General features: G+C 40.9%; 1 pseudogene across 1 annotated transcript; it reads right to left on the bottom strand.

The window, feature by feature from the left end:
* Nucleotides 1–68,556: 68,556 nt before the first annotated feature.
* LOC309792146 (serine hydroxymethyltransferase, mitochondrial-like) lies at nt 68,557–70,382 on the bottom strand (annotated as a pseudogene). Its single transcript has one exon. The product of its transcript is annotated as a serine hydroxymethyltransferase, mitochondrial-like (transcript).
* Nucleotides 70,383–144,179: the final 73,797 nt, after the last annotated feature.

The following is a 144,179-nucleotide window of genomic DNA, read 5'->3' as shown; positions in this document are numbered from 1 at the left end:
TTCCCTTTCATAACTTTAAATATGTCCTGCCACTCCCTCTGGCTTGCAGAGTTTCTGCTGAATAATCAGCTGTTAACCTTATGGGGATTCCCTTGTATGTTATTTGTTGCTTTTCCCTTGCTGCTTTTAATATTTTTTCTTTGGATTTAATTTTTGATAGTTTGATTAATATGTGTCTTGGTGTGTTTCTCCTTGGATTTATCCTGTATGGGACTCTGTGCTTCCTAGACTTGACTGACTATATCCTTTCCCATTTAGGGAAGTTTTCAACTGTAATCTTTTCAAATATTTTCTCAGACCCTTTCTTTTTCTCTTCTTCTTCTGGGACCCCTTTAATTCGAATATTGGTGTGTTCAGTGTTGTCCCAGAAGTCTCTGAGTCTGTCCTCAATTCTTTTCATTCTTTTTTCTTTATTCTGCTCTGTGGTAGTTATTTCCACTAGTTTATCTTCCAGATCACTTATCCGTTCTTCTGCCTCAGTTATTCTGCTATTGATTCCTTCTAGAGAATTTTAAATTTCATTTATTGTGTTGTTCATCATTGTCTGTTTGCTCTTTATTTATGCTAGGTCCTTGTGAAACGTTTCTTGTATTTTCTCCATTCTATTTCCAAGATTTTGGATCATCTTTACTATCATTACTCTGAATTCTTTTTCAGGTAGACTGCCTATTTCCTCTTCATTTGTTTGGTCTGGTGGGTTTTTTATCTTGCTCCTTCATCTGCTGTGTATTTCTCTGTCTTCTCATTTTGCTTAAGTTGCTGTGTTTGGGGTCTCCTTTTTGCAGGCTGCAGGTTCGCAGTTTCCGTTGTTTTTGATGTCTGTCCCCAGTGGCTAAGGTTGGTTCAGTGGGTTGTGTAGACTTCCTGGTGGAAGGGACTGGTGCCTCTGTTCTGGTGGATGAGGCTGGATCTTGTCTTCCTAGTGGGTAGGACCACATCTGGTGGTGTGTTTTGGGGTGTCTCTGACTTTATTATGATTTTAGGCAGCCTGTCTGGTAATGGTTGGGGTTGTATTCCTGTCTTGCTAGTTGTTTGGCATAGTGTGTCCATTACTGTAGCTTGCTGGTCATTGATTGGAGCTGGGTCTTAGCGTTGAGATGGAGATCTCTGGGAGAGCTTTTGTCGTTTGATATTATGTGGCCAGGAGGTCTCTGGTGGCCAATGTCCTGAACTTGGCTCTTCCACCTCAGAGGCTCAGGCCTGACACCCAGCCAGAGCACCAAGACCCTGTCAGCCACACGGCTCAGAAGAAAAGGGAGAAAAAAAGAGAGAAAGAAAAAAATAATAAATAAAATAAAATTATTAAAATAAAAAAATTATTAAAAATTAAAAAGTAATACCAAAAAGAGCAAGAAGAGAGCAACCAAACCAAGAAACAAGTCCACCAGTGATAACAAGCCTTAAAAACTATACTAAAAAAAAAAAAAAAGGACAAAACCCTAGGACAAGTGGCAAAAGCAAAAGTATACAGACAAAATCATGCAAAGAAGCATACACATACATAGTCACGAAAAGAGAAAAAGGAAAAAAATATATATATATAAAAGGAAGAGAGCAACCAAATCAATAAACAAATCTACCAATGATAATAAGCTCTAAGTACTAAACTAAAATAAACATAAAACCAGAAACAAATTAGATGTAGAAAGCAAACCCCAATTCTACAGTTGCTCCCAAAGTCCACCTCCTCAATTTGGGATGATTCGTTGTCTATTCAGTTATTCCACAGATGCAGGTACATCAAGTTGATTGTGGAGATTTAATCCGCTGCTCCTGAGGCTGCTGGGAGAGATTTCCCTTTCTCTTCTTTGTTCTCACTGCTCCCGGGTCTCAGCTTTGGATTTGGCCCCGCCTCTGCGTGTAGGTCGCCTGAGGGCATCTGTTCTTTGCTCAGACAGGACGGGGTTAAAGGAGCAGCTGATTCGGGGGCTCTGGCTCACTCAGGCTGTGGGGAGAGAGGGGTACGGAGTGCGGGGCGAGCCTGCAGTGGCAGAGGCTGGCGTGACGTTGCACCAGCCTGAGGCGTGCCATGCGTTCTCCCGGGGAAGTTGTCCCTGGATCACGGGACCCTGGCAGTGGCGGGCTGTACAGGCTCCCAGGAGGGGAGTGTGGACAGTGACAGGTGCTTGCACACAGGCTTCTTGGTGGCGGCAGCAACAGCCTTAGGATCTCATGCCCGTCCCTGGTGTCCACGCTGATAGCCGCGGCTCACGCCCGTCTCTGGAGCTCGTTTAGACAGTGCTCTGAATCCCCTCCCTTTCACGCCATGAAACAATGGTCTCTTGCCTCTTCGGCAGCTCCAGACTTTTTCCCAGACTCCCTCCCGGCTAGACGTGGTGCACTAGCCCTTTCAGGCTGTGTTCACGCCACCAACCCCAGTCCTCTCCCTGTGATCCGACCAAAGCCGGAGCCTCAGCTCCCACCCTCCGCCCGCCCCGGCGGGTGAACAGACAAGCCTCTCGGGCTGGTGAGTGCTGGTCGGCACCGATCCTCTGTGCGGGAATCTCTGCCCTTGGCCCTCCGCACCCCTGTTGCTGTGCTCTCCTCCTTGGCTCCGAAGCTTCCCCCCTGCCACCCGCCTTCTCCACCAGTGAAGGGGTTTCCTAGTGTGTGGAAACCTTTCCTCCTTCACAGCTCCCCCCAAGAGGGGCAGGTCCCATCCCTATTCTTTTGTCTCTCTTTTTTCTTTTCTCTCTTGCCCTATCCAGGTACGTGGGGAGTTTCTTGCCTTTTGGGAAATCTGAGGTCCTCTGCCAGAGCGTTCTTTAGGTGTTCTGTAGGAGTTGTTCCACATGTAGATGTATTTTTGATGTATTTGTGGGGAGGAAGGTGATCTCCAACTCTTACTCCTCCACCATCTTGAAGGTCCCTCCATTATGCTTTTTAAATAAACCTTTCTCTGAAGGAAAATATACATATAAAAATACACAGTACATAAGTGTGTAGCTTGAAGATTTTTCACAAACTGAATACACCCTTGTAACCAGTGCTCAAATCAAGAACTAGATTATCACCAGAGCATTATCTCATGAACCCTTCTCTTCTTCTGTGCTGGTCGATATCATTTCCTATCCTTTAGGGTAATCATTACTCTAACTTCTGACACCATAAACTTCTTTTGCCTTTTTTTTGTACCTTGTGTAAATGGAATTATTCAGTAAGTACTTTTTGTTTCTGGATAGTGAGTAGAGCTGATGGGAAAATGGTTGTACACATCTTTTGGTGAATACATACATGTATTTCCTTTAGGTATAAACCAAACTGTAGAGTTGGTGGGTCACAGAGTATGTATATGTTCATATATAGTAGGCAATGGCAAACTGTTTGCAAAGTGATTCTGTGTGCTTTCTTTTTATGCATGTCTATGTTAAACTGTAATGCTTTTTGCAATCTCATTTGTCATGAGAGATTTTTAAACTGAAAAAATAATCTGAAAAAAAGATAGTTTTGCTAATATCATTATTTTGAGGAAACTTTTTTGTGACCGAAATCATAACTCGTGAAAACATATGTTCATAATGGTACCAACAACTCCACCTAAATTCCAGGCTGGAAGTTCTGCAGTGAAAGGTGAATCACTATGAAACAAGGCAGTAATCCAGCTTAGAAAGAGACTGCATAGTCTAATTTTACATAAAGAAACTTTCCATGTTACAAATGATACTAGGTTGCTTTCCAGGATAATCAGGTAAAAATGCGTTTCTAAGTCTTTTCCTCAAAATATATCAGACAGTTTTTAACTGCAAGCAATTGAAACCAATCCTGATTAATTTAGAAGAAAAGAAATTTGATAAAAAGATATTTAATAACCACTCAGTCTGTCAGAGAGTCAGAGAACCAGCAGTGGAAACATTTCAGTCATGCAAGATGCCTTCAAACATGTTTTGGAACTGCCCCAGGATACAGATGCCATAGCCTGCCCTTGGTAACCAGTCTCCAAGATGGTCCCAGTGAGTCTCCCATCCTGGCATTCATGTCCTGTGCTATGTCCTTTCACATGAAGTTAGGGCTGCTCTGTGTGACCAGTAGAGTTTGGCAGAGGTGACAGTGTTTGACTCATGAGGCTGGATTATAGAGGACATTGAAGCTTCCACTTGGTCTCTAAGACTGTACACTCAAGGGGAAACCAGCTGCTATGGGCTGAGGATACACAAGGAGCCCTGTGGAGAGGAACTGCATTCCCTGCTAATGGCCAGCACCAACTTACCAGCTACATGAGTGAGCCACCTTGGAAGCAGGCCCTCCATCCCCAGTCACACCTTCAGATGATTGCAGCCCCACCTACTGTCTTGAGTGCAAACCCCTGAGGGACTCTGAGCCATGGCCACTCAGCTGTGCTGCTCTGAATTCCTGACCCACAGCACTGTGAGAGACAGAAATGTTGTTTGACGCCATCACATTTGGGGGTAATTTGTTACACAGCAACAGATGGCTAATCACCAGTCCTAGGTATGGGCTACTGCTGTTGGAACCGTTGGTATCACTGCCTTCGTGAACTGGATGCACCTGCAAGCAGCCTCACCAAAGTGAGGCAAACTAGAGTGCACACTATTGGCTACTCTGTCACATAGCCAGCCTCTCTAAAGTAACAAAAAGATTGATATGATCCAAAATATTGTATCAAAGTGTTTCCTGGATATGGACTTCGTTTCCTCTTTGAATAAAGGTCTTTGTGGAGATCCCTAAGAAAGAAATTTCAGGAAAATGCTATTTTTCTTAATTGTTAATATCCTGTATGTTACAGAAGCTCTGGTGCCTGCCTTCTACAACATTATAATGCCCTTGAGACATAATGAGTAGTTACGTTCCAGAGTTATGCTTTTAAGACAAATCTCTTTATGTTTTTAGGTCATTTATGAATATGGCTTTTAAAAAATATATCCTAGATGGGTGGGATGGGGGTGGGGTGGGAGAGAGGTCCAAGAGGGAGGGGATATAGGTATACATATAGCTGATTCACTTCATTGTACAACAGAAACTAACACAACATTGTAAAGCAGTTATGCTCCAATAAAAAAATAGTAAAAAAAAAAAGTAAAACTAGTACAAAAAAATATTGGAGTCTCTAAAGACTGACATACAAATCTCTCAGAATTTTAACTTCTGAGGTATGAAGTGTTAGGTGGATTTCAGCATTACACACCAATTTACTATATATATATATATATATATATATATATATATATATATATATATATATATATATATATATAATTTGATCCCTTAACAACCATGGTCCATTTAGCAGACCATAAAGCTGATCTCCAGAGGTCAAAGGACCAACTCACAGTTATGAAGCAGCCATCCATGACCTCAGAGCAAATCAGGGCAAGTCTGAACTGTAAGTTGGAGGCTTTTCTATACCCTGTAACAATCCACATCCATCCCTTACTGACAGAGCCCTAACTGAAGATTTCAAGCCCTGTAAATTCCCAGCACACTTGTAAGAAGTTGGGGATGGCTAAAAGTCATTTCACAGTAGGATTGATTTTCAGCCAGAATCAACCAGCCTTTGGCCTCATTTTTGTGTAGTTTGGATGATTCTATCATCAGATCTGCCTCTCTATATAAAATGTTTCCTGTTTGAGTTTCCTTTTTCAAGTGAATGGATTTATTATCCTAGAGGAAGACTTGGCCTAGCTGTTCTGAGAGGGGCAGGATGAACGAAAGGTTATAGATCAAATGCATTTTATGTGGCCCTGTCAGCTGAGAATTGGTTTATGTGTATCATTTTATGGAAAGAGCTGTGACACACACATTGAGTTTATTGAATCAGGTGTAACAGCACTGGGTAGGTTCTAAGAAAACAGATACACATGTGGAGAGAGAAAGGGAGAAGAAAAGAGGGGAGAGAATGAAAGAAGGTCAGGGAGGAGAGGACAGAAAGAGAGAGAGAGAGGTCACAGTGTCACTTCTTATCTCACTTGGGCTGTGTGGGCCAAAACCTTCCAGTCCAGTGAGTGCAGTAGAAGAGGGAGAGAACAGTGTTGGATGAAAAACATTGAGAAGGCTTCATGGAAAATCTGAAATCTTAGGCAGGAGTTGGATAACAATATTGCCTAACACTGAATTCCTAACTTATTAAACATGACCTCATATGACCTTTACAACAGCCATTTGAAGTAGGTGCTCCTGGGCTTTACTTTCTACTTGACAATTCCAGAAGGTACATTGCCTATATCACATAGTTGAGAGGGAACTGGAATTCAAGCCAGACTCTAAAGCACAGGCTCTTAACTCTGCACTTCGCTATGCTGCTTCAGTCTGGGCCGAGGAGAGGTGCCGAGTCCAGGGACGGGGTGGGAGACAGAACAATCTGAAAAAAGGTTGGGAGGTGAATGAAAGTATTTTCTGGCATCAGTGCAACTGGCCTGACCCATAGATGGCTTAGGTGGATGGTTTTGGAGGAGAAGTTGTGGTTGATAAAACTGGAGAATTGATAAAGTTGAAAATGTTTTAGGAATTAAAGATTACTACATCAGTGGATTCTGAGCAAGGGAATAATATTATGGAAAATACTATTTTCTTAAGAAGGTGAACTCAGCAGTCATGGGTAGACGAACAGAAGAGAGAAGGACCAGAGGCTGGGAAGTCATTGAGAAGATACTTCACAAGTGACAGAGCTGAGACAATGAGGACATGGACTAGCGTAGTAGCAGTTCTCAAAGTTTTGGTCTTGGGATCATTGATATACTTTTAAATGATGGCAGGCCCCAACAAAGTGCTTTTGTTTATGTGGGTTTTGTCTATCAATGTTTATCAGGTTTGAAATTAATACAGATAAATTTAAAAATATGTATTAAATTATTTAAAAATAATAATAAACCCATTCTGTAAAAGCATACAAGCATTTTCATGAAAAAATAACTATGTTTTTGAAACAAAAAACAGTGAGAAAAATGAATTTGTTTTATACTTTTGCAAATTCCTTTACTGTCTGGTTTAATAGAATCCAGCTGAATTGTCATATATTCAGTTGTCATGCATTCAGTTTGTTGTAATGTCACAAGACACGTGGGCTCTGGAAAAATCCACTCTGTGCTTGTGAGAGAAAGTGGAAAAGGCCAATAACACCCTAAATTTATCATGAAAATCGTTTGACCCCCTGACACCCTGAAAGAGTCTTGGGGACTCCCACGGGTCCCTGGATGACAGTTTGAGGGCCACCGGGCTAGAGTGTGGCCAAGGAGATGAGTAACACAGAACCCACACAGAGAAACAAAACAGCAGCGTCTGGAGACTGATCAGGCTTAGGGGGCGCTGCGAAGGATAGAATCTTATGTGATCCACACATCAGACCTTCGTGACCTGCGAAAATTGTGATGCTTCTTGCAGAATGGGGAAGCCCAGAGGGGAAGACAGTTTGGTGGGGAAGTTGGTCGTTTCTGGTTTTGGTGATTTGAATGTGAAGTGACAGAAAGAACACAAAGTACAAGTACACAAAGAATTGGGTCACAGAAGATGATAGAATCATCCATTACTAATGAAAGGAAATTTTTCAAAATTAATTTAAAATGTTAATTTGAAAATGAAATGGAAGAAGGTACTATACCTTCTATTTAATTCATCACAAAGTATTTATTTAGGCCTGGAACTTTAGAGGAATTCAACTGTATTTGAAAGATTTTATTTCCTAAGATGAGAAATGAGTATATGGGCATTTGTTGCATTATTATTCACACAAGTGTATACGTCCTGAATAATTTATAATAAATTAAAAAGTTTAAAGTTCACATCATACTAATTCACACCTCTCTCTCTCTCTCACACACACACACACACACACACACACAATATTTATATTCCTTAGATTAGATGCCATTTTATTTCCAGGTGCTAGTGCTGGGGATAGAACCATTTAGAAAAGGAAAGAAAGAAAGGGGGGGGGAAGGGAAGGAGGAAGGGAGAGGTAGGGGGGAGAGAGGAAGGAAGGAGGAAAGAAAGGAAAAAGGAGGGAGGGAGAAAAAAAGGAGAGGGTGAGAGGGAAAAGGCGGGGGAAGGAAGGAAAGAAAAAACGTAAACTAAATTCAAATCTTGCACCTTCTCTTTAGACATTGAAATGCAGTCTGTAGGGAAAAGACTTAACTGCCACATTGGCAAAATCTAGGGCAAGTGTAAGCTGAATAGGAAGATGGGGCATTCTCAGGACACCAAAGACCTTTATGTTATCACATGCATTGCGCAATGATTCAATCAGCCGTGAAGTTCCTGGAGTTTACAGCACTCTGTGGGAGAGGTGCATGGGTGACTAAGAATTCCCATTCGTGTGCGAAGTTTCCAGTAGAATCAGGGCATCAGAAGAACAAAGTACGAGAGGGTGCACCAGAGAGGAAGCAGCTCCTCCGTGTCCCTGCTCTGGAATTGGAGGAGGTCTGAGCGTGAGCACTGGGTCGGGCACCACTAGCTTTTTTTTTTTTTTTACATCTTTATTGGAGTATAGTTGCTTTACAATGGTGTGTTAGTTTCTGCTTTACAACAAAGTGAATCCGTTATACATATACATATGTTCCCATATCTCCTCCCTCTTGCGTCTCCCTCCCTCCCACCCTCCCTATCCCACCCCTCTAGGTGGTCACAAAGCACCGAGCTGATCTCCCTGTGCCATGCGGCTGCTTCCCACTAGCTATGTACCTTACGTTTGGTAGTGTGTATATGTCCATGCCTCTCTCTCGCTTTGTCACAGCTTACCCTTCCCCCTCCCCATATCCTCAAGTCCACTAGCTTTGAGACGTTGGGAAAGTTACTTAATTGCATAAGCTTCCGTTTTAAGATATTTTTATTGATTAGAAATCCAGTAATCGTAGCTGCTTCCCAGAATTGCAGTCGGGATTTAATGCAGGATAAGGCTCGGGGAGTGCCAGCTCTTCGGCTCCCCTTACGTTGTGGCGCCGACCCACAAACCTCTGCCTGCCCTCCGCGCTCACGCCCACCCACCTCGGTGTCCGGTGTCCCCGTTTCTCTCCAGGATGACTTTGAAATGCCATTGGCTGCCAGCATGAACTCTCCACGTGCTAACTAACTGTTCTGACTACAGTCTCTACTGCGGAATCATGCAATTGTCTTTCTCCTTAACCTTTAAAAGCCTGGGCCCAGCTTTCCACCAGCCTCTGCCCAATCCAGAGCATTTCTGGAACATTCCTTATGCCTTCCTTTCTATTCGTTTCCCAGGCTTTTTATGTTCTGATTCTTCTTTAGCTCTGAAACTATTACATATTCACCAGATTACATATCTTTCTTTGCCTTAGAATTCATTCCAGAGTGTGTCCTATAACTATTTTAACCAACTAATAAATGAAGTGGGAAAGAATATATAAGTTGTTTAATTTTTTTTACACAAGAAATTGATAGGATAATAAAAACTTGTAAAATTCTTTTAAAAAGCACATTTGCAGGGAGGCAAGATAAGAGGGGATGATCATTAGAATATCTTAGATCATTAACAAATAAATTTACAGGTAGAAGAGGACTGTCATTTACCTTCAGTGTCTATTACTGTGTCTATTTAGTGAATATACTCTCACCTGAGACTCTGAACCAGACATAAGCCAGGCACTCCTGAAGCCAGGTGCCTTAGATCAATGAACGAATGAATGAATAAGATAAGCAAAAATATATATGCAAAGACTGCTGAGCCAAAAGTAATGTCCATATGCTGAAGTGCATGAATTTCGTTGTGTAGCTATTTTAGCTAAAAATGAAGCTAAACTTTCTTGACAAACAGGAATTTCATTTTGGGTTCCTTTTCTTTTTACCCAGGGATATAATTCATGTAAAGTAGGGATAAAAGTTACCGTAATGCCAAGTAGAACATCTTTCTACTAATAATTGTTTCATATATATATGTGTTCTATAAACTATCATAACCCTCATTTTTTTGTGCTCGTTTCATGACCTTTGCAAACAAATGGAAAACTCACATTTGCTAAGTTCCCCTTAGTACTTGATTACTAAAAATTTAAGGACCTAGCAGGGACTGCAGCTGTTCTGAGTTTCAATTATTTTTCTGCTTATCTTCCGGGCTAATAACTTGGAGGTCTGGGCTGAACGCCTTCCATTTTTAGCAATGGAAAGCATCAAGAAAGTCTTGTTTCCCACATAACTGAGTGGAACAGCAGAAGCAGGTCAGCCACAAGCCTCAGAAACACTCTTGGAAGGACTTAGGAGATAAGCGGGCACGTTTACACTACTGGAAACAATTGGTTTTAATCAGAAGACCCAGAAATAAAAGCGGAAAACTGGGCTGGAACAGAAGAGGTGGTGGGAAAGCCTTCCTGAATAGTAAAAAGTGCCGGCGTAAAATAACGATATACATTCTTCTGAGGAATCTGAGCATTATGACTATGGTTTAGCACCAAGACGTTGAATCATATGTCCCACTTAGAATCATAGATTTTCACAGCACTTAATTGAATCAAAGATGTTTCTTGGATCCATTGATTTATAGCCAGGGAGACTGGGGCCCAGAGAGCTGAGAGGATTTATCCAGAGGCACACAGCTTGTCCATGGCAGAGCTGAGAACACAGCACATGTCCTCTTCCCAGTCAGAGCACTTCCCTCTCCACCACATCTGCTTCCTCTCCTCCTTTACCCTTTTGTCCCTCAGGCCAGAGCTCAAGTGTTCTGATGGGTTTTCTCAGTACAATCTCCAAGATGGCTATTTTTTCAACACTTCTGTGTCTGGGTACCACCTTCTTGTCTCCTAACTTAAAAAATAATGTTTTTGTAAAATTATTAGATTTTGTGGTAGAGTCAGGCACTGATGTTTGAGAATTTATTGCATTTGAACAATATCTAGACAGCAACTGATAATCTATAGCTGTGTGCTATTGCGTTAAAGTGTGTTTAGAGAATCATACGGCCGGAAGGAGTTATTTCGATCAAGTGATCCCTGCTTTGCAGATTGGGAAACAAAAGCCTGGAATATTTAGTGGCCATCAGTTCAAAATACAGACGTCCTAATGTCGTGGAACATTCTATCAAAGCAACACTTATCTGTTTGAACTTTGACTCTATAAAAGATTTAACAAAAATATTTTCGTATTTTTGTTACATTCCAACTAAAGTTGTTTGTATTCATCAAATGTTGATGTGCAGTATTACATCATTCGTTGTTTTATTCATTTGCAGGGGTTCTAATAGGAATAGCGTGAAACCATTAATGATTACAATTTATTGGAGTGCTAGGGTCCAAATAATTTAATGTAATTTGAGCAGCAATCGATTACCGTGGTCATCAACTTTACCATTTTGATTAGATTGACTGTCAGTGCACTTGTCACACATGCTTCTGTCTGCATATCATTGCTTATGCTGTTACCATCTCACCATCCTACACCTTCACCTATGAAATCCTTCCCATCCTTCAAAACTCAGAGCAAGCGCCCTCTCCCCCGTGAAGCTTTCAACAGTTGCTCCAAACCTAGGGCATCTCTCCCTCCTTTGCATCCCCAGGGCACTGAGTACTTCTCTTCTGTCACTTATTACACCAGTATGTATTTTACTGATAAATTAAATAGTGCTACTACCCTTATTCTGGATTTTAAGCTCTATAAGGGAAGAGATAAGGTCAATAATGTTGGATTCCCCACCATGTCTTATGTTTTGGAGATGCACAGTGTTTGTTAAATGAGTAAATGAATGAATAATAAATATGAAAGCACTTGTCTGAACACAAAGCATTATACTTTTCGAATATTGACATTGAACAGCACCAACTGGCGAAGTCCTAACTTTTTAAAGTTGAGAGTCACTTGAGAATTTATTGAGAAACCGAGTGTCCAGAACAGACACCATAAAGAATGGCTTCAGTTCCTCTCTGGCACGTCTTTTTTCACAGAATAATCTGAGAAATAAGAGTTTGTGAAATGCTAAATGACATCCCAAGTTATACGGGTGGAGTTCCCATAATATTCAGTTCCCTGCAATTTGAAAACCACATGTTGTCTTTTCAATAACTGTTTTAGCCATATCAGGTGCATGAACAGACTCCTGGAACTGCCAATTAAGTTTGCTCCAAGGCTGCCAATTACGATTGCTGTGTTCTCCCTGACAGGCTGACTGTTCTATGAAAACGAGGGGCTTTTCCAGGAAAAAAGATCTTGGGATTTTCTTTGGTCATTAGATAGCTCTACACTAGATAGGAACATAAAAATTTTCTTTGTGTGGGGAAAGAGGAGAGCTTTCCTGAAGTTTGGCTCATATTACAAAAGTGGGGGGAAAGGGATTTAAGTGCTTATTTCAGTTCCTTTTCCAAACATGGAAAGCTAAAGAGTAGTTCAGCCTCAATCCTTTCAGAGGAAGATCTCATTGCAAATGTAAACTTCACTGCTCACTCACAGTGTTTCATATATTGTAAATAACCCCAACTCAAGAGTCAAACAACCAAATGCAAATCCTAGTTTAAAAAGTCTGGAACTGTTAGTGAAATCAAAAGCAAAAGAATTCTCTCCCTGCACTTAGATTCTGATTTAACTTTATTTCTTTTTAACTGTCTATATTATGGACCTCCATGTTTTATCCTGTTGAGTGTAACAGGTGAGAAAACTAATATCACTACATTATTAGTTGGCCACAGAGTAAATCAGTGGCAGAAATGGAACATGGCCTTTGAATTTTAAACTTACTCAGGTCCATGAGGCCAGATTGCCTCATACTTGGCTTTGCTATTGCTGCTCTGGGGTGAAGATGAACCAAGCATGCCTGACTATTGTTAGTGCACCTTCCCTAAGGATAACAGCTCCGTGGAACATATTTCTCGAAACAATGGACTAAGCATCTGAAAACTTCATCTGTAATTCCATCTTTGCAATTTACTTGACTCCGTGAGCCTCTTTATTAACAGTTTGTAAAATAGGAATAATCACTCACCCTGCATTTGTCTTAAATTCATTACAAAAATCAAGGTAGGCTTGAGAATTGTAAAGTCCTGCATAAAGGTAAGGTATTGTTGTAACTGTGGGGTACCATATGTGCTCATTTTGTGAACCTTTGATTTTCTTTACTGGAAACACTAAAACACACGGAATGTCAGGGAACTCCCCAAAGCATGCCTATTGCTCTATAATTGCTTACCTAGAAAAAGGAAAAGACGTGCTATCCAGAGGGGGGCAGAATACAGAAAAATCTTGTTAATTAGCATATAAAACACATGTAGGGAATTTTCTGAGGATGTTCTTTTCTTCTTACTCTCTTCCTTCCTCTCTTTGTTCTTTCTCACACACACACACACACACACACCCCCCAATATAGACTCATTGATTCTTTTTGTTGTTCAAGTCAGTAATAATCCATCATTTTTATTATTCATTTTGATGCTCAGATTGCCACAGATTGATCATGGGGAGGCCCTTCAGTTGTCTCCTGTGACCCACTGACATGCCCCATCATTCTTCGGACACTTCCTTACTTATTTTTTGCACAAAATGTGCTAGGCTCATCTTGTACTTTTCCTTCCCCAGCCCTAGAATCAACCATTTTCCCAAGAATTTCTGGTTCCTTTTAGTAGAGAATGGGATTTAGAAAACACGATCTTCATGCTAGAAGTGTTCATTGCTACCACAGTGTCATCGCATTTAGGTCATTTCAGAGAACAGAGGGGAATAAGGAAAAAGATGTAGCCAGTCAGAAGTGGATGTCTGTTTGTAGGTGACGCAATGACTCTTCCAAGTAGAAGAAAGCATGTGCAGATGTGTGTGTGAGTGTGTGTCTTCTTATTTTCTTGTTTTTCATTTCTCTGATTACTAATAATGCTAAGCCCTTTTGCTATATTTATTTGCCAATCATTTTTATTCTTTTGTGAAAAGAAGTGTGTAATTTTTTCTCTTTTGCCTAGTTCTCTGTTGGGTTATTTGCCACTATTCTTATGTATTTGAACCAATTTTCTTTTTTGTAAACTTAAACCTTTAAAAGAACTTTACAAGTATATACATATTTGAAAACAAGGACTGAAACAGATATGCATATGCAAATGTTCCTTGCAGCATTACTAATGATAGATAAAAAGTAGAAGCAACTCAAGTGTCCATCAACAGGTGAATTGATAAACAAAATGTAGTACAGTTGACCCTTGAACAACTCAGGTTTGAATGTGAGGGTCCACAAATCAGTGGATTTTTTTCAGCAGTAAATACTACAGTACTGTATGATCTGAGGTTGGTTGGATCCACAGGTACAGAACCACGAATATGGAGGAACCAGGTATATAAGGAAGGCTGACTATAAATTATAGGTGGATTTTTTTACTGTATGGGGAGTGGGCAACCCTAACCTCTGCTTTGTTCAAGGATCAACTGTATATACATACAATGAAATATTATTCAGCCATAGAAAGGAATGAAGTGCTGATACATGCTACAACGTGGACGAATCTTGAAAACATTGTGCTACGTGAAATAGGCCATACACAAAAGGATAAATATTGTGATTGCATGTATATGAATGATCTAGAATGGGAAAATTCATAGAGACAAAAAATAGATTAGAGGTCATCAGGGCAAGGTAAATGGGGTGTTATTGTTTAATGGTTAGATTTTCTATTTGTAGTGATGGAAAAGTTTTAGAAATAGATAGTGGTGATGGCTGCATAGCATTGTGAATATAATTAATGCCACTGAATTGCACACTTAAAAATGCTTAAAATAACAAATTTTATGTTTCATATATACATATTTTTAACCATGATAAAAAATAAATAAATGGATATATTTGTATGCATGTACTTCTGAAGTCCCTATTCTGTTGCAACCATCTGTATATCCATCCCTCCACACTTCTTGATTACTGTAGCTATATAATAAGTCTTGAATTTGAGTAGACTAATTCCTCCCATTTAATTTTCTTTTTCAAAATTATTTTAGCTATTCTAGTTCCTTTACCTTTCCATATAAATTTTAGAATAATCTTGTCTATATCTACAATAAAAATTCCTGGGACTTTAATAGGAATTCATTAAATCGGTATTGTTATGTCTTTTTGATGTAACATTATGAGGTATCCATATACCCCTTATAATATTTTTTTGTTTCATAGTCTGATTTGTTTTATGTAAAAATTGCTATTTGAGCTCTCTTATGTTGAGCATTTGCATGGCATATAATTTTTAATCCTTTTAACTTGTCTGTGTCTTTATATTTAATATTTTTTACTGATAAACAACATATAGTTGGGGTTTTTAAAACCTAGTTTGATAATTTCTGACTTTTAATTGGTGTGTTTGCACCATTTACATTAAGATAATTACCTATGTGATTGAGTTTAAATGTTTTCTAGTTTTCCCATTTTGTTTTCTTCTTTCCTTGTTCTTACCTTCTTTTGCATTGATTAAATATTTTTGTACTTCATTTTCCCCACTATTACTTGCTATATGTGCTTAAAGTTTTTAGTTAATGTTGCTAGTCTATCTTTAAATAATTTTATACCATTTCACTTATAATAGAAAAACCTTACCACAGTTATTTTAGTTCCCCTCTATACTTTCTGCTATTATTCTCATGTATTTATCTCTACATATGACATAAACCCACAAAACATTGTAATTACTTTTGTTTTAAGCAATTATTTTCTTACCTGAGAAGTTTAAAAATGAGGAAAAAAAGGCTTTTACATTTACCCACATATTTACCAATTCTGATGCTTTAAATTAATTTATGTAGACCCAAGTTAACACTTGATATCATTTTCCCTCCAACTGAAGAACTTTTGATATTTTTTTGTAATGAAGTTTTGCCATCAACAAGTTCTTTCAGCTTTTGTTTATTTGAAAAAAAAATTGATGTTCATTTTTCAAGGATATTTTTCCTGGATATAGAATGCTATAGCATTGGTCTTTATTGTTTTTCTCCAGCGTTTCAATTTTTCTCTTGCTTGTTGTTCTCTTTATCTTTTGGGATCTGTGATGTGGTATCTTTAATCATTTTTAGAAATGTTTTAATCCAGTCTACCTTAAAATATTTCTGCTGCCTTATTCCCTCTTCTCCTTTTGGAATTCCAGTTACAGTATATTAGATCATTTGACTTTGTCTCAGAGCTCTTGGATGCTCTATTATGCTTTATTTTTCACTCTATTTTTTCTTTGTGTTTCCCTTTGGGTAATTTCTATTGATCTGTCTTTAAGATCACTGATTCTTACTTCAGCTGTGTCAAGTCTAGTTGTGGACCCCTCAAATGCAATCTTTATATCTGGTACAATTCTGTTTGGTTGTTTCTTGTAGTTTCCACTATCTGCTGAAAATTCCCAGTCTGTTTATGAATGTTGCTTACCCTATTGACTAGAACTTTTAACATATTAATTATAGTTATTTTTAACTTTTTCTTTTGAAATAATTTTAGACATAGAGAGGAGCTGCAAAGATAGTAGAGAGTTCCTGTAGATGATTAACCCAGCTTCTCCTAATGTTAACATCTTACATAACCACGGTATAACTATTGAAATGAAGAAATTAACATTGGCACAATACTATTAACTGAACTGCAGATTTTATTTGAATTTCACCAGCTATTCCATTAGTGTTGTTATTCTGTTCCAGGATCCCATACAGAGCCCACAGTGCATTTGGTTGTCATATCTTTTCAGTCTTCTCCAACTTACGACAGTTTCTCAGTCTCTCCTCTTTTTTTATGACCTTAACATCAGCAGTGTCAAGAGTGCTGCTTAGGTTTTTGAAGAATGTCCCTCAATTTGTTTTCTGTGGTACTTTTCTCATGAGTAGATTGAGGTTATTAATTTTGGGGAAGAATATCACAGAGATAATGGGCTTTCCTCAGTTTATTATATCAGGGACTCATAATATCAATATAACTTATTAATGATGGTGTTCATTTTGGTGACTTGGTTTAGGTGGTAGCTGTCAGATTTCTCTGATGTAAAATTACTATTTACCTCTTTATAATTAATAAATAGTTGGGGAGGAGATACCTTGAGGCTGTGCAAATATCCTGTGTCTCTTTAAACTTTCGTCCACTAATTTTAGCATTCAGTGATAGAATTTTCCTGTAGCAATTGATACTATAGCGTTCTAATGACTATTTTCCATTCCTTCATTCTGTCTACATTAAATGATTGGAATTATTCTGTAAGGACGAGTTGTTCCTTCTCCTTCATTTATTTATTTATTTGTTGTGTTTTTAATCAGTGTGTACCCATGGTAACCACCAATCATTTTTCATCCTGATAATTTTCCCTTTTTAACATTATCATATAAATGGAATAATACAATACGTAGCATTTGGGAGCTGGCTTATTTCACTTAGAAAAATATATTGAGGTTTCATCCATGTTATGTGATTCAATAGTTCATTCCTTTTTACTACTGAGTCATATTCTAGTGTATGATGTACCATATTTTGTTTGTCTATTCATCATTTGAAGAACATACAGGATTCCAGTTTTCAACAGTTATGAACAAAGTTACTATAAATATTGTGTACAGACTTTTGTGTGAAGATAACTTTTTAATTCCTCTGGATAATACTTAGATGTGGGCTTGCCAGGGCAGTCAGGCTTTCTTTTTTTTCTTTCTTATTTTGCATCTCATAATAACTTATTGAAAGTCAGGCATCATGTGTAGGATAGCAGAGACTGAAATAATTAGTATTTGTGCCTGAAAATGAACACAGCTCTTCTTTTGCTAGGTCTTTAGCGTTAGAGTTTAAGTTCTTGTTAGGAGCCTTCACACAAGCGGGTCTTTCTTAGGTCACCTATCCTGTCTCAGTAATTTTTGTGAGCATCCAGTGAAACCAGTAAAGGGTCTGTGAATGGGTGTAAACTCCTATTATATCTGTGATTCTCAGAGCATGTATACTTTCACGTTAGCCCTTACTTGGCCTTTAGTAATATGTCAGATATTTCAGCTGAAATTTTACCACCTTGTCTGTAGCCCTGCCTTCGTCAAGCCTGTGTGTGGAGGTACTTGCCTTTTCTTAGATGTCTGAGTAATTGGTTTCTCTGTGTCTTCAGTTCTGATGGGTCCAAGAAAAGTTAGGATTTTGGAGATTATTCAGATTTTTTTTGTGGTTAGTGCAGGAGTGAAGCTTTTTCCATTACTCTACATCTATGGTGGATTTTTTCCAGTATTTAAAGATGTAATTTTCTTGTCTTCTGACTTGCATTTGGTTGGAGGGGTGGGTTGGAGAATTTTTTTCATGAGGAGTCAGCAGTCTTGTCTTTATTCTTTTCTATGTAATGTTTGTTTTTTATATATCTGCTTTCATAATGTTCTGTAACTTTTCTTTTATAACTTTTACACTAGTCTTCAGAAATTTGATTATGAACTGCCTTGGTATGATTTTCTTTGTATTTATCTTCCTTCAGATTCATTGACTTTCTTGAATTTGTAGGTTTATATTTTTCATCAAATTTGGAATATTTTAGTTATTATTTCTATAAATGTTATTTTCTGTATCCTCTTCTCACTTCTTTCCTCTAAGACTGTAATTAAAAATATGGTAGACCACACACCTCTGAAGTTTTGTTAAACTTTTCAGTATTTTTTGTTTCTCTGTGCCTACTTTAGAAAATTTTTGATTACTTGTCTTCAAGCTCACTAAATTTTTCTTTGTAGAGTTAAATAAGCTCTTTCTTTTATCCAGTGATGTAGTTTTTTGTTCTATATATTATCTCTAGACATTCCATTTGGTTCTTCTTATATATTTAATTTTAATCATTATTATATTCATGTTGTATTTTAAATCCTTTAGCATATTTATAGTAGCTATTGTTAAGTCCCTGTTGCAAAATATATCATTTCTTTCACTCCTGTCTGTCTCCATTGGCTAATTTTAATTTTGTGTATGGTTAACTTTTTTCTGCCCCTTTGCATGTCTAGCTGTCTTTAAGCAGAATACAGACATTGTAGATATTATTGTACATTGTTTCATGCTGAATTTTGTTGTCTTTCCTCAAAGAGAGATGGGCTTCGTTTTAGCAATCAGTTAAGTTACATGGATCCACCTGATTCTTTCGAGGCTTGTTTTTAATCTTTATTAGGGAGAGTTAAGAGTAGCCTTTACTCTGGGACATGGCCCTTCTGGAGTCTTTATTAAATGTTCTGAATGTTCATCAAGGATTCTTCACTGTGACAAGTAAGAAATTTGAACATCTCTGAGCCCTGTGCGAGCTTTGAGAATTGTTCAGCTTGTGGCTTCTTGTTGTTCTTTATCCAGTTTCATGGAATTTCACCCTGCACATGTGTACATTGGTAGTCAGCCAATGATGCTAGATGAATGATACAGAGAATTCTAGAGCTTTTTCTATGAAGCATCCTTTTCTCCCAAAGTCTGATGCTCAGGAACTCTAATCTCTATCTCATAATCTCAGTGAGACTCATCTGTATCACTTGTGAGTCCTCCTCCCTGCAGAGTGAACCAAAAAGTATCTCAGACTGAATGCTTGAGTAACAGTAGAGATTACTTCATTTATTTATTTTCTTTCAGAAATGACAGTCTTGTGCTGTTATCAGATTTTAAAATCATTTGTCTCAGATATTTTGTCCATTTTTTAAAAGATTGTTGTTTGCAGTGGGAGGAGAAGTATTATCCCAGTTATACCATCATGGCATCCTCATTCATTTTTCTAATTTGCTTTAATTTTAATTGTGCTTTTCATTGTCATTCTCCTAGCTAAAAAGTCCTCTCTACTGTATTTAATATGATGCTCCTGACTATCCTTTCAAATTGTTTTTTAAATGGCAGGGAATGCATTGTAGTATTGTGAAGTTATTGCTCAGGGTTTCCCCCCGCCCCAAAAGAAATACCAAGGCTTAGGTTCATTGCATATCTACAAAATAAAATCCATATTTTAAAATTCTATGTACACTCAATGTTTGTAAGAGAGCTTATGCCTGATTCTGATTCACTGATTATGTTTATGATGTTATAATTTTCCTCGCTGTCAAGATAGTTATATTGAGTCTTAGAAACAACACCATAAAAGTCAGAAAGATAAGTAAATGTCTTAAATTCCCCTTATTGTGTTTTCTGAAGTTAACACTTCATTCTTTTTAAACATCAATCCATGTTAGCCAATGAAAATGTAATTTTAAAATGATGTGTCCAAATAGATCAAATAAGAGTAACCCTGAAATCCCAAACCCAGATGTTTATGCATAGTCCATCAGGTACACTTGTAGCAATAAGCTGAATTGATGTGGAAAAAGCCAATTTTGTGTAAAATCAAAAAGAAACAAAATTAAACTACTGATCCATAGAGAAGTGATTTTATTTTTTAGTAAACCCCATCAGACTGTGGTATCCACATTCCATCCTGTCAATTCAGATTGGCTCTTGTGTCACAGCTGCGGCACTGAAATAGCAGGCTTCTTGGTACCACTTGTGAACATATGTGGTGCGCTCTGTAATTCAGCTACAGTGCTGAGTGGGCTCCTTGGTCCCTCCTGTGATCCCATGCAGTGTGCACCGTGACACAGCTGGAGCACTGATAACATGGGCAGTCTGGTACCTACACACAGACTTAAGAGCATCACCAATCTTTGACCTTTGCCTCCTACAGGAGACTGACTACTGTGTTTCCTTCCCACCTTTGCAACCTTTAGTAGACTGACCCTTTTAGGAGGTTGGGTTTTTTTCCACCAAATTAATAAGGGGGAGAATGGGAAAGAGGTGAAGTATGTGAAACTTCTAGAAGTAACAAGCATGCTGAGTCTATGGCAGGTACTGTTCTAACTGCCTTACAAATCCTAATTCATTTAATCTTCACTGTATAATGAGCTTGGTATATTGTTATCTTCCTATGTTTTTCTATCTGCATCAAAGATCTGATATTGGTCTTGGCTTTACCAGTCTTTTGCTCAAAATTATCAGTTTTAAGGCACAAGTTTGCATAGAAATGAAAGCTCTCCTGATTTGTCTCACTCAGTTTCACTCCTCCATCCCCTAAATACTCAAGGTCGGCAGATGTGAAAAAGCAAGTTTCTCCTAATTTTGCTTTCATATATATATGACAAAAAGTTTGAAATTAAAAAAAAAAAAAAACTACTCAGTAACACCAACGCTCCAGGCGGAAGTGCTATAGTTAGTCTGTGGTTTTGCCTCTCTTTAGCACACCACTGTGAATACCCACCCAAGTGTATGCATAAAAATGACTTACATTTTAACTTTAGTAAAATCTTATTTTCTAGAGATCAGTCATTTTCACTTGTAATTGAATGATTCCCAAGTGAGATCCCAAGGGCAAGTCATAGAGAGGGCTGAAGGGAGATGCGGCTGCCTGCCCACAGTTAGCCATTGGAAGGAGAGGTCTGAGGCCAGAGATGGCCAGTGGGCATAAACTAGAGCATACTTTGGTAGCACTTACGTGCAGAAGATGGCTTGTAGAAGCTCAGGAGAGCTGATAGTTTCAGGAGTTTTGCAAGTCAATTGTTCAACACAGCCATTATTAAAAATTATATAAACTTCCAAGTAAATAAACTATATTAAAAACAAAGGTAACAAACTGAAAAGTCCTCACTCCCCAGTTGTTTCACTCTTCTTTATGCTCTTGTAGTTGTTGACATGTATCGTATCTGTATGATGTGCTACTACTGCGTGTCTCTTACTAACTCCAAGTTCAAAGATGTCACTTTGGTAGCTTGAAATTATCCAGGGATTTACACCAGAGAGAGCTGATTGTTAAACATTTACCAGCACACCACTGCTTGGAGGGAAGCCTGGGTCTGAGAGACTCTGGTTCTAGGGCAGGCAGGGGAGAGGAAATGAGGGTGGCAGAGATGATAAATGAAGCAGAGATTTGAGCAGAGATTTCAAAGTGAAGGCATTCCCGCTCACAGACGTATTGTGTTTGCCTTCCACATTTAAAAAATAATTTGTATTCATCAGCAGCACTTCTAAATGGGAGAACTTCATGTAAAAAATCAGATATCCAGCCTTCTTAGAAAAATAAAACATACTGGTGGTATACTGGGCGGTCATACTGAGCCCCTTGGTAACTCGGCAGCCATTGGCTGGAGTGATGATTACCCTTTAGAAGGGTATCTGTCCTCCAGGATTATTTTACCTTCCCGGCCCAGGTTGTCTTTAATGTTGTCATTCCTGCTGTAATGGTAAGTGCCGTTAGGTTCAGTAGCCAAGGGAATGGAAAGAACAGGGGAGAATGAGGTGCAGACTAAGTGATGTTACGTGGTTCTAGGACTCAGTTTACAGACACGGGGTGTGTCCTCCAGTGTTTCTTTTATGAGAGGCTTAGACTTGACGGGACTGGCATGACTTAAGAACCCACACAGACCTAGACATAGAGAGGTCTCTAAAACATCAGGATAGATGTCATAGAGTTCATGACTTAAGGATCCTCTATTTTATTTATGACTGATGCTCTTACTCAGAGCCTGATTATTTGTTTCAACATTTATTTTTTTAGACATAATCACAAAATTATTTATATTATCTAGATTTCCATAGAAGATTATAAGGTAAAAATTGACAATAGGAACAGTATTACTAAAAACACCATCGTAAGTCAGAAAGGATGGTTGTTGGCAAAAATAAATTAATAAATAAGGATACAGAAAAACAGATACATCAAATACAAGGCCTCGGGCTTCCCTGGTGGCGCAGCGGTTGAGAGTCCACCTGTCGGTGCAGGGGACACGGGTTCGTGCCCCGGTCCGGGAGGATCCCACGTGCCTCGGAGCGGCTGGGCCCGTGAGCCATGGCCGCTGAGCCTGCGCGTCCGGAGCCTGTGCTCCGCGGCGGGAGAGACCACAACAGTGAGAGGCCCACGTACCGCGCAAAAAAAAAAAAAAAAAAAGTATAAAAAAAATATACAAGGCCTCAAGCACAATTGTACGGGACCATTTATTTCAGAGGCAGCAACTCCCCGCATCTCTATAACTCCTAAAGAAACCATTTCTTAGCACAGTCTAACTAATCATTGATGATTAAAATGATGACTTGAATAAGCCAAAAAAGTTTATACCATATTCAGCACATTTAGTTACAAAGGTAAGGAAATGCAAACCATTACAGAGATCCCTGTCTTTTTCTCTAATCTAGGAGTTTGCTTCCCCTCAGGTCCTTTTCTGCTCTGTGTAAGGTTCTTTTTGCCTCTCTCTTCACCTGGCTAATTTCTGTTTATCTTTCAGGTTTTAACTTACTGTTACTTCCTCAAGGAGGTCCTCCCTGATTTTCTGGTCAATATTAGGTCCCTCTGTTATATACACTACTTCACTGTACCCTAGCCATTTCCTTTATGGCTTATTCAGTCATAATTATAGTAATTTCTATCTCTATTTTTCTTTGTTTAGTGTTTATCAACATCACTAGACTATGCATCCATGAATGTACTAACCATATTTGTCTTATTTGTTGCCATGTTGCCCAGTGTACATGATAGGTGTACAATAAATAATTTTTTTGAATAGATAATGGTCAAACTAAAAACATATATTAAAATGTTGCCATATATCTACAAAACGTTGGTGTTAATAAAAACGTGGAGTATGACTGAATTCCCACATATGCTTTTATTTCTTCTTGGTAGATCATATCACAGTGAGCATGATAAATATTTGCTGAATGAATGATACTGTAAACTTCACTTTGATTCTTCTTCCTTAGAGCCAGTGGTTCTCAGCACCTGAGACTTAACTGCACATTGACACATTTTAATTACAAATGCAAACAGGCAATTTCTTTGGAAATATTGGAAGATTCTAAATCTTGTCAAATATAAGTGTTCCAAATGTAAGAAAATGCGAGAGTATGTGCTTATTAATTCGCCACTTTCAACCCCCAAGTGTTCCCCATTTTACTTTTTTGGATCATAAATACTCTGCAAACTCATAAGAAGGTCTGTCTCCCCAAGTGATTCCAAAAATGGAAGCTGGCCTTTCCTATAACATAGGCGTATGTGGTAGCCAGAGACAAAGTGTTTTAGTCGGGAGGAAAAACAAAGGTTCTGTTTTAATGGAAAACGAGGAATCCTAAACAACTTGCTCATCAATCAAAACACTGGAAATTTTGGGAAAAAAGGAGCTTTCTAGTTAACAGTGTTTTCACCTGGGGCTCATTAGTGGTTCTAAAAGTGGTTCTTTCTCCAGTTTCTAACTAATGCACGCTGGGAGTCAGGCCAGGTGATCCTTCCACGGATTTCCACTGTGAGCAACCTTATCTGAAAACCCATCCCCTTTACACCACACAAACGGAACCTGTTCACTGGTTCCATTAAATTAGTCCCATCTTCACTACGGTGCATAGACCAAGGCAAGTGGCTGTCTTCAAAGCCAAAAGCTAAGAACCCTAAATTCTTTTGCCTGCTTGTCTTTTGTTCATGAGAATTCGAGCTCCTTAAATTCAGAAGCCTTTTTTAGATGGTTTTGTTCTAGTGAAGGAATTTAAATGAGACAGTTATCAGAGTCAATTTACAAATATGTTGAGCAATTAAAGTATTCGGCTAATATTTTTTAATTAAAAATTTTCAGCTTACAACCGTTGTCCTTTCCTGTGTTTCAATGAAAGGACTTGAACTGTGCTTGGAGGAGGAGCTTGCCTCACATTGGTGTGGCTTCTCCTATCAAACTTTCCCGTGGTTTTCCAAAGCTAGAGCAGACTTCCATTCTTCCTGGATTAGGCCTTGGTGAGAAATGCCTTGATATAGTCTTTCCTTTAATTAATCATGTAAGACCTCGCTTTGAAAACTTTGTGTTATAGACTTTCTTTTCAAATCACGGGGCAGTGCTGGAAACTGAGAATATAAAACTTCACCAGACTCCACCATAACTTGTTCCAGGGGTGATTCAGTAGGGTTTTCTTACGTGCCAAATAGATGTGAATACTTAAGGCTCAAGTGCTTTGGTGAGCGATTAAGAAATTAACACAGTTTTAATGGTTTGAGAAAAAGGGGAACAAGTAATAAACTACCATAAGGGGAAGGCAGCTTACGACTCCAGTGTAAAGAGGGAGTCAGAGTAAGGTAGACTGAAAGAAGTTTAAGGCAAGTCATGGCAGAATGAATAAAATTCTGAAAGTGAACCGTAGTACAATTGGAGGGGTGCACCATAAAATTCACCTCTGTCTTCTAAATTACATCAAAAAAGTTGAATTAATGAGACAGAGAATTGTATCCTGTGTACTTAGTGGAGGACGTGACCTCCCATGGGCCCCCATGAAAAAATGTAAAGGCTGTTTTCACAATCACTGGTTATACAACTATCGATGTTAGACTGACCACATCCTGATGCATGTGGGGAGGAAATGCACTTGGCTTGTACAGTAATCTGGGACCTTCAGTATGCTCTAGCTAGGGTGAATTTGTATGTTTTTCTGAGTCTCTTTTAAAGGGCAGTAAAATTTCTCACCTGAAAGTAGCATGCAACACATTCTGAGAAGAGCTGTTTTTCATTGAGCAGGCGGTATCTAATTTAGCAAGAAGAACCAACTCCTAAGTGGGTTCATTTTACTTACACTATAGCATCCAGAGAGGAAGGTGGACAGAGTTTTCCCCTACTGTGGACTGTTCTGGGGCACTGGTTTACGTGGCTGCCCTAGTGGATGAGGCAGAACCAGGAGAGGCCCTGCCTAGCTGTGCTCCCTGTTCTCCATCAGGGCAAGGAGTGGTTCCCTATCCCAGTTCTCCTGTGTTCAGGGTGGATGTGTTTGAGGGAGACCCAGTTGGCTTGGTCTTTTGAGAAGTAACTCAAGGCATACCTCCTGCCTTGCCTTAGGTTACTAAACTCCTAAACGCACATCCCTAATCTACCTGCCCCTCTGTCAGCTTTCTTTAGGAAAGGGGGGCAGGTGGGGGGAAATATACCTTCTCTCTTCCAAAAAGGAGAGAGTGGTTGTTTGTATTTGGAATTTGCATAACCATCATCAACAGATAATTCTATTAAACTGGGCAAGACTTTTCTCTCACATCACTTTTAAAGGGTTCAAATAACCCTGGAGGAGTAGATAGCTATTACCCAAGTGCTCTTTTGGATGGGTTGGGTGAGGATGGTAGAAATCACTTATCTAAATGTGTTTTAAAATATCATTAAATCACTTTTTTCTCGCAGTTCTGTCCTGAAATCACTTCCTGGTTGTTAAGCATTACAAAAAATCAACTCTTTCAAGCCACCAGGAAGGTGTCATAGTTATGGTATGGCACCAGTAGTTAAAGATATAGAGGCTCCACAATTTGGAAATAGAAGTGAATCTAGTAAAGCTCATAAATTCTAGTGATATTTGGGTCCAACGTACAGACTACGATACATTAAGAAGATAAACACTGGGTTTAACTGTTCATTTCAGAAACTAGTTGAGCTGTTTCTGCTACTCCTATCAGCCTTTGGTAAAAATATACATACTCAGTCGAACTAACATGTGGGTGATTTATGGTTCTCAGCAGGTATTTATTTGAGAAGGAAATCACAGTAGGTCCTAGTTCATACTTGTATGTGACTGTCACAAAAGTAACTTGCTGACTACCTTTCAAGAAATTATACATGTGTAACACCAGCCTTTGCTTTGCTTTTAATGATATGAGTGAAACTAAGACCTTTTATTTTCTTGGTTTGGTAACCAGTAAGCTGTACCACAGGCTCAGTTTCAGGAGGCCAGAATCTCAAATGAAAACTGAAGACACAGTGAACTCCCTAGTTTTGGATTTTCAGCAGAGGCAAGTGCATAGTTTTAAACTAGATCTTGAAGCTAAATCTCCCCCAAAAGAAGCTGTAAATGTCCCTGATAAACCTATGTCCAAAGAGAGGGAGGGAAAGAGGTAGGGGGAGGAAGTTAAGAACGAAGGAAGGTGAGAAGGACACATGAATAAACATGGGTTTTATGGGGGGTTGTGCTATTTAGGGTTTCTTTTAGCATTTGTTTAAAAAATGATATTTAGGAATTACATGCTATTCCTTACCTAGTATGCTCTACATGCTATTGTTTTAGTACTTCTTGTCTTATGGCTTCTTCCATATTCAAGGTATTAATTCTTTTTGTAGCTCACCTTCCATCCCTCACTTTCTTCTTCATTTTATTCTCCTTTTATGACTTTCTTTCTAAATGTTCTTTTCATACTTTTTCTGTCTTCTTCATTCTCTATACAGAGAGTAAAAATGTCCTCATGAATTTCACATGTGACCAAATTCTTAAGTATTGCATGCATTTTTGTTGTTAATTTTTATAAAATTGGTTTTCACACGCTATTAGTTTAATATAAAAATGGCAGGGGCTTCCCTGGTGGTGCAGTGGTTGAGTCCGCCTGCAGACGCAGGGGACATGGGTTTGTGCCCCGGTCCGGGAAGATCCCACATGCCGTGGAGCGGCTGGGCCCGTGAGCCATGGCCGCTGAGCCTGCGCGTCCGGAACCTGTGCTCCGCAACGGGAGAGGCCACAACAGTGAGAAGACTGTGTACCGAAAAAAAAAATGGCAGGACTATAGCTTATTTGTAATATTATATTGAACCATCAAGAACTAGGAATTTCTGTGAAAAATCCCAAAGAAAGGGAAAGGCCCTAAAAGTTCTTGTGGGAACCTAAATTACAATGTATTTATTTACAAAATAGTCTGACCTTTTTCAAAGTAGGTTGGTAGGAGGCTGCAACCTTCAGGCGCATCATCCATACTAAAAGGAGACTGTTTGCCGTGGTCTTTAGCATTTTTAACCCATTCCATAAAATATTTAGGGGACTGATATATCCAAGGAATTAGGAATTCATTTGGGGTCAGCTTTGGAACTTATTCCCCATTTTTATAGTGATGGAGTCCTCTCTGTTTGTAGTCTTAATTTCCTATGTGATTTCCATTTTGTTGCAATGGTTATTTAGAAATATGTTTGTTTTCTAAATTAAAAACATTTTAACCTATTATTTTATTCCTAATATAATTTTATTATATTATAAGAAAGAAAGAAAGAAAATTACATTACTTATCATTTAGGATTTATTTAGGCCTAAATTTAGAGTTCATTTTGCAGCTAATACATGGTTTGCTTTTGTAAACATTCCATGTGCATTCCCCATTTGGTATTGTTTTATACATGTCTAACAGCTTGAGCTTCTTAAGTATAATGTTCCTATCTTTGGTATCTCTGCTTGATTTTGGTTCACTTGATCTATTAGTTTCTGAGAGCCATGCAGATTTGGATGGAAACGGGTTGGATAACTGAGTGTCCAAGGGCAGCTCCTCAATCAGCAGCCACTACCACCTTCATTAACAGTTTGCACACACAGGGCTTTTCAACTAACCTGGTACCAAAGGACGCCAGCACTGGTAAGCTTTAGGCTGTGTTGCCCATTTCTGGGGAATGGATGGCAATGATTGTACCAAGCCAATATGGGATGAAGCATGAGCAAATGAAATGCTTTCCTCCAGCTTGAACGTTTACTGCCACTTCAAGCTCCCTTCTGCCCTAGGCTGCCGTTGCAGGCTCCCACACACAGCGGCTTAAGACAACCTGCCGTTTCAGCAGGAGGTTACCATGGTCTTTTCTTGCGGCTGTTTCTGTTATTTCTAGTCCTAGAATCCATGTTTCCCTTTAGCTGATGTAATTCCTCCAGGTTTGATTTTGGGAGGGTGCTACCAGTGTCTTTACCATCTTGACAGTAACAAGAAGATGTGAAAGAATTGCTTTTTTTTTTTTTTTTTTTTTTAGTTTTTTTTTTTTAATTTTTTGCTTTATAACAAATTTAATCAGTTATACAAATACATATGTTTCCATATCCCCTCCCTTTTGCGTCTCCCACCCACCCTCCCTATCCCACCCCTCCAGGCGGTCACAAAGCACCGAGCTGATCTCCCTGTGCTATGCGGCTGCTTCCCACTAGCTATCTACTTTACGTTTGATAGTGTATATATGTCCATGCCACTCTTTCACTTTGTCACAGCTTACCCTTCCCCCTCCCCATATCCTCAAGAATTTCTAACTTGTACCTCTGAGGAAGGTCTCTTTTTATGTGCTGCCTGGTCTTATTTACTCATTGAGAAAGTATCTTTACATTTAGTTGCTGAGGAAAATATTAGGAATGCCCTCAGTGTTCTTAGTGAACCTTCAGAATTCCACAGTAGCTACATTATAATCTTGGTTTTCTAACATTTAAAAATGTTAGGGGGCTTCCCTGGTGGCGCAGTGGTTGAGAGTCCGCCTGCCGATGCAGGGGACATGGGTTCGCACCCCGGTCCGGGAAGATCCCACATGCCACGGAGCGGCTGGGCCCGTGAGCCATGGCCGCTGAGCCTGTGCGTCTGGAGCCTGTGCTCCGCAACGAGAGAGGCCACAGCAGTGAGAGGCCTGCGTACCGCAAAAAAAAAAAAAAATGTTAGGAAATTTTTCATATGCTGTAATTTGACATTTGGATAAATAGCGTGTGATTAGACTGTTGAAAACTATATTAATTTTCTATATTATTATTACACATTTTGTGTTGCCTAATTATTCAAATCATTTGTGACTATTACTTAATTAGCAAGAAAAAGCAAGCATGCTCAAATTGTTGATGTATCTAAGCAATCCGTGCTTTGTCCAAGACTGTAAAAATGACTGTGTGGTCTGAAAATACAAAGCAGTGTTAATAATCAGTGGGAAGAAATTATGCTTTTTCTGTGATCTTTAAACTTTTTTGTCAAACATTAAAAACTCTTTCAGTTATAAATCATAGCTAGTTATAAATATGTAGAGAAGTAAAAATATAGTAAAACTAAAATTTCTTTAGCATACTATAATTTAAAGCATTAGAAACATGGAGAAAGTTGTATCTTTGCAAATACTTGTCAATAGTGTTTTGAACAATGCTTGCCTTCTTCTTGTCATATATTAACTTACAATATTGAGTAAGCATTTCCCCTGTGCTTTGGTGAATCATCACACTCTTTTCTACGTCTGGATCAGCTTCCAATATTTTATCTTTGCCCTTTCAGTGTTGTGAAATATCTCTGGGAGTCCATTAATGTGAAGGGTTTTAATGGCATCAGTTCTCCTGGAATATCTTCATCCTTTTCATCACAACTTTCCTCATTTATGTCAGTACCTCCACCTTCACTATGTTCTTCTGGCTGCATGTCTAGAGTATCAGTGACAGTACCAACATTCCCATGATCAGCTATTTCTTCTCTGATTCTGTTTATATTCAATTCAAACTTCACTTCTAGCATTGTCACTTCTTGATTTTTTGTTTGTTTGTTTGTTTCACTTTCATGTTTGTTAGCCAGTTCCCTCTTCTGATTATCCATTTCTGTAATGTCATATAGGATTGTCACTAGGAGACAATACAAATGCATGCTTTGCTATCTGTGCATGAACTTTATAACCGATGCACAGAGACAGATCACCAAAAGACTCTGAAAGAAGTGATGTAACTGAACAGTGATCACTGTGCATCTGTTACTTAAGTAGTAGTTTGTGGACTAAAGGGCCAGCAGCAAAGTCTGTACTGTATGCAGTTTACTCACAGTTAATATAACATGGTAACTGAAGCTTGAGCTATATTGTTGGAGGACTGTTTTTAATTAGTGAAATCATGGTAACTGAAATTCATGCATTTTGGAACAGTGCACCGTGAGGACTGCCTGTCTGTGTTTTATAATAAAGCCAGTCATTTGACAACTGGGTGAGTGTGGTGACCATAAAAATATGCCACTCACATCTCTGCTAGGGGAAGTGCTTGATGGATGGCTCCAAGTGCTAAGCTCTGAACCTACCACGGCGTTCCCACTGGTGCTGTGCTTCCCGTGAGCTGCTCCAGCCAGTGACTGAATGTGGCAAAGCTAAAAACGTCCAGTCCAGATGGACGACTTTGGTCAAGGACTCCCCATTGGCCTAGCTGAACCTTTTTAGAACTGCCCTGCAAGTCTGTGGCTCTCCCCATCCAAGCCTCCTTCCTTCCCTCTCTCCTTCACAGGGGCCACACCCGCATTGTCATCCAAAGGCGCTCCCCACCTCCCCTAGTTCTTTTCCTTGCAGATGTTTCCCTCAATAAATCTCCTGTACATCTAATCGCATCTTGGCATATGCTTCTCAGAGGTCCAAAACTAATACAAGTAATCCTAAGAGTGGTCCAGAAAAACAGGGGTCACATGGAGATTTGGGTCCGTCACCACATGGCAGATGAAGAGAATGCCATCATGAGTGGTATGTATGTAGGGTACCGATTGTCCCTTGCTTCAGATTTCACAGATGGAGAGCTGGACAAATGTCCAGATGAAATAGAGTGTTTACAGATGTGATGCTTGGGTGTTTAGGAGAACATCTACAAAGATAGCAGAGTTGGCTAGTTACTGCTGAGTTGTATAGGTATCCCACAGAGGGAGGATGAGAAATTACGGACTGTTGACAAGCAATGTTAGCCTTACAAAAAGGTCCTTCTTTCCTGTACTTGAAGAGCAGAGGCCACCGAGCAGCAGAATGATGATGATCTGATAGAGTCATGGAGACCCAGAGCTGTTTGAATGCTCTACTGAGCAGGGAGCTTTGGTTAAGAAAACCTGGTACGTGGGTTGGGGACATCTAGGTGGTTGCCCCTGAGGATTTTGGCTTTGCTGAACCACTCTGAAGTTGCAGAGTTGGTGGCAGTGGCCTGAAACAAGCTAGCTGTCCCCAGGCTGGAAGATACTGTGGAGGCCACTCCCCAGAGGCAACAGGTACCCCTCAGGAGTCTGCCTCACCTGCTCCTCTGGCTGCTGGGCTGATATCCAGCCAGTTGTTGACCTCATGGTATTTTCTACGTGGTAGGAAAGCCAGAAGATATTGACAGCACGGGAAGCTGCGGAAGACAAGGAGGGAAATGTAATTCAGACTTGACCAAAGGAGGGGCAGAGAGAATATAGAGACTGCTCAGAAAAGGTCAGGCCTGAGATGGGGGTGTGAACCTTGGCGGGAGAGAAGGGCTGACCTGGGAGAGAAGGGGAGGGAGAAGGGAATCCTAGCAGAAGGCATGGCATGAGCAGAGACATGGATGCCTGGGAAAACAAGGCATATCCAGGAGCTGAAATCAGTTGGGTAGAGCTGAAGAGCATGGAGACATTAGAGGAACATTGAGAGATGAGAAAAAGAAGGTGACAAGTGCCTGGTACGCTTTGATAAAAGGGTTAGCTTTTGTGATGAAGGTTACAAGTAACCCCAGGAGAATTTCAGCTGAGGACGAGGGTGAATAATGTGATTATATTTGCATTTGTGAAAGATTACTCTGGTTGGCCATATTGGAGATGACTGGAAGGGTGATAGATTTGAGGTGGGGATTATAGGGAGAGGCTGGGAGCAGGGAGGTGCCTTAGGAGGCCATTCCAGGGATCTATGGGAGAAAATAACGGGAGTTTGAACAAAGATGGGGCAGGGAGAAGGAGGTAAGATGCATTTCAGAAAAACTTAGAAGGAATAGGACTTGGTGACTAGATGTGATGTGAAGAAAGAAGAATAGAATGGTCCTCGGGCTTCTGGCTTGAGTGACTAGGTGGAAGGCTGAAGGTGACACATTCCCTTACATAGGCAAAAAAAGGAGAAGCAGGCTTTGGAGAAGGCCAAGAGTTTAGCTCTTAGACATGTTGAGTTTGAACTGCTAGTGAGCTATCTCAATGGAAATATCTAGGAGACAAAGGGATATATGTATGGATTCACATTCAGGATAGAGATGTGGGATATATGTATATATTCATTTTCATTTATGTTATACATATACAGTATTTATATTTACGTGGCTCATATATATTACATATTATCAATGTATAATATATATATAAGCATATGTATGTATGTGTATATGCATATCTATAAATGTATATATGCATGTATATACAAACTATCACATATTTAACGTATTTAAAACCACAGAATTGATCAAATAATCTAAGGGAATGTATAAAGGAGGAAAGGGTGAGCACATGACTGCAGTCCCGGAGAACCGAATGTTGGAAGTGTGGGGAGAAGAAAAAGATTCCCCTAAGAGTGACTGAGAAAGACTGGGCAGGAGGCAGATGGAAAAGAGTGGAGGAGGCCAAAGGAAGGGTTCCCTTGAGCCTTGAAGGAAAGAGAAATCCACTTTGGTCTGTACCCTTGGTACAGATGTGGCAAGTGAGATAAGCATTACTCTTCACTATGTTACTGCTAAGGGTTGGCAACCGTACCTTGTATATGTGATATCCCTAAATTCACACGACCTGAAAAAAGATCACTGAGGAGAAAACAGATCCATGAAGTTAAGTGCTATGCCCAGTATCACGAAGAATTTTGTCACTGGTGGAGCTTGGGTGTGAGCCCAAATCAAAGCTTGCACTCCCGGGCTTCCCTGGTGGCGCAGTGGTTGAGAGTCCGCCTGCCGATGCAGGGGACATGGGTTCGTGCCCCGGTCCGGGAGGATCCCACATGCCGTGGAGCGGCTGGGCCCGTGAGCCATGGCCGCTGAGCCTGCACGTCCGGAGACTGTGCTCTGCGGCAGGAGAGGCCACAACAGTGAGAGGCCCGCGTACCGCAAAAAAAAAAAAAAAAAAAAAAAAGCTTGCACTCCCTTCATTGTGTTGTCTCTGGACAAGTGCCTTTCACGTCACCCCAGAGCAGTTTCTGCAGAGTGGCAGAGACTAGTGCTGGCAGCAGCCTGCAGGGTGGTGGGGACAGTTTGGAGACAGTGGGTGGAGACTATGTTTTCAGGAAACTTGAGCACTTACTACATATAAGACAGTTGCTCAAAACTGGTAAAGACACTTACCCGTTGAAATGGTGCACAAATGGTAGTAAAGGGTATGTGGTCACCCAATAAGGAGGTAATAAGCAGCACAGTAATGACAAAGCCAACAACGGGGTGTTTCCTTAGAAATACTCTCCAGTCTGATTATGTGATTACTTACTCGATGTCTGTCTCCCCACTGGCCTGTAAAGTCCTTGAGGGCAGAGACTATGTCTGTTTTCACTCACAACTTTATCCCTGAACCTGGCACATAGAAGTTGAGTAAATATTTGTTTGATGAATGCCGAAACTCAGTTGAATCTTTTATTTTCAGCTATTCTCATTATTGATTTACGGACAATAGATTTGTGTAGATTTGTCTGCCCAGTGAAATTTGGTTATTAGGATGGTCAATTCTTAAAAATCATTTTATTAGTATCCTGTGACTACCACAAACTGGGTGACTTAAAACAACAGAAATGTATTCTCTCACAGTTCTGGAGGCCAGAAGTCCAAAATCATGTGTTAGCAGGGATGAGTTTCCTCTAAAGGCCATGGGGAGATTCGGTTTCTTGTCTCCTCCCGCCAACTTCTGGCAGCTCCAAGTGCTTCTTGGCTTGTGGCTGCATGACTCCAGCCTCTGCCTCTGTCTTCACACGCCCTCCTCCTCTTCTGTCCATGTGTGTGTCTTTCCTTTGTGTGTCTCTTATAAGGATACCTGTCATTGAATTTAGGGCCTACCCAGATAATGCAGGATGACTTCCTCTTAACTTAATGACATCTGCAAAGACGCTTTTTACAAATAAGTTAACATTCCCGGGTTCCAGGGATGTGACGTAGATATATCTTCTGGAAGCCACCATTCAGTCCACTACAGCCATGAAAGGAGAAAGATTTCCTATTTCAAGAACACCAGTCCCTGAGATACTTATCTCATGGTAGCATCATAAAATTATATATGCACCAAGGTAATATCCTTGTTTTATTTTACTTGGCAGCAGAAATGAGGTTGTTAATTTTCAGTAAAAACACTGACAACATAAACTTTACTTTTGTGATTAGGTGGAATTAGAAATGTAAATAGACTTGTGATTTGTCCCCTTAAAATGTCTGTGGAAGTTTGTAGGTGGTTTAGAAAATTCAGCAAGCTGAATTCACTGGATTTTCATTCTGAATCCTGGTCCTTAGGAAGACATTTTTCTCAGTAGGAAAGCCAACTTTTAGCTTCTGTGTTCAGTAGATCTCTTCCGGTCAATATTCTAGTAATTGAAAGCTTTCTACGGGGGCTCAGAAGCCAAAGGGAAATAATAAGTGGCAAAAAAAAAAAAGATTTGAAAAATGTCATAGAAATGTAAGGTTGCAGAGGAAGAGCAGCTTTGTTATAAAAGCTTTTTAAAGAACAACTGACTTAAAAAAAAACCAAAAGTTTAAGTTATACAATTTTGACAGGAAAAAAAAAAAAAGAACAACTGACTTAGCAGCTGCCCTGGAATGCACACAGCTCTTATTGAAAACTTGAATTTAAGAGAAACTGGGCTGACTAAAGATAATGCCTCTGAAATTAGAATCTAGGCCTTTTGGGTGTACTTGTTTTGTTCTCTTCTGCTTTCCTTAGTGACACAGCAAATAGAGTTGTGAAGTTGATTCCGTTAAGCAACTGGATAAAAGGTTGAAATTTATTCTCAGTACTGTTATAGCCATTATTTGATGCTTCACACTTGGCGATCCAAAGCCACACAGTGAGATATTTTGTCTGGAAAACATGGATTTGGGGTTATTCGGGAGTGTAGGGAAATGGGTCAAATCCCTTGTATTGTGTAAGAGTGAGATTAAATGTCATTTTAATATATAAATATTTTTTATTTGTTAGTGGGACATTAAAAATGGAATTGATGAGAGTGGAAAATGTCATTTAATGATTGGGCAGGATTTGAATGATCAACAGAAGATAGTTTTGTCACCCTTCCAAATGAATTCTCTATGAATCCCCCTAATATGTCCAATTCCAGATGCTTCATAAAAGCCATCAGTGTAATGAATTAAATGGAAATATGAATCCTTCATCTGGTGTATTTTGACCCCAGCTGGTAACGGGACTGTGACCCGAGGCAAGAATTTCCAGAAGTACTAAATGCAATTGGAATAGCAGCAACAGATATTAGTCTCAGTTATCATGTTATCAGATTTTTCATCCTCCTCCAGCCTGGTGCTGCAGGAAGAATACAGGCCATCCTATGAGATACTTCTCAAGCCCGGAGCTTTTGTGTCCGAATCCCCAGAATCTAAATCCCTGCTTGCATAACAGAAAGAGAACCTGGAAAATATGGTGGGAAATGAGAGCTGGGGTACAAACCAGCAGTTTGTCAGGAATTTGTCCAACGTGGTTCACAGTGTGGTACACGGACAATAAAGACGGACCAGTCCTGGTCACAAAGGGAGAGTTAAAAGACAACCAGCAGCTGTTCCCATCTCTCCTGAGGCTGGAGAGGAAATGGGTTTACACCGGAGCAGGAGGGATTTAGATTGGTCTATGAAAGGATTTCGGGCTCAAGGTAATGCTTTCTCACGAACAGCACAATCACATCTCCTGCTTCTGTTATTTAAAAACACACAGAATCTTGTGTCTTCTAAAGCAGGTTAGAGACCAGTGGTCCCCAGAGTCCCAGAGGCCCACAGGATGGCTCTTTTAAATATTTCAAAACCCCTAATAATAGAGATTAAACATTTAAAAGCAAAGAGTTGAACAGACAAATAAGAATCTCTTTTTGAAATCATTTTGATTGGAATTATATCAGCTTAGTATTACTTCACGTTGGTCAGAGGCTCTTATTTTAATAAATGTCTCTTATGACGACAAATGGAGAATTAGCTGTTATTTAATTTTTATAATTAGTTTGCTGGTTAAAATTCTATCAAAACTTGGATCCAAGGGGAGAGAAATAAAAAATTAAAAAGAGGTCCTTGGTGGTGAAAAGGCAGGAGTCCATTTCTTTAGAAGGGAAAGCAGGATGTGTTAAGAAACTAGATTTAGTGTTCAGACACCTCTAGGTTAGAAGTCTAACTCTTTACGCACTATCCACGGACATTTTTCCTTGCCCGGCTAATGAGCTTTGCCCATTCTAAAATAATAATACTCAACTTGTAGACTGATTGTGACTATTACATGAGATAATATTTACAAAAATAGATTAGAAGATCTCTGGTTCTGAAGAAGACGGAAGCACAGAAAGAAAATTTCCAGGAAGGAAATCAAAAAATACATGGAGCCACGCAATTAAGGAAGGAGGAATTCTGTCCAGTGAGCTTAAACGTGGCAGCCAAATTACCACTGCCTCGTAAACATGCAAGCTCGTCTGTTTGTTTTTCTTCACTACGTCAGTGGAAAGGACCCATTTGCGGAAACACAAGCAATAAGTATAAAGAACTTTTACGAGTGACAGAGATTTTATTTGTTTTTCGCTGTCTCTGCCTTCTCAGTTATTGGTCATTTTATTAATGCGATTTTAACTCCGTTGGTTATATATCCAGCTCATTTATTATGTATAGGATCTATGTGTTGTTATTCCCTCACCAATTTCTCACGGCTTAAACGTTCTTTAAACCGTTGGAAGATAAGTATGATGTAGTTCTTAGGAGCTGCTCTCCGTGTCTCCCATTTTCTTTGGGGTTGTTCTAACACCTCACTCTTAGAGAGGGGATAGCTGGGAACCCACGTCTGTGTTAGGCTGAATCCTTTGATTGCTGCCTTACTTCTGTTACTCAAATACGGGTGATATTTAGCTTCTTCCACTTTGAGGGTTATCCAGGTGCTTTTCTGGCCAGGGTGAATCAGAGCAGAGACCTCAGCTCCTACTGCAAAGGGCACAGGTGGGGGGACTGCCTATATACGGCAGCAGTTTTGCAGGCAGAGAAAGATCCAGTGGAGAACTGTGGGTAGCTCTTCTGTGGGTAGCATCAGCCTGGTTTCCAAGGAGCATTTCACTAGGAATGTCTCTTTCTGCTTTCTTTTGACAACTTACCACCATAGCCATCAACCGTATATTTAATCTCCTTTTTAAAAAATTTTCTCTATTTAAATTTAACATCTTTTGAGGTTTCTGAATATGGATAATTCAAAAGTAGTTGTACCGATGGTTTAGGTAAGATAGATACATAGGGCTATGATGAGTGTCCGTCTGTGGCAAGATTGATTTATATACTTTTTTTTTTTAAGTAACAAGAAAACATCCCTGATGTTTTGAAGTAACAAAAAGGAACTCTCTAAACTGAAATGTTGAATGCTTTTTTTTTTTTTAAAGCAAATCAGAAAATAATCGTGTGGCTGCCTCTGGTGATAAAGTTTGGATAGGATAATCTTTTGCAGCAGACATTTCAAAGGTTAGAGCATTTTCCTTAACAGAAAGGGTTGTGTAAAAATTATGAAATATATCATGCCCCTGTATTAGACAAGAATTCCTGAGGGGCTGAAATGTTCCTCCTTAGAAGTTTATACTTGAAAGATACACTTGAGCTGTGTGTTTTCCCTGAGGAGCTCAAAGGCCAAGAGTGTCAGCCTGTCCAAAGTTCACCTTCCTACAGGGACTGGCCTCAAAATGCAATTAGTAGGACATTTGTAGACATCTTTTCAGTGTACAGTTACAGGGAGTGTAGGCTCCACTCAGCCTGGAGGATGGCAGCCAGAAGACCCTCTGCTGTTCTTTTCTGAGGACAGCAGAGATCTCTTTTTTGCTTGGATCGTGCCATATTTCACGTTTAACGACACTTAACCCTAGAACTCCTAAACGCCCTCCCCCCGCAACCATCCATCAAGATGTTTCCCCAGACATTCCATGGCCAGTGGCCTGAACTCCATTCCAGGCTCCGTACTCCAGATTCGGAGCCTCTGTCATATTTTTTCTGCTCTGTTTTTTCTCACTTCTGATGTGGATGAAAGTCTGCACTCCCAGCTCTCTCCAATAGTTTAAGGATATTTGATCCTTCAGTATTTATCCATTATTGGCTCTGTTTACCCAGGGGAAAATTAAGTGCAGGGCCTTAGAACACTGAGCGCTTTAATACGCGGATGCATATGCTGATCTCGGACAGATACTGGCCTTTAAGAATAACAGAAGCGGAGCTACGTCATTTGCTTGGGAAGCTGCTTGTGCAAACTGACTGATCCTGCAGGTGCCCAGGCCGCGTGGGGTGAGCAGACCACAATGCTGAGAAAAATGTCTGGTGCAACGACAACTCCCGAAATATTATGGGTTTTCACACACACACACCCCAGCCAGCTGGCGGGGGATTCTGAGCAGTGGCTTGTAGGAAAAATAGTGGCTCTAAGAGGTTTTGACTTTGAGTCTATATTAGAGGGTTTAAAGTTTAACTTTGTTTTTTCCAGAAAAAGACAAATCTTTGTATTTGTCACTAGGTAATCTGATTTATAAATCTACTTTTTTTCTCAGGAAAAAATGGATTTCAGGCAAAGTGGTTTTTGTGCATGTAGGTGGTGTGTGTGTGTTTGTGTGTGTGTGGTCTTCTGTATATTTGAGGTAAAAGAAAGCCCTTCAGGCAGGTTTTGCTAGACTCTTTTGTTTCTGATTTAACTTTTTTTTTTCTATTTTTTCTGCTATAGGAAAATCCTAGGAATGAGGTGATGTCTTTGTGAATGTGCTGCTTTTCTATGGCCCTGAGTCAATGTGTGGAGGACACAGGACTGTACCCCACTGGCCTGAAAGCACCTTGAGGGCTGGGCCATCTTATTCACCTGGGTGTCCCCGGCACCTGTCTCACTGTGGGTGCTCATGTATTCAACGAAGGCACACCCATAACCCAGGCAGGCGTCCCAGACACCAGATGTCATGGCTTCTGTGTGTCTGATTCCAAAAAGGACAAAAATCGTACAAGGGCAGTCACAGCCCTGAGAGTTTGTATGAGAACTTTAGGGAAATTGTATCTTAGTCGTGTGTGTAAAATCCTTCTTTTCTCAACCACCACCCATTGTTGAGACAGCGTCGATCTAAATTACCATCAACATCTTAGCGGATTCAGGCACCCTCCTAGGACTCTATGGAGAGCTGCCATCACCATCCTGAGACTTTGTCACGACACCCAGCAGCCGGGGGGCCAGGTGGCCCAGGTTCCCATCTGAGCTCCGCCTCTCCCTGGCTAACCTTGATGACTTAGCCTCTCTCTAAATCAGTTGTTGAGGTGAGGATTAAATGAGTCAACCTGTATGAAGTGCTTGGGAGCAGTGGCTGACATGTACTACCTGTACATATTAACCATCATATTATGTTATGCTATGTTATATTATATTACATTATATTACTGAGTTCTCTGATAACCTCCGTCCTTCTGTTCATACCCAGGGAATGAGGTGAACTCCAAAGGGAATCTGCGAACATTTCTTTTCCTCCAGTGCTCAGAACGTGGCACTATCATGGGTGTTGGGCCTTCTGAGACCGCAGGTCTCCCCCCTGCCCCGCCTGCCCGGCCCGGCTCTGACTGTCACCTGGGCTCTGCTGCATGTTGCCGCTGCCCCGTCCCATCCCCTCTCCTGGCTTTCACTCACACTCCTACTGGTATCCATCGCCCACTCTCCCCTGGGTGGTGTAACTTTCCGGTGGCTGAGGACTCTTTAATTTTAACTTGAATCAAGTTCCCCTTCCCTCAGGTGGAGCCAGGAATTCACATTTTGAAAATATTGAGTGAGCGTCTTACTCATTGGAAAACACTGTTCTCAGCATCTGGGATGCAGCAGTGAACAAATCAAAACCTCTGTGTTCGTGGACGTCTCATTCTAGTGAGGGAGACAGACAATAAGCAAATAGATGTGTAATTGAGTGACAGGTTTCTGGTGCACCCAGATTTTCTTAGGGGTTGCAATGTAGCCACCAAAATAATCTCCATCTAAGAAATGTTTGGCCCCACGGGGGCTCCTGTGAAGTAATGCCCGGACTGCTACACTCATTCAGCACCCCTTTAAGCAAGCAAGAGTCGTCACACTGGCAAATGTTCTTCCTTCCAGGAAAGTGTCACAGTGCATGCAGAGTTACAAGGTTGAGTTGGAGCTGGCATAAGGGTGATCCCTTCCTCCCAGGAGGAGAGCAGCTTCTGCAGGCAAAGCACCTCCCACCATCACCGGAAGTCGTAGGGCCGTAGGAAAGGTGCTTAAGTGCCCTGGTTACAGGTTCAGGCTTTAGAATCAGACAGAACTGCTTCAGTGTTTAGTTTCACCATCACTTACCAGCAGAATAACCCTCAACAAGTTACTTAACCTCTCTTAAGTCTCAGTTTTCTCATCTTCATAATGGGCACAATATAAGTGTTTAGGTCATAGAGCTTTGTGAAGATTAAATGAGATTATGCACACACGATTTGACACATTACAAAATAAACTGTAGCTAATGCTTAAAATCAATGCGCTAACTGTTTTAAAGTTGGAAGGAACTATTCTGTGACAAAATTGGGAAGGTATGCTCCAGAGATCTCACATGGAATTTGACAGTAAAGAAAGAATAGTATTTAATAAAGCTTTTGCAGGGAGTACCATGGTAGGAATATTGTGACTACTTTTTGGCTCTTCTTACACATGGTGGTAGAATTTTCAAATAACAGTTTCTCCTAATAATTGATTCATGGTATCCGCCACAGCATCATGATAATTTACACTCTTTTTTTTTTTTTTTTTGCGGTACGCGGGCCTCTCACTCTTGTGGCCTCTCCCGTTGCGGAGCACAGGCTCCGGACGCGCAGGCTCAGCGGCCATGGCTCACGGGCCCAGCCGCTCCACGGCACGTGGGATCCTCCCGGACCGGGGCACGAACCCGTGTCCCCTGCATCGGCAGGCGGACTCTCAACCACTGCGCCACCAGGGAAGCCGATAATTTACACTCTTGATGTTTGCCTGCATGAAAGGCAGTTCGTAGCAGGTGGATCTTTGCTGTTGCTCCAGTGGCATCCACCAGAGCATCACAACCAGCGCAGCTCCTCTGCCAGCACGTTCCACACTGTCAGTCCTCAGCATTTTCCCTTGGGCCATGTGTAACTGCTGACTCTCACATCCAGCCTGTCCACACCATGCACAAGCTCTGATGCCATCGTTATAACTCCTCCCCTTTCTATTCCATCCAAACAAGCATCTCAGAGTCCAAGGGAAAGGGTCTTATTGTAGAAATCAACTTGAAGCTCCTCAAATGAATTACAAAATGCAATTTCTAAACTCCAGAACAGTGTCATTACCAATGAATCATTTGCAACACAACTCATAAATGATTGTGATTTATCAATGGTTATAAACTGCTGTTCTGATCGAGTTCGCCAACCATAGATTGGTCTAAATCAAAACAGTTCTGGAATCATAAAGCAAATGAACATTTTGAGCTTTTAAAGACATAAACACCCAGTACAACCTAACACTTTTCCCCTTTTGTGTTAATTTATATGAGCTTCAATTAATCTAGACTCTGATTAGTTTTTGCCTTTCTGTTTAGCAGTCTTAACCCTCAATAGTGGGCCCAGTGGTGCATTTAGCAGGAGTACATTGGGATTAGATGGGTCTATGGCTAATATGAACTAACAGGAAGGTAGTGTTGGCCCCCAGGAAGTCAGTAAGCCAATCTAGAGCCTTCAGGAGGGCAGGGCTAATGTCTGTCCTGTCTGGGCTGCCACAGGGTGGGTGGGAGTTGTCCAGGAAGCAGCAATATTTTGTTAGGCCAGAGGCAGCTTCTTGGTTGACATCTCCTGAAAATATGGGGAGCAAGGTCAGTTCTTAAGAGAAGGCAAAATGTCTTCCTTCACCTGGGCATTGCCTTTCAGTTAAAGATCAACTCAACCTAACAGATTCAAAGAACCTCCTGGTAAGCCCATAGTCATGCACAAGTTCCAGTGCAACAGTCATAACTCTTCCCTGGTGTATTCCACCCAGGAAAGCATTTCAGAGTCCTTCCCTTCTCATGCCACTACTTTGCCTCCAGCTACTGCAAGCACATGCCAAAGAAGCTAGCTGCCTCTCTAGAATTTCTCTTCCATTACCAGAACCTTAGAATTTGAGGTTGTCCATTTATTCCAGTGACCTATCTGTGTCTGATCCAAAAACCTGAGCGCTACACTTGTAACACAACATCAAAGCAGAAAATAAGGATATCTAATATTTCAATCTAATTTCAGCATTAATATGCCCCAGAAATAATTAGTTGTAGAAATACATAGAACATACTAAAAATACATAGAACATTCTAGAAATACACATTAGAAGTCATAGTACCATTTCCCTCAGATCTACAGATGTGGTCATACACCATTCTACAAAGAGAGGAGTCTTTCCTATTGTGAAATTACTGGATTACTCCCGATTAAGCTCATTCTAATACGTGGTAGCCTCATCAACTCCCTTCCTGCTTGGACTATAACAATACCTGCCGATTGATCCCCTTGCCTTCAAACAATGACACTTTGAGCACCTAACCCTACCATCATCAATTTGTTTCTTTAAAAATATAAATATAGCGATGTTTGCATATCTTAAAACTCTTCAATGGAATATGATTGTCTTTAGGATAAAGTTTAGATTTTTGAACATGGCATGCAAGACCCTTCACTCTCTGGCTTCCACATGCTTTTCCAAAATGTCTCTCTCCCATGTCAATTCCCGTCTCCAAGCATTTCCATCCTCTTATGCTGTGAGGCCCATGATTTCCATGCCTCACACCTACGCTCTGCACTTGAGTCTTCCCTTCAACAGATGCACATGGAAAGTCCCATGTATCCTTCCTCAGTCTACCTTGGTTTCACCTTCACTTCTAGTCAGAACTAAATTCTTCACTGTCTCTCTTCCCATATTACCCTGGATTCTATTGAAGTATTTATCATTCCTTTGAATCTGTTGATTAATGTGCCCGTTTCTTCATCAGCCTGGGTAATTTAAGGACAGAGATTTTTTTCTCTAGTATATTTGTATGCTCTCAGGGACACGACAGAAGGGGTGTTAAATGTGTGTTGAATTAAGATTAATTGTTGAAAGTCTCACAGCCCCAAATTTCTTCAATCCTTTCTTACTGCAAATCTACTGAAATTATAAAATGCTTTTGAAATATGAATAATCTTAGTGAATGGCTTTGGATATCTATCATTCAACAAAGATCTTATTCTAAATACTCAAAGCCAAAAGACATTTTTAGTTGGGGAATGCAAAGGTCATATAGCTATTTGGTGGTCAGTTCAAAAGAACCCTGGACAGGACATTGACAACAATGGGGAATAAAAAGTCCTAAATACCTCTCACATAATATAACCATATATAATGCTATACATAATTATAAATACAAACATAAAGTATTTATTAGCATGTTCGCCAACTGTTTTGTTTATCTTTGTTTGTTTTCTTGGGCTCCTCAGATAGTGAACTTGGCCTGTGAACTGATTTTGAAGAATAAGTTGGAAGTGGCCAGATGGATGAAAGGGAAGTGCCCTCTAGTGAAACCACTCACCAGGAAAGGAAGCTTAGGAGAATGCTGCAAGGCCAGGGGTGGGTGAGGAGTCCTTGTCTGAAGCACAGGACGTTTGTGGAAGTAGAAGAGAGAAGGCTGGAAGGGGAGTCGGGAGCAGGTCATGGAGGGTCTTACAAACCCCACTAAATTCCAAAGACCAGAGACAGCCTCAGAAGCTTTCTTTCCAGGGAAGGGTTGTTATCAGACTTAGAAAAAAGCAGACTTGAAAATAATTCCAAAAGTGTCACTGATGCTGGAAGAGTAACAGTGAGAAGTACTGACACTTGAGGATCCTTATTCCGTGCCAGGACCTATGGTAGGCACTGTACGTGTGTCACCACATTTCCTGTTTACAGCAGCCTAGCGGTGGGTAGTAGCATTTCTTCATTTATTAAGTCCCGTAAACAGTAAGTAGGAAAGCTGAAGTCTGAACCAAGGTCAGCAGGCAGGAGAGTCTGTGTGTTTAACCACTGGGCTACAGCACCTCCTCGAAAAGCTAAAGCAAAATTACAGGAAAAAGAATAATAATCTAGGCCACTGATAAGACAAATACAGAGAAATGTTAAGAGATATTTAGGAGGTACAATTAATTATGGTTGGTAATGCATTGGTGGTCAGGTAAAGGGGACTGTTTCACGTCGCCTCGGGCCTGTGGAGGTGTTGACTGCAAAAACAAGGACTAGGAGAAGATACCGGGTTTGGGGTGGCGAGGGAGCTTTCAGCGTGGGGTGGGGTTCAGCACGCAATACTAGTGACATTGGACAGTGCAACACGTGATATATTCAGAGTTAGGAACACACAGAGAAGAGGTGATCCTTTTCTGCTTGAAGATGGCCAGATAAGTCAGCTGGACGTTGAAGGACGTAGAGATTTTCTCCAGTTGCAAAAGAAAGGAAAGGCCGTTACAGGCATAGGGAACAAAATGCGCAAGTGTGGCATCGGAAAAGCAGGGTGAGCTCCAGGGGGCAGTGGGATTCGGGGTGGGAGCCGGGGGGCACAGGGAGCTGCAGGCGGGGGAGGAGATGAAGCTGGAAGGGTCAGCCGGAGGTGCTTGGGGAAGGGCGCCTGCATGTTTAGGAGCCTCTCATTCCTGCAAACTAGCAAATCTGTCCCCGTAAGACCCGGGGTCAGGGGGTATCCCATTGCGGTTGTGCCTCTGGAAGGTTACACTCAACCGGCCTGTGAAAGTGGCTGCTGAGCTTCAGGGAGTCATGAAGGCGCCCCAAGGCCTGAGCTGCCAGGCCACCCAGCCCCAGAAGAAGCTCTGTTCACTGAAGATTCTGCTCTGCACTCGGGCCCCAGAGAGGCACTGGCAGCAGCTGTCACCAGGACAGCATGTTGTGCAGCGCTGTGCTCTCTGGCCAAGAAGATGCGTCCCTCGGGGGACTGGTGGACGAGGGTGGGCACTGGTTCTAAAGCCACCCCCCCCCCTTCCCAGGTCACTCTGTCTCTCACAGGCACCTGCACACACGAGCCAGCTACTGAGGACAAATCTACTTTATTGAGCCGCTCAGTGACCCCTGTGTCACCTTGTGCATTAACTGGTGCATTTTCCTCCCTTTGCTGCCTGTGCCTCAGGCCCTCAAGTCTCAGTTTGGAACCTTTTCGTTATACTTTCTAGCTTCCTAGCATTTGGATGTCAGTATCCCAGCATGTATCACACTTGATTTAATTATCTGTTTGATTACTCGTCTCCTCTCCTGGGCTGTGATCCCCTGTCCTCCTCCCAGCCCCTGATTTCTGTCTGGGTTGTACCTAGAACAGTGCTCAGCACATAGTCAGCACTCACTGAAGTTTCTTATTGAGAGTAGTAACAAGTAAGAAAAAGGGAAGCTTATCTTCTCACGTAACGTGTAAGTTTCTCTCCCTGTGATTAATGACCAAACTTTTTTCCTTTCTTCCCTTCCCCCCCACGTCAGAACCCCCTCACTGTAGACTCTGGAAATGCGATCCTTGATTACCTTCACAGAGGTTCAAGGTTCTACTCCTATTCCCATATTTCAAACGATAATTTTTCTGGATTATGTGTGAAATGCGCTTATCTGTGGAGGAATCAGTTAGTTATGACTGCAGCTCACATCTGCAGGAGGAAACACTTTCCTAGGGAAGATACAAGAGGTCCATAATCTGTGAAATCGTTTTAGCCCAAGTGAGTGTTTGGGGTCCTTTGCTCATGGAGATTATCTTGAAACATCATTCTTGTATATCTGAGAAAAAAGAGAGACAGAGGGTAGAACAGAGCGCAGTCACTTCACAGAGAAGAAGGTAAAACTTTGTTCTCTTGAAATAGTGGGTTGCATCTTCCCCTCTTCAGATTGGCCTCGAATAGCAGTTGTATGCAGTTTGCTTCCAATCCCAGTGTTCTCAGTGAAAGAGGGATGACGACCATAGGGTTTATTCCAGGGCATTCAGGCCTGATATGCTACCTGTCATGGGCAGAAAACTTTGTAAGTTCTTTAATCTGTGGACACAGGAAGGCAATGTTGACTGGTAATCTTTTTTTTTTTTTTCTTTTTGCGGTATGCGGGCCTCTCACTGCTGTGGCCCCTCCCGTTGCGGAGCACAGGCTCCGGATGCGCAGGCTCAGCGGCCATGGCTCATGGGCCCAGCCGCTCCGCGGCATGGGGGATCTTCCCAGACCGGGGCACGAACCCGCGTCCCTGCATCGGCAGGCGGACTCTCAACCACTGCGCCACCAGGGAAGCCCTGACTGGTAATCTTGGCAGTTAATTTTTAGAAGATGCAGGTTTTGTTTTGAATATCCAAATCATCTTAAAAGGAGAGAAACAGTGGGCTTGCTAAAGGGGATGGCATCTGAGTTGGACTTTGAAGCATGAAGAGGAGTTAGCAGGCGAAGATGACAGGGGGACAGGTATTCTAAACATAGGACACAGCATGTGCAAATGCAGAGAAACGAGAGACCAAGGTGTCCCACTGAGAAAAGTTGTTCTGAAATTCTGAAACACTGAAAGTAGTTCAGTAGGACTAGAGGGTAGGGTAAGGGGGTGGGGGATGAACCTGGAGACGTGGGCAGAAGCCACATAAGCAAGGACCTTGTATAAGTCCCTGAGGACTGTGCAGTTTATTTTGTAGTGAAGGAGGAGCCAGTTGAAAATTTTAAGCAGGAAAGTCACATTCTTAGGTTTTTCTTACAGAAAGATAACTTTGGAAGAAGAGTGGGGCATGTATCTAATTGAAGCAAGACTTGGGAAGACCCAAGAGTGAATGCTACTTCCAGGTATATATATATATATCTGAGAAAATGCCTCACGTGTGGGTAAGAGACACACAGAGAGAGATTCATTACAGCCTTCTTTGCAATAGCAAAGAATCAGAAACAATCAACTCATTTTTAAGGGATTGAATATATCAAATGATGTAGAGTCACATGAATAAATGTATTAACAATTAAATTATATGAATTTGATTTTTATGTAGCAACATAGACTGACCTTAAACTAATAATGTTGAACCCCCAGAAAAGCAATAAAAGTGAAAAATTTAGCATGGTATCCTTTCTGTAAATTTAGAAAGCACACATAGAACCAAATAACATATGACATAGGTGTGTAAATAAAAATTTTAAAATGAACTTGAAGGCTATACACTGATCTCATAATATTGGTCGAGGAGAAGGCCAGGGAAGGAAATATAGCTGAATAAGGGTGGTAAATTAAAGAAGCTTTAGCTTTATCTGAAATGCAGTATTTCCTTTTTGTTTTTGAATGATAATATAGGATTATTATTACTTTTATATCAATAATTTTCCTTAGGGTATAATTAGGGGTGAAAAAGGAGTCTGATAGCAAATATCACACAATGTTAATAGGAATTAATTCTGGGATGTGTTTGTTAAATTATACTTTACATTGTTCTATACTTGCAAAAACAATTCTCTCCTTTTAAGTAGGGGCTTCTCTGGTGGCGCAGTGGTTGAGAGTCTGCCTGTCGAGGCAGGGGACACGGGTTCGTGCCCCGGTCTGGGAAGATCCCACATGCCGCAGAGCGGCTGGGCCCCTGAGCCATGGCCACTGAGACTGCGCGTCCGGAGCCTGTGCTCTGCAACAGGAGAGGCCACAACAGTGAGAAGCCCGCGTACCGCAAAAAAAAAAAAAAGTATATGTGTGTGTGTGTCTTTGTGAGCAGTGGCCTGAGAAGTCTGAGTACCAGAAAGTCTGATGACTATGAAACCAAGGGATGTGAAAGTTGAAGAAGAATTGTCAACAAGGTCAAGATGAGAACTGAAAAGAGTTGAATTAATTTGTGATTTAGCAGATCGTTGGTGGCCTTGATGTGGACAATTTCAGCACAGTGGTGTGAGTGGAAGTTTAGGGCAGTTGATGGAGAGAATGAGTTGAAGATGAAGATGTAACTGTGAATTCCATCTGTTTTCAGAACTTTTGACCATTAAAGGGAGGAAATAGATGGACTAGAACCTGGAGTGGGATATAGGTTTAAGGAAGATGGTGGTTATTTTTGTGAGTAGAAAACCTTAATATTGTTTATCTGAAATAGGTAAAATATAATGAAAGGGAAGAGGTTGAAGATACATCTGAGAGAGGAGGTAACTGATCTAGGGTCGGGAGAAAGAAGGAAGGAATAGCCTCTATGGCGAGAAGCTGGGGCCCTCCCTAGGGAGTGCAAGTTGAGGGGAGTAAGCAGAAACTCTGGGTTTTCGGGAGAGAGAGATGGAATGATTCTGAGGAAGTTCCGATCAACAGCTTCAATTTTTAAAATCAAAGTGCAAATTACAGTTCTCCCTTTACTGAATATTGCCACTTACGTAGAATAAGTATTTTAAAATATGTACTTTCATGTACATAGATAACTGTGCAACTGTTTTTCTTATCATTATAAAAAATGACCAAAAGTAGTAAAAATATTATCCTTCTGGCAATGAGATCAATTTTGGTTTCTGCAGGTACAACGAATATTCGAAAGAAAAACAAATTACCAAGTAATGTAGATAGAGATATGGTTTTAAATGAAGCATATGCCCTTAGAGCATGGAGGTTAGGTTTACTTTACACTGATAGATCATGTAGGAAATTACATCAAAGTTATATGTTCTGCCCTGTCCTAAGCACATGAAATACTTCATAGAATGATTAGATTGTGACAAAACCCTTAAATGATCTGTTGCCCCCCTCTCCCATCCCTACCCTGCTGAATTAATCTTGTATTTCACCTAATTAACTGGATTGATGGATATTTTAGCATTTTGTTCATGACACCTTCCTCTTAAATAATGCAAACATACCTGTAAAATGCTGCCTATTGATTTTATTCATTCAAGAATACTAATGGGGCTCCTAATATCCGTTCCTCTTATAATAACTTAATTTTCATAAGATCATAGAATTCCAGGATTGGAAGAAATGTTAGATGGCTTCTACTCATCTATTTCAGCTTCCATCCATAGGATTGGAATGAAAACCTGGAGGGACATCAGGACCCCAGTGAGGAACCAGCAACGTTTTCTTCCTTCTCTAGGCGAGGCAATCATGTATGACTGACCGCCCACTGATGAATACACTAAGAGCAGCAGTGAACATTTTTTAAATTCATTCAGCCAATAGTGACTGAGCATGTGTTTATCAAATAAATGCAAAGTTATATAGAAAAGGGTCACCTCCTTTACTGACCAGGACCTTCCAGTCAAATAAGGCAGAAAAGCCCCCAGAAATCCAGTAAGACACACAAATACCCAATACCCACGGTAGAGCACAACTAGTTTTATACTCATACACAACAGTTACTTGTTTGTGGACGTATATGTTGCTATAAAGATGTATAGAGATTATGCCATTGGGGAATCAGGAAGTGTTTCTAAAATTTCCTTATTTTCCCCTTATTGGCTGGATCACAAGTAGGGACGTGGCCACTGGTTTTACTCTACTCTTTGCTGATGGAAGAGGGAGTGTAAATCATGGTTGTGTCGGAGCAAGGTTAGTGATAAAGCTTTGCTCCTGGGGATCTGATGTCTGCAGGTAAATGTGGTGTCAGACCTTGCCCAACCTCTGCACACTCCGACCGATCAGCTATACTTACACTTAATAAAGCTTTTTAAATAATCAAGAATTCATTCATCTAGTGGCTTATCTGTGCTAAATCTGATTAACTGTATCATATTACCGATGATTACTTTCGACTTTCACTCAGCAAACCCTTCCATTCTCAACGAATTTCTTCTGATTGGTGTTGGTGTTATATAGTTTTTCCTGTTTCATGGGTCTCTGAGTAAAAAGAACCATCATGAATTAACAGACATCATGACAATGCATGACTGGAATCAGATTGAAAAATCTAACAATTTGAGGATAAACTCAACAGAGATACCACAGAGATTTATTTTTTCAGCACAAAGGCAAAGGATAGAAGCAGAGGTTTTTAGGAGACCCACAGAGCTAGCCCTGTCTCTTTGTCCTATGGATTTTTGCTAATTTAAGTTACTATTTCAGTTATCTTTCTACTGAAGAGATGTCTTATTAATTAACTAGTGAATGATCAAAAATTTTACAGAGCTTCAAGGTGTTTGGAGTGTCATTTTTGTCACTAAGATCATCTAACTGATATATTCTTGGAAAGCTCCCATGTGAAGAAATCTACGTGGATGCTCATGATACTATTACAGTTGAATATTAACACTGCTAGGAAATGACTGTGCTTCCCATTCATTCTACTGACTGCCTAACAGCGGTGGTTTCAGCTTCCAATTAAAGCATTGTGTGTTGGTGTTCTTGAAAAGAAGGCTTAGGGGAGGTGGAATTTATGAGAGCAGCAAGATCCTCATTTAGGGGATGTTTAACACTAGCCTAAATTTTCTTAAAAGAATTGGACCCAAAAACTTGGGTGCAAAAAGGAAAAGTAAATCAGTCAAATGTTCAGTTAAGAAGTTATGTTGTGAGGTTGTAACCTACAACTCTTTATTTATGTATAAAGAGCTAAACTTTTGATACTTTAATTAATTTCAGCCAAAACTCTTCCTAAGTTGTTCTTCTAGACAAATTGCACCGTTTTTAGCAGACCTGTTGGTTTAGAGAAGCAGAAGGTGAATGCAAATTACCTTTTATTTGGAAAGATTTTCATCCTATATTATTACAGAGAAGGTCTGGGCAGATTGCATATTTGAATTTTTTTTCTGATTGTTTTGACATATTTGATACAGAAGTATTTTATCATTTTTTTCATACGTAATTAAAGTTAAAATGTTTGTTAATGAAAGGCTAGTTAGTTAAGGTGGAGGTGTATCTTGAATTTCTAATAAACCACTTCTTGGGAGGGGAGGAGCAAAGGTTGCAAAGCCAAGAGCTATTGTGCACAAAAGCACCATCTAGTGACCAGAGTGAGTAACTGCGTGCACACAATCCATAAGAATAAAAAGCAGAACCCATTAAAGCACCAGATACAGGAACTGGCTGCCATGCACTCACTCTTCAGCCAGCCTCAGTGTTATTATCAAATGAAGATGAAGAATAATTTGTCAGTAATTAGTTTCAAGCCCTACCTTCATCTCCTTTCAGTAAATTCTTAGGTTTTTTTTAATGCACTTTTCCCTTTTCAGTATTGGCTAGGTTTCGAAATGACCTGATAATCACATTAAGTTGTAAATGACTGATAATTGACCTAAACTGTTCTCCTCCTAGGATGTATTCAAATTTTGAAAGACAGCATTCTACTAACAATAGAGGGATCTTGGATGTTACCTAGATTATTGTGGTGATAATGTCACTATATATATATATATATATATATATATATATATATATATATACACACATGTATATATCAAATCATTATGTTGTACACTTGAAACCAATATAATGTTATATGTCGATTATATCTCAGTTTTTTAAAAGAGGGATTTTATGGGTTCATAAGTCTGTAGCTATTTTTGAGAAAGGAAAACTCCTCAATCATTTAACTGACCAACCATTAATAGCATGAAATTTCCCTTGATTGGATGGTGTGGCCATTAGAAAACCACTTGGAAACATCACCCAGACATTAAAATTAGTGACCTTTAGTACTTTTCTATTGCTTAGGAGGGCAGAACATGTAAAGCAAAATGCTACAAAATTAGGTTGATATATGTTGACATTATGTGATACTATGTGTTTTTTCTTATGCAACACCACAATTTTTTGTTGTTGCTTTATATCCAAAATAAAGCTTACTAAAAGCTGAAAGATGACTAATTCCTCTTACAAAGAAGAAACAGACTTCCTGAGAGTACATCTAGAGAAGTATATTACAATTTTTTTTTCAGACCTGGATTTTCGTTCCCTATCTGCTGTACAACGTGCCCATTTGGCATGTTCCCACATGCTTCTAGGGCTAGGGAAGTGTCATTTTTTTCATTTTTATTTTTATTTTACCCTACTGCTTGTTAAGAAAATAGTATCCACAAACTAAATGTCCAACAAGGTGAAATAATTAATAAAATACAGCTTATCTCTATGCTGTCCTAACATATAGGTGGTAAAAACAAATTGTCTAAGAATATTGATATAGAAAAATGCTTCTAATGTATTTTGATGAGATTTTTTACCTTCATAACTGTGTTTTTAGTTTGATCTCAAGTTTGAAAAAAATTAAAAAAAAATTTTTATATGCCTGGAAATAAATCCTAGAACCATAACATTATTATTAATTGTAGTTATTTGTGGACGCTAGAATAGGGGATACATTTTAATTTCCTATTTACCCTCATCTGTCTTTTTCAAAACTTCATCTACTGTTTTTGCCAGATTGCATTAACGTCCTTAATTATTCACCCATGTCTATATTCTTGCACTTCACCATGTGATTTTGTAGCTCTCCTAATAAAAAGGTATTTTTTCACCACCCTTTATATTTGGATTCATCCTGTGACTTGCTTTGGTCAACAGAATGTTAACAAGCATGCCAGGAGCAAAGGCCTGAACGGTGGTTTTGTTTGCCCTCTTGCGCCTCTGCTATCTCCACGGGAAGGCTGGGCTCAGCTGGCCTGCTGGTCCCAGGAGGACAATGAAGCATACATGGAGCCCCACTGACCCCTGCCCCGCCGCATGTCTTTTCTGCGGCTGAGATTTTTGGGGTTTGATTGTTATGCAGCATCCCTGTAGCAATAGCTATCCAATTCACTGTTACTACAAGGAAAAAGCTATATGTGTGAATCTAACAAGTAGTGTCCAAAGTAATTGTGGAGTAGAAAAGAGAGACCCAGGATATAAGAACTGTCTCCTCCCTGCAAAACAAGTGCAATAGTGTTCATTCTCAGGGTGTCCTCCTCACTCTTTTACATTGTCTTCTTAGACAACAAGATCTTAAACTCTTTGAAGTCCATATGTATAGAGATTACAAGGACTCTGGGTTGACTCAACTCATTGATATGCTTTTCCTGGGATTTTTTCCTTTGCTTTTCCTTTTAGTCATTAGTGAGGAAATTTATCAATAATATATTCCTTGTCAAAGAAGTCACTGTATTATTGTTCAGTTTTCCATGATCCAGTTTCTCCCCCCACCCACCCCTCTTTCTCCCTCTCTGTTCATCCCTTCTTCCCTCCCTCTGTGGTTTTCTTTATTACAGTGGTGAAACAACACAGGGCCGCAATTCTAGAGGGTTCTTTTTAAGGACATGCCTCTGGAACAACTCAATTTAGTACAGGACTTTTTCACTATTTTTTTCCCCAAAGGTGTTGATCTCATGTGCCGTCCATCCACTGGTTTATGGAGACTCCAGTGTCTTTGCAGATATTTGACCACATCGACCAGCCAGGCTGAGGGCAACCAGTTCAGTCACCAGTCCACTTGCCTTATGCCAAGGCGAGTGGAGTTTTAGTGGAGATGGAGTATGCAGAACTCAGGCAACTTCTCTCAGAAACCCAGGGTGTTAGGACTGATCCTGGATCATCGGCGATGCTGAGGAAGCAGCTCTGTACCTCCAGGCCCTGGACTAGTCAGGATTCAGACACTTGATTCACAGACGGAACCAGGAGCCACTCAGGGCTGCACAGAGAAGCCATGACAGAGGACAGAAAAAGACAGCATTCAGGGGTCTTGGAGCAGGCTGATGCGATTTGGTCCTCCTTCTCCCTCCTCCCCACTCAACTGCAAAGGAGGAGATGTAGGGAGGAGGGAGGAGTCCCATCCCCCCTCCTCTGGGCTCCTCCAGCCCGTGCTGTGCTAGACTGGACAGTGTGAGCTTGCCATGTCTGTAGGTCAAATAGGGGCATGTCTGCATGCTTTAACCTCGTACCTCACACTTACCAAACTGAGGAGTGTCCCGGGGCTTTTATGTTGTATGTACATTTTACCAGAACTGAGTTAGAAGATATACTATTTGAATAAAGCGAAAGAGAATATTTTTTATCACTTCAAGTCTCCTTTTATAAGACGAGCAAGTAGCTGTAGCCCATGTTTGTTCTAGCACACTTGTATCGCTTTTTGCTCAAGTCAAGCACATCAGTGTCTGTTTGGCAGTTACCTATAAACGGTCATATATCATGTTAAATGTGACCGCATGTCACATTGAAACATCAATAAAAGAAATAATATTAAGCAAACCCAGAGAAACTAAGTCAGAAAAACATTCATGGACTTGTTCATTTGAAAATAAATAGAACCATTGTTCAAAAAGAGCTACTCCTATTTACTTCAGGAGTTCTCAGTCCTGAGAAATTAATGTTCTGAGAGAGAGAATAGAGTTTAGCCTTTCGGGGGGAAAAAAAAGTTCTCTGGAGTAGCTAATTCTCTTGAAACGTTGCTTAGCCTCTGATTCCAAGTGACCTCCTATGCTGCTTCTCTCCGATTCTAACTTGCAGCATTTAGAAAGGCCCCTTTCCTTGTTGAAGTCACACATCCTAAAATCCTGCAGCTGTTTGCCCAAGATTGCCAGCAGGATAACAGCTATAAAACTCAAACCGCAAGATGCAAATGTGCCTAGCAAAAATATTCTGCATCCTTCCCTGCTTCTCAAGAGCGGCTCGGTGGGGTTTTATGACTGTTGACAGGGAAAGGAGAAGATCCCGCAGACCAGTTATGCTCTGAGACCCTGTGTCTCGATTTCTCTCAGGCCTGCAATTGGCCCGGGAGTGACTCAGTTGAGAAATGCTGTGTTTGTTTCAAAGGACAGCAGACATGGAAAGGGCCATCTTTGAAGTGAGTGGGTGCAGACCACCCTTTTGCTTAAGCCAGTGAACAAAAGCCCAGCCTTTCTACTTCTAACGGTTTGGACTAATGCAGTGTGAAAAACTAAATATAGAATACTTTTGTTAAAATCAGATTGGACTAATTCTATATGAAGTGCTTTAATGAAAAATGTTTAATGGTTGAAATACTATAACTCTGGCGTTAAAATGCAGGTGCAAGAATGATATTCTACACTCCCTGGAGGGCAAACCAGTACATACTGTGAAATATCAATTAAAGTTTATAGTTGCCTGGGTTGGCTAAATGTCTTTTTCATGGGAAATTTTCATTCTCTTATGAAATAATCATTTGGGGTTAAAATATGTGCTGAATTAGGTGGGCATTCCAAGTTATTAAGAAATGGATTTATTTTACAAGCAAGCTGGAAGCATTCTTTGCTGTTTTTATGAGGTCATCGACATGACTTTTAAATGGGGCTCCGGGCCAACTCTGATTCTCACATCAGTTCATTAATTCACACAGCTGTCTCTGAAAACTACAAGAATAATATATACTGCAGACAGAGGGCCAGAGAGGGGGCGGGGTGAGATCTCAAGGCTGTATTTCAGTCGGGAGATCCTGCTGACATCATAAACTATGAGAAGACAGCTTAAGCTGTTTGGGGAACAGCAGTAGCCCCCCTGAAGGAAACATGGTTGGTCTAATTGATTCTTTTTCATTTCAGAATATACAGAGTGGGGACACCCAGTCATTTTTATTCTGAGCAAAGTGAACACGAAAGACAGGCACTGCAGGAATGCATTAGCAGGGAAACCCAAGAAACGACCTAAGGTGTGGGCATGGATTTGGTTGTGTTAATGACGTCTGAGCAGCCGCACTGACATATGAAGGGCATTGGCGGAGTTTACTACACGATGATTTTGTTTTATAGGCGACTGTGAACTTACCCGTCTCTATGCAGAGATTTTCCAAATGAGATGTGACAAGGATGATAGTATTGTCTTGTGAGTGAGGGTCTAGGAGAAGCAAATCCTCTGAATAAGGTCCCTCACCCTCTCTCTACTACCTGATTTATAGTAAACAATGGATGTGAAATACCCTGCCATGGGACTCCTGACAGATTTTCCCCCTTGGTGGGAAAGAGGCATTGCTAGTTGCTGCATGAAAAACTCATTCTGCTCTGAGCCCACATTCAGAAGGGTTTGATACCAAACTGAATTTGGAGGCAACTTCAGCAAAACTGACATTTATGAGAATGTCCTGGTTTCTGATACCTCCTTCAGCATTAATAGGATATTTTTTAGAAGGCGATCTGCAGTTTCATATCCTTTAAATTCCAAATTTGTTGTGGTTGCCATGGGAAAGTGGACTAAGTCTCTTTGAGAGTAATTCAGTTTTACCAATAAATCCAGCCAAGTTTTTATGTCTTTGGATGGGGGCAAGTTTTATGAAATGTGACATTTTAAGTGTGCTCTTCAGTGACTCTCCATTAAAACTTTGACACCTGGGTACATGTGGATGTTGGAGATTTCGTGGCCCTTATCTCATCTGTATACACAAATGTCTTTTTGTACATGTGAATTGAACTTCACATGAAAACCAGATGTGTCCTTAAAGAGTATGAGACTGTTAATGCATAAGAAAGAGTGGAAAAATTCAAAATTACTGAAGAGATCAGGGTTGAATCGTTTTAGGTTTCCCCTACATAACACACTTTTTCTTTCCCCTCCTATACTTAATTATTCCGTGGACAAATGCTGTGGATTTTTCTCTTGGAATCTTGAAAATACATAAAAGCCTAGCATGTTTATCAGGTGCTGTCTTAGTCTTTTCAGGCTGCTACAACAAACTACCATAGACTGAGTGGCTTATAAACAACAGACATTTATTTATTTCTCACAGTTTGGAGGCTCAAAGTCCAAGATCATGGCACCAGAAGATTCTGTCTGGTGTGAACCCATTTCCTCATACAGGACCTTCTTGTTGTAACGCTACAAGATGGAAGAGGTGAAAGGGATCTTTCTGGGGTTTCTTTTATAAGGGCACTAATCCCACTCATGAGGGCTTCCCCCTTATGACTTAACTGCCTCCCAAAGGCCCCATCTCCTAATACTATCACATGAGGGATTAGGATTTCAATGTATGAATTGAAGATGGGGGACAGAAACATTCAATCTATAGTATTCCACCCCTGGCTCCCCAAAATTCATGTTCTTCTCACATGTCAACTCAAACATCTAAGTCCAAAATCCCATCTAAATATCATCTGAATCAGATATGGGTGAGACTCGAGGTATGATTCATCCTGAGGCAGATTCCTCTCCAGCTGTGTGAACCTGTGAAATCAAATAAGTTATGTGCTTCCACAATATGATGGTGTGACAGGCGTAGGATAGACAGCCCACCCACAAAGGGAAAAACAGGAAAGAAGCAAAGAGTTAACAGGTCCCCAGCACGTCCAGAACCTTAAAGCTCAAGAATAATCTCTTCCCTCCAAGGCCCTGGGACCGAGTTCCCACTTTCCAGACACACTGGAAGGCGTTAGGCCCCCTTGGCTTTGCTGGGCACAGTCCACGCTGCAGCTCTCCAGGGCTGGAACAGCAAGCTGATGGCTCTGCCAGTCTGGAGTTTTGGGGGCAGCTCCACCTGCATAGGTCCACTAGGTCCCACCCCTAAGTCACCCTCTGCCTGGGTCTTGGTGGCTCGGAAGCTCCATCCTTGGAAATCTAGGTTAAGAGAGCCACATCCTCACAGCTTTGTGGGTATATGCTTGCTGCATGGGGGCCCACCACATGCATCTAGGGCTGCCTAGGAGCACAGGGACATGTGGGGAGCAGAGACCACAGTGTGAGGCTGTGAGGCACACCGGGCAGCAGTGGCTCCTTTGAAACTGTTCTGCTTCACAGGCCCTGGCACTCTGGCCTGTGATGGGAGGAGTGGCCTGACGGTCTCTGAAATGCCCTCAGGGTCATTCTCCCATTGCCTTAATAGGTCCTGCCTTTTGTTTAGGTGACTGACTGACCTCCTCATTGTCTTGATGAATAGCGCTGGACTTCTGAACTAGCCAGTCCTTCTACTCCCCCTAGCAAATTTGACCACACATTTCATATTCTCTCCTGAATAGGCTTTCTCACTTTTAACACATGGACAGACTGAGAATTTTTCAAATTTTTTAAGTCCGCTTCCCTTTCCATTAACAATTCCATCTTTAAGTCACTTCTCTCTTCTCTCATTTTACTGAAAACAGTCACACACCACACCTTCACACTGGGCCTGGAAATTCCCTCAGCCAAATGTCCAATTTCATCGCTCACAAGTTCTAGCTTCTACAACACACAAGAACACAAACATAATCCAGCCAAGTTCTTTGCCACTTTAGAACAAGGATGGTCTTTCCTCCATTGTCCAGTAACATGACCCTCATTTCCACCTGGACCTCATCACAGTGGCCTTCACTGTCCATATGCCTATCAAAAATCTGTTCAGGACTGGGTTTGCGCTAAGAAAATTGAGGCTTTCTCTACACCTCTCCTCTTTTCTTTCTGAGCTTTCACCAGAATTGCCCTCAGTGGTTCATTCATGGCAATGTAGGCTTCTTCTAGCATGCACCTCAAAATGCTTCCAGCCTCTACTCATTACCCAGGTCTAAAGCCGGTTCCACATTTGTAGGTATTTGTTACATCAGCACCTCCACATCCCAGTACCAATTTTATGTCTTAGTCCATTCAGGCTGCTATAACAAAATACCATAAACTGGTGAGTTATAAACAACGAACATTATTTCTCATGGTTTTGGAGGCTGGAAAGTCCAAGATCAAAGCACCTGGCAGATGTCATGTCTCTGGTGAGCCCTCTTTCTGTTCACAGAGGTCTAGCTTCTCACTGTGTCCTCACATGTGATCTCTGGGGTCTCTTTTATAAGGGCACTAATCCCATTCCCAAAGGCTCCACCCTCACAGCCTAATCACCTCTCAAAAGGCCCTGCCTCCAAATACCGTCACATTGGGGACTAGGAGTTCAGCATATGAATTTGAGGGGAACACAGACATTCAATCTATAGCTGGAACCCCAATACACAGGCAGCAGTCCCCAAGCTTTACCTGAGAGACTTTCAAGTTGGCAGCCAAGACCCTGCACCCACCGCCCCTGGCCTGTCACACCTCCACAGCCTCCTCCACTACTCTGATCCACAAGACAGTGGATCAGTTGGGAGCACTTCATCACCAAGAAAAGGTTGAGGACTCCTCCTGGACAGCACTTGAAACCTCAAGAGGGCAGTTCTACTCTGATGGGCTTATGTTGAGAAATCCACGTTTTGTTAAATATGTTGTAATTTGTCTTAAAATGATGTTTTGTGTTATATTTCCATATATGCAGGAAGTGTAAGTATAGCCCAATAATGGGTTTTCATTTGTTAAAAGAGAATGGTTCTTAATTTTGCAAGCCAGCGGTAGTAGATGGTTGCAATAAATGACAGTTCTCATGGATGAAGAGACCACAATAAGGCAGTTAATTAAGAAGGAGTAAACTTATAAATTAGAAAAGGGAGCAAGAATTAAGAGAAAATTTAGTGCAAGTAGGAACCTTAAATGTTCAGCAACCAGCCATCAGAGAGTTTGTTGAAATCAGAAACCGATCTTGCTAGTTTTTTGAAGGTTAAGACCTGTGGAGGTAATAGTTGGCAGGTGTTATGGATGATGTTTGTGTCCCCACAAAATTCATGGGTTGAAGCCCTAACCCCCAATGGGATGGTGTTTGGAAGTGGGGCCTTCAGAAGGTAATTATGTTTAGATGATGTCATGAGGGTATAAAAAATATAAAATTCAACCAAGTAAATTTGAAGATGTAATTGGCTTTGTTCAACAATTCATGAATTGGGCAGCATGAGGGGTTGTACAAAATGCAAAGTTTATATAGGAAGAACGGAGGGAGCTATTAGCAAAAGGAAAGAAAGGATTATTTTTAGACCAAGATATCTTCTTTTGGGGGGGCAGGGAGAGACACCAAGGGTTTATCATGCAAGTCCTCATCTAAAATATAATTAAGGTCTATCCTATTATCAAGAACAACCTTGGCCAGAGAGTCTAAGGATCTTTGCTGGGCAACTAATACTTTAACAATAGAATCTGCAATGTCTTCAAGAAATAAGGAGAGGTTTCTGATCATATTCCCATTTGGATCTATTCCTAATCAGGGAATGAATTTATTCACAGGGATTGCTGTGTTTATTCATTTAAGCCAGGGGTCAGTTATAGATTTTCTCCTAGCCTGAAATAGAGTCATCCTAAATTCTAGAGGTAACCCCCTGTCCACCCCTGGCCTTGGCAGTGGCCTGAGAGATACGGATGCTTGTGTTATCTTTCCAGGCCAATGCCAGAGTGAAGGAAAAAATAGAAAGCATTCTTGGTTAAAGAATGAAGTCTTGATCCATTGTCTTGGGCGGAAATATCCTGCGTTGATGTCAGCTACTTCTCCTCTTTGTCAATTTGATTAGGAGATCTCCAGCATTTGTACAGGACCAGGTGTCAGGTGGAGTCTTGGTCAGCTGTGAGATGTGTACCCAAGACTCAAATCTCTGAAGTTTGATTGCTGTCTGCATAGTGACGAGGACCTGGTACAGTCCCTTCCAGGGAGACTTAAGGGCAGTCTTTGTTCTAAGTGATTCCAAATCCAAAGGGTGGGAGAAAATTGGAAATGTTAGTTGGAGAGTCATGGTTGAGGAAACTAGAAGAATTCAGGATCCAGTCCAGTTCACTGATATAACAAGACCCAAAGATAATTAGTAGGACTAGAATCTAATTTCTACAAAAGTGCAAACATAATTTTTCTCTTTAAAATACTCTCACTTTTTTTTAACCAAGGAAAATAACAGTAAAACTAATTTGTTCAACAGTAAGTATGAAAATAAGAATGCTCACTGAGAGTTTCTGAATTCTGGAAAGATCAGGTAGGGAGAAAAAGTAAATGTTTCATCGTTGTTCACAAAGGTATATCTTACCAAATTGTCAACAGCTTAAAAGAAAAGATTTCTTTACATCTGGAAAAAAACATTTTAAGAATGAGCAATATTTTAAACACAGTCATAAAAATTATAATCATCCTCATTAGTTCATTTAGTCTCATGTTATGAATTCTTGTTCTGCTTGAATCCAGTTTGTCCATTATTTCTCTCAGCCTTGCTTTATGATCGAGGGTGATAGGGACAGTGAGAATTCCCAGAAGTTTGCAAGGTTTTTGTTAAGGCTCATATGGTTTGCCCAGTGAAGTGGGTGCCTCGATCATTGGAGATTGTGGAAGGTATTCTCCATATGAGGAACACATTCTCTAACAGTTTCTTTGCCACTGTGAGGGCATCAGCCTTGCAGCGAGGGAATGCTTCAGCTCATCTGGAAAACATACTTAAAATTACAGGAGCATACTGAGAGCCCACGCTAAGTGGCAGTTGAATAAAGTCCAGCTGCAGGTGTTCAAGTGTCCAGAGGGAGGAGGTCTGAGGCCTCTCTCTAGGGACAAAAATAGTTTTTTGTTTTTTGTTTCTAAATGAGCTAGGTAACTAAAGGAATTCAAACAGAAGAAGAAAAATAGGGTTTGCCAGGGAGCCAGGAAGAACCAAGAAGCCATCTTAGGTTTCTCAACAGCCATTGTTTACCCATCTTAATTTCTCTGACTCAGGAGCAGACTGTTGTCATGTTTCAAAGACATCAAGATGGCAAAAGTGCGGCCATGAGGGGTCATTTTTTTGCAGAAGCGGAGTAGACGTCATCCACATGTGCCACAATCTTTATAGATTCTATTGCTGCTGCCCTTGCACGAAAGTCAGGCGGGGCGTTCCTCTGATACTCAGGTTCAGTCCTTATAATGTGAGCCTCAGTTTTTTTTGTTTTTTTTTTTTTGCGGTACGCAGGCCTCTCACTGCTGTGGCCTCTCCCGTTGCGGAGCACAGGCTCCGGACGCACAGGCTCAGCGGCCATGCTCACGGGCCCAGCTGCTCCGCGGCATGTGGGATCTTCCCGGACCGGGGCACGAATCCGTGTCCCCTGCATCCACAGGCGGACTCTCAACCACTGCGCCACCAGGGAAGCCCTGAGCCTCAGTTTTGATTCCAGACAACATTTTATACCAGGACATATCAGACTTCTAGGAATTTTACATAATTTCTGGAACACTTATAAAATCCACCTATACAGAAACAACATAAAGAAGGCTTAATGTTACTTCTTATTTGACAGTGTTTCCCATGTAATTTAACACATCAGGTAAACCTAATTCGTTTTTAAAATCTTTTGGAATATTCCAGAGACCCTCTGGAAAAATCTCAAAGTTTCTCCCAGGTCAAAAAGACTTCATTTTTATAATTTAATTTTGGGAAGTTTGTCCAAAATGTCAAAGTTTTGGACACAACTAACTAGGATCACAGAACAATATGAAACAATGCTTAATTGTCTGTTTAGCAGATGAAAGAAAATTAAGTTCTAGTTTTACATAAGTACAGTGTTGATATTAAAGGTTAATTTTCAAAAACCTCATAACAATAATTCAATTTTCGCCAGCTTGATTACACAGGGTAAAATCCTCTTTCTCTCTTCAGCCTTTTTTTTTTTTTTTTGCGGTACGCGGGCCTCTCACTGTTGTGGCCTCTCCCGTTGCAGAGCACAGGCTCCGGACGCGCAGGCTCAGCGGCCATGGCTCACAGGCCCAGCGCTCCGCAGCATGTGGGATCTTCCCGGACCGGGGCACAAACCCATGTCCTCTGCATCGGCAGGTGGACTCTCAACCACTGCGCTACCAGGGAAGCCCTAACCATGGTCATTTTTAAGTCTTTTGTCATTTACAGACAGTTCTGGGTGTACTCTGATGCTTTTGCAAAAATGTTCCTATAAAAGGGTTTCATCTTCAAGGAATTCATGGAAAAGACTCTGACAAGTACAGGTTTCTGGTAACTGACTATACTGCTGAACTGAATGAATAAGCATTTTCAGAACTCTAATGGAAAATTGATGAATTCATAAAAGTGCTAACAAAAGATCAAGATAAAAAAATTAATTACATGGGACTGAGTGAACTGATGAGGATGATTATAATTTTTGTGACTTCCTGTTTGAATTAAAAAAAGTGACACTTTAAAAAATATTTGATTAGTGAGTTGTTATGACATTTACAGAATTAAATTAAGATAATACATTTTTATTCTTTATTAGTACATTAATATATTTTCAAAGTTAACCTTCAGACCTTAAAAATAACATATTTTGGGGAAAGTATATTATCAGAAATTGTTCAATAAATCCAAAAAACATGATTGCAAGAACGTTAATGTCTAACTTGTTACCAAAAAAACTATGAAAGCTCTTTTTCTGGAAGGCTTCGATGCAAGATGATTCAGATCCTTTCCAAATATATTTTCTGGAATTATTATTCTGTCTTATTTTATGTATTTAACCCTAGATTCTGTGAGTAGAATTCCAAAACATCTGATGGGTATATGAAAATTTTCTATTTGAGTTGCATTCTACACTGGGCACTCTATTCTTCTTCCTTTTCATTTACAAGAAGGTCACCTAAGTAACACCTAAAATAATGAAATTTAACTTTTGTTTAGACATACTGACTTCCTAAAACATCAAAACTGAGTTTCCAACCTACTTCATTTGTTAGACTGGAATTTTGCCAGTGTTATACTTTGCCTTTCAATATATTATGCATAGGTAAGAACAATGTATAACTGGAAATTGGGGAATATTTCAAATGTGTTTTCAAATGTCCAAATGTTCTGACTTTAACTTAGCAGGTTATACTTAAATATTGATCCTATCCTTGCTATTTAGGAACCACCTTAGCAACATTAATTTTATTAATGACTACTTAAAATACAGTATGGTTAAATGTCTTAAACTTACAATTGCATTTACAATAGGAGAGATTTCTTTTTCTCCATATTATTATAAGGAATTTCCTAATTTTTATAATATTCAGGTTGATTTTTTAAGTGCCAATACATGCAAATATTTTCATTTGGTTATTTTCGCTAGTATATTTTTCAAATACTATCCTTAAATGGGATTATTTGTTGCATAGTTCACACAAATAAAGGCATTTAAGTTAGTTCATATCAACCACATTAAGTTAGATTTGGTTCATTTGTGGTTCTATGTAGTACTATTGCTTTTCTCCCCACTTTGAAAATGAGATTCTTACAATAGAAATATTACTAAAATATAACAAAAAAGAAAAGCCAGATGAAAGTTACTTTGTATGAAATTTGCCTCTTGCTGTGTAAAATTAGTGACAATAAGGTTTATGATGCTGATGATATATCAGGTATTGGCTGTGGAAATGGCTGGGTGTTTGCACAGGTAGACACGTGCACACACAGAATGAGTGTAACTTGATCTAGATGGAATTTCACTTTGAAAGAAGTAATTTATTGCATATATCATCCATTAGCTTTGATAAAGGGAAAGTATTCCAGAAAAAAATTGTAGTACTTCCTATAAAGAATTTCTTAGATGAATGTTCTGTGCTATTTTTAACTTTGAACAGATTAGTCTTTTCTTAGGTCCTTGTCAGATAAAATAAGTCTTCATCAGACTAAAATGAAATTGCATATTTTAAAGTTTATTTGAATATGAGCTTACTTTGGGTCAAAGATTGAAACATATTGTGTAATTTAAATGCAAATTATGTAATTGAAAATGGAGAATAGTGTGTAACTATTATCCGGGGTCTCTTTCAAAATTAACTCAGCTTGTGGAGTTTGACACAAATTCTTTTCCATGTTGTTGGAGTGACTTCTTGAACTGGCACACTTGTCGTTAATTTGAAAGGAGATTTTAAACGGTCTCAGGGAAAGCTTTCCACCCTCCCACCGCCCATCTGTCTCCCATTCAAGCTGCCACAGCAACTGGCGTCTGCTCTTGCAGATCTTTCCCATTACTTTAGCAATGACTTAGCTTGGCAGGGTGACCTCCTGACTAGACTTCCTAGCTAGAAATTTGTGTATCCTTAGCCCTGTCTCACACACACAGCCTCCACACTCCACTGATCACAAATTCCCCTCATATTCTGTCCTTCTCCTTCTTACAGCTGTTTCCTGAACTCTCCGAGGACCACATTTCCACTTTTAGGTTGTTACAACGCTGTTCCTAAGCTCTCTCTCTTTCATCTCCTGAGTCACTGATCACATGTCTTTTGCCTCAGACACATTAAGTTCTCACCTTTCCTGGAACACTTCTGGCCCTTTCACTACTCTGTGACTTTCTCCTCCTGGCTGTATTTTATTTTATTTTATTTGGCCACGCGGCACGACATGGGGGATCTTAGTTCCCCTACTAGGGATCGATCCTGTGCTCCCAGCAGTGGAAGCGTGGACTCTTAACCACTGGACCACCAGGGAAGTCCCTGGCTCTATTTTAACTCCGCTTAGCCAAAAAAACAAAAAGCCCAAAACCAGAAACTACTCACCAGTCAATATTCGTCTCAAATGCCACCACCTCCTCGAAGCCTTCCCTGACTGACTCTTCTGGGCTACAACAGCATCTTTTACAGCACATAGCATATTGTAGTACAACAGTTTTTTTTAAATAAATTTATTTTATTTATTTATTTTTGGCTGCGTTGGCTCTTTGTTGCTGCACGTCGGCTTTCTATAGTTGTGGCAAGCGGGGGCTTCTCTTGTTGCAGAGCATGGGCTCTAGGTGCGCGGGCTTCAGTAGTTGTGGCACACTGGCTTAGTTGCTCTGCGGCATGTGGGATCTTCCCGGACCAGGGCTTGAACCCGTGTCCCCTGCACTGGCAGGTGGATTCTTAACCACTGCACCACCAGGGAAGCCCTGTATAACTTATTTTTAACTACAGCCTCCCACCCACTAAACTAAGCTTCCTGAGAGCAGGGATGACTTATTGTCTGGGTCACTGACACAGCTGCATTTTAGATTATATGTCTGCTATAAGAAATGCATTCTTTAATTTTTTTTTCTTTTAGAATTAACTGCAGATATGCATCCTGAGAACATGGAAATACCTCTCAAACTACTGTGACCATCCTGACGCCAAGGTGAGGCTGTCCCCCCACAGTCCACAAATGCTCGGTCCAGCATAATTCCAAGTGACAAAAGGGAAAAGAGGCTGCCACCATCCACATAAACAACGCTCCACTGCAATGGGACTAAAAATTGTTGGGAGATTTATCCTGATATGTGTGCTTTTCTTCAAATAGCATTGTGTGTTGCTTGCTGATTTTAAGGCCTGACTTAATCAATACTATGACTCCAAACCATATTTTTAGCTCCTGTAAGAATCCAGTGCTTCTGAATATTAGCTTTACTTAGTGACATCAGTTTGTTTTAACATCCCTGTCAGGGATTCTACTGTGAGAGGAGATGTAAATTAGGCTTTATATTACTTATTCTGAGTAGCTCAGGAGCAGAATTTTCATGAAATGATCTTTGAAAATCCAGAAGACCCTGTATACCATGGTCGCATAATCCAGTTTCTGCCTCACTAGCCCATCTGACATCTTATGGGGGAAAAAAAAAATGAGTATTTTAGGCAGGAGACAAACTCAAGGGAAAGAAGGGGTTTGGGGGTGAAAATGGGGGGCAGATGAGAACTCCAGTTTTGGTGAAATGGATGCTCACTCGGTGTACCAAGATTCTCAATCTGCCAGCTTCTTCTACTTTTCCGCTCCATTTGACTCCCGCACCTGCAAGGTCAGCTGCTCCAAGAAGCAATTTATAAACCTGCAGTTCATATAGTGGTTGCCTTTCCAGGACTGACATGAAATTAAATCAGTCTTGAGTGCTGCAAGATACAAAAGCTACCTTCCGAGTTTACTGAGCCCTCCATGACTCCTCATAAATCTTGGAAAGGTAGCATTCCACCAGTAACTGCCCAGTTTCTCAGCTCCCAAAAGGACCTTGAAATGGAAACAACGATGTTTTCTTTGAGGCCATATTTCATACCACAGAGAGAAAGATGTACATGGAAGCCACATTCTTATAAGTACCCTTTTCCAACTCTGAGGCAAGCACTGGGTAAGACAGTGTTAAATGAACCCTTAACTTACTACTCCACGTTCCAAATTATTGGGGCCACAAGGTATGAAGACACCCACGAAAAGCTGACTGACTGTACCACAAAGGTTCTTTATTGTTTTTCAAGAGCAGAAGGTAAGATTTTAAAAATTCGATGAGCCTATTAACATGCCTTTGCTACAAATGTGTCACCTCTCTATTTCCAGGGACTCTGAAGCTTATTGCTGGAGGCTCATCCATGTGACTGAAAAGGAGTCTGAAGCAGACGCTGTCACGTGGTCATGCTGAATTCTACCCGAAGGTAACACACATTTCTTGAATGTTTTAAAACTTAGTCTCAAAGCATGAGTCAAATTTGCCTTAAAATTTTGTGACACAGAGTCCATTGCAAAGTGTTTTTTAGGCATTAACACAACTTTCCCCAAGCCCCTCTGAACAAAGTATTATTACGATCCCCTGTGATGGTTAATTTTATGTGTCAACCAGCTTGACCGTGGTACCCGTGACACCCAGTTTTTGGCCAAACACCAGTCTAGATGCTGCTGCGAAGGTATGTTTTAGATGAGATTAACATTTATATCCAAAGACTTTGAGTAACACAGTTTACCTTCTACAATGTGAGTGAGCTCTTCTAATCAGCTGAAGGCCTTAAGAAAATACAACTGAATTCCCTTGAGGAAGAGGGAATTCTGCCTTCAGACTGCTTTTAGATTCAAGCTGCAGCATCAGCCCTTGCCTGGATCTCCAGCCCCCAGGGCTGCCCTGCAGACGTCACACTCACCAGCCCCCAAACCAAATGCACCAATTCCTTAAAATAGATCTCCATATAAATAAGTGGGTAGATATTATATGTGTATGTGTATCTATTACATTATATGTATGTGTGTATATATGTATGTATGTATGTATCTAGATCTACAAATATATACATATATATGTATGTATATATGTCTATACATTTTTTGTTTTTTAGTTTTTTTTGCAGGTTAGCATTTTATTAGATAAAAATGAAAGAAGGGTGCCTACCCACTCCTTCCTCTGGCTCACAAGGGGAACTCCCCCCTCCCCAAGAGAGGGCAGGGAGTCTATAACACCGAGACAGTGAGAGAGATTAGGGCAGAAAGCCCCAAGCCTCTTCCTTCTAAGTCTTGTGGCAAGAAGCAACCTTCTCAGCTACAAATTCTGGGAAGGGGAACTACACCTGCCTTCGCCCCTAAGTGGGCGGCCTTCCCCTCCTCCAGCAAAAAATTGGGAGGTAGGCAGTTACCCCCAACACCCAACTTGTCCAGGTAGGGGGAAGAGGAATAAACGTCAGTATGCGGGCTTCATTTCTTAGGTGCCTTCAGTGCTCATCAAAACAAGGCATGGGGAAGGCCCTGGCAAACTGCCCCACCCGTTGCCTGAGGTCAGCCAGCCAATGACTTGTTTCTGGGCCTTTGAGCAGCAAGGATTTGAAATCTTGGAGTTTGGTGGTCTTGCTCTTAACCTCCAAGCCGATGTTGACGCCTTCGTCTGTAAAGCCCACAACTTTCTGGAAGTCCTCTTCACGGAACTATTGAGACGTCAAGGCTGGGGCCCCCAGCTGCAGGCCCCCAGGTGTGATGGCTCTTCGATCTCCAGGACAGGTGTTCTTGTTGGCCGTGATGGACACGAGTTCCAACACCCGTTCAGCTCGAGCTCCATCCAGGCCCTTGGGCCGCAGGGCTACCAGCACTGGGTGGTTGTCAGTGCCCCCAGACACCAGCGAGTAGCCTCACTCTAGAAGGGCATCAGCCATGGCCCAAGCATTCTTCAGAACCTGCAGGGAGTACCCCCGGAACGGGTGCAGGCCTGCTTTAGGGCCACAGACACTGCAGCAACGGCATGGTCCTGGGGGCCCCCCTGCAGGGATGGGAACACAGCAAAGTTGATTCGGTCCTCAAATGTGTAAGGATATCCTGGCCAGTCTTGGGGTCCACAGCCCGCACCCCCTTCCGGCAGAAGAGGAGTCCTGACCTGGCCCCTCGAAGGGTCTTGTGAGTGGTAGTGGTGATAGCATCCACATGCTTGAAAGGTGAGGGCATCACCTTGGCAGCCACCAGGCCACTGATGTGGGCCATGTCCGCCAGCAGGTGTGCCTTGACCTCGTCACACAGCTCTCTCGTGCGGGCGTAGTCGATGAGGTGAGCGTAGGCACCGGTACCAGCTATGATGAGTCAAGGTCAGAAGAGCCGAGCAGTGAGTGCCAGCTGGTCATAGTCAGTGAGGCCGGTTTTGGGATTCAGCTTATAGGGCATAGACTTGAAGAAGATGGATGTAGCTGAGATCCACCTGACATCAGACATGTAGCCATGGGTGAGATGGCCCCCATCGGGCAGGTCTGCCCCATGATTTGGTCATGAGGCTGCACAAGGGTTGTGTAGGCAGCCAGGTTGGCTGGGGACCCCGAGTAGGGCTGGACACTGACTCCCCCCTGAGCAGGATCCAGGTCAGAGGCCGCCAAGGCCCGGCGCTGACACAGCAGCTCGATTTCATCCACTGCCTCTGCTCCTCCATAGTACCTCTTGCCAGGATAAGCCTCCGAGTACTTGCTGTTCAAGACAGGACCCCAGGGCCTCCAGCGCAGCTCGGCTGCACAAGTTCTCTGGAGCAGTGAGCTTCCAGGCCACGACACTGCCTGTCCTTCTCTCTCCGTAGCAGCTCCCATATCTCAGGGTCACTGTCCGATCCTGACCAGCCCTTGGTTGCTTCTCCAGGCTGGGTCTGGGCCGCCTCGCTGTGCTGGCACCGTGTGGCCATCCTGACCAGGTGACCACATCTCTGCAGAGGCCGAGTCGCCCAGAGCAAAGAGAAGGGCAACATCGCAACCCGAGATGAAGGTCGCAGGAGGTCCGGGTGCCAACTCCGGCCGGGGAACACAAGGGGTTGGAAGAAGACTGGCCGGAGAGCGCATGTGCGCAAACAGCTGCCGGGCAACCACTGACTTGGGGCGGGGTCTACGCATGCGTAAGGTGGACGCTTTATGGTCTTTTGGGGATTGGAGCTTTTTTTTCTCCCCCTCTTCTTCGGTTCCATTTCCCGTCTGTAGCCCCAGGGTCAGAAGCTTTTGCCCCCGACTCAGTTTCCCGCTGGAACCAGTGGGCAATCCTCTGGAGAACACTGCTCTCTTCCAGTTTTACCTTGACCCAGGACTCAAGGCGAAGGAAGGCGGAAGACGAGGTGTCGTTCTGTGCCTCAGCTAGTCTGTACCTCCTCCCTCGCCCCAGTCAGGGGTATATATACATGTATGTATATACCTACATATATATGATATATGATGTATTTGTAGATCTAGATAGAGCGAGAGAGTTGTCTGGAGAACCCTGACTCATACATCTCCATTTCGCAGGTGATGAAACAAAGCCTCAGACAGATGCAATCGTTGGCCGTAGGGCACCCGGCTAGGCAGCGGTAGGGCAGCGTGTGCGCTGCTCTCTCTTGCGGCGCCATCCTCCCGGTCAGGCTAGAGCCCGGGGTCCTCCCAGCCTGCAGCCAACCACCGCAGGAGGGGCGCGTGAGGAGCTGGTGGTGTTTAATCCTGCCAGCGCTTTATTGGAAAGCTTTTCACTGCAGCCCGCGTGAGGGAAAATGATTTGCTTGGGATGAATGTGGCCACCAGTGCGTTATTTCCCTTAATCTAAACAGAGCCTCAGACACACTCCATTGATCACGCCTTCAAGCTGAAAAGTGGCCTTAATGCTGGCCAGCAAGTAGGTTTCTCAGGCAGCCCTATGCTGTCAACCACATTTCCTGATCCACTCTGATTAGATATATAAACAGCTTCAGTAAAACAGAGCCTGAGCTTTGCTGTTAAAAATATAAGATAAGGTTCCATAAAGATTCATCAAGAGCAGAGACGCTGTCTAAGTAAGGCCTGAGCTTCTTTTTTTTTCTTTTCTTTTCTTTTTTTTTTCCCTTTGGTATCGTAAGAAGGGTCAGTGGACAAATAACCATGATTTATGATCATGTTTTAATAGTGGCTGGTGCTCCAGCTAAGGGACACCTTGGAGAGAAGAAAGGGTTACAAGAATTGAGCAGGGTCACAAAGTGGTCTTGCATTAATGACCCAGCACACAATTGACGTTACTAAAAGTTCCTTAGTTATTATGTGTCTGCTAAGAAGTGTCACCCTGTCCCAAGAACAAGGAACAAGTGGGCTCATGTCTGCAAGGTGCAGGAGGCTCGTGAACGAAGGATAAGGACACTCCGGAAACTCAGGGAAATGAATCGACCAAACCCATACATCTTACACCTTCAAACCATCACGTCTGTTTCAGATACATCTTGTACTATAAACACATACAAGGCAGGAAAAGTTTCTGGAATTTTATTATAGATATATGTGTTTAGTATCCCAATACTCTTTTAACATTTGTCCCAGTGATGGACTAAAGAATGTTTCCAGCTCCAGTTTCTTTGAGTGAGAACATTATGCCTTTTCCAGGTAATTTTTGGTATGTGTTTTTCAGAAAGCTAAAAAGATTATCAATATCAGTTTTAAAACGGAAAACATGAAGTGAGAGTAAGAAGAGGGCTATCCAAAACTGCTTGGTGGGAAAATGTAAGAAGTTAACAAGTTAGATAAAGTTTTAATGTGCATGGATATTTATATGTAATTTCTAAAAGACGCTTTGCTCACTTAAAGAGCTGGTTACTCATCTCTTTAAAGACTACTTACAATTTTTCTAAACTAAACAGTAACATTTCTACTCAATACTGAAAAGAATTGCTAACATCTTTTGAGCATTTACTATATACCCAGCACTGTTCTAAGTACTTTATACAAATTAGCTGAGAAAATCCTGCCAGCAACCAAAGAGCTGGTGCTCTTCTTGCCCCTCTTAATCTGTCTATAACAGGATACATGCTGAATTTACATATTTCGTGAACTAGAATAGCATTCTCCCAGGTTAATGCCTGGTGTAGGTTAACATCAAATATAAATGTCTTTTGGACTTCCCTGGCGGTCCAGTGGTTAAGACTCCGTGCTTCCACTGCAGGGGGGCACGGGTTCGATCCCTGGTCGGGGAACTAATAATCCCACATGTCTCACAGTGCGGCCAAAAAATAAACAAGTAAATGTCTTTTATTTTCCGGAGACAGTAGTTTTGTTTTCTTGGAATTATTGCAACCAGTGGTTCCTATGTCTAGCTGTTCATCAGAGTCACGTAAGGAGCTTTTCTAAAAATGCAAGTTCCTGGGCCGCATCCCCAACTGCTGGAACCCCAAAGGGTGGGATGCAGCATTCCAGTAAGCAAGGGGCTATTTTTATCCCTCTCACAGAAGAAGTAACTGAGTCACATAAAGGTGAAACAACAGCCTGAAGTTACACTGACAGTCAATGGAAAAGCTAAATGCAAACATAGGACGACTTTAGGGTTTTTTAAAAATATACTTGAGTTGGTCTTCATGCTGTTTGTGCTTCCATAACAAGCAACATATTTTCTTTGTACAAGGTATTCAAATACTATATGCTAAAGTGAGACTCAGCTGCTTTGAAGGGTACATGTGGGAGAACTTGGGCCAGCTCTCTGAGGCTTCCAGAAAAATGAGTACATGTGGAGTGTCTCTCATTCTTTCCTTTAGGTCAACTATCCTTAGGCTTGGTTTCCACACGCAAATAGGTTTCAGGTGACTGGAGAGAACCCAGCAGACTGATGAGGGTCTGTGAGCCCGGCTCTACAGACGTCTGGGACCACGAGCATTTTCAGGAGGAACAGACACAACATTGACCTAGAATCAGAAGCCCAGGGTGCTTGTGCTGCCCTGGTCACTTCCTGTCTGCTCAGCCCTGAGCCAATCTCAGGATCTCTTTGGCATCACTTCTAGCTTTTGCCTCTGAAGGACAGCGCCCCAGGCATTCTCTAAGGAGGAGGTCTACAGCTTCCAGGACAAAGGCTCGGCACAGAGGTGCGGTGCAGGGCAGGCGTTTGGTGAGCCCACTTCTGAATCAAGGCAAATTCCTCATGAGGGACAAAAAGTGAATCTCTGATAAAATCCAGGCACGGAGAGCCTTAGAGAAGGTTCTCCCCTTCACTTTCAGTTGGCTTGCTTGACACATTACCAAGCCATAGATAGGTATGGGGACGGACAGGGTGCACTTAATTTTTCATCTGTGGAAGAACATTCTGTTCTATGTGCCATTTTAAAAGTTCCTGCAACATAGTTCGCCACAGTTTCTAAGGAAAGGAATTTTATACTCTAAACATTACACTAGGGACTTTTACTGTTACAGTAGGTTTTTTCCTTAATTTTCTCTTAATTCCCAAGTACACAATGCAGAGATAAACAGATCTAGCCTTTGACCATTGAAAGCTCTGAAGTGTTTATATATAAATCCAGGAGCAGGGCAATCTAGTGTGCAGAGTGATACAGATCGCATTACTGTGTCTTACCGTGCCGTTCTTTGGTTGTAATTTCCTGTTTATTCAAGGTACAGAGGGGTCTTGCTACCACAGACTGGAATCAGACATAAGCCGTTTGCACCTCTGAGAGCTGCAGTTACCAGGACCATCTCTGTTTTCTAAACAAGCTGTGTTTAAGTTCTACAGGGTTTAGACCTGCCCATTTCCTCATTATGTTTATGCTCCATTGCTCTATTTACATATTTCTTCCAAAACCCTGTGATAGCAGCTGCATACATTGTGATTTCTTTCCACTATAATGTAACACCTTTTCCTCCTATGTCACCTGCGGCAACTGCTGCCTTATGGCACTGCCGGGTCTATTCTCCTGCTGTTTGTTGCCTGTTGATTACCTAGTAACATCTGAAATAAACATGAAGTTGACAGTGATTCGATTTCTAAAATAAACAGGGCAGTTCTCTGTAGCCCCAGCTTTATGAAATGCTATTCATTCCATCATACCCAAGTTTAGCTAAGTTGAAAGAAAAGTCGGTCTCCCCAGCTGAAGGCTGAGCAGCTTGTCCAGTGAGGCTGAGTTTTGCTTGTCCTTAGTGACTTCATCATTATTTGCCAGTTAGGGGCCCCTGCAATGCTGCCCTTCTTCTTGCTATGATGCCTTTCAGAACGCAGCTGTGATAGTGATTAAGCCTTCAAGGCAAGTACCTAAGAAATGCTCATTTTTGGTTTCTGACAAGCCTTCCTATTTTCAGATGCAATGCTGACTAATCTTACTATTTTCAGATGTGGTGCTGAGTGGATTTACAGAAATGCAAAGTAAGGAGGTAGTTTAAGAATTAGCAAAGGTCTCTTAATGAGAAATTGATCCAGCATCGAGGGACATCCACGTGGGTAGCTAGAACACATTTTGAGAGTATTTTATTAGCTTATAACTAGACCTACACATGAGCCCATGCACAGTGACAGGGCATAAATAGGCCAAATCTTCTGGAAATTCTAAAGAACAGTTAAGTGATGACTCTTCTCAGTTTCTGTCTCTGTTCTGTTTCCGTTTGAACTCTTGCAGGGTATTATAGACTTTTATAGTGTCCGGAAGTTGCTCCTCTAATCCAGTGTGTGCCAACCTTGAGCTATGGAATTTTGGGTCTAATTCTTTGTTGTGGGAGCTGTACATTGTAGGACATTCAGTGACATACTTATTAGATGCAAGTAGCATTCCCCCACCCTCATTGTGACAACCAAAATGTCCCTGTCTCCCATTCTCTGCCCTGCTTTGAGTACCACTGCTGTAATCCTATACTTCTAAAGTCACAGCAAGCTGCAACTCCATGAAGTGGGTAAAGCTGTGTACTTCCTATGGGCCACATACAGACCGTATAGAAAGGAGTCAGCCACCCGCCATCTCGTAAAGGACGCTTCCCTAGAGGGCTTCTAGCCAGGGATGAAGAACCTAAGCCAAAAAAGGCTGGATATATGACATCGAATATAAAAGGTAAAGAGTGAGAAGGCAAAAGGGACTAACAGAGAGACAGAACCCACACCAGAGAGCTGCAGTTAGAGGTCCCCAGCAAAAGACTCTTAAGAACTCGCAGTAGCATCTTATGAGTTCACTCTGGATGCCTGCCATACCCAAGGGGTTCAATGTTAGATTAGAGCTGCACTGATCTATGAAGACTTCTCCTCCTTTTCCCCTTCCTGTAAGAGACAGAGGCAGCATACTGAATGTGGAAGGAGGGACCAGTGAGGAAAGAGAAGAGGGGCCAATATGACACAACCTCTCCACACTGCGGGCTTCTAAGGCAAGCCAGGCTTGGACAGGAAGCATGTGAAATTCGGTGATAACCTTTTGTTTTCAGACTGAACTTTTTATTACCTAAAAGTGACTGGAAGTTTTTCACCAATAGGTGAAGAGTTGGTCAGACTTAAAAATTGCTTTTCAGCCCATTATTTACCAAGTACTCAAGACCGTAACAGGCATATTCCCATCTTTGATGTCTTCAAACTAAATGAAAACAACACACATTCTGCATTTAAGTTTCCAATCTTGAAATGGAACAGACATTCCATAGGAAGGTAAAATGCCCCAAAGAAGAAAAATATTGGCTCCTGTTCATAGAAGACCTGCAGGCTGTGTCAGGTCCAGCCTCTCTTGGCCTCCTCTCCTGTAAACAGTTGACTTTCCCGGGTATTAAGTTCTTGCTTCTCACATTTTCATGAATGTCTTCCTCTTGCATCCTACAGTGATAAAATGTATCACTGGCCACTCTCTTCTCTAGATGCAGTGAGGGAACGGTCACAAAGCTCCTGCTGTATCCAAGCCTTTCAAAGGACACAGTAATAAGTGAGACTATAGCCATAGGACGACAACCAGGGTGTGGATTGGTCTAGATAGAATATTTCGTTTAAAAATATTGGGGGAAATGAGCCTGTATATAAAGAGAAGGGGAAGGAATGGAAAAATAGAACCCACACTACTCATCTTTCAATTTATAAAATTAAAAAGGAAAAGTTATATGCTACCCAAGAAGGCTCGCTAGGGCAGGGGTTAGAGGAAGCAAGTGTGAGGTAAGGTTTCACCTGTGCTGGTGATTGATGGCTTTCTGTCAGGAAAACACCTGAAGAGATCTCGAATTGGGTAAAATCTGGCAGATTTCTTAAGCTCAGGAAAGTTTTGTTTTTTTTAACTTTTCAAAAAATTCTTTTTCTTTGGGCAACAGACAAGAGTGGCTCCACAGTTTCACAGAGCGAGTGTATATTCCTGTAAGCCCGAGATTAGCTGGGGCTGGAAGGACGTAGAATCAGGGCGAACCAAGTCAAGCCTCCCCTGGTTCAAGGGCTCCGGTCTTCCGCAGCCCAGCGCTCTCGCCAGTAAGCGCAGCCCCAAGCCACCAGCCGACCCTCCTGCTTATTGTCCTGTGAGCTCTCCGCTCTTACAAGTTGTCTCGGAGAGTCAGGGGAGTCCGGATTGGCGGCCCTGCCCCGCTGACAGTTGGGAACATTCCTGCCTGCGCTACCAGCGCGGAGTCGGGGCAGCTGGGCATGCATCCTGCTCCGGAGGGAGCGCTGGACCGGCGTCAGGCGGGGACCCGGAGGTGGCGCGCGGCCCGGGCGCAGCGCAGGCGGGCGGAGGGCGTGGGCGCGGGACGCTTGGCCCCCAGCGCTGTCACCCGGCCCACCTGCGAGGCCACCTGCGCTGCCATAGTCGCCCCTGGACGTGGGTGGTGACAGGCTGGGGGTGTGCGAAGCTTCACCGACCCAGTCCCAGATTTCTCTTCCCCTTTAAGTTTAGGATTGGCGACACTTCTTTCCTCTTGGAGGCAGAGAGCTTCAGACACCTGCAGTCACCTTTTGGGGACCGAGGGGGATTGCTTCAGTGGCTTAAAGGACAACTGGCCTCGTATCCCATCTGTCTGCCCGTCGTGCAGAGCCTGCGCGGGACTCCTGTGCCATCTCCCCGAGCTTCAAAGCCTCGGAAGCCGGCTGAGAAAAGTGACCGTGGATAGGACGTTTCCCCCAGCCCGGGACCCCAGCCTAGAGAGCAACTACTTTCGTTCGGCACCTCGGCCTGGGAACTTAAAAAGTACTAATGAAGAAACTCTACTGACCAAGATACCTTGGTTCTGTTTCTAACGCCTCTCTAAAGGGCTGCTCAGTGACCCCAGGCAAGTTACCAAGCTGCTCTGAACCTTAGTTACTCCTTCTGGAAACGGATGGAGTTGGACCATGTGACTATTAAGGTCCTTTTCAGCTCTGATGGTCCAAGTTGCTAATATTCTACTTCCTGAGGACGTGAAAATATAACACAATCTCTTCCTTTGGGAATTTTATACACTTACAGGGAACAAGACTAACAAGTGGAAAAGAAATGCCACAGGCTTGTTTCACATATGGCAAAACAAAAACTAATAAAATATATTGTATATTTAAAAGATTCAGTATTTATTAAGAGCCCTCCAAGCGCAAAGCATTTAAAGCATTTGACTAGGAATGGATGAAAACAATCAAAGGATGAACTGTGCCCGTTTCCAAAGAGTTCTTTTTATACAGAAGCTCTTTTTTGAAAGAAAAAATAAAAGATATTTACATTAAGGTGTATAAATGTCAAAGATCACAACACAAGGCAGCACGAAAATGAAGACTAGAGAAACCGGGTGTCATACAGAAGATTGAGACAAAACTGTAGTTGCCCTTGGACAAGGGGAAAAAAATAATGTCTTTTATACATCATTTGGATTATAGCTAGAACAGGACACAAGGCAAGAGCGATGAGGTGATTCTTGTTGTTATTGTTGTTCTATGTCAAGACTCAAGACAGTCCCAATATGCTCAGAATACCATTATAAATGACACCCGATTCCTATTTTTTAATAAGTACTATCATTCACTGCCATCTAGTGTTAACCAGATGAATGAATTTTTTTCCATATTCTTTTTCCTAAATTCCTTTCCCAGCCCTAAGTATTCAGATTCAAGTGGAGTGTGCAGACCGTCTCTCCTGAACATCTAGTCTTATGCTGTGATGTCTGTGTCCTAAAAACCCCTGTGTTTCCCCCCTGCCCCTACCAGGCATTCCCTGTGGCTCAGAGGCTCAGCTTATTTTCTGTTCATATTCCCAGGACTTCCATCATTGGTTCCAGCCTCTTTCCATGGACTTTTCCTTCGGACGCCATAATTTCATGGGACTAGATGCATTAATTGCTGGGCAGAACATTTGTAGCAGAAAGACAAAGTCTGTAACTCACAAATAAATTGGGAAGGTGACAAAGAAAAGTACTTCTCCATTTTTGCAAGTGAGTTTAAACTTTCACTTTAATGAAACTCCAAATCAAGAGAAGCCTCTAAACTTTATTAAATATTTAAGTTCCAAAGGCTCTGAAATATTTTCTAAAAACGGACTAAAAGTTATTTAAGTAAACATCAAGTTGCTCTCATGTTTGTCTTATAACTATAGTAAATACATCTCTGGGCATAAACAGAAATGGCCTTTTTTTCAACTGTCTTCAATTACTTTGTTCAAATGCCCCCAGTTTATTTCAAATTATCTCCAATTGTTCAAATGAAATTCCTATTATAGTTGTTTTAGTGAACTCATTTAAACAACAAAATCGACAAAATACTAAACTTTGATTATTTAGAGATAGAGTAAAAAGAAAATAATTCACTCATAATATTCAAATTTAAATCAGCTGTATTTATAAAACACTATCTTAAAAATTATAATTCTATCAAGCTTCCTTTTGAGTAAGTTGCATAATCCCTAAATAGTAATAAAACTAAAGTATAGAAAATTCAAAATCACATTTTATAAGAGATAAAAATTATTGCTGTGTTCCTGAATCTTCAGAAGTAAGCTTATCTGAAGGTTGAATTGACTTCTGTGCTGAGGATGTAGGGATAGGAAAACAAACTCAGCGTTTGGTGGAAACATTTTATATAGTGATGGGAAGATGTGTTGGAACAGGAAAATCCCTTGTTCTGTTCACTTAGTTTATTTACTCTCTTCTTCCCTATTTAAGTTTCCTTTCGGTAAAGCAGATTTATGCTTTCCTGAAGATGGAGACTTTCATCAGAACTCTCTTTTATGGCTTCCTTAAGCTATTCTTCATTCTTCTGATATTCATAAAGCTGTTTTGGTTGTAGCCCCTTGAGATGGATTTTGATGCAACTTCTCAAATCTGGAGTAACTCTTTTTTGTAATGTCATCCATTAGTTCAAGAGTCAGTGCTTTATTAGACCTTTCCATACCAGCGTGAGAACCCAGGGTCAAATTTTCAGGAATTTTACAAATATCTCTCTTTTCTTTTTTCCTTGCTGTTGATTCCTGAGGTTATCAGAGCAGGAAGAAATTTACTAACTAGTCCTCTTTTGGTTCAGCATATTGGTGGCCATGGACCAGCAGGTACTGAACTCAGGGAATGAGCAGAGAATCAGTGGTCTAAGTAACCCCACGTTAGCTTAGGGGAGAAAAGGAGAGAGAGCTCTGGGAGTGGATGCACTAGACAGTGGAAGATCTTAACTTGGAGTGAGGTAAAGTAGTCTTCTTTAATAAAACACACACTCCAAACTTCCAAAGTTTGCTTTAGAGAAAGTTCTGCTAGTAGGAAAGGACGGGGTGCTGGACCACGCCGGTATCACATCTGCAATCAGAGAAATTGCTACTACCTCTACCATAGGGCCCTAGGTGGGCTCCACTCCATCATTTCAACATTCTGACCTAAGTGTGAGCAGAATCCCTTGACTCAATAACTGGCTCACAGCTGAAACAGGAATGAAATGATCAAAAATAAACCATAGCAAATTCTTGAGTAAAAAAGCGAAACACAGAGAGTGTCATAAAACTAAATAAATTTGGCTTGCAAAATAAGTGCTGCTCACCAGGGGCTTTCAGCTATCTCCCACAAACAGATCTATCTGTTATGGGCTGAATTGTATCCCCTCTGAAATTCATATGTTGAAGTACTAACCCCCAGTACCTCCAAATGGGACCTTATTTGGAAATAGGGTCATTCAGATGTAATTAGTCAAGATGAGGTCATTAAGGTGGGCTCTAATTCAATATGACAGGTGTCCTTATAAAAAGGGGAAGTTTGGACACAGACATGTACACAGGGAGAATGCCATGTGAAAATGAAGACACAGATCAGGGTGATACTACTACAAGCCAAAGAATGCCAATCACCAGAAGCTAGGCAAAAGGCAAGTAACAGATCCTCTCTCACAGCCCTCAGAGAACAAACGCCGCCAACACCTTGATCTTGGACTTCTAGCCTCCAGAACTCTGAGAGAATAACTTTCTCTTGTTGAAGCCACCCAGTATGTGGTACTTTGTTATGGCAGCCCTAGCACTCTAATACACTATCCTAACCAATTAAAGTCTGGATAGAATAACCTTAGCTTAATCCAGGACAGCAGACTTACCATTCAGATAAAAGAACTACACTATCTGCATGCCCACCCGAACTCATATCATTATCTCTTAGCACAGTTACTGAAGAACAGTTTTGGCCAAATCTCAGTTTATCTGGAATGCCAAACCAAGGGAATCTGGTGGCTGTCCCATGAAAGTACAACTCTATCACCAGGAGTGTTAGCCACACTCAAATGGTGGTTTGTTCTAGTCCTCACATAGAATACTTTCATTCCAGGGGAGCAGCTATCAGCATCTCAGCCAAAGAATATTCCCCATCACTGACTACTCCTGGTAGAACGAATACATGAATGAATGAGGTGGAGTTGACTGACACTAGCCGAAGGAGTTCCATCAGAACTTTCCACGAAGCACTGGCTATAATGTCTAAAGGTAAGGCATCTGGAATCATACGTCCCTGGATTCAAATCCCAGCCCTTCCGTTTACTAGTTGCATGATCTTGGAAAAGTTATGTAATTTTTCTATGCCTCAGTTTTCCCATCTGTAAAATGGGGGAATAGAATAGTTATTTTTCCTACAGAGTGGTTATGATTTATTTTATGTGAACTACTTAGAACGGTCCATGCCATGATGTGCTGCAGCTGGTTTGTACTGGCTCACAAGTACTGATAGTGTACAACTTTTCCGAATCTGCAAATCTTCCCATCCCCATATTCAGTGATGTCATATTAGTAGCTTGCAATTAACTGGCCTGGGTGAGAGTATTTACACCATGGAAACTGGCAAATACTATACATCAGGGGCTGGCTTGCCAGCATGCCACTGATTAAAAAGTACATATTAGAAAGTTCTTTATAAATGTTAATATCTTTATTATTACCCAGTAGGTACTCCTACTCCCTTGTGGGTTTGAGAAGGCATTCTGCTAATAAAATAAATAATTTTGAGTTAAACTAACACTTATGGGATTCCTTTAGCAGTTGATTACCTCAGGGGAATCACTGCATACATTTGTGGTCTACAGAGCTTAATCCTCAGTTCACTTGAAACTGATTTTTGACTCCAGGAAAGTAGGAGCTATGTCTGCTTTTCCCATTGCTGTAGCCTCCACACCTACTAACAGAGAAGGCACTCATAAATATTTGTTAAATGAATCAATTAATTAAATTTCAAAGGGCTGTCACATCTATTTCATCTTTTTCTTGGCCATCAATAAGTCAAGATTTATCTCCATTGCATAGGTGAGAAAACCGAAATCCAAAGAAGTGCCTAATTGGTGATTTGCTTTCTTTCATCACATTATGTCCATTAGCTCAGCATCTCCCAAAATATGTCCTATAAATTGTGAATTCTTAAGGATGTTTAATAGTTATCATGTGAAAGGGGACCCATGGGTAGTAAGTTTCAAACTCATTATGGAGTAAAAACAAAATATATTGGTTTATTCACTACAGGTTTTATCAGAGCCTTTATTAAGTCAATATGCATTGTGAACCTGGGGCCGGGGGTGGGGTCGGTTAAAATACAATCATTTCCCATATTTGACTGTAGGCTTTTTAAATCATGTATCCAGTGATATTAGTGTGAAACAATCACTAGAGCAGTGCTTCTCAGTAATCTGAATCATCAGGGATCTTGTTAAAATGCAGACTGTGATTCAGTGGGCCTAAAATGGTACCTGAGATTCTGCATTTCTAACAAGCTCCCAGGGGATGCCCATGCTGCTGGTCCACAGGCCACACTTTTTTATTTATTTATTTATTTTTGCGGTACGCGGGCCTCTCACTGTTGTGACCTCTCCTGTTGCGGAGCACAGGCTCCGGACACGCAGGCTCAGCGGCCATGGCCCACGGGCGCAGCCACTCCGCGGCACATGGGATCCTCCTGGACCGGGGCACGAACCCGTGTCCCCTGCATCAGGCAGGCGGACTCTCAACCACTGCGCCACCAGGGAAGCCCCACAGGCCACACTTTTAACAGCAAGGTACTAGAACATGCCAGAATCAAGAGTTATTTGGATTTGCAAATGAAGCAACTGACAAAGGATTAATCTCCAAAATATACAAGCAGCTCATGCAGCTCAATATCAAAAAACAAACAACCCAATCCAAAAATGGGTGGAAGACCTAAATAGACATTTCTCCAAAGAAGACATACAGATGGCCAACAAACCCACAAGAAGATGCTCAACACCACTAATCATTAGAGAAATGCGAATCAAAACCACAATGAGTATCACCTCACACCCGTCAGAAGGGCCAAAATCAAAAAATCTAGAAACAATAAATGCTGGAGAAGGTGTGGAGAAAAGGGAAGCCTCCTGCGCTGTTGGTGGAAATGTAAATTGATACAGCCACTATGGAGAACAGTATGGAGGTTCCTTAAAAAACTGAAAATAGAACTACCATGTGACCCAGAAATCCCTGGGTATATACCCTGAGAAAAACATAATTCAGAAAGATACATGTACCACAATGTTCATTGCAGCTCTATTTACAATAGCCAGGACATGGAAGCAACCTAAGTGTCCATCGACAGATGAATGGATAAAGAAGATGTGACACATATATACAATGGAATATTACTCAGCCATAAAAAGAAACGAAATTGAGTTATTTGTAATGAGGTGGATGGACCTAGAGTCTGTCATACAGAGTGAACTAAGAAAGAAAGAGAAAAACAAATACAGTATGCTAACGCATATATATGGAATCTAAAAAAAACGGTACCGGTGAACCTAGTGTCAGGGCAGGAATGACGACGCAGACATAGAGAACGGACTTGACATAGGGGGTGAAGGGAAAGCTGGGACAAAGTGAGAGAGTGACATCGACATATATACACTTCCAAGTGTAAAATGGATGGCTAGTGGGAAGCAGCTGCATAGCACAGGGAGATCAGCTTGATACTTTGTAATGACCTAGAGGGGTGGGATAGGGAGGGGATATGGGGATATATGTATACACATAGCAGATTCACTTTGTTGTACAGCAGAAACTAACCCAACATTGTACAGCCATTATACTCCAATAAAGATATCTATATCTATATCTATATCTATATCTATATCTATATATATATATATATATATATATAAAGAGTCATTTGGCATCTCAGTGAAAGGGTAGATGACACCCCTGAAGCATATCCTATTCACCATGAGAACCAACTGTTCAAACAAGTACCCTGTTTAGAGGGGATGAGGGAATATGGGACAAACCCATATGAAGGGCAAGTTTGGGAGGGAGAAGAGGGCAAGACTAAATTTAAGTAGCATAAATAAGTAGGGCAGATCTCATTTGGCTAAAGTTTAGGTGGTAAATTAATTGGGGAAGGGACACAGGGAGGGTTTAATACCCTCTCAATTGGCATCTGGACTAAAACAGCTTCATTTTTGTCAATAAAAATCAGGTAAGAGGGGAAGAAAGCCAGACCCAATAATGGTTCAGATTTAGCTATTATCTTCTGTCTCTATAATTTTTCTCAACTTCAAGTTCCATGGGTTATGAATTTGTTTAAACTCTTTATTATTAAAAATGGGATTTTAATGTCAACAATTGGAGGGGGAAAAAGTAGGCTGGGATCAAAAGAGGTTAACCTTGGGTCAGGTAGGGAGGTGATACTAAAAATATAATCAGATACTTAAAGGCTTCCTAAAGCCTCCTGTCTCCAAAGACCCATCTTTCTGAGCAGGTCCTGTTCTAGTCTGGGAACCTAATTTGGGCACCTGTGGTACCGCAGGAGCTGCTACTCTCTGCTGTGGTCTAGCAGACTCTTTTCTACTGCTTCCTTGGCAACTATGTTGTAATAACCTTTGTGGGTCACACGATTCATAAATGTAGAGCTGGGATTAGCCTAATGGATTTGTGATAAGATTCTCCCACAAAATTTCTACCAATGATTCATTACTACCAGTTACAGTCTGACGCATTTTGATAACTTCCTTGAAACAAAAAGGTTTATAACTCATGACTTCCTAATAGATCAAAACCTTTATCAGTGTAAAGCAATAATTTTTTTTCTAATTTTACAATTTTTCCCTTGAGTTCTTTGTGCTAAGTTCATTTTGTCACTCCTGTTGTTTACATTTTTACACCTACCTTTGCTCCTCTTTCTATAATGCTACTTTAGATAATTCTCTAGTAATTAAATTTCTTAACTCAAATGGAGAGTATTTTTTGCCTTTTACTGATGTTTATATTTGTTGTCAGAATTGATAGGTTTTATTTTTTTTCTCTTGTTTATGATTTTGTATTTTTGTGGGTCTTGATGTTTTCATTTTTTTATAAAGCTTTTCTTATATTGTTTGTTTTGTTTATTTTCCTCCCGTAAACATCTGTGTCCTGTGTTATATACATCCGTGCTATGGTGTTCCTGATCTCTTGGAACATTTGTTGATTAGTGAGAGTTCATAGGTGTCCCTTGTTCCAGAGTTTGGACTCAGGCATGGTCAGTTAAAAATGAGCTTTAAAACGTCATAAAATAACTATCCAATGCTCAGTAGGACCTTAGGAAGCATTCTTTCTTCGCGTTTCAGCCCTGTGTTTTACTGTTCCTGTCTTATCTAGTGAAATTGTCGCACATGTCAGATGTCCTCATTACCTTGAAAAATGAAACAAAAGGTGCTTGTTTTCCATTACCTTATATCCGGAAATAGCCAAAATATATACAGACGGCATCAGAAGAACAGAGAGTTTGCCTCTTTCTGACTTGTTTTTAAAGTGCAGTGCAGACAGGCTAAATCCAGCTGGGAATTCTGTGGGTCACAAGTGCCATTAGCTGTGCGGAGTTGAAGCCCCTGTCTGGGGCTGACTCTAGAATATTTACACGGTAAGGTTAAGCTGGAAGTGTATTTTCGTTTGTGTTGCCTTAAATCTTCTTCTTTGAAGGTTATGCTAGCTGCTAAATGACTAAATAGCTATTTTGTTATCAGTGATACATTCTTTGTTTAATTCAAAAGCATCTGATACTTCTCCTCTTAATAAAAAGTTTTGTTACACACATAATATTTTACATATTAACACAAGAGCCCCAATGTAGAGTCCTAATTTGCTGTTTACCCATTTGATCTGTATCATTTGAAATGTACTGTTTAAATCTGATCTTACATTTCAAAAATTATCTTCAGTAGGAACTCAATATATTCACTTGTGAATGGTTCTTATTAGAATGTCATTTTTCAGAATATGAAGATATGTGTATATATCCATGTGAGCTTGAATTCTGCAGCCAATTACTTTTTCTGATACTCTGTGTGTATATACATGTAATATTTTTCTATGATAATAGTTTCTTAAAATATTTATTGAAAAGAAAATGTTAACAGTAAACAAAAACATTTAAAATTGTACTTATTTTTGCAACTGCCATTCTAAATAGATGGTTTAATCAAAACACCCATACTGACTTTCCCCACTTTTTTTTTTTTTTTTTTTTTTGCGGGAGGCGGGCCTCTCGCTGCTGTGACCTCTCGCGTTGCGCAGCACAGGCTCCGGACGCGCAGGCTCAGCGGCCATGGCTCACGGGCCCAGCCGCTCCGTGGCATGTGGGATCTTCCCGGACCGGGGCACAAACCCGTGTCCCCTGCATCGGCAGGCGGACTCTCAACCACTGCGCCACCAGGGAGGCCCTTCCCCACTTTTTCGTACTCATCCTTTCCCAGCAGGTAAGGAACTGAATCTTAGGAAACATTTTACCCAAGCAGCAGAGCTGTGCGCAACCAGAAAGGCCTTCCCCATGTCTTTTGCTCTAGTTACATACTTTTCAAATTACAAACAACCTTAAAAACTAAAAAGAGAACAGAATGTCTCTTTACTCATCTCAGTGCTTTTTTGGCCTTATTTTATTGTTTCAAAGTGGGTTTTGATAGCTGTGTACCAATCTTGGGGAAAACCAGAAGCAGCAATTCAGCTTTTCACAGATATTTCTCTTGCTGAATCTCCATATGCAGAGAACATCAATGAAGCCCTGGGTATTATTATTATTTTTTCTTTTTTAAAATTAATTTATTTATTTTTATTGGGATATAGTTGTTTTACAATGTTGTGTTAGTTTCTACTGTACAGCAAAGTGGAGTTCCCTGTGCTATACATGAGGTTCTCATTAGTTATTTTATACATATTAGTGTATACATGTCAATCCCAATCCCCCAATTCATCCCACCCACCCCACCCCCTTTCCCCCCTTGGTGTCCATACGTTTGTTCTCTACATCTGTGTCTCTATTTCTGCCTTGCAAACCGGTTCATCTGTAACATTTTTCTAGATTCCACATATATGCGTTAATATACAATATTTGTTTTTCTAAGCCCTGGGTATTATATTCATAACAAGGAAGTTGCCGCATTTTGATGTTTCTTATTATAAATGCCAGGACTTAAAATGGCAGTATCAAACATACGTCAAAATACTTTCACAGAATTTAGCTTTTTCTCTCACTGGCTTTTCTTCAGATTAAAAAAAAAAATACTGCCTTAAAAACTACTTAAATTGAAACTACTTTAAAAACTTAGCGTTTTGAAAAATTAGACCTGTCACATAGGCAGTACACGTCTACACGTTGTGTTATGAAATTAACATATTCCACATTTCAAAGTTCTGTGGATTGTCATTCACCAGTTTATGGAAACTTCCCAAATCCCCGATCTTCTGCCATTTTTTTGGCAGTGTCATTTACCAGCTTAGGTCAAATCCATTTCAAAGCGTGCTGTGGCAGTACAGAAAGTGCAGGAAGGTAAAATGCGCAAACAGGGAATGTGTACTGAGTGGTAAGACTACAGCGATTTGGATGAAAAGGGGCCTTTCATTCCTCGAGAACTGAGAAGGGCAGGGCTGACTACTAGGTGCCAGGCAGTGCTCCAACTGCTGCAGAACTGGGCTTCTGCTCATGTGAGTAGAGGGACAATTTGGATGAACACGTTCCCCATCTTATTTAAATTTGGAAGAATACACATTTTTTTAGCAAATGTATATTTCGTAAAGTTTTCAAAGTGACACTGCATGGTGGGAATTGCACACATTTTTACAGGCAGTTCAGTGTTGTAGTTCTCCGGACTTCCCTGCTTTCTGTGGCACACTCAGCCTTTGAAAGGCTGAGGACCAACCGTCTCTGCTGGGGTGGAAGAGACTTTGAGTCCCGAGCTGACGACTGCCGTTGGCTTACTGGTTTCCTTCCTTCACAGGACCTAACCTGTATCTCAGCGGCTGGGGACACCACTCAGCGTCACAGTAAATTTGGGACTTGCAGGTCTATCTGGTTGTAAAAGCTTTTGTGTCTGCCCAAGTTGCTCTGAAAGTAAAGACGTCTGCACTCTTCAGCCCCAGCTCCAGGTTTGTTTCCACTACGGTTTCCTCAGACAACTTCAGCTTCTTCAGAATCAACACCCTGTCTGCACAGAATGTGGTTCTTGACTGAGCCTCAGGGTTTTTTGCCTTTACTGAGTCGATTTGTAGGCAGGAAAACAACTGCCTTTGAGCCACTTAATTCCCACCCCCCACACACATTTTCCGCTTTTTGTTCTAAGTCCTTAAGTGGGGATTAAACTGAGGATCCTGCTTTGCCCCTGGACCATGTCTGCGGCAGGAAGATGAAGAATTTGAGTTCCGGGAACAACTGTGTCTGTGGGGCTACAGAAGAGTTGGTTGTTATTCTCACAGATTCCTGAGCTTCAGTATTGCTTCAAAATTAGATTTTTGCCAGCTTGTTTAGAAGGTGCTAGTGAGGCTCTCCCTTCAGGTTTTGCTGGTACTGACATACTGTCCTTCCTGTCCAGGAGCCATAATCACCCCCCTCCTCCTTCCCTTCTCCATCAATTTTTAAAAACAACTGAACAACAACTGAAGTTACCGCTGAACGTTCTCTTCTGAGAGTTTTCTTCCTCAATACTCATTTTTTCCAATTTTGGTTCTACAGAGGGGATTCTATGTCCTTTAAGCTGCTAAGTACTTTTGATTCGCTTGAAAGTACTATTTAGGGCCTCCCTGGTGGCGCAGTGGTTGAGAGTCCGCCTGCCGATGCAGGGGATACGGGTTCGTGCCCCGGTCTGGGAGGATCCCATATGCCGCGGAGCGGCTGGGCCCGTGAGCCATGGCCGCTGGGCCTGCGCATCCGGAGCCTGTGCTCCGCAACGGGAGAGGCCACAACAGTGAGAGGCCCGCATACCGCAAAAAGAAAAAAAAAAAAAAAGAAAGTACTATTTTATACACCTGGTTGTTCTGCGTACCTATTTATCAGAAGCCTAACTACTGTAATGTTGCAATTGCAGCTGAGACCTCTTTACATTAATACCACCAACTACCTTTGCCCTTGCAAGTGACCAATAAATTTCAATAAAGAATGAGCAGAAGAACCACCGTAGATCCTCCTGAGCTAGAGCATCCTCCTGCAGGAAATGGGGTCTCCATCAATGAAGTCTTCTGTTCTGGCTTAGCATCCATCTCACCTCTAGAGAGCGCTGGTCTCATTGTTGACTTCGTGGAGTTGCAGTTCAGCTTAAGTCTCCTTTTGCACTCTTGAGAACTTGTGGAAATGCTCGAATCCCCTTTTTTGGGGGAGTGTACAGTTGGAAATTGCAAGGGGTAGACCGCAGCTTCCTGTCTTCCCTCGTCTCCCCTCTGAAACTGCTGTTGTTTGAAGGCATGTTAGTACCAAAGATGCCGGTGGCAGAGACTTCAGACTAAGTTTAGCCCATCAGGAAGCCACACAGTAAAAGGAACTGTGACAGTCCCTAGAATCAGAGGCACATCCTCTGTCAGTTGGCTCTGATTGCTTTTTAGGCATTATTTCCATAAGGTCATCAAGAGGTTTCTCAGCTCCCGATTCCTGCAATTTCCCCTTAATGGTACTCCGCATCTTGCAGCCAAGTAGGCGGCTGGCTTGACACCTGGGATCCTGGGTTACTGGCCCCTCTCTCAGACCTGGCCCGCATGTCCTGCGTATACTGGCTAAGGGATTTATTTTTAATTGAGATATAGCTAATTTACAATATTATATTAGTTTCAAGTGTACAACATAGTGACTCAACATTTTTATAGATTATACTCCATTTAAATATGACTATATTTCGCTGTGCTGTAACTATATCTTTGTTGCTTATTTATTTTATACATATTAATAGTTTGTATCTCTGAGTCTCCTACCCCTATCGTGCCCCTTCCCCCTTCCCTCTCCCAACTCGAAACCACTAGTTTGTTCTCTATCCCTATGAGTCTTTTTCTGTTTAGTTATATTCATTCGTTTATTTTTTAGATTCCACATCTAAGCTAAGTGATTTTTAAAGTTAAACGTCTCTTAGATGTACAGTTCACCTTTGAGCAACATGGGGAGGGGGCGGGATTAGGGACCTGCAGTCCAAAATCCCGGTATAATGCATGGTTGGCCCTCTGTGTGCAGCGGTTCCTCCACATCTGTGGTTCTGCATTCTCGGATTCTATCAGTCTCGTATGGTGCAGTACTATAGTATTTACTATTGAAAAAGATCCACATATAAATGGACCCTTGCAGTTCAAACCTGCGTTGTTCAAGGGTCAACTATATTTTGACAGGTTTAAAAAAAAGTCTGTTCCTACTATATAGTCAATGATATTTGTTTTGGAAGGATGCAACTTATTTCCAGGCTGCCTTTTAAATCTCAGCACCCTTCGTAATTTGCACCCGAGTCAGCTCGACTGAGAAGGATTTATTCAACCCTCGTGTTTGCCAACAGATAAAGCACATGGTGTGTCTTAACCTTGTTCGTTCTCTACATAGGAGCTGCCAGACTACCTCTCTCAAATACAGTCCTAGCGAGGCTGGCAGGCAGAGCCCAAAGTCTAATCTTGGTGGGTCCAGTGGGACGCACCTCTGGCTTCAGCGTACAGAAAAAAAAAAAAAAAAAAGCTATCATGAAATAAAATGAAGTCTTAAAGTACTTAATGTATTTTCAAATAGCTAATAAAAAATTGAGCATATTAGAATTCATTCAGTAAATATCAGGTTGAAATAAAACAAACTCTCCTACAATTTTGAACATTGGGTTTTGCTCTGTTATCACAGAATAATACCTAAGAAATCACTCTTCAGTGATAGTCCCTTAAATAGAGATGTGTCACTTTTCTTTTTTTTTTTTTTTCCGTACGCGGGCCTCTCACTGTTGTGGCCTCTCCCGTTGCGGAGCACAGGCTCCGGATGCGCAGGCTCAGCGGCCATGGCTCACGGGCCCAGCCGCTCCGTGGCATATGGGATCCTCCCAGACCGGGGCACGAACCCGTATCCCCTGCATCGGCAGGCGGACTCTCAACCACTGCGCCACCAGGGAGGCCCGAGATGTGTCACTTTTCAACCACAAAATTCTGTATAAGCTACATACAGCTTTAGCGAATACAGGTTATAACAGTGTGTTTCCAACCATTTCCAAATTTACACATAGTCAGTAATAGATTTAAAATGAGCTTCTCACAGAAAGAGGCTCTTTCTCAATGTCTCACCCTATCAAAGGAAGTGTTTACCTAAATCCATTTGGAAGTATTGTAGCACTTGAATTTGATATGTCCTTCCAGTGACAATAAAGGGATTCTATCGTCTACCCGACAGTGCCAGAAAGAGCAACTTACGGGTCTGCTCAGTGATGTGCCATCAACACAAACCCAATTACACACTCTTTTTTTTTTTTTTCTTTTTTGCGGTACGCGGGCCTCTCACTGTTGTGGCCTCTCCCGTTGCAGAGCACAGGCTCCCGGCTCCGCACGCGCAGGCTCAGCGGCCATGGCTCACGGGCCCAGCCGCTCCGCGGCATGTGGGATCCTCCCGGACCGGGGCACGAACCCGTGTCTCCTGAATCGGCAGGTGGACCCTCAACCACTGCGCCACCAGGGAAGCCCCAATTAGACACTCTTGACAGCAAGGACTGGGTTCAGAGGCTCACAAGGCACTGCTGAGTTCACAATGACAACAGAGCATCTAAATATTTTATACAAGCTCATCAGGTGTGCTAAGCAGTCTGAATTCAGTTCATGACTTTTTAAAAAAAATTATTTATTTTATTTTTGGCTGCACTGGGTCTTTGTTGCTGCATGCAGGCTTTCTCTAGTTGCGGTGAGCGGGGGCTACTCCGTTGCGGTGCGTGGTCTTCTCATTGTTGTGGCTTCTCTTGTTGAGGATCACGGGCTCTAGGTCTGCGGGCTTCAGTAGTTGTGGCGCATGGGCTCAGTAGTTGTGGCACGTGGGCTCAGTAGTTGTGGCTCGCGGGCTCTAGAGCACAGGCTCAGTAGTTGTGGCGCATGGGCTTAGTTGCTCCACGGCATGTGGGATCTTCCCGGACCGGGGCTCGAACCTGTGTCCCCTACATTGGCAGGCGGATTCTTAACCACCGCGCCACCAGGGAAGCCCTCATGACATGTTAAGCTAGGCTTTGAAGAGATTTCTTTAAAGGAAGTTCTGAAAGTAAGTCAAGGATGTCATGTAGACAGGTTATCTATTCAGTCAATATAGTTTTCTACTGTCATGAGGTCATTTCAGATTCTTTCGGATTCTGAACTATATGACTAGATACAGAACATAAGAGACTAGATCGCGTTTACAGAAGCTAATTCTGAGTCCTTTAAATTGGAGATATCAAATACATCTGTTTTAGGTTGCTTTAATGAAATACGTATAATGGGTAACAGGGCAAAAAGGAGGGAAACTATATATTACAATGAGAGATTTTGACAAATGAGAGATTATAACTATGAGAAATTATAACAAATGAAAGACCAAATGCTAAAGTGTTAACTCCCTTGAAAGAAAGTCACTGGAAAAGCTTATAGGCATCAGTCAGATGGTTCATTTTCCACATTTCTAATCCTGTCAGGTTTCTGCCATCCTTTGATTTTGTCAGTATTCCTGAGATAGTGTGTGTGCTGGGGAAAATATGATAATTTCTTCTTAATGAGGAAATCCTTAGAGTTCAGAACTCTTCAGAGTGTTATATGTATTGATTTGTAACTAGTCTCACAGCTGAGATTTCTACAGGATGATCTGGAGTTAGGTAATAAAATAATATATATAAATCCCTCAATCTACAAGCTCGACTGTGGTTTCTAAAAGCCTTAAATAACATAAATGCCTCGACTGGACCTAGGCAAGAAAACTAAATAAAGACAAACAAAAACATGATGAAAAATAAGTTTGAGAATTTGTGTTGCAGAATTCCTTCACTAATATCTCCAGAAAACAAAACCCACATCGGTAAGCAAAGAAAGTATTTCCAGCGTGATTTTCAAAACTTAAAAATTTCTTCCTGTCCCTTAATATTAATTCCAAAGACACTCTCCTAGCTTTTTTTTTTTTTTTTTTTTTTGCGGTACGCGGGCCTCTCACTGCTGTGGCCTCTCCCGTTGCGGAGCACAGGCTCCGGACGTGCAGGCTCAGCGGCCATGGCTCACGGGCCGCCGCTCAGCGGCATGTGGGATCTTCCTGGACCGGGGCACGAACCCGTGTCCCCTGCATCGGCAGGCGGACTCTCAACCACTGCGCCACCAGGGAAGCCCTCTCCTAGCTTTTGATATTCACTTGTAACCTCAGTTCTTTTTATTAAACCAAAAGACCATAGCTAATAGACTAATATTAAGGAGGAGGAAAAAAAGTCAGTGTTTAATCTGGACGTACAAATAGACTCACCTTGGGAGGCCTGTGTTTGTTGCTTTATGTGATTTACTACACATGCCTTGCTCACACATGATTAAAAAACACTGTCAATTCATGTAACCTATTTAGAGGGCAATGTGGCTATTTCTATCAAAATTAAAGCTGTACCTAACTCTTGATCTTACTAGGACTTTAACATACTCACTAAAGCACTGTCGACAGACAGAGGAAGCCACATCTACACTCACTGACGCTCAACCACATGTATAAGAGCAAAACAAACACCACCTAAGTATACACGTGCAGGACTGGTAAAATAAAGCATGACACATTCATACAAGGGAATATTATAAAGCTGCTAAAAAGCATGAGGTACATCTCCAGGTGCTGATTTTAAAAGTATTCTAAAATATATTTCATGAGTAAATCAAAGTGCAAATTTCTGTGGCTTCATACTTTGTAAATAAAGAAGATATATCAACGTGTGTGTATCTGTATGAGCCGTTTTTCCCTCCTGGAAAGTAGGTAAGGACATGTTAACATGGTTCCACCGTGCAGAGAGATTTGTGCTGGGGGCTAGAGAGAACTTTTAATTCCATTTTAACGTTTAAAAAGAGATTCTTCCTCCTGCTGACAACGTGAGGAAATCCAGGGGCGAGCGTTCTGAGTGTCCACAGCCTCCGCCCTCGGATCGCGCCATCAGGCGGCAGGGGGCGCTGGTGCCGCCTTTTGGGCAGAGCGGCCGGGAATCGCAAAAGAAACGGAAGCCCCATCCTAGCCCTTGGGACCACCGGAAGACCACCTACCCAGTTTCGAAGGGTCTCCTCCCCCAAAGCCCCTTCCGACTGCCCCACCCCTGGAGAAGCCCGCGGGTCCTGCCATTCCCCTGCAGCACTTCACTGGTAAGTGCTGGTTTTTCTGTTTCACTCCACGAGACAAGCATATGCTTCTGAACCCCCAAACACCTCGTGAATAGCTAGCTCCCCGACTGCCAAATACAGCCATCTAGCTGTTTGGTTCCAAATAAAATCTATACAAAGGTCAAGCGGAACAGCACACGCTCCAAAACTGTCCTGATTTTAGGCAATTGCCTGATTCTGCCGAATGCTAAGGATACTTTGGGGGTAGGTCTCCCCAGACTGCAGCTGCCCGTCACGAGCAAGAGCAGGGTGAACAAGCAAACGGAAAGGACAAAGCAGGCACCGGGCGGGCGCCTTTTAATAACTCGGTCCATCGACGCCCCCCCGCCCCCTTCCTGAGAAGGTCCTGTCTTGAAAGTCACGCACACCCCGAAGCAGGCAGCCCTTACCTCGCCCGGTCCTCCCATCCCGGGCCTGCGGGCTAGGAAACGTCGAGTCGAGGAGGGCAAAGTTAGGAAGAGCCGACCCCCGCCCGGACTTCGCGTCCCGACCGCCGACGGCCCGGGTACCTTAAAGTCCTTGGAGTCGTCCATGTGGTCCTCCACGCCCAGGTAGACGACGCCCCGGGGCTCCTTCTTCTCCCCCGGGCGCAGCGTCTTCCTCAGGCTGCGCCTCCCTGACCACACCCCGAACGCCCCCTGCGGCAGCTGCTCCCCACGGGCGCGGGCACCTGGGGCGAGAGAGCGCGGGAGCGGTGAGCGGGCGCCGGGCGCGGAGGCGGCCGTGGGGTCGCGCGCGCGCGCGCCGCCGGGGTCCGAGTACGGGTCCCGACCCGGGTGAGCGCCCGAGCTCTGAGCTCTTCTGCGCCCGGCGGTCCCCGGGAGGAAAGAGGTTTGCTTTGCGTGAGGCCGAGAGAACTTCTGGCAGGCGTTGTCCGGCTCAGGCTGCTTGTAGGGCGGGAAGCAGGAGCGGTGCAGGGAAGGGTGGGGACGCGGCCATCGTGTCCACGCGCGGCCACCGGGCGGCCGCGCCACGTGTGTCCTGGGACTCGCAGCTTTGGGCGGACAGCGCGACTTGCCCGTCCACGCTGCAGCTGCGGAGAGCACCCTTGAGTCCCCTAAGTCTAGGGGTCAGGTCAGGGTGGGTCGCGCGAATCTGGAATCTTTTATGATAAAAACCCTAAGAGCCCCCGTCCTGTCGCGCAGTCAGAGAGAAAGGCGCCGGGCACGGGAACGAGGGAGAGAATGACTGGGTACGCTGGGAAGATTTTTATTAAGGAAAATTTTTTTTCCAGCTAAAAGCCACTGGGCCTCAGTTTCCCGTGTCCGCATCATTGTAGAAGGCTCTTGGATTTGGAGATAAGGTTTTTAGAAAAACTTATCTTTCCAAAAGAAAAGGGGAGTGATTAAATCTTAGCAGCGGGTCGAGAGATTAGATGAAGTCCCTTTGAATCTCTGGTCCCATTTCCTGTGCAAAACAATACTAATCCCCTCAGGGATTGGTGTTTCAGCAGGGCTAATAAAATGACTGTTAGATTAAACAAAAAGTCATGACTGGCGTCTGCTTGTTTACCCTCGGCTCTATTTGAAAGGCTTGTCTTCATGGGCCAGTGCTGAGTTTATTAATCAACAGCATTAGTGTAATTGTGGCGTGGAAGGCGTCTTCTCTCTGAGAGTGGCTAGTTCCACATCTACCTACAGATAATAGAGCCTCTGTGACTGTTGCCACTATGTTTCTGCTACAAGATTAGAAAGCTTAAAAAACTTCATTCTGATGTGTATAAAATGGATGACTAATAAGAACCTGCTGTATAAAAAATAAATTAAATTAAATTAAAAAATTTAAAAAACCCCTCCATTCTGAAGCTGATTACTCTGCATAGGCTGGAATTTAGCTGTGACAGTCTTTTGACAGTCTGTGTGCTCTTTTAAGGCTGTAGATTGTCCTAGTAACCTGTAATCTCGAGCATCTGACACAAGAACCTGTGGATCCACGACCTGGCAGAGATCAGGCACTAAAGAAACGTTTGTGGACTGCCTGCTCTATGGGTTACACTGGGCTGAACTTAAGGGCAGGTGAAGCAGCACGATGATATTGTGGAACAATGGAAAGGTTCTCCCCAAATCTTCCAGTAGTGATGGCAGGTTGCCATCAATTCCACCCTTTGAATGGAATTCCCTGGAAAGGTAATATTGAAGAAGTTATCACTGGTCATTGACCCGTGTATGTGGACTTTTGAAAGACTGGTGAAGGATAGAGCATTCAACTTCACCACCTGCACAGTTTTCCCATCAGCATCTGTGTTCAGGGAGTACAGAACTGGGGTCAGCTGCATACCTTAGTGTCATTTAGTTGAAGGTGGCAATGTATTTGGGAAAACCAATAAAGAAAAGAATCAGAGGAACGGGGTAAGAGAATAACCTTGAGTCACTGCTGTCTGCCTGACATTTTACATACATGAAGCCCTCATTTTTAAAAGGAAATGCCTCATAGGGATATTGAGACTTTTTAATTGTGATAGTCAATTACGTTGATCAATTGCTTTTCTCCTTACTCTTAGCTGAAAGGGACCACTAAGACAAAAAGAGAATTCAGAGGAGGGTGTTTCGGGGTCATTTTGGAAGCTGGGCAGAGGGCATGTCGTGGTGCTAAGCGTCAGCCGGCTGAGCTGACCTTAGAGAGGGATGTGGGCCCAGGGAGCTCCAGCATCAGTGGAGGTGCTGGCAGGAGGGTCACAGGAGGCTAACACTCCCCCTTTCCCGCCTTGCCGCCTCCCCCCACGGCGTGCTCCCCTCACCCTCCTGCACCGCGCTGCCCATCGTAGGCAAGTCTTCCAGCTTCTGGGACAGACCCCTCTGATGCCAGGGGAAAAACTATAGTTGCCTGGCCCTTACTCCACCTGCCGGCTCTCCATCCTTAACCCTGTGCCCAGCTCTCGGCTCTTGCTGTCTGTTTGGAAGCCCGGTGCCCGCAGATTCCCTACTCCAGCACCCAGAAGACCTTCCTGGATTATGGCCTTAATGTTGGTCCTGAACCATGGCTCTTGAGAGAGACCCGGAAGAAGAGGAGTCCCTCTTCTACCGAGAAACACATCGAAAGAGGAATCTGGATGCATCCCAGGGTAGATTCGGGCTCCCACGGAGCTGGGAACAGGAGCTGGATCCTCTCAGTACTGAGACCTGGAGAGGAAGCCACGCCAGCATTCAGAGCAAAAAGCAGGGGTTCAAACCCTGGGGGTGTGGGAGCAGAGGTGGGGTCCCGGAGCTGCATGGGAGACTGGAGCCCGCTCAGTATGCATTGTCAGAAGACTTCATCCACGTCCCAGCCACCGAGCTGAGCCAATGGCCACCAGTAGCTTCAGACGGAAAGCAGGAAGCTAGAGCAAGCGGGGAGCTTACAGCCCGTACAGAGTAACTCAGAGAGGTGACAGCACTTGTCCAGGGCCACACAGCTGGAGGTGGCAGAGCCAGGGTGAGATCCAGTCCTCTGAACTCCAGGGAACGGCTTTTCTGTTAAAACCTCCACCTCACCTGCGACATCCAGGTCCATTCTGACCTTGGGTTGAAAGGGACGCTGAAATCGCCCCAGCCAACCATACAGGAAGATAAAATGGGATTCCAGAGCTCCGTATTATTTATTATTATTTATTATTTGAGCTCCGTATTAAAAAAAAAAAAAAAGTCACTGGCTTTAGCTGCCAGCTCAGCATCTCTGCATTCTTGCTGCTGTGCCCCATTTTTATCCCCCATATCATGTCCCCCATCATAGAGGACAAATTCTTTTAATTTGTGCTCTAGTGTTTAAACTGAAAAATAAAGATGGCTGGTGTTAGAGATCTGATTTTTCCCCCGGCTTTCTGCTTGTGAAAACAAAGAGATTGAAATATTATTTAATTTTTCCTTTTATCTTTGGCCGGACTTGTCCATTTCAGACACTTTTTAGGCAGTGTCCTCTCAAGACCTCTCATTCCCATCAGTGTTTCTTAATAATAGTTAAATTATTTCCTACCCAACAATAGCATCCTTTTCTCAGGCAGGGCTTCCTTTTAAAAGATTCTACAAATCGTGGTTTTAAAATGCGTAATGTAGACAGGAACAAGATGGTATCTAACCATTTACAATTAAGATCTCGTTCCCTTTGAAGTTCAATTACTGTTGTTTGGTAATGAAATGCAATATTTTTACACCAATTTTAATTTCAAAATAGGGATGATCATTAGAAAAAATAAACTTTCGTAGAAATTTCCAGAAGGTAATTTTTATTATCAAATTACATTTTGATATTACACAGGACTTTAAGAAAATGAAAAATGTTAATAAAGAGGATTTTATTTAAATTCTCAGGGAAAATATAGTTGTATACATATATCATCTCAGTAACTTTCTACAAAACAATCTCAATTATCAAAAATTATCTTTAGTCATTTTTTCTTACATTTAAAAATTGTTTTTGTTTATTTGTTCACAAATTAATTACAAAAATATTTATTTTTTTAAAAACCTCATTAATCCAAATATATTATTAGTAGAACCTATAACTGAAGGTAAAACTGTTTGGTTACCTTACCTTACGTGCCTTAACTCAATAATATGAAAAGGGGTCCAATAAACCCACTAAGGAACAGAAAATTGTCTTGCATCTTTTTAAAAACTTTTCATAAAATTCACTCATGCCAAGTGTACAGCCTGATGATTTTTAGTACATTTATACACTTTTACAACTATTTCCACAATCCAGTTTTATACTACTTCCATCAATTCAAAAAATTTCCATGTGCCCTAAAAGCAGTCTTCTCTCCCACCCTCCGCCCTAAGCAACCTTTGATGTGTTTTCTGTCTTTATTGTTTGGCCTTTTCTAGAAATTTAAGATACATGGAGTCATACACTGTATAGTCTTTTGTATCTGGCTTCCTTTGCTTAGCATAATGCACTTTGAGAATAATCCATGTTGGAGTGTGTATTAATAGTTTCTTCCTTTTTATTGTGCAGTAGTATTCTGTTGTATGAACTCACAGCCCACCATATCCACGCATTCAGCATCCCTGGATTCAACCAATCCCAGATTTCTAGTTTTTCCCTATCGTAAATAATGCAGCTATGAACTTTTTCATACACATCTTTTTGTGGACACATATTTTCATTTCTCTTGGTTAAATACTTAGTAGTAAATTGCTGAGTCATATGGTAAGCATGTATTTAGCTTTGTATGAAACCTCCAAACTGTTTTCTAAAGTGGCTGCACCATTTTACATGCCCATCAACACTGTATGAGAATTCCAGTTTCCCCATATCCTTACCAAAACTTACTATCAGCAATCTTTTGATTATAGGCATTCCAGTGGGTATTTGGTGGTATCTCATTGTGGTTTTAATTAGCATTTCCCTATTGGTTAATGATATTGTCTATGTTTTCATGCCTTATTAGCCATTCATATGACTTTTTAATGAAATGCTTATTAAATTCTTTGCCTCTTTTTTAATTGAATTGTTTGTCTTATTATTGAGCTATAGATTTCTTTATTCTGGGTACGAGACTTTGCTTTTCAAGTGACAGTATTAAGAAAATACAAAGAAGCCACAAAGTCTAAGACAATATTTGCAAATAACTCAAAAAGTACTTCACATTATAGAATTTTGAGCTGAAAATGAGATTAGAAGCTATCTATTCCAACCTTCAGATTTTTTAGAGTATGAAACAAGGAAATTAAGGAACATGCCCAAAGTATAAGTTGGTAGAAGAACTGGGATTGCCATCCAAATTTCTTAAATCCCAGTCACATTTATTTCCAGGTTTACTGAGTAAAAGACTGAGTCATGGAAAAGCAAGAATGATCACCACTTAAAGTGCTTAGTGAGCATTAAGGCCACTGACCTACATTCCAGCCAGACACCACATAGAGAAATGGAAGCTTCCTGAGTTCTTTCTCCTCTTCCAGAATTCGAGGGAGCTGAAGTTTGCTGGAAACTCTGAGTTTGTCTGCTGCCAACAGAAGCTGTGATTTAATGAGTTACAGGGCATAGCAAGTAGCCAAAGGTGGCTCAGAGTGGTAGGTGGGAGGTACAACTGTACTGAGTATGAAATGGGACACAAATTTGGTGGCTTGGATGCAATTCCTGTGGGAAAAAGAATGTTGCGCTTGCAGACGAATAAAACAAATGGCATCTTCTTGTCAGGAATGATACTGTTCAGACACCCAAGCTGAGGATTGCAATGTGTGCTTTGACTTAACATAATGGGACAACATCTAGAAAAAGCGTTCCTCGCTTGCCTCTTTAGAGGCTTGGAGATTCCTTGAGTTCCCTGGATTTTGAGTGCATGTCAGCTTAGTCCCAGGATGTCTGCTGAGCTCAGCATGTGTCCAATCTAAATAAGAATACGACCCAACAATCCCACTACTGGGCATATACCCTGAGAAAACCATAATTCAAAAAGAGTCATGCACCACAATGTTCATTGCAGCTCTATTTACAATAGCCAGGACATGGAAGCAACCTAAGTGTCCATCATCGGATGAATGGATAAAGAAGATGTGGCACATATATACAATGGAATATTACTCAGCCATAAAAAGAAAGGAAATCGAGCTATTTGTAATGAGGTGGATAGACCTAGAGTCTGTCATACAGAGTGAAGTAAGTCAGAAAGAGAAAGACAAATACCGTATGCTAACACATATATATGGAATTTAAGAAAAAAAATGTCAAGAAGAACCTAGGGGTAAGACAGGAATAAAGACACAGACCTACTAGAGAATGGACTTGAGGGTATGGGGAGGGGGAAGGGTAAGCTGTGACAAAACGAAAGAGAGGCATGGACATATATACACTACCAAATAGTGGGAAGCAGCCGCATAGCACAAGGAGATCAGCTCGGTGCTTTGTGACCGCCTGGAGGGGTGGGATAGGGAGGGTGGGAGGGAAGGAGACGCAAGAGGGAAGAGATATGGGGACATATGTATATGTATAACTGATTCACTTTGTTATAAAGCAGAAACTAACACACCATTGTAAAGCAATTATACTCCAATAAAGATGTAAAAAAAAAAAAGAATATGAAGCTCTAAGCCACCCTGGAAGTAGGAGGAACTCAGGGATTTCATCATATCAACCTCCAAGATCCTTCTCTTTCAGTCCATAGGGTGGTTAACTAGACCTGGGTTCCTAGGGCTAGACAGAATCTAAATTTTAACCCTATGGGAGCCTGGACTGGCACAGGCTCAAGGGTTTGATCTTGACCCGACATATACAGTTGAAATGCATAGTAGTCCTAAAAAGAGACACTTTTTTCTAAGTGTAAAGGAAAAAGCTGCCACACTTATGCAATTCTGGTTGCTTTTTCATTACTGAAATATAAACTGTTCTTTCATGTTCCCTTTCTCTTGGACTTGAGAAATTGACACAAATATCGTGTAAATAAAATGATTACTTTTGGTCCTATGAAGAGCTTGATTTCAACTTGAAACCATCACATAACTGTATGCTATTGAAAATAGGTAAGAGTAAGCACTTAATTTAAAAGGATTTGATAGATTAAAATCTTTTCAGTGGAGGGGATTAGCTGGCATTATTCTTTCACACTGTTGCTTGATCAGCGTAACAGATTCTGCTAGTTTCCTCTAAATGCAGCATGGATTATCCCTCACAGACTGAGCAATACTGCCTTAATTCCAACTTGTCGGGAATCCCCTGGCGGTCCAGTGGTTAAGACTCAGCACTTTCACTGCCGTAGCCTGGATTCAATCCCTGGTGGGGAACTAAGATCCTGCAAGCTGTGCAGTGCGGCCAAAAAAAAAAATCCCAACTTGACTCTGCTTTGCCTCTGGAGACCAACTCCTGCCCTGCCTGGAGGAGGCTACAGGCACAGATCACAATAAAAAGCATCTAGCTATTGACTTCTTGAAAAAAAAAAATCCTCCCCCTCTTGCTTTGTAATTAGACCCCAGTATTAACTTGGCACAGATAAATGATACATTCCATGCCTCCCTGGCAGCAAGAGATGGCCATGTTACTAAGTTTTGGCAAAGGAATCAAATACAGAAGTGTCATGTGCCATTTTGAGGAAATTTCTTTAATAAGACAGGACATACTCTTCTTCACTTCTCTTCTTCCTTCCTTCTGTATTGAATGTGGATTTTATATGATGGCCAGAGCTCGAGAATCCATCTTGTGCCATGAGGATGAGGATTGGTAGAGCAAATAACAGAAAGAAGGCTGGACCTTGGATGATTATGTAGCTGCTAAAGCAGCTGTACTACAGATGTCTGAATTTCTTTTTCATAAAAGAAAAATTAGCTTTCTTCTTGCTCAAGCCATTGTTCGTTTGTTTAATCATATGGATTAAATGTAATCCTAAATCATGCAGTAATTTAATAATCAATGGTATCTTTAAGAGCTTACTCTGTACAGCAAAGGAAACCAACAACAAAATGAAAAGACAGCCCTCAGAATGGGAGAAAATATTTGCAAACAATGCGGCCGACAAGGGATTAATCTCCAAAATACACAAACAGCTCATGCAGCTCTATGTAAAAAAAAAACCCAAACATAAAATGGGCAGAAGATCTAAATAGACATTTCTCCAAAGAAGATATAGCGATGGCCAAAAAGCACATGAAAAGATGCTCAATATCACTAATTATCAGAGAAATGCAAATCAAAACTGCAATGAGGTATCATCTCATACTGGTCAGAATGGCCATCGTCAAAAAGTCTACAAACAATAAATGCTGGAGAGGGTGTGGAGAAAAGGGAACGCTCCTGCACTGTTGGTGGGAATGTTAACTGGTACAGCCACTATGTAGAACAGTATGGAGGTTCCTTAAAAAATTAAAAATAGAACTACCATACGACCCAGCACTCCCACTCCTGGGCATATATCCAGAGCCAACCATAATCTGAAAGGATACATGCACCCCAATGTTCCTTGCAGCACTATTTACAATAGCCAAGACATGGAAGCCACCTAAATGTCCATTGAGATATGAATGGATAAAAAAGATGTGCTACATATATACAATGGAATATTACTCAGCCATAAAAAATGAAATAATGCCATTTGCAGCCACATGGATGGACCTAGAAATTATCATGCTAAATAAAGTAAGTCAGAAAGAGAAAGACAAATATCATACTATATCACTTATATGTGGAATTTAAAATATGACACAAATGAGCTTATTTATGAAACAGAAACAGGCTCAGAGACATAGGAAACAAACTGATGGTTACCAAAGGGGAATCGTGGTGGGGAGGGATAAATCAGGAGCTTGGGATGAACACACACACACACTACTATATATAAGATAGATAACCAACAAGGACCCACTGTATAGCACAGGGAACTCCACCTAATATTCTGTGGTAACCTATATGAAAAAAGAATCTAAAAAAGAGTGAATATATGTATATGTATAACTGAAGCACTTTGCTGTACACTTGAAACTAACTCAACATTGTAAATCAACTGTAATCCAGTAAAATTAAAATATATATTTTTTAAAACTTACTGAAAATATTATATTTGGTAAAAGCAGCTGTACTCTACAGATTGGGAATTTATACCTTTTTTCTCTAGTATTGAGAGGTCTACCCCATGCACTCTTTCCCTTGGTAAGAAAACAGCTGATCTTACTGGTGAGTTTAGGAAAAGAACACAGCTTTCACTGGTCTCTTTTTCAGGAGAGGCTGCTCCCAGCTCCTCCAGTGGCCGGTGGTTGGCTCCGCCCATAGCAGGAGAACACTAGGGTCACTGAGGGAAAGTCAACCTTGTGAGGAAGTTATTCAGCAGCTTAATACAGCCATATATCTCCCATCTAGCTTTATCAATATGTAAACTGACATTTTTCATCTCCACTATTTTGTTTTGTTTCTCAGTTGGCTTTGATTTGGGGCAGGGGGGCTGGCACATATACAGGAATGGTTATTTATCTCCCTCAAACCCCAAGAATAAAGGTCAGTAGGAGGATGAGGGCTTGCCCATCAGGTTTTGCTAAGATATTTTAGTAGTTCAACTTTTATGAATGGTATCGTGCAGCAAAGATAACGTAACTGCTCTTGGATTACTTCTGGGAGATAACTGACAAAAAGAAAATTCATATTTGTAATTCTTTCCTCATTTTTAAGTAAACTCTCTTCCATCAGTATTTATATAATTTCTTTTTTTTTCTGTTCTGGAAAATAGTTGCCAGATTTTAGAAGGATGCCTTTATAGAAATATTGCTTAGTTCCAGAATCATACAGACATAGGTTACAGGAAAAGAATTACAAAGTTTGAACTGATCTAGACCTATTGTGGAAGAACCACAACCTGGCAAAATAATTGTTTGCATAAATATCCTGCAAGCCACAATATGGGGTCTTTTCTACATAACTGTAGACAACTTGGATTTCAAAACATGTTACCACATTCTCTTTTCAGGATACAAAGTTGAAACGATCGGCTCTTTCACTAAAAATAGAAAAAAATGATAAATTTATCAAAGTCCATACTTGAAGCTTTTTATTATATTTAAGGGCCATTATTCTATTAAAGGAAAATTTCTTACAAATGGTCATTTAATTTAATCTAACGTCATTATTATAAAATTGAAAAATGTGTATAATTTTTCCTTCAAGTTTGAGATACTGCATACTAATGACTTTCCAGATATTGAATCTTCCCTGTTTTCCTCAAATAAGTCATTTATGATCAAGGCATATTATTTAAAATATCTGGTTGCATTTATTAGCCAATATTCTATGTGGGATTTCCATATGTACCTTCTTAATTGAAATATGTCTTTGGTTTTGGTTTTAGTTTGGGGACTAAGAATAGGTTTTTTTTTTTTTTTTTTTTTTTTTTTTTTTTTTTTTTTTCCCCGTACGCGGGCCTCTCACTGTTGTGGCCTCTCCCGTTGCGGAGCACAGGCTCCGGACGCGCAGGCCCAGCGGCCATGGCTCACGGGCCCAGCCGCTCCGCGGCACATGGGATCCTCCCAGACCGGGGCACGAACCCGTATCCCCTGCATCGGCAGGCGGACTCTCAACCACTGCGCCACCAGGGAGGCCCTAAGAATAGGTTTTTGGTTCAAGTATTATGTTTGCTTTGTTAGGCTGAATTTTGAATCATACCACTTGCTATGCTCTGAAACAATTTAATGGTACATAAATTTTCTTTGAAATATTTAAATAATTCACTTGTAAAAATCTAAAGTATTTTATGTAGACCATTTGATAAGTGTTTAAATTTGATCCTTGGTGATTAGTCCATTCATATTAAATACTTCATACTGAAGCAATTTGGTATTGCATACCATTGGGCCTGGTATTTTGTAATAGTAGTAACTTTCTTTATGTATTTATCATGTTCTCTTTGTTTTACCATTTGTTTTGCCTCTAGTTAGATTTTCCAAAGTTTGTTTGCTCTTTCTCCCAAAGAGCCATATTTCATTATTTTCTAAATATTCGGCTCCTAGATTAATTAATCCCATAATTTTCCATTACAGTACTTCTTCTGAAATAGCTATAAATGTCTGTATTTGTATAAGTAGCAGATGTTTAAAGAAACTTTTCTATAATGTGTATAAGACAAAGTATTTTATGTAATATTGTTTCTGTTTGGAGTCTCTAATGAATCATTAAACTCTTAAACCTCCTCTTTACTATAAAGCAACCCTCAGTCTGAAAGGGAAGAGAGACATACAAACAAAAAACTATAACACAGACACAGATAATGGATAATTAGCATATTCGCTAATAAGTATGTTCCAGAGGGATACAGAGGGGATTACAGAAACTCAGATCTGAGTTCAGTTATCCATCTAGGACCGGGGGAGTCAGGGAAACACTCTTGGAGGAAAGTGATATTTGAGCTTGGTGCTAAAGAGTGTGTAGGAAATTCAAGCAAAGCTGGGAAAGGGGAAGGGTTAAGGCATTCCAGGGAGAGAAGAGAAAAGGAACACAAGCATAGAAATGAGAAAAGGCATTGTGTGTGCTGGGAACCATTGCCTGCCGGTGGGGCCTGCTAGTGAGAGATAAGGCCAGGCAGAGAGGAAGCCCTCCGATGCCCTGCTCAGGAGTTAAACTCTATCCTAAGTGACAAAGGTTTAACCACAAAGGAGATTTGAAGTTGGGCAAATTTCCCTTCGGGCTGTATGGAGGATGTATTTGAGAGACACAAGAATGGGAAACAGATGAGGTGGAGTGGAAGAGTGATTGAGAGACGAGAAAGTAGAGATTAGAAAAATTTTTTTAAATTTTTATTGGGGTATAGTTGATTTACAATGTTGTGTACAGCAAAGTGAATCAGTTATACCTATATCTACTCTTTTATTTTTATGAGATTCTTTTCCCATATAGGCCATTACAGAGTACTGAGTAGAGTTCCCTGTGCTACACAGCAGGTTCTAGAGATTAGAAAGTATTGATCGTGGCTTCAAGAAGTTTTGGGATTATAAGGAGAGAAGCAAATTGGATGGTGGCTGGTGGGAGCAAAGGTCAAAAAAGGTTTGGAGGATTTTGTTTTTTAGGAATGAAAATATATTTCTCTTCTTACATGCCGAGGAGAAGGAACTGATGGAAAAGGGGAGTTAGAAAAGAAAGAGTTGTTCTTCCCAGATGGCCTCTCCTAGAGTGGAAAGTGGTCCATCCACTTATCTCCTCTTTCTACGGTGCTTATTCATCTGTGCCCCTACACTGTGCTCAAGCCTCGGAAGCTGGCGCTGTATGTAAGCTTTCTGTACGTTATGTTTAAAATCAGTCACTCCCAGGACGAAAGCAGATTTCTTCTGAAGATATAGATATTTAGATTGTGCTTCTGGCTTGGTGTCATAAAGAGAAGTGGTTAAGGCTGATCACAAATCAGTCTGTTTCAATTGGAGTCATAAAGAGCATGCTCGCTTTAGCTGCAGCACTGCTGACACCTGCTGGACGCCTTCAGAACAACAGCTTTTCCGCTCTCTTCTGCTTGTTTTCCTTCTGTACTTCTTGAGCAGCAAGATCCATTATTTAAAGTCACATGTGCACATTCACAAAGACACAATTAGACATTTATAGTTCCCTGTTTGTTAATCAGGCAGTAATTATCTATGGGCAGTGCACCACACAGCCGCATGCTTGGGTCATCCAGACCAGCCAGCATCCTCAACTTGGGCAGCATCTCCTGGGTAATGGTTTGATTATTAAAAGAAGTATCAATGCCATAGCAAAGAAGCTATTTAGTGAATTCCTACCTTCATCCTCTAAGCCATTACCATAATAGATATTAACTTCATTTGAATTGTTTATTGTTATTACTAATGTTTGCTTCTCAGAAGCTAGCATTACTACTCTCCAATACGAAGGATAATTTATAAAGAAACACAAATTGAAGAAGATATTTTTAATTTTTAACCTACTTCCCCCCCCCCCCAGTGGAACAGTATTTGGGGGCTCTCTGACCTCTCACTTTATAATTTTGAACAATTTAAACAGTTTAGGTCATTGGTTTGAATTAGAGATAGTGAAAGATTTTTTTTTTCCTAAAAGCAAAGTAGCCTTGATACACAAAAGGCATCTACTGTTTTATGTCATTTGGCAGATTCTGAGAAAGGAAATGCCAACTTCAACTGCTTAGACTTGGTTCAGTTTTCCTAATCACCCAAATGATGGCAGCATATCCAAATTTTATTGAATTGGAACACAAAAGGGAAAAGAATTCACCTCCACTTATTCAGTACTGCTAAATACTACTTTCCTAAATTTAGCTCCATGTAATTTCAGTCTTCAAAGGTTTGTAATCCTAATACTATAATGTTTTATATTGTGAACAAAGGACTACATAATCACTGTAACCACATCTGCAATTTTCCTACTAGTAAGTGGCATTTTCATTAGCACATGGCTCCTTCCTTGGGCACTAAGAAACCAAGTAGTTATTTCTAGATCAGTACCGTCCAGTAGAACTTTCTGCCACGGCGGTAATGTTATACCTATGCTGTCCAAAACAGTAGCCACTAGCCACGTGTGGCTAATGAGCACTTCAATGTCCTAGTGCACTTAGAACTACTAACATGTAACACTACTACCAAGTGTGGTCGTGCTGCCGAGGGACTCCATGTTTAATCCGATTTACTTGGAATTAAGTTGAAAATAGAGGGCCAGTTGTGGTAGTAGTTACCATACTGGAGAATACAGTTCTAGTTCTAGATGATACAAATAACTTGGTCAATGGGTCGAAATTTTTCTCCTAACATCCAACTGATCAATGTTAGTTTGTAAATTAAAGCTTGCTCAACTATTTTAAGTGCATTTACTCAGAAAATGTTGTCTCAGAATTAAACTTTTTTTGTTGCAATTTTTTTTTTAATCGAAGTATAGTTGATTCACAATGTTGTGTTAGTTTCAGGGGTACAGCACAGTGATTCAGTTATACAGAGATATATATTCTTTTTCAGATTCTTTTCCCTTATAGGTTATTACAAAATATTGAGTATAGTTCCCTGTGCTATATAGTAGGTCCTTGTTAGTTATCTATTCTATATATAGCAGTGTATATATATATATATTAATCCCAAATTCCTAATTTATCCCTCCCCTCTGCTTTCCCTTTGGTAACCGTAAGTTTGTTTTCTATGTCTGTGAGTCTATTTCTGTTTTGTAAATAATTCATTTGTATCAATTTTTTAGACTCCACATATAAGCGTTATCATATGGTATTCGTCTTTCTCTGTCTGACTCACTTCACTTAGTATGATAATCTCTAGGTCCATCCATGTTGCTGCAAATGGCATTATTTCGTTCTTTTTTACATCTGAGTAATATTTCATTGTATAAATAGACCACATCTTCTTTATCCATTCACCTGTGGATATTTAAGTTGCTTCCATGTCTTGACTATTGTAAATAGTGCTGCAACGAACACTGGGGTGCATGTACCTTTTCAAATTAGAGTTGTCTCCAGATATATGCCCAGGAATCCCTCTGGGTCTTTCTAAAGCTCACCACCGGCACCCCCAGCCCATGCCTTCCTACCTCTTTATACTGATGATTCCGTGTTGCTTTTGTTGCTCTTCGGTCCTCCCATCCATTTGCTGCTTTTGCCCATTGACCTCTGTGTTCCACACATTCTCCCCGAATTATCCCATTCACTTCATGGCTGTAATTCCCATTTCTCTGCTGTTGATTTTTTAATCTGTAGCAGCAGCCCTGACCTGGCTATGGCCCTTAGCACATATCCAGCTGCCTAGTGGATATCTCCACTTGGGGGCCTCCAACAAAATACTCAAAACTGAATTTGTGTTCTTCTACGTGGGCTCTTTGAATAGGCTATATTACAGCCAATTAGTTACCATGGCAGGTACGGAGTTCCTTCACTGTCTCCCATGTAATCCATCACCACATTCTACTAATTTTAGCTCCTGATAATTCTCAAATCCATCTCGTTTTTCTCCATCTTTGTGATTACTGCCCTGTTCAATCTTTCATCATCTCTCTCCCAGGGCAGCAGCCGTGGTTTCCTTATTTTGTCTGCCTCAAATCCTTTCTCCACACAGCCATGTCTTTTTTTTTTTTTTTGCGGTACGCGGGCCTCTCACTGCGGTGGCCTCTCCCGTTGCAGAGCACAGGCTCCGGACGCGCAGGCTCAGCAGCCATGGCTCACGGGCCCAGCCGCTCCATGGCATGTGGGTTCTTCCCGGACCGGGGCACGAACCCGTGTCCCCTGCATCGGCAGGCGGACTCTCAACCACTGCGCCACCAGGGAAGCCATCAAAAAGGTCAGTTTACATTTTTAACCCTACCTGAGTAGAAACTAAGATTTCACATACATACTTTTAATGATCAAATCTTCAAACCTAAAGTTGAGTTCTTTTTATACCTCATGGTAGGAAGGATATGTATGTGTAGATGAAGGTAGGATAAAATTGGAACAAAATTATATCCTTTTAGGTAACAGAACCTAGAGATGAATAAAAGCAATAGGTCGGGCAAATAGTCTCTTGAACTGAGACCACTGTATGAGGATATTAAGGTCCCATAGGAACAGTCAGCAAAGGCACTAGCTTTAAGAAAGGCTATCAGTAAGCAACTGAGCAAACTTATTCATTCTTTGGATGTCAGCTAAACTCTTCCCAAGCTACCCCAGTGTTTCCTTAATGGTCCCACTTACAAACACTTACGGGGCAGAGATGGAGGATATGCAGAGGCTCGAGAACAGGGGTCCCCCGCACTAGGGCTGGTTCCCCCACCACTGTTGACTGCCCAGCTTGCTAGTAGCAGAGACCAATACCAATGTCACCTGAAGGCTGATCACCATAGACCCCTTCTACCTTACAGGGAAAAATTACATGCCCTCACTAGAGTGGATGCTTATTCTGGATATAGGTTTGCCTTTTTGCCTACTATACTTGTCCTAACACCTTCATATGTGGTACCTTATTTACCTTCCCGTTCTCCCATATAGCGTGGCTTCGAACAAAGAAACTCATTTTATGGAAAGAGAAGAGAAGCGATGATCCCACAGCCAGATAGTTTACTGTTCTTAGCATTTACCTAGACAGAATTGGCCTATTGAAACCTCAGCGATAGAGCTAATTCTCTGTAAAGTTTCTCTGCAGTGTCCAACAGGATGTGGTGTGTGCCTAAAATCAGCAACAACCATTTGATTCTGTTTCTCCCACAGTCAGAATATGTGAGTCCAGGATCAAGCACGAAAATAAGAAGGGCTTATCTATTATACCTAATAACTTATTCACAAAATTTTTACTTCCCATCATCAGACCTTTGAACTCTGGTACATTCCCACAGGAAGTAACAATTATTTCCCAGCTGGAAACTAGGATGGCCACTTGGTCATTTGAGTGTCATCATTCTATAGAACAAATAGACAAAGAAGGAGATCACTGTGCTCGCTAATGGTATGGATCCCAAATAGCAAGATGAAATTTGGTTGCCACTATGTAGGGACAGAAAGGGAGGGGTGTGCCTGGAGCCTAGAGGAGTCTATGGGATACCCCCTGATATTTCCATGTCAATTAAAGAAGACAGTGGCAACTCAATTAAGGTAGCATTGCTGAGAACTTAGATCCTTTAGGAATGAAAGTTTGGGGTATTTAGGTAAAATATCCTAACCAGCTAAAGTGCTAACTGGATGCAAAGATAATGGGAAAAGGAAATTATAAATGTAAACTGAAGTTATAAATGTAACTTTTCAGACTTTGCTCATCCACCCTGTCTCAGGTCATCTACCCACCTCATCGCTCTTCAGCCGCTGGGCCTGCTTTACTTTTCCTCCTAGCCCTTATCTCTCCCTGAAATCATACTCTGTCTATATACTCTTATTTTTTACCATCTTTTTGTCACTGAGTGTAAACTCCACCAGGCCAAGGTATCCGTCTTTGTTTACTGCCTTCTATCTTATGCCAAGAGCAGTGAGTGCTCAGTGCTTAGTGAGTCTCAGACAACATTTCTTAAATCAATGCGCTGGTTCATATCTTTTCCTTTTCATGTCTTCCATATTTTTATCTCTGCAGTTTTTAGGTTTAACACAGAACAAAAAGGCTGACCCTCTCCCAAACAAGAGAGAGTTCTTCCTGCCTGACTGCCTTTCAGCTGGAGACAATTTTTTTCCTGCCTTCGGACTTGCACTTAAACATCAGCTCTTCTTGTGTCCTAAGCCTGCCAGCCTTTGACTGGAACTTCACTTTTGGCTCACCTGGGTCCCCAGCTGGCTAACTGCAGACCCGTGATCATCGTGTGAGGCAATTCTTACAATACATATATACATGTATTATATGTAGATATACACATATATATAAGCAAACAAAAACCCAGACATATTCTATTGATTCTGTTTCTCTGGAAAACCCTAATACACAGAGGTTGTCAATTTTTCCTGTAAATGACACAGAGATAAACATTATACATGTCAGACTATCTCACAAGCGAATTCCATTGGTCAATTTCCTCAGGAGGATGATTACAGATGGTTTCCTTCTAGTTACCACTGCTGTTAGACACAGACAGACCTCAAGGATCCTATGGATCTTGGCCCACTAAGTTCATTCAAAGGTGCAAACAGAGATCAACACCCTCAAGTTAAATGGAATAGCATTTCAGTAGTACTTTGCAAACCAAGTACCTTCTGACCTGCACCCCCATTTGATAGAGACTGTCTTAGTGCAAAGCCTGTCAACACTAAGGGTCCCTTTCCTCACACACCTTCCTGTTGCGATTACAGTGGTGTCACCCCATCTTTGAACTGTGTTTTCTAAAAATGCGTTCATTTGCTTTGATGAGTTGGTTTCAATAATGAATAAATTCCTCTCTAACGTTTGAGATTACTTAAATCAAGTATTTTTTTCCCACTTAGAGATTTCCAGGCAGTGCGTACATTTTAAATTCCAAAACATTTCTGATGCTATTTAAAGGAGTTTCATTTGTAGGATGTTGAGAAACTGACACTTGAAATACAGGAATCAATTTTGTGGGATTTTGTTTTGTTTTGTTTTCTTATACCTAAGAGGAGTCTAAAATATGTATCTTTTTCTCTGTGCTAATTAGATGTTTATTGGAATATAAGAGAATAAATTATACCTCAGTCTCCTCCAGTTGCACTGTATTTTACTTATACAGTTTTATTGATTGTAAGTCAGAATTTCAGAGACAGAGAGAGAGAAACCCAACAAAGTTGTGCGTCAGTTAAACGTCCTCTTTGTTCTACTTTTGACGCTCTTCTTTGGCATCACTCTGTACCTGTTTTCTTTGGACAATAGAGACTAATCTCAGCCCTTTTTACATCGTCAGTGTCTGCTGGCACAAAGTAAGTGCTAAATAATGATTTTTGATGATCGCAATTACTTTTTACTTAAGTGATAGTAGAATTACATGTCAATGCCTTATACAAAGGTAATCAATCAAACACTGGTATGGGTTTGACTTACCTGCCAAAATTTATACTGTTTTGAGTAATTCTCCTTGCTTTGTGCCTGGAGATTTTGGCGGCTTTTGTTTGTGTGTTTGCCAAAAAGGCACACTGTCCTCCCTCTTAGATACTTGTATTTTTATACTAATATTTTTATCTCATTGGGAGTTTATTTGTCAGTGTGTGGGCTCATCCATGTGACTCCCTTGCAGAAAAAGATATGGTAGATTGACTGTTTTCTAAAGGTTTTTGAGACAAACTTATCTTGATCTCCTCTTTGTAGAATTTTCTTAACTACTTCCATTAGGCTTGAATTGGTATTCCATATAACATACAGTCTCCAAGCTCTCAAGGACAGGCCTGTCACGTGTCCTGTTTCTGTCTAAGCTTCATTACGTGAGTGTGGGCACCAGTGACAGGCAGGGCTCCTCCCTAAAATTGATTCAGTGGAACCATCAGTTCAAGCAGGTGGGTGTCTTCTGCTTTTACAATTTAGAGGGGAAACATTATAAAGGAATAGAAAGATCTATTAGGTTGAATAATTAAATGTGAAAGATAACATTTATCATTGTAAAATTTCTGATTAATGTCAAGAGAGTCTTTTGCTAGGAACTGTAACCAATTAAAGATTAAAGAACAAAAATATTTGAGACCAGGAAGCTATTGATTAAAGAAAGACATGAAACTCACAGAAAAAAAAGTCACAAAGAGAACCAATGTAAAGAAGATACTAGCACAATTGTTACCAGTTGCAGGAAAGTCGTGCTGAGGACAACGCCAAAATATTTAAAAGTTACCTGGCTAACTTAGACCAGTCAGATGTTAAATCATTCAGACGAAAGATCAGCTGTTAGATCATTCAGACGAAATATTTATTTAAAATATTTATTTATTTTAAATAACTTTAAAATATTCAGTATTTTAAATTTCAGGCTCTAGTCTCCCAAGGACAGCACCAGAAATTTCATTGCTAACAATTTTAATATGGACAGGAAAGTGATCAGACGTTATGCAATACAAAAAAATTCCTGAAATCACAAGCAAAGTCCTTTATATGAGACAGGTCTTAATGGAATTTCAAAATTTCCCCCAAAAGGCAGTTAAAGATGTTCTTTCAAAACAAGTCAAGCCTATCACAAGAAAAATAAACTCACGCCAAAAGGAATGGCGATACAGACTGTTTAGTAAATTTTGCTTCCTTGGGTCCAGTCATGCGAAGGGTTCTCTCTCCCATCTCATCCACAAGGAAGGCAGAGATTTGGAAGTAGAGTTGGATGTGTGATCTGCTGGCAAGAACCATCTAAACTGAAAAGGACTTTGAAGAATTCATAGAAGGGATGCTGACACCATCCCTCTGACAAGAGATTAGGGCAAAGACTCTGTAAAACTCAAAGGTATGTTCCTAATTATGCCGGTCAACACACTCTCAAGCACGCAATGATTAGATAAACATTATTTTTGCTCATGTGTAATTTTTGACCCTGTCAGGTGCCAGGTAGTTGGAGACTGTGTATAGAAATCATAGGCATTCATGAGTGCTTATTGACCTAAGCTTTTAAAAATCAAGCTTGTATTTCTATAGTACATCCACTAGTTCAAACTAAAGCAGTGCAAAAAAGATAAATAAAGATATTAACAAGAATTGCATATGCATCCAAGCATTTATATATCTAAACAGTTTTAAGAACCATAAAGATGGTTGAACCTTGGGTTAGAATTATGGGAAAACATAGAAGAAAGACTAATGAGGTATTAAAAGAGCTATCCAATGAGCAGCAAGACCAAAATGAACCTGCATGAACTTCTCTGTGTCTTCCCTAGAGAACACTGAAAAACAAGAAAAATTGGAAATAGGAAGGGTGAAACCAATCATCTAGAATTGCCAGGTAAGAGTAATCATCTAACTGTAATAAATGTGGAAGGATAGAAAAGAGATATCTTGTATAACCATGAGCACAGCAATGCAAGGATAAAACATGCCAAACGATTATAATATCTGTATATATTGATCAAGATTTGTTGGAATGGTTTATGTTTTAAAGGACTTAGTTTTTATTAGTTTTTATTATAATTCAGTATCATAGAGGATTTAATTTTTGGTGTTGTGATTATAAAAATTGGATTGTGATTATAATATTAGTTATTTGGGGGAATGGTCTTCCTTTCATTTAATGAAATATGATATTCTCCCACTGGATGGCAGCAATGGCTCAAAAACCAGAGGAGTTTTGAGACGAGCACCTTGCAGTGTTGAAAGTCCCACTTAAAGGATAAGTACAAACCAAACATAAGAACAGATAAGTACTAAACTGCAATAATCTAGTTAAGTTACCCATGACACAAAGAATATAATCTCATGAAACTATAGTGCAGAGAAATGAGCAATTTTTTGAAAACCGTATGGGCTTTTGTCTAATGTTTTATTGGCAATACTGATTATGGTTTCTTACGTTAGAATAAGAAAACCAGGTCAGATGGCATCATACTTACAAATAGATTAACTTCCATCAGACACACAAGTAAGCTCCAAAGAAATGTCAAGGCACTTCTCTTATCCAGAACAAATTTTAAAATTAATAATTTATTTTTAACTATTTTCAAGTAGGAATAATGTCATAACTATCTCAGTGTCCCCTACACCCAAAACATTGGCTGGTACCTATAGATATTCAAAAAAATTTTATTGAAGAGAAACAAACTGAAGATATATCCAATTTTATATGGATATGCAAATGATGTAAAATTCCCTTCCAACCATCCCTCGCTTTCCATCTTTGCAAATGTTGTAAAGGAATGTCAGCGTTTATGTATTCACTCTGCAGAAGTATTGAGGACTTACCATATATCAGTCACTTGTTAGGTGCTGAGCGTTTAAATATAAGTAATACCAGGTTCTTGCCCTCAGGAAATTAATACTCTTATGAAGTAGAGACTTGTAAACAAATAATTTTAGAAGCCTCTGGAAATACTTATAGATACACACGTATACAAACTGCTGTGGGAGAAGAGAGAAAGGAGCAATACTTTCTAATAACAGATGGGTCTTAAAAGTCTTCAAAAAGAAGAAACATTGAGGTGTTTTGCAAGCTGTTCACCTAACCATCAAAATATATAAATCTCTCATGGGTTAGCAGCATAAAATATCAGAACCATGGTACCCTCCAGAGAAAATATAGAATTATAAGTCTTCTCGCTCCTGTTAAAATTCAGGCTAATATAAGGGAGATTCAAAACAGAGATTCTATAGATAAAGAAAATGTGGTACATGTATATATATATATATATATGCAATGAAATACTACTCAGCCATAAAAAAGAATGAAATAATGCCATTTGCAGCAACATGGATGCAACTAGAGATGAGCATACTAATGAAAGTAAGTCAGAAAGAGAAAAACAAATACCATATGATATCACTTATATGTGGACTCTAAAATATGACACCAGTCAACCTATCTGTGAAACACAGTCTCACAGACCTGGAGAACAGACTTGTGGTTGCCAAGGGAGGGGGGCGGGGATGGAGTAGCAGGTTGAGGTTAGCAGATGCAAACTATTATATATAGAATGGATAAACCACAAGGTCCTACTGTATAGCACAGGAAACTGTACTCAATATCCTAAGATAAACCATAATGGAAAAGAATATATATATATATATTTTATATATATATATATATATATAATATATATATATATATATATAACTGAGTCACTTCGCTGTAAAGCAGAAATTAGCATTGTAAATCAACTATAGTTCAATTTAAAAAAAAAGAAAAACAAAGAAGAGATTCTAAGTGTATGAAAGACATTATCTATCAACTTATTTAGAAAATAGGACAGGTTTGAGCCAGATGCAGAATGTGATTTTGCCTCTCCATGTCCCTCTGAATCTTGGTCAAAAGCTGCAGGAATAGGGGGCTCCTCATCCGCAAAGGGTTATTAGGAAGAGCCCCACAGAGCCCTTGTGGAAGGTTCTCCTTCTTGGGGTCCCTCTGCTTCTAACCCCTCCTCCGTTCCCCTCCTGCATCCAGGCTTCTACTGAAGAGCGCTTGCAGATCAGCATCCCCTCATGACTTGTGCCAGCAGCCAGGAGATGCCTCTAAACTCCCTTTGACGTGGTTTACGTAGAATTGAATGGTAGGGAGAGTTCTGTGGTCTTTACTTCTCCTCAAATTCATTTGCCTTCTCTCACACAGCAGATTTCAGTGCCTTGACTTTTGTGAATACAATTTCCTGTCAGACATTTATTTTGTTTATTTATTTCTATTTAGTAAATACAGGAAACACTCTCATAGTCATCCCCCAGAACTAGAACTGTCAGCTACTAGGAGCTAAAAGTAAGAGGGACTCATAGGCATCTCAACAAATACTGACATTTACAGAGAATCTCTCTTCCTTTATTCTAAGAATTCAAAAATAAGGCCCAGGCAATTATTTTTCACATACTTAAGTACACTTCAGCTAAAAATAATGCTATGTTTTAATATCTGTAAGTTAGAATTCTCATCCAAGCAAAAATATTCTGACTCCTTGGGGCCCCATAAACATGGGATGATAAACATCCCTTAGGGAGATTGATCCAATAAAATCTCTCAGCCCCTCAGTGATTTTCCCCTCTCCAATGTAAGTCCTTATTAGGAAAAGTAAGAAGAGAACTGACCTAGTTTGGTCTCTGTTAGGTTATGGTTGTCTGATAAGCAATTTCTACACATTCCCTCCTTCAGGCCCAATAACGGTCCTCTTAGGGAGACATTATTATCTCTATTTCCCCTAGGAGAAAATAGATTCAAGGGATTAAATAACATTTCAGAGATCACTTAGCCAGAAACGTGTCAATGCTGGGATTTGAGCCATGGTTGATCTTATTTTAAATGACTACTTCCAGATTTGTGAGATTTAATCTATTCTTGACCCATGTATGGAAGAGTAGACTCTCTTCCTCTAGCCCTGGTTTTGGAGGAAAGGATTGGAGTAATGAGATAATTTTCTACAATGTACACGATCATGTACATCCAACATCACATTAATAATTAAATATGGTTTAATCGTACATGTGGTTATGTTTGGGTGCAGGTGAGACTCACAATTCAATAGCAACAAAGAGAATGACTTGGTATTTAGATTATAAAATCTAGCGTGTACACCATATCTTCTTTACTCTCTTTGAATATATTGAAATAAAACCACTTTAATGTAAAATAGCTTAACAGTGAAGTAATCGAATGTCTTTGGTTTTTGGTGTGTGTTTGGGTCTTCCTGGTGTTCCTGCTATATTCTCGGTGAGGAGATTAGAGCTCCTTCCCAAGACCCTATAGGTTGATATTATTGCCTTCTCTTATCTTTTAAGTTACCTGACAATCAAGAAGATGGACAATGGCTTTTGTTTTTCATATAGGAGGGCAGAACATTCCAGGCCTTTCCTGGCTCAACAACTTCTCTGAGTTGGTCTTGGGGCTTTAGCATCTCTGTCTCACTTGGTGAGGACGTTGTTGTGGCTTAAGGTCACTCTTTGAAATGCAAGAAAGTAACCCTCACCTCCAAGTTCTGACTCCATTTGTATTTCTCAACTCTTTGTTCCTGTCATGGCTCGTCTGATATCTTAATTTTGGTACCAGATTAGTCCTTTCATAAGACCCAGCCTAAAAGCAGGCCCTGTTCTTCATTTTAAATTTGCTCTTATATTTGTGTTAAACTCCTCTGATTTTCTTCCTAGGGTTGCCTGCATAAATTTAACTACAAAAGTCCCTTTTGACCTCTATATGTCATTGGTGCTCAAAATATGTTATCAGTAAAATAGTTTTTGCTGCAAGTAATAAACACCTGGATTCCAATGGTGATATCATCAAGGATCCAGGCGCTATCCATCTCTTCTCTGCCATTCTCTGGTTTGCTTCCATCTTTAGGCTGGTAGCAATATAGCTGCAGTGATTCTAGTTTTCTCATTCTGGTACAATATCTAGAAAAGAAGAGACTATCCTTTCCTTGAAGCTCTCTCTTTGGAGCCAGGAAAATATTCCCTGGAAGCCCCTGCAGACCCCTCCTCATGTCTCACTGGTCGTTTGCCCATTCTGGATCCACTCACTGGCAAGAGGTATGGACCTGCCATGATTGGCTTAGGCCAGCTACATGGGTAGAATGAATGTTGGAGAATCAACTCCAATATTCATGTGTAGAGAATTTTTTCCAAACATTATAGATAATGGTGATGTTAGTGTACTATTTGGTTGTGTGCTTAGTGTCTTGACACTAGAGTCTGTTGAAAACAGAGAAATATTTTATATAGTCTAATGGTACTATTGGTTGCAAAACTGTAAAATATGTTTAGTGCAATGTTCCTGTTGTATTTATAGGTCCTACCACATGCTGGAGCTCTCTCATATAACGCCAAGAAATGTATCCAAGACTAAAATGTGAATGAATCGTATTATCTGCTTCATCCCTTTAGGACAAACATTCAGCCTTAAAAATACAGGAGGTTAAGGGATGCTTTTTACTGTTGCCTCGTTGTAGCGGAGGTCCAGGGGCTGAAAAAAAATCACAGGGATCAGTCTGGTTCTGCAGACACGCTAAGAGACTGTGATACTGATTTTACCAGCATTAGTAGATCATCCATCTCCATAACATTAAGAAAGAAATGGGGGCCTCCCTGGTGGCGCAGTGGTTGAGAGTCCACCTGCCGATGCAGGGGATGCGGGTTCGTTCCCCGGTCTGGGAGGATCCCATATGCCGCGGAGCGGCTGGGCCCGTGAGCCATGGCCGCTGAGCCTGCGCGTCCGGAGCCTGTGCTCCGCAACGGGAAAGGCCACAACAGTGAGAGGCCCGCATACGGAAAAAAAAAAAAAAAAAAAAAAAAAAAAAAAAGAAAGAAATGGAAGGCAACAGTAGATATCTTTGATGAGGTTTATCAGTGCGTGTGTGTTCCCTTCCCTTGCTATGAGCGAGTGGAGAGGGGAGCTTATGCTATGTGAGAGGAACTGCAGGGGTACGACTCAGGGAGCCTGGCATATGCTCATCAGTATTTGGAGGAGATGGAGACTGGTGCCAGATGGACACCTGAAAAGGGTTAAGAGGAAGCTACTGGCCAACCATTCTGAAGGCAGAGCAAGGGGAGATTAAAACAATAAGAGGGGGCTTCCCTGGTGGCGCAGAGGTTGAGAGTCTGCCTGTCGATGCAGGGGACACGGGTTCGTGCCCCGGTCTGGGAAGATCCCACACGTGGCTGGGCCCGTGAGCCATGGCCGCTGAGCCTGCGTGTCCAGAGCCTGTGCTCTGCAACGGGAGAGGCCGCAACAGTGAGAGGCCCGCATACCGCAAAAAAAAAAAAGCAAAAAAAAGAAAACAATAATAGGGAGAGATGTCTCCACTAAGAGCAAGGATGAGATGTGTGTTTCCCACGATGATCAAAACTCACAGGAGGAAGGCAGGCTTGAGACCTCTCAAAGTGATTGGGTAGTCTTAAACTATAGAGCTATGAAGAAACAAGGCGAGTGGGACGTGGTGGAAGCCAGAGGAAGAGAGTGGGCAGCAACAGCAAACATTTCTAAGATATTGAGTGACCACTGGATTTATTTATTTTTAAAATTTTATTTATTTATTTTTGGCTGCATTGGGTCTTCGTTGCTGCACATGGGCTTTCTCTAGTTGTGGCGAGCAGGGGCTACTCTTCGTTGCGGTGCATGGGCTTCTCATTGCTGTGGCTTCTCTTGTTGCGGAGCATGGGCTCTAGGCGCACAGGCTTCAGTAACTGTGGCACGTGGGCTCAGTAGTTTTAGAGCGCAGGCTCAGTAGTTGTGGCGCACAGGCTCAGTTGCTCCGTGGCATGTGGGATCTTCCCAGACCAGGGCTCAAACCCGTGTCCCCTACACTGGCAGGTGTATTCTTAACCACTGCGCCACCAGGGAAGCCCCATTGGATTTAGTATAAAGCTCACTGGCACCTTTGCTGGTGAGGGAACAAGCCAGGCTATAGCAGGTTGCATTTTCATGGTGATCGATTATAGGTTTGATGGAGAGCAAGGGAGGACATTTTTAATCTGTATGTGTTATTTATTTTATTTATTGCTACATAGCAAATTACCCCAAAACTTAGCCACTTAAAACAGGGCACATTAATTATTTGACAGTATCCATAGTCAGGGATTGGTCCTCTGCTTTAGGGCTTCTTAGAAGGCAGTAATCAAGGTGTCAGCCAAGAGTGGAATCTCATCTGAATGCTTGACTGGGAAGAAACTCTTCCCAGGTACATGTAGTTATTGGTAGAATTTAGTTCCCCCAGAACTGTTGGACAAAAGGGCCCAGTTCCTAGTTGGCTGTTGACAAGAGGATGCCATCAGTTTCTTGCCCCAGGGGCAGATCTGGGGGAAAACTCACTTCCAAGATTATTCAGATTGTTGGAAGGACTTTGTGGTTGCAGGACTGAGGTCTGTGTTCCCTTCCTGGCCATCACTTGGAGGCTGGTCTTCATTCCTAGAAGCTGCCTGGATTCTTCATCATGTGGTCCCCTCCATCTACAAAGCCAGCAATGGCATGGTGAATCCTTCTCATGTTTCAGGTCTCTCTTACTTCCCCTTTTAGCACTAGCCAGAGAAAGCTCGTTGTTTTTAAGGACTGATGTGATTAGACCCACCCAGATCATCACCATATCTTGAGGTCAAGTGTGCCATGTAACATAACATAATCATGAGAGGGATATCATATTATATTCATAGGTTCTGGGGATTAGAACTCAACATCTTTGGGGGCCCAGTTTAGAAATTCTGCCACCACAGGCAGTTTGATTCATTAAAGTGTGGGAGCCAAGGAAGCAGTACAGACTGCCAGCAAGATGCAAGTCACAATGGTGTGTGAGCAGCAGGAGGTGGTGATCATTGGGGCCCATCATACCATGGTCTGCCAGCCACACCATCTAATGTTCTTATTTTCTCTGCAAAGTAGGAGGCTGAGAGTGAGCAGGAGTCTCTATGACCAGAAGTTTAGGAAGAGAGGGGAAATTTTCAAATAGTCACAGTGGAGAACAATGAAGCACACAGACTAGGGAAACGCAGAAGGATTGCTGGACAGTTCCAGATGATGCCTTGAGGCTGGAGGTTAGGAATTTCACTTATGCTTCCAGTTTTCAAAAATCTCAGTCTAATTTATGTAGCATAGATACCAGATGGCATTTATAGATTTATGAATGATCTGAGAGACTTCGATTAATTCAGTTATAGCAAACAGGCCATTCTTTGCAAGATCATCTGATGGACAGCCATGGCCCCAAGGAGATATTCCACCCAAAGTCCACAGATTTACACTGTTTATTTTAGGGGAAAATAACCAAAATTTTAGTCAATATGATAGTACAATTAAAATTTGAAATTACTACTAAGAAACGCAAGGCATAATTAGATAAATGTTTAGTGTTAAAACAATTGAGCTAACAACATTGAGTTAGCAACTGCGTTATTAGATTTCAAAGTTTTGTTAGGATTCCCCAGTCTTGCACAATTTGAACAACTGTGCATAGTACAAAGCTATTGAATGAAAATAGCATTCAATAGCTCTTATGTATATTGCTGGGCAGCAGAATACTCTTCTGAACTTAGACAAGTTACTTAACTTTTCTGAGCCTTAGTTTCTTTATCTGAAAAATAGGAACAATAATATACCTCTCACGGATTAATTATAAGTACTAAATGAGACAACATATGTAATTAGAACAGAGTAAACAATATATATATTGCATTTACTTATTATAAATGTGTTTTATTGCTCAATTTACTCAAAAAAGAATTATTAATCCAAATGTTGTCATGCTAACCAAAATCATTGTAAAACCAAATCGATGCCCAAGGCCATTGCAAGACCCAAAAGGAACTGAAAGCAAATCTTGGAAATTTTTTTCTTGCTGGGAGGGAAATATGAAAACAAATGCAACCCCCTTTTCCATAATAGACACTTTATCTTAATTTTCTACTTGTTCAAAAGGCTGATTTACCATCACTTATTACATTCTGATGTTGGCAAAGAACCCAATTAATTCTCTAACGGAATTGACCTATAAATGTTCATCTTTCAAAAAGCTTAGTAAATAAATATTAATCAGAGAATCTCGCAAGAACTATGAATGAAAAACATATGTATGAGTTCAACCAAGAAAGAAATGAATATAATCAGACTGCTACTCGATTTTGAAATTGGAGAAGAAAGTAAAAGGCTAATTTCATGACAAATGGGAATTACTCATTGCCAAAATACAATGGATGGTTTGTTGTAGGCCCCCAAAAATGTACGATATTAATTGAATTTTAATTATATTGGCCTTTCCTCTGGTCTTTTCTGTTCACATAAAACTTGAACTTTGCAATCCAATTTAACTGAAATTTGGCAGTGAAGTGTATTTTAATTTAATATCTGCTCTTTTGAAATTAAACCATCACTGATAATCATGAAATATGTTATGGATACGTGTGCTATTTTTTTTTTTTTTTTTTTTTTTTTTTTTTTAGCTGTGTTGGGTCTTCGTTTCTGTGCTAGGGCTTTCTCTAGCTGCGGTGAGCGGGGGCCACTCTTCATCGCGGTGTGCAGGCCTCTCACTATCGTGGCCTCTCTTTTTGCGGAGCACAGGCTCCAGACGTGCAGGCTCAGTAGCTGTGGCTCACGGGCCCAGTCGCTCCGCGGCATGTGGGATCTTCCCAGACCAGGGCTCGAACCCGTGTCCCCTGCATTGGCAGGCAGATTCTCAACCACTGCGCCACCAGGGAAGCCCCACATGTGCTATTTTTATGCCACAAGCCAAATTTACATTTTATATCACAAGCCTCATTCAAACTACTTTAATGGTACATATACAAAATTAAAGGCTGGAGTGATTATTTGAAATTTCCAATCAGTTTTGATGGCTTGATTCTACTTTTCTCAGGAAGCAACATTTGCTGTAATATAATTCTCACAATTAATTTATTTGGATGAATTAGAACCATCCGATATAACATGGAACTACAAAGACCAACACCGAACTCAAGATCACACACAGACGCACACACACACCTCACATACAAACACCTTGACTATGGTACATACATGTTTAAGGTAATACTCACTCATTAATTCAATGAGAGAACAAAATTGAGCTCCACATCTTGGTGTCAGGCATTGACCTTTGTTTTATAGACACAGTATCAAACAAGAAATAGTTGCTGACCTTAAAAACCTCACAGTTCAGTCAGAGAATGAAACAGGCAACTGCAATGTCCTGTCATAAGTGTTCCAAATAGAAGGTATATAGGCTCATAGAGGAAAGCCAACTCCTATTCTCTTATCCCAGCCAGGAGACCACTTTCCGAAGGAGACAAAATATATGGCTGACTCCGCACATTGGCATAGATGCCCCTAGAAAATCTAGTCAATCCATGTGTCCAACTGACTATGGGCTTCTAGTCTTCATATATTTGAATTACAATACATTTCTTTTTCAGACATCTAGTTTGCTCTACGAACATCCAGTTTCACCCATCCTCTTCTCGTGTAGCTAGACTGAACAAATGAACAGAAAATATAATTTCTGATGTTTAAATATATCCTGAAAAATCTTAAGATAAGGTAAAGGGGTTAAAAAAATATGGGAAGATAAACTCTAGTGACAAAGAAAGAGAGTTAGTTCAGAGAAGACTTCTCTACAGAGGTGATGATAAGGATGATGGTGGAGACGGTAATGACATGATGACAATAATGAGGGAGACAAATGAGGTGGCCAAAGCTTAAGCCAAAAGTTACGGGGCACTAAATGCAGCTCTGTAATATTTCCACTACATAGTGCCGATTCCCCAGAACAAGTTGTGTCTTGTAACTGATTTGTTAGATGCTTAAATGAAAGACTGTAAAACTGTGAGAAAAGCACCGTTAGTACTGTTCCTGGTTCTGTTACAGTTTGTTCTTTTCCCAAATTGCTTGTTTACTCTTTTAAAAATCTTATTTATACTTTCTAGGATGGATCACACTGTATTTTAAGTAAGATCATCACCATCACTATTTCTTATTGAATAGAACATTTCACAATTCTCAAGGCAAGTAAACAATAAATTCTCATTTTAATGAAGATTTTGACCTAAAGCAAATTAAACATGTCTAATCTTTTTTCAGCAATCAAATAAGTTCCCAGCAAGAGACCCGCCAAAGAAATCCCAAGTAATGATTTTCCTTGACATTAATGTTATTATTTCTTCATCTGGGTAGTTAGTCCCGTTCCTACCCTCACTCCTATCCACCCCCTCAGAAAAAAAGCTTTTAATGATGTGAATCCTTTTCACTATAACCCTGACACTTCCAGGAAAAGAGCAGAGCATATATCTGAAGTAAGCAATTCTCTTACTTCAAGAATAATATAATTTTCACTTCTATTGTAAGTCATGTTATACATCAAGATTAAAGAGAAAAACACCATTGCAAACCTACTCAATTCTTCTTCTTAAATCCTTTCTACATCCAATAATTCCAACCATCTTTCTCCTCTTTATTTATATCCAAAATAGACCCAATGATAAGGATTTTTCTCTAACCAATAATCATTTTCATAAGACTCAAAAATTTATGTTCATTTTAAAAGGTATACTTCCTAGAGGTAAGTTAACTATTTACTGGTCTATACTAATGTTTTTCAGTATTAAAGTTGTGGTGTTATCCTTCTGGATAATGAAGAAAAACATATATAGATGATTATTTTGACTTTATTGTGCAAAGCCATGGGGTAGACAATGAGCAACCCCAGAAAAGTCTTTTGTTTTCCATTTGCTTTTATATGTCTAGGTATCTGAAAGTAACAATTAAATGATCAAAATATCGACAAGCAAGGTAGACCATGGGTAGCATGAGATTATTTCAATGATTTTAGTGCAACATATATGAATCTGGCATATATTGCATAGCTAATGCACAAGAAAAGATAGGGCGCTTCCCTGGTGGTGCGGTGGTTGAGAGTCTGCCTGCCGATGCAGGGGACACGGGTTCGTGCCCCCGGTCCAGGAGGATCCCACATGCCGTTGAGCGGCTGGGCCCGTGAGCCATGGTCGTTGAGCCCGCGCATCCGGAGCTTGTGCTCCGCAACCAGAGAGGCCACAACAGTGAGAGGCCTGCGTACCGCAAAAAAATAAAAAAGAAAAGATAGGAAATAAAGTGATGTCCTTCTTAAAATGTGAACTATAAAATATATCCCAATGTATTCCCATTTGTTTATAAAATTGCAAGATAATACCTTGAAATATTAATCTTTTTTCTTTTTCTGTATTTCCTTAAAAGTTACCTCTTCCATTGACAGTCAGAAGCATGCAAGTGCCTAGAGAAGGCATAGAATTTTTTTCACAGTGGACTGAAAAAAGAAAGAGTTGATGTTTATATTTTAAAATAAACTTATATGTTAAATCAATGATCCCCTATTCTTGAAAAGTCAAAAACCCTGGAAAGTCTATGATCACAATTACAATTTTTCTATCAGGAATTCATTGCCTAACTGGAAAGAGCACTATGAAGCTAATAATGGGATTTGCATGAGAAATGCAGCATAATTTGTGTAAAAACAACGCTTTTTCACAGATAGGGGTTTCCAGCCTTTGGAAATAAGTTGTCCTCACAATATTTTTTTGGCTCATTAAAAAGTATATTTGGGGGCTCCCCTGGTGGCACAGTGGTTAAGAGTCCACCTGCTAATGCAGGGGACACGGGTTCGAGCCCTGGTCCAGGAAGATCCCACATGCCGCAGAACAACTAAGCCCCCGCACCACAACTACTGAGCCTGCGCTCCAGAGCCCGTGAGCCACAACTACTGAAGCCCGTGTGCCACAACTACTGAAGCCCATGTGCCACAACTGCTGAAGCCCACATGCTACAACTACTGAAGCCCACGCGCCTAGAGCCCGTGCTCCACAACAAGAGAAGCCACCGCAATGAGAAGCCAATGCACCACATAGAAAGTAGCCCCCGCTCACCACTAGAGGAAGCCCGAGCATAGCAATGAAGACCCAATGCAGCCAAAAATAAATAAATAAATTTATTTAAAAAAAAAAAAAGACTAACCTATAGCCCATGACTTTGTTTTCTTTATCTTAGTACATCTAAAATCGACAGTTATGATGAGACCAGTTTAAATTGTAGGCTTTCAATGAAAGGTTCACCAGGGACTTTGTTCCACTCCCTTTATTTTTGTTACCAATTGTATTGTGTCCCTCAAGAAGGTATGTTGAAGTCCTAAGCCATAGTACCTGTGAATGTGACATTATTTTAGAATACGGCCTTTGCATATTTAATTAAGATGAGGTCATTGGGGGAGCTTAATCCAATATAACCGGTGTTCTTATAAAAAGAGGGCTATGTGAAAAGACACAGAGAGGGAAGATGCTATGTGAAGATGGAGTCAGAGATTGGAGTGATGCATCTGCAAGCCAAGGAACACCAAAGATTGCAGGCAACCACCAGAAGCCATGAGGAGGTGTGGAACAGATTCTCCCTCAGGGTACTTGGAAGGAACCAACCCTGCTGACACCTTGGTTTTGGATTTCTAGCCTGTAGAACTGTGAAATAATGAATTTCTGTTGTTTTTAAGCCCCCCTGGTTTATGGTACTTTGTTACAGCAGCGCTAGGAAACTAACACAGCCTTAGAAATCACTTCGCTGTGCATTCCATTTTCCCCTCATCTTCAGATCTCACGGGGCTCAGACGACAGCAACACACCTTTCTGACTATGTTGCAGTTCATCCCCTGGCTGTTTACTCAATTCTTCCCTGGATCACTTCAGATCATCACCAAGGGAGAAGGATGCCATCGTGTACCCTTGTCTCTGACTGCATTACATTTATTCTAGGCCATAACACAACCCTTTCTGGTCATTTCCCTTCTTTGAAAAAAGAATGGCTTCCACACGAAGTCTTATATCAATCTTTCATTACTTTATTCTTTGAGATGGCAAGGAGACTTTCAAAATGTCATTATCAACTTCCAAAATTCTTGGTAGTCTATTACAAAAAACAAAGACACCTGTGTCCAAAGAGAGAAAATGGTCCATTAGATGAACTTTTTACATTTTAATTCTGCCCTTTGACATTGGTTTTCTATGTCAAAAAGTGGGGCAAACCATTTAATGTTTCAGTATCTCAGTTTAATAATGTTGACTTACCTTACAGGGATTTCCTGAAGATTAAGTAAGGTTGCATTGAAAAACAGTTGAGAATTATAAGGATAAATGTAAAGGTTAAAAAAGAATGACCCTTCTTGACCAGAGAGGAACATTCAGGTCTTGAGTAATTTACTCTCCCGCCACACACCATTCTCAAGGGATTCTTCTTACAAAAAAAACCGGACTGCTCATTATATTTGGAGCAATAGAAAGTCACCTTGCAAGGTAGGATTGATATATCTTTTGCTGATTTCAAGTTATTCACATTTCAGTCACTGTATTAACGATAATAGCAGGATAGAACAATGTTCCTGCTTTCATGCATTGCATATTCACACTATTTACTTCCACAGTGTTTCTTAGAGGAAGAACCACCAGAATTTATCATGATCTCGTCATAATATATTACAGCTCCTAAAGTCATAGACAGACTCTATGTTTATAGTAGCCGAGGTATCTCCTATGGTTGAATTTTGTGGATATTAAATCATTTGGAGAGGAGGGTGGGTCATTACAATTCATTTCACATTCTCGTTTAAATGTCTTTAAATTGTTTACCTTCAAGAGTATATAGATCGGGCCATCAAGATCCTGCCCAGATAATGGAAGCTATAAACCAAGTTCTTTTGTTATTTTGTTATATGAGTGGTTTGTTCTCTGCTGCTCCATTCTGTGCCCTGGTTGGCTGAACACAGTTGCTTTATTGTATTGAAACTCTGAGGTTAATTTTATGTGTTAACTTATTTTATTGGCTAATTTATACACATGTATTATTGTCAGATTTCTCTTTCAAGGACCTGGGGCCCAGGACACTGAGGAATGGTAAATCTAGCTGGCATTCCATTCTCCCAGTCATCAAGGAGAGATGGCTGTAATACTCTCTGCAGGGTTAAGGAAGAACAGCGCAGAACCTGCGTTCAATGATAGGCATGGAATAAATCTGTGGACCCCTGATGCCTGGTTACTCCTTTGATTGAGGTTCTGTACTTCCTATTGGCTTAAAGGCTGTCTCTATAGATTCCTGTGCCTTTTTATGGGTTGCCCCTTAGAGAGTGTAGTTTGTTAAGTTCTAGACGAACTGTGTGCTTTGGGCCCTCCCTGTAGGAGAAGAGCAAGTTTGGTCATCCGTCAGGACTCAGGACCTCTTCTGGAAGCAATCTGACTGGAGGTGCAAGACAAGCCTGCCCCAACCTTGGAGCCACAAATGGACTCCCCACCTCACAACGTCTTCTATCCCCACATCTGAGAACAAGCTCCCGGTGAGACTCTGCTGTTTCCTGAAAATATGCCCCTTTCTCTCTTATACTTTCTAAACTTTGCTAACATAGAATTTTAGGCCTCTTTCAGATCTCTAATCAGTGTGAGTTTATGGTAAACAGCCCCAGAAGTCAATCATTTTAATAGAGAGTGGTTACGCTTTCTCTTCAGTAACGTTCCTCTATACCACTTGTTGAACCCACCTTTTGGATCCAAACACATAAGTAGAATCTCTTCTTCTTTTCTTTAAATTTATGGTCAAAAATTTAAGAGGAGAGATCCAACCACTACCAAACATTAACTAGATTGAGTCTCAAAAGGTAGTGCACTTAAGAATTTTTAGGGGGACTTGTTCAAAATGTAGAGTTCCTGACCTGACCCAGGGAATACTGATAGCAGGTGAACCTTATGCAGGTGTGTGGTAGCTTGCCTCCAAGATGGCTGCCCTCAGTTCCTTCCCTCCTTGTAAGAGGCTACCATTCTCCTAGCAAGAGATGGAGTCTGTTCTTCTACCCCTTTGAATTATACTGGCCTGTAGCTTTGACCAATAGACTACAGAAGAAGTTGAACTGTGGGAGTTTTGAGCTGGCAGCTTCCACCTGGTTTTCTTGAAATTCTTACTCTGGAAGAAGTTAGCTACCACTGAGAAGTCCAGCCACGCTGAGACCACCATGCTGTAAGGAAGCCCAAGCCAGCCACTGTGGAGGCTGTATGCGAGAGATGTCCGTCCAGTTCTAGGTGTCCCAGCCATCTGAGCACAGGGGCCAGATATGTGAGGGGAGTCTTCAAATAATTCCATCCCCAGCCACCATCAACTTGTAACTGCATAAGAGATCACAAATGAGAACCAGCACCCACCCACCCCCACCTAAACCCATTAACTCCCAGAACCATAGAATATAATAACAAAAGACTAATGTTTTTTAAGCACCAGACTTTGGGAATAGGCAGCAGCAGGTAGATTCTCATGCAGGTCTCATCGCACAACACTTTGAGAAATATTATTTTGGTATCAACAAAGATACTGAAGCATTTAATGCTCTCAGGCTGTGGATAACTTAAAAAAGGGACACAGTAACTTTAGTCATTACTCCACTGACTAGAGCATTTCTAGTTTCTTAATATCTCTGTGGTGTGTTCTAGCCACCATCCAACATCTTATTTTGCTCTAGTTCTTGGCTTTGACCTTACAGGTGATACAGAATTTTGGTAGCATGTGGCATCTGTGGTTGGCCTGATTGCCTGTTTAATATAAGCCCAGTCCTGGATTTTATTCTGGCAAATAATAGCATATATTATATACATACATATATATATAGCAGATAATAGAATATGCTCAGTCCAAACACTGCTGCCATAGTTTTCCTTCCCCTACCAAGAAAGACACCAATTGTAAAAGATATGTCATCTTTTACATCCAGAGATGCTGGCATGCTAACTCAAGGTCTCCCTTACCTGGAGTTTCTCATGGAAATTTCTTTGGAATCATGACTCATAAGCTTTCACTGCAACGCATATATATTGCTATCTTTTCGAAATATTCAGCTTCAAACAGTGCAAGCCACCAATTTCTAGAAGGCTGATGTCAGAGTTGTTTCCTGCCCTCTCTCTGACTTATGCTAGTGTTCCAAGAAAAAGCACAGCATCGCTCAGGTTGTAGGTGCTCCAGCTTAGCTCCATGGTGAAGATGCTCTTCTGGATCAATCTAGAGAGGGAGTTTACTTAGAGATGCAAATGGGACCACCTTCAGAATTTAAAATATCCCAGGATGAGCTGCTCTAATATAACCTAGATAGATGGTACATCTTCTTTATCTATTCATCCACTGATGGGCACTTAGATTGCTTCCATATCTTGGCGATTGTAAATAATGCTGCAATAAACATAGGGTGCACATATCTTTTTGAATTAGTGTTTTTGTTTTCTTCAGAAAAATACCCACAAGTGGAATTGCTGGATCGTATGGTAGTTCTATTTTTAATTTTTTTGAGGAAACTCCTTACTCTTTTTCATAGTGGCTGCACCAATTTGCATTCCCACCAATAGTACATGAGGGTTCCCTTTTCTCCACACTCTCATTCACACTTGTTTGTTGCCTTTTTGATAATAGCCATTCTGACACGTGTGAGGTGATATCTCATTGTGGTTTTGATTTGCATTTTCCTGATGATTAGTGATGTCGAGCATCTTTTCATGTGCCTGTTGGCCATCTGTATGTCTTGTTTAGAAAAATGTCTATTCAGGTCCTCTGCACATTTTTAAAATCAAATAATTTGTGGTCTTTTTACGTTAATCAAAAAGTGATGTTAATCACCTTTCTTACTTGGTAGTTACTCTGTTTTCTTTTGATTTGTTTGGCTGTTGCTTTATAAATAAATACACTGCATAAGTATTCATATGCAAAATTAATAACAGAAACCTCAATTAAATAGAGTTAGGGGAGCAGAAGGGGGAGCTCTTATGCCTACGAAGAGAGCAGAGCCCACCAGGCAGAAGAAACACTCCTCCTCTGTCCTGGCAAGGACTCAACCAATGAAAAACCATGGGCTCTTCAGCCCTCCCAACGCCTTTTCCCCTCTATAAAAGCGTTCCCCTTCCCTTGGTAAGGGGGAAACTTGCACACGGCTCGCCATGGTTGCAGACCCAGAATTGCAATTCTCTGCTGACCCCAAATAAACCCATATTTGCTGAAGAAATATCTGGTAGTCGACTTTTTTTAGGTCCACGCATATGACTATAAGTAGAAAGTAAATCCCTGATACTTAGAAAATGGAAAAATCCCATATAGAAAAATCATCAACTTCAATATAAAGTAATTCTGTATCAAATATGTACCCAAAGGATTAATTTTACTAGTACCTGGAACTTCTAAAAGCATTCTTTCCAGAGGCAAAAACATGCTTTGTAAGGCATTCTCTTTGAAGACAGACAAATGCCTATGGCTTTACCAAAGCCCAAAGATGAAAACCAAACCAAACCAAAATGTGTCAGAGAAACATCATTTTAGATGTAGTATAAGGAATAAAAAGTATCTCATTACTGAATTATACACTCAACTTTCCCATATTTCTAGTTGTTAGTCCATGAACAATGTGAATAGAAAATGAATAGTGTATAAATTGGGGGAAAAGAGTGGATAAAAAAGGAAAGCAGATTTACCCCAATATGTATTTTAAATCTAGGCATCCTTAGATGCAGTAAAGATCTTCTCTGGAGGAAAGTTCACAAGTAATGCTCGGAAAGTCTTCTCAGAACACTTAGCCTTAACTCCCTTCTCTGCTGACATTTGCTGTTATCTGATCTATCCTTTGAAGGTAATTTTTCTTCTTTTTCTCCATGTACATGTGATTTCTTTATCTGTTAGGTTGAACCAGATGAAGTTGCTATATTTAACCATTTTGACCTACAAAACCCAACAATTTCATATATCACAAGCTAGTACTTTATCAGGAACAGTGTAACATGTATATTTCTAAACTTATTTCATTTCTTTCAATTTAAATTCTTGCAGAAGGGTTGCTTGTAAATTACATTATAATTTTTAATAAATAAACAAATTTATTTATATTATTTAGGATCCAGTTAACTGACTAGGCAGACATGGAATACCACAGGGAGGAGGGTGGGTTACACAAGTGCTTTTGCTTCTTCAATTATAAAAGATTACTTAGGGTAATCATGAAATAAACAATCAACTGCAGAAGGAACTAGAAACCTTATACATTTCATACATAGATGGAAAACTAAAATCTTACAAAAATTCATATTGTAGCTTACAATAATCTTCAAAAATATAGATCCAATTCAATCTTAATATCTGGGCTCAGTCAACATGCAAGAGAATCCTTGGCAGTAACTCTGGGAAAGAGAAGACATTTTCCTTCCTTCCTTTATTCACTCATTCATTCATTCATCCAGTTAACATTTATTAAATGCCTTCCTTACGCCTGGCACTGTTCTATCAACTGGGTTTACACTCATGTAAAAGACAGGTATGTTCCCTTCTCTCACTGAATTCACATTCTATTCTAACCATATTGCCACTAGGGAGAGTGAGAACGTTCTAAATATCCATACAGATGCCTGCATAATGATCTGTTGCTGGTCTATTCCAAGTTTGTTACAGTACATCTTATTTACATGACTTCAGTTAGAAGAATAGTTATAAGAAGCACACTGAACTTGATAATGATATACTTTCATACAATCTGGATTCTGTAATTTGACATACGTTAAATACTTTTTGGAATGAAAATTTCTTAATAATAATGTTATTATTTGCAACATGACTCTACATGCATATCTTGCCTCAAGTATACTAAAAGAACTCTGATTATTCCCAGCTTCTCTGGTTAAAAGGTAATTGAATCTCTGGCTCAGTGGTTCTCAGACAGGGGTGATTTTGCCATACTCTGTGCCCCCCTCTTCTCTCTCTTCTCTGCCACCCAAGGACATTTGGCAGTGACTGGAGATATATTTGGGTGTCACTACCGGAATCTGATGCATACGGGCCAGGGGTGCAACTAAACATCCTACAGTACACAGTGTAGCAAACACTCCCCTCCTCCCAAAAAGAGAAACCAAAAAATTTTCCTCCCCAAATTATCAATACTGCTGAGGTTGAGAAATCCTGCTCTCAGTTTTATTATAGATGGTTCCCTTCACATGTTATCTTTCCTCTGTCTCCATACCTCACTTTAAAAAGTTTAAGTCCACTGGTTTATCCAACCATCATTTATTTACATCCTTCTAAAAACCATAGTTAAGATATTTTGGGGCATACAAAGGTACATAAGATAGGATATCTGGTCTTTCATTTATATCTGAGTGCAAGAACCTACCTTACATCTAACTGGAGAATTACTCGGCTTTCCAAAAAGGATGAGTGACCAATTAAAACATTCCTTTTGGTGATAACATCAGGACATCTTTTGTGCACTCTGTTCATCATTCCGATTCTGTCTACCTTGAGGTGAATGCCATTTTGCACAGTAGAAGTCTGGTTCTGAATTCTCTGGAAGATAAAAATGCAGTTCTGTTGTTCAAGTTGCATTAAAGGCAGAACTGCGTGGGGATAAGAAGGACAGGAAAATATGACCCTTTGTCATCATAATGTGAGGGAAATGTTGGGCTTAATAACAGGTTACAAAATTGATTTCTTAATCTAAAACGATAAAATCTTCTGAACAGGGGCAAGCTGATACCTCAGATCATGAACAAACAAGGCAATATTTATTCACATTGCTTACCTTGGGATAGATCAAACTAGTAACCCTTTCTTGTCTGCCGTTCATCACGTTTACCCTTTGACAATAGACAGATCTTCCTCATTTGCACCAAAATGGCGATGAGTCAAATCAAGGAGAGAAAATAACATCAGAATTGTGTAATAAAGCCCTAACTGAACAGTCACATATAGGTGTTCTTTGACTGCATTTGACTAAGAAAATACAGGGACACAGAAAAGCTAAGTATGAACAAAGAAGGTTACTGTGTTTTTCCATCAATCATGACACACATACACTACGTGTGTGTGTGTGTGTGTGTGTGTGCACACATACATATTCTGCATTATCCAGAAACACCCATGTAATGAAGAGGTACCCTGCCTGTCTTTTCTTGAAAAAGCTGATTAAGTGGTTCACAGTAGAGCAGTGAATTTTCCTCATGATTCACCTACAATATGTCTATCTGTCCTGAAACAGCTAAAATTAACAGAACAATTTAGAAAACCCACTGAGCTAAAGTTGCACAGTGCAGGCTACAAGAAGGGAGGAAGGTGGGTGACTCAGGGGATTCTTAATGGAATTTTAAACCTTTCGTTTTCAGGCTCCCTCAATTTATGGATGAGGCGCTGTTCTCTTGGATACTTTCAAAGTGCTTTTTTGGTAACTCATTACTTCAAATTGGGAAAGGCAGTTAGCAGGTGTGGTGTTTCAGGAGACCTTCTGGTGTTTAGACACTTGCTTTATGGAGAGAACCATCAGTGACTAAGGGGCTGGTGGCACCGCATTTGCTGCCACTCTGCTCACCTTGGGGGGCCTGCTCCAGTATTGACAAGCTCCTTGTTAAATCAGCTGCAAGGTCTGAAGGAGGTCCTGAGAATCCACTGAAGGACCCAGGGACTCCTCCATGAACAGCTTGCACCCCTAGGGGAAGGGAAGTGGCTGGAACATCCCCCGCAGTCACGCAGGAGAATCTTCCAGACTGGGAACTAACCCAGCATAGGGGCCATTATTTGCTATGTGTTCCCCACCTCCAAACAGCTCTCCAAATCAGATCACAGCATTTGAGTGCTCACAAGATCTGGAATGGTTCAAAGATTTCAAAATCTGCAACAGGGATACTGGGTAGTTTTCCTAAAATAGATAATCATAAGAATTGGTGCAAAGACCCCCTCCAAAGCCCAGACTCATCTCACAGTTTCCTAGTATCTGCCAACTGAAAATTGGCACTTGCCATCTGCCTCTACAAGAATTAAGACACTAGCTACTGCCGCCACTGACCTTCAACACCCCCTAAAAGGAGTTCAGGCAGGAGATCAGGAATAAGGCACTCTGTGCTCTGGGAAAAAACTGGCAGAACAGGCCTTCAGATAGATTTTTTTCAGGAGGAGATTTTATGAGCCCAAATTCTTGCATCTCCTCATATCTAGAAATGCACTAAAATCATTAGTGGTGACATCCATTCGTCGCTGACTAGCAGCCAGCCTCTGCCAACGTGTGCTTGACTGCATGTGCCCCCCATTCACTAAAATCCTATACAACACTGACCTTCCCACCTGCCTCTTTGGAGCCAGTACCTCAGAGCTATCTGAAATTCTGTCTCCCTGGCTATGGTCCTAATTTTGCGCCCAATAAAACTTAACTCGCAACTCTCACGTTGTGCACTTTTTCCAGTCGACATATCCCAGGGAAAAGATGATGCTTCCAATTTAGTCTTGTTATTATGGGGGAAAATTCTCCCTTTAATTCATGACCATGGACCTCAAGTGGGCCCAGCAGCCAAAATAAGACCAGGGAAGAGGAGGTTCTGGAGAGGTCTACGAGAAGCTATGGCCCCTGTGTAGTCATCCCCTCTGTAGGGTCCATGGCCAATACCTGGCGATGAGTCTGGGGTCTCTGTTGGACAGCAGGGCCACAGTCAGGAAGACAAGCTAGACGCAGGGTAGAGGAGAGGAAAAGCAATCTGCCCTGATCTATCACCACACCTCGGAGCAACGACCCTCTGAAGAGAGTAGCCACTGTCTTCCTCGTTCAGTGAACTCTAACCTGGAACCAAACAGAGAAGGGAATTTAGGAAAGGAAGCTCCCAGCTTAACCGAGTTAACAATAGAACACTCCAGCAAGAAACAATAGTCAAGCTAGAGAAAGACTGAAAATGAATCATCGGATAAAGCAATGGTGACCATGGCAAGAGCTAATTTGGTGGCAGAACGGGAACGAGAGATTTCTCTAGCCCCAGTTCGTAAGAGATCCGTTGGAAAAGATTTTGAGAAGTTTTAGTGCAGAGAGCAGCAAAGACATGTGGTAGTAGCTGGGTGAGAAGCCTGGCCAAGGGGAGATTTTTTTTTTAAGTTGAAAGAATAACAATATATTTGTACGCTCATGAGAACGATCCAGTAGAGAGTATGCATTTAATGTTGCAAAGTAAGAGAATTGCTGGAGCAACGCATTTGGATAGAAAAGAAGAGAAAGAAGCCAGCACACCAGAGGCATTGACTCTAGAAAAGAGAGAGGGATCTTGGCCCTGCTCGCAAACTCCACCTCCACTGCCACCAGCCTGTCCAAGCCATCACGGTCTCCACCTGGGTGCCTGCAATAGCTCCTAAGTAGTTCCTTGCTTCCACCCCTTATCGACCTATAAACTATTCTCAGCGCAGCGTTCAGAGTGATCCACTGATTGATTGATTTTGGCGCGCAGCAAGGCATGCGTGCGGGATCTTAGTTCCCCCGCCATGGATGGAACCTGCGCCCCCTGCAGTGGAAGCGCGGAGTCTTAACCACTGGACTGCCAGGTTAGATCAGGCCAGCCCTGAGCTCCAAACCCTGCAATGGACCTCACTTCACCAGGAGAAAAGTTGCAAGGTACCTGGGGAATCTGGCTCTCTATCACGTCTATAATCCTCTCTCTCTCTCTCTCCTCTCTTTCTCGTCTCTAAACCTCTTGACTTTTCTTGGAACTCCCAGGAGCCCCACCCCCACCCCCCACCGCCAAGGGCCTTTGCTCTAGCTCTTGTCTCTGCCTGGGACACTCCTGTCCCAGACATCCCCCTCTCTTCCTTTAAGTTTTTGTTGACATCTCAATGTCTCCCTGACCACTTAAAATTGCAAACTTCGTCCCACCTTCTTATCCCCTTTTTGTGCTCTCCTTTTTCTTTTTTCCCCACAAATATCTACTACCTTCTAAAGATGATGTAATTGACTGTTTCCTTCTATTTACAGGATGTTGCCTCTCCCCCTGGATAGAGTGTGGTTTCCATGAAAGTCATATTCATTAGTGTATCTCCAGTTCCTAGAGCCAGGCCTGGAACATAGCAGCCAAGAGATATTTGTAGGATGAATTAACGGATTTAGCTAACAGAAAAACCCTGGTGAACTCTTCGAAGATTTATGAATGAGAAATCAGAAACTGCCTCTCTGTGCCAGGTAAATATATTCTTCTTTGTAAATCTCATCAGGGTGTGTCTGCTAAGCTGCAACAAATTAATTTGAAAGCAAAAGGAAGTGTATGATATTTTTATCTACCTCTTTTGCACTCAATGCAAAGCGCATTCATCAAATACATATTTATAATAACCTTCACAGGTGCTTGGCAGTTACAGATTTATCATTTCATTCAGTTAAACCTCACCAAAAACACTGTGAGATGGGTATTATCACCCTCATTTAATTTGTAAAGAAAATGAAAATCAGAAGACTTAAATGGTTTGCTCAAATTCTTACAAAACTAGTAAATGGGAGGGGGGCAGGTCTTAATTACAGCCTTTCTTTACATTCCATTGGAGATGCTTCTTAGCTTAGCTGTATTACATGGAGAAATATCACATGTAGCCCCAAATGTGGTTATTTTAATATTGAATAAATTAAAAGATTTCATATTGGTAATTTGAGAGGCCTCATATCAAATTTTAACTAAATATTTTTATCTATATCCATCCATCTAGCTTTCTAGCCATATATATATGTTTATATTTACTGAGTATTTATTGTGCCAGGCATGATGTTAAGAGCTATGCAAATATTATCTCATTTTTATCCTAGCCCAAACACAGCAATCAAGGTGTCTCATTTTACAGCTGGAAAAACTGAGGCACAGAGAGGTCCACTAAGTTGCCCCAGGTTGACAGGAGGCTGAGCCACACTGTGAATCTGGAAAGAATAAGTTTGATTATCTTAAGCAGATATCTTAATCAGATGCCTTTGACTGATGTTCTGCTCTGGGTCTGGTATTGACCAGGACTGCTGTCCCGCATGGAGCTGATGCAAAATTTCCACAGCAGTGCAGTTAGTGAGGCCACCCTGACCAAGCCCCATGTCTGCTGTAAGTGCTCCGTCTTCACACACACCCCTCACTGGCTCTCCAGACTGGCCACCATCAACCCAATTCCTGGAGGCTGAGCTTGGCATACCAGCATTATAGGTTAAAAGATGAATGTTTTCATAAGAACCTTCTTATTTTAAAATATGGTTAACATGTCTTCACTGGTTAAAACATTTTCTGGAATGAGACGGTGTGAAGAAACCATGCTATAATTTTAGGTTCAGAACGCAGGTATGTTCGTGTGAAGAGACGGGCATCTAGGAAAGCAACCCACATGCCTGTAAGCTCACTTTAGCTACACTCCAGAAATTTCTCCACGCTCTGAACCAGACCAGAATGTCATAGCTTAGGATTTAAGCTTCTGTGGCCCTCAAAGAGCGAGGCAATACTTTTCACTGTTTCTCTTTAGAGAACAGAGGAAAACAATAATCTTATTTTTAAGAGATCAAAAATGTTACATGGAACCATGTTTCTGGGGGCTTTTCCATCAATTTGTGATACAGGCATTCTGCATTTATTGAAATTTATCAATAATAAGAAAAGCAGGTTTCGCTCATTTAACGTAATGAAATTAGGTTGGATAGGACTAACCTAACAATTAGCCTAAAACCAGTACAAACCCATCCCCGAAAGTGATTAACTGCGTAGTTTCTTTCTGAATGCTGTCTGATTTTTACTAGGCTGACTCCACTAAATTTCCATTAGGCTCATGTCAATATCTTTTCAACGCTGATCATTTATTCATTTAGCAAACATTTTATTGAACTTCTACGTGTTAGAAACTGCTCTAGGCATCAGGGAGAAAGACGAATTCGGTCCAGTTCCCACCCTGCCGGCACTCACTGTCTCATTACCAAAGAATTACCTGAATAGGCAGTTATACTCTAATGTGATAACCACAGTGATAGAGATAGTTACATGAGACACTGTGCCTTGTAGGATTGTTTTAAACCAGATCATTTCTTCTGCATCCAGAAGCAAATCAGAAATAGAAACTGCCACGCTATTGCGTGCAAAAGTGTTTACCAAATATACAATATACAATGCATACAGTTATTATCTCAATAACAGAAAATTTAAAAATCTAATAGTTACAACTCTAAAAAAAGCATCAAATCATGATATACAGGGTAGTGGGCTCCTTCATTAGCCTAGCCATACTTTAAAAAATAGCACTTTACAAATGTGCTTTGTTATTTTTTAAATTTCTTTTTTATTAAAATATAGTTGATTTACAATATGTGCTAGTTTCAGTGTACAGCAAAGTGATTCAGTTATACATATATGTATGTATATATATATGTATATATTCTTTTTTCCATTATTTTCCATTATAGTTTATTATAAGATCTTGAATATAGTTCCCTGTGCTATACAGTAGGACCTTGTTGTTTATCCACATTTTACACAGTAGTGTGTACCTGTTAATCCCATACTTCCAATCTATCCCTCTCCTCTCCTTTCTCCTTTTGTAACCAGAAGTTTCTTTTCTATGTCTATGATTCTGTTTCTGTTTTGTAAATAAGTTCATTTGTACTATTTTTTAGATTCCACATATGTGTTATCATAATATTTGTCTTTCTCTGCCTGACTTCACTTAGTATGGTAATCTCTAGGTCCATCCATGTTGCTTCAAATGGCATTATTCCATTCTTTTTTTATGGCTGAGTAATATTCCATTGTATATATGTACCACATCTTCTTTATCCATTCATCTGTCAATGGATATTTAGGTTGCTTCCATGTCTTGGCTACTGTAAACAGTGCTGAAATGAACATTGGGGTGCATGTATCTTTTTGAATTATATTTTTCTCTGGATATATGCCCAGGTGAGGGATTGCTGGATAATATGGTAGTTCTATTTTTAGTTTTTTAAGGAAACTCCATACTGTTTTCCATAATGACTGTATCAATTTACATTCCCACCAACAGTGTAGGAGGGTTCCCTTTTCTCCCCACCCTCTCTGGCATTTATTATTTGTAGACTTTTTATTCTTAATAACCAAGTTTTAATCAAAGTTGCATCTCTGTTTCTTCTGAATCACAATAGATTTTTGTCTTCCTCTTCATGACTGACTATATATTTTAAAATTTGTATTTATACTTATTTACTCAGAATGTAGGTTTGTTTCTGTCTGCCTCATTTTTAAGTGCTCAACTATTATTCTCATGAATGCCTTTCCCTGTTATTGACTGGCAAAAAGGTCAAATCCTAAAACTGCAGAATAATGAGCTAATCCTAGTTCTCCTGGCCATGAGCATGGTGCATTGGTATTAGCCAACCAGATGGGGTCAAGGTGCTACTTAAACCCAGACTAACATCCCTTCTTCTCTCTGTTGGGGGGAGTATGACTTATATCACCAGGAAAATAAATTCTTTTTTTTTTTTTTTTTTTTAAATTTAATTTTATTTTTTTGCTTTATAACAAATATAATCAGTTATACATATACATATGTTTCCATATCCCCTCCCTTTTGCGTCTCCCTCCCACCCTCCCTATCCCACCCCTCCAGGCGGTCACAAAGTACCGAGCTGATCTCCCTGTGCTATGCGGCTGCTTCCCACTAGCTATCTACCTCACGTTTGGTAGTGTATATATGTCCATGCCGCTCTTTCACTTTGTCACAGCTTACCCTTCCCCCTCCCCATATCTTCAAGTCCATTCTCTAGTAGGTCTGTGTCTTTATTCCTGTCTTACCCCTATGTTCTTCATGACATTTTTTTTTCTTAAATTCCATATATATGTGTTAGCATACAGTATTTGTCTTTCTCTTTCTGACTTACTTCACTCTGTATGACAGACTCTAGGTCTATCCACCTCATTACAAATAGCTCAATTTCATTTCTTTTTATGGCTGAGTAATATTCCATTGTATATATGTGCCACATCTTCTTTATCCATTCATCCGATGATGGACACTTAGGTTGTTTCCATCTCCGGGCTATTGTAAATAGGGCTGCTATGAACATTTTGGTACATGTCTCTTTTTGAATTATGGTTTTCTCAGGGTATATGCCCAGTAGTGGGATTGCTGGGTCATATGGTAGGTCTATTTGTAGTTTTTTAAGGAACCTCCATACCGTTCTCCATAGCGGCTGTACCAATTCACATTCCCACCAGCAGTGCAAGAGTGTTCCCTTTTTTCCACACCCTCTCCAGCATTTATTGTTTCTAGATTTTTTTGATGATGGCCATTCTGACTGGTGTGAGATGATATCTCATTGTAGTTTTGATTTGCATTTCTCTAATGAGTAAAGATGTTGAGCATCCTTTCATGTGTTTGTTGGCAGTCTGTATATCTTCTGTGGAGAAATGTCTATTTAGGTCTTCTGCCCATTTTTGGATTGGGTTGTTTGTTTTTTTGTTATTGAGCTGCATGAGCTGCTTATAAATTTTGGAGATTAATCCTTTGTCGGTTGCTTCATTTGCAAATATTTTCTCCCATTCTGAGGGTTGTCTTTTGGTCTTGTTTATGGTTTCCTTTGCTGTGCAAAAGCTTTGAAGTTTCATTAGGTCCCATGTGTTTATTTTTGTCTTTATTTCCATTTCTCTAGGAGGTGGGTCAAAAAGGATCTTGCTGTGATTTATGTCATAGAGTGTTCTGCCTATGTTTTCCTCTAAGAGTTTGATAGTGTCTGGCCTTACATTTAGGTCTTTAATCCATTTTGAGCTTATTTTTGTGTATGGTGTTAGGGAATGATCTAATCTCATACTTTTACATGTCCCTATCCAGTTTTCCCAGCACCACTTATTGAAGAGACTGTCCTTTCTCCACTGTATATTCCTGCCTCCTTTATCAAAGATAAGGTGACCATATGTCCGTGGGTTTAACTCTGGGCTTTCTATCCTGTTCCATTGATCTATCTTTCTGTTTTTGTGCCAGTACCATACTGTCTTGATTACTGTAGCTTTGTAGTGTAGTCTGAAGTCAGGGAGCCTGATTCCTCCAGCTCCATTTTTCGTTCTCAGGATTGCTTTGGCTATTCGGGGTCTTTTGTGTTTCCATACAAATTGTGAAATTTTTTGTTCTAGTTCTGTGAAAAATGCCAGTGGTAGTTTGATAGGGATTGCATTGAACCTGTAGATTGCTTTGGGTAGTAGAGTCATTTTCACAATGTTGATTCTTCCAATCCAGGAACATGGTATATCTCTCCATCTATTTGTATCATCTTTAATTTCTTTCATCAGTGTCTTATAATTTTCTGCATATAGGTCTTTTGTCTCCTTAGGTAGGTTTATTCCTAGATATTTTATTCTTTTTGTTGCAATGGTAAATGGGAGTGTTTCCTTGATTTCACTTTCAGATTTTTCATCATCAGTATATAGGAATGCCAGAGATTTCTGTGCATTAATTTTGTATCCTGCAACTTTACCAAATTCATTGATTAACTCTAGTAGTTTTCTGGTAGCATCTTTAGGATTCTCTATGTATAGTATCATGTCATCTGCAAACAGTGACAGCTTTACTTCTTCTTTTCCAATTTGGATTCCTTTTATTTCCTTTTCTTCTCTGATTGCTGTGGCTAAAACTTCCAAAACTAGGTTGAATAAGAGTGGTGAAAGTGGGCAACCTTGTCTAGTTCCTGATCTTAGTGGAAATGGTTTCAGTTTTTCACCATTGAGGACGATGCTGGCTGTGGGTTTGTCATATATGGCCTTTATTATGTTGAGGAAAGTTCCCTCTATGCCTACTTTCTGCAGGGTTTTTATCATAAATGGGTGTTGAATTTTGTCGAAAGCTTTCTCTGCATCTATTGAGATGATCATATGGTTTTTCTCCTTCAGTTTGTTAATATGGTGTATCACGTTGATTGATTTGCGTATATTGAAGAATCCTTGCATTCCTGGAATAAACCCCACTTGATCATGGTGTATGATCCTTTTAATGTGCTGTTGGATTCTGTTTGCTAGTATTTTGTTGAGGATTTTTGCATCTATGTTCATCAGTGATATTGGCCTGTAGCTTTCTTTCTTTGTGACATCCTTGCCTGGTTTTGGTATCAAGGTGATGGTGGCCTCGTAGAATGAGTTTGGGAGTGTTCCTCCCTCTGCTATATTTTGGAAGAGTTTCAGAAGGATAGGTGTTAGCTCTTCTCTAAATGCTTGATAGAATTCGCCTGTGAAGCCATCTGGTCCTGGGCTTTTGTTTGTTGGAAGATTTTTTATCACAGTTTCAATTTCAGTGCTTGTGATTGGTCTGTTCATATTTTCTATTTCTTCCTGATTCAGTCTTGGCAGGTTGTGCATTTCTAAGAATTTGTCCATTTCTTCCAGGTTGTCCATTTTATTGGCATAGAGTTGCTTATAGTAATCTCTCATGATCTTTTGTATTTCTGTAGTGTCAGTTGTTACTTCTCCTTTTTCATTTCTAATTCTATTGATTTGAGTCTTCTCCCTTTTTTTCTTGATGAGTCTGGCTAATGGTTTA

The sequence above is a fragment of the Mesoplodon mirus genome (assembly GCF_964341445.2).
Source record: "Mesoplodon mirus genome assembly, chromosome: 16".
NCBI lineage: Eukaryota > Metazoa > Chordata > Mammalia > Artiodactyla > Ziphiidae > Mesoplodon > Mesoplodon mirus.
This window is presented reverse-complemented; position numbering and strand designations above follow the sequence as displayed.